The sequence below is a fragment of the Mercenaria mercenaria genome, chromosome 7 (assembly GCF_021730395.1).
Source record: "Mercenaria mercenaria strain notata chromosome 7, MADL_Memer_1, whole genome shotgun sequence".
Classification (NCBI taxonomy): Eukaryota; Metazoa; Mollusca; class Bivalvia; order Venerida; family Veneridae; genus Mercenaria; species Mercenaria mercenaria.
In genome coordinates, this window is record NC_069367.1 from 9,314,977 (window position 1) to 9,427,628 (window position 112,652).

General features: G+C 35.6%; 4 protein-coding genes and 1 pseudogene across 5 annotated transcripts; 1 reads left to right on the forward strand and 4 right to left on the reverse strand.

The window, feature by feature from the left end:
• The first annotated feature begins 460 nt into the window (after window positions 1-460).
• LOC123555031 (monocarboxylate transporter 13-like) lies at window positions 461-21,857 on the forward strand. Of its 2 annotated transcripts, XM_045345554.2 has the most exons (7): window positions 461-642; window positions 6,738-7,054; window positions 11,517-11,660; window positions 12,841-12,987; window positions 13,661-14,827; window positions 17,312-17,449; window positions 21,570-21,857. In XM_045345554.2, the coding sequence occupies exons 2-7, from the start codon at window positions 6,817-6,819 to the stop codon at window positions 21,701-21,703; spliced, it is 1,968 nt and encodes a 655-aa protein (XP_045201489.2). In that variant the 5' UTR covers window positions 461-642; window positions 6,738-6,816; the 3' UTR covers window positions 21,704-21,857. The 2 variants fall into 2 exon arrangements, with proteins under 2 accessions (XP_045201489.2, XP_045201491.2); XM_045345556.2 differs by lacking the exon at window positions 461-642 and having other exon boundaries at window positions 6,912-7,067.
• A 12,662-nt stretch (window positions 21,858-34,519) lies between these two features.
• On the reverse strand, window positions 34,520-46,349 carry LOC123555033 (monocarboxylate transporter 13-like). Its single transcript, XM_053547516.1, has 6 exons — window positions 46,290-46,349; window positions 42,271-42,414; window positions 40,880-41,026; window positions 39,469-40,632; window positions 36,319-36,456; window positions 34,520-34,808 (listed from the first exon to the last, which is right to left on the reverse strand). The coding sequence occupies exons 2-6, from the start codon at window positions 42,296-42,298 to the stop codon at window positions 34,675-34,677; spliced, it is 1,611 nt and encodes a 536-aa protein (XP_053403491.1). The 5' UTR covers window positions 42,299-42,414; window positions 46,290-46,349; the 3' UTR covers window positions 34,520-34,674.
• An 8,268-nt stretch (window positions 46,350-54,617) lies between these two features.
• Window positions 54,618-69,962, reverse strand: LOC123555034 (glutathione reductase, mitochondrial-like). The gene is made up of 11 exons (XM_045345560.2): window positions 69,716-69,962; window positions 69,423-69,538; window positions 68,363-68,432; window positions 67,800-67,932; window positions 66,201-66,255; window positions 64,718-64,904; window positions 63,833-63,970; window positions 62,469-62,580; window positions 58,510-58,641; window positions 57,473-57,606; window positions 54,618-56,109 (listed from the first exon to the last, which is right to left on the reverse strand). The coding sequence occupies exons 1-11, from the start codon at window positions 69,875-69,877 to the stop codon at window positions 55,960-55,962; spliced, it is 1,389 nt and encodes a 462-aa protein (XP_045201495.2). The 5' UTR covers window positions 69,878-69,962; the 3' UTR covers window positions 54,618-55,959.
• Window positions 69,963-79,682: 9,720 nt separating this feature from the next.
• LOC123534613 (uncharacterized) lies at window positions 79,683-84,896 on the reverse strand. Its single transcript, XM_053548951.1, has 3 exons — window positions 84,528-84,896; window positions 82,516-82,784; window positions 79,683-80,526 (listed from the first exon to the last, which is right to left on the reverse strand). Exons 1-3 carry the CDS (start codon window positions 84,894-84,896, stop codon window positions 80,067-80,069), a joined length of 1,098 nt encoding a protein of 365 aa, XP_053404926.1. The 3' UTR covers window positions 79,683-80,066.
• Window positions 84,897-88,629: 3,733 nt separating this feature from the next.
• LOC123555036 (eukaryotic initiation factor 4A-II-like) lies at window positions 88,630-111,546 on the reverse strand (annotated as a pseudogene).
• Window positions 111,547-112,652: the final 1,106 nt, after the last annotated feature.

The following is a 112,652-nucleotide window of genomic DNA, read 5'->3' on the forward strand; positions in this document are numbered from 1 at the left end:
TATTTCATTTAAACGAAATCATTTCGTTTAAACGAAATAACTATTTCGTTTAAACGAAATAACTATTTCGTTTAAACGAAATCATTTCGTTTAAACGAAATAAAAAAAAGTCTCACATTACCTAATTGGAAAAAAGTGTGTAACATGTCACTTTAGGGGCACCGTATTTAATGAATGTATTTCACATCCGCTTTATCTGAAATATTATACGATTTCACCGATGGGTCATCTTTAAGTGGGTATTTGAAAATAAAATTTAACTTTTAGCAGTCCTATCTTTTGAATGATGCAGTAATTGAGGGTAAGTCAATGACACCTGCATGACCTCTCCCGCAATCATGCCAAGGACAAAGAGACAAGTATTATCGATAAATTCTCTTGTAATAATACTGGCATTTACACAGATTATTTTGAGATTGATGCAGTGTAACGAAAATTGGATATTGATATTTGTTTAACTTAACGTGTTATATTGTTATATTATCGAATTGCACCTGTGTTTCATATAGTAGGATTTCGTTGTATACTGGCCTAGTTAAGAGATTTTCATAATAGAAATCAGCTGTTTTTCGTCATGAACAGCTGATTAAAATAGAACGCGTGTTATATTACGACGTGCTGTGTGGAAAATAGGTGGACATTGTAAGTTAATATTCTTTTTATTTATTTCTGTGTTGCCGATTTAAAATTAATGAACCAACAAAATCATAAATGTTGAAGAAGCGGTGTGCCTGGAAAATTAAGTAAAAGAGCCTCAAATTTTCACGATGAGAGCGAGTTATATGGAACGCCTGAACTGTCTGATGTATTCAACTGTAGCATACAGCATTAACTTGCTTAAAGCTGTGTTTTCTTGTTAGTTTGCTGTACTATCTTGTCTACTGACCATATAATCTTGTCAAACAGACATGCCATTATGTTTACATACAGTATTAACTTGTTTAAAGCTGTGTTATTTTGTCTGTTTGCTACACTGTCTTGTCTAGATGTGATTTTTTTTTTCATTTGCTATACTGTCTTATCCCACTGACCATATTATCTTGTCAAACAGACATACCATTATGTTTACATACAGTATTAACTTGTTTAAAGCTGCCACAGTGTTATTTTGTCTTTTTGCTATACCGTCTTGCCTATTGACCATAATATCTAGTTAAACGGACGTGTCATTATGTTAATGTACAGTACTAACTTGTTTAAAGCTGTGTTATTTTGTCTGTTTGCTATACTGTCTTGTCTACTGATCATATTATCTTGTCAAACAGACATGCCATTATGTTTACATACAGTTAACGTGTTAAAAGATGTGGGTTTCTTGTCTGTTTGCTTTACTGTCTTGTCTAATGACCATATTATCTTGTCAAAAGGACATGTCATTACGTTTACGTAAGTGTTAACTTATTTAAAGCTGTGTTATTTTGTTTGTTTGCTATTCTGTCTTGTCTACCGACTACATTATTTTGTCAATTTGACGTACCATTATGTTAACATACATCATTATCTTGTTCGATGCCATATTAACTTGTTCAACGCAATGTTGTTGTTAACACCGTGTGCTGACGTCATCAGTCCGTCTCTTTGGGGGGTAGTAGGGATAGGTGTGAAATGGGCTCCATTTCGCGAAATGGACTTTTCGCCTATGAAATGGGCTTTTATTTTCTTAATTGTGAGTTTAATTGCAATGTTATCTGTATTTTCGTTAACAGATATGAAAGATAAGAGTAATACTAAATGTTGGTCACTTTTGATAATATATTTATCTGACTTATAACCAAAGTATTGCAATTTATTCAGACCGCGTCCTTCGCAAAGGAGATTTTCATGGCAGACTTCTACGAAATGGACATTTATTTACTGAATTGTGAGCTTAATTTCAATGATATCGGTATTTTCTTTACAAATGTCCATTTCGTAGGACGCGGTCTTAATGCAGTGTAGCATTTCGGTTATGAGTTAGATAAATATATACTTAAAATGACCGACATGTAGGTTTATCTCTTATTAAATGTATCTATTTAAGAAAAATATTTTTGAAATTAATGCCGCAATTTCAAAAAAGTCCATTTCGTAGAAGTTCTTGCAAGAAAATGTCCATTTCGTAGGATGCGGTCTTAATAAATCGTAAGATTTCCGTAATAAATTGGATAAATATATCATTGAAAATGACCAGCATGTAGGTTTAACTTATATCTTTCATATTTATTTAAGAAAATACAGATTTCATTTAAATTAAAGCCGTAATTTAAATAGTAAAAGTCCATTTCGTAGAAGAAAAGTCCATTTCGGGAAATGGAGTCCATTTCGCACTCTGTCGAGACGGACTGATGACGTCACCACATTACAAATCTGCATCATACCGTACTGTGTCAACAACGACAACATTGCGTTGAACAAGTTGATATGGTATCAAACAAGTTAATGCTGTATGTTAACATAATGGTACGTCAAATTGACAAGATCATATGGTCAGTAGACACGACAGAATAGCAAACGGACAAAGTAACACAGCTTTTTAAAACAAGTTAACACATATGTAAACATAATGGCATGTCCTTTTGACGAGATAATATAGTCAGTGGACAAGAAAGTATAGCAAACGGACAAAAAAACACAGCTTTAAACATTTAAACAAGTTAATACTGTAAGTTAACATTATGGCATGTCCGTTTGAAAAGATAATATGGTCAGTAGACAAGACAGTATAGCAAACAAACAAAATAACAAAACTTTAAACAAGTTAATATTGTACATTGTATGTAAGCATAATGACATGTCCGTTTTACAAGATACTATTGTCAGTTGGCAAGACAGTATAGCAAATAGACATAATAACACAGCTTTAAACAAGTTAATACTGTATGTAAACATAATGGCATGTCAGTTTGGCAAGATAATATGGTCAGTAGACAAGACAGTACAGCAAACGTACAAAAACACAGCTTTAAACAAGTTAATTCTGTATGTTAACATAATAAAACTACAGTTGATCACATCAGACAGTCCAGGCGTTCCATAATATTATATAAAACAGCCATGCATTTGATGGAAAGTTACCTTTAGTCAATTCACTTAATTATACATTTTATGGAAACTTTTTGGAGCATTAGTTCTAATAATTATTTCTTTTAACATCGTGCTGAAATGTTTTACATCATACAGGTTTTGACTCGCTCCCAGATAACGCCACAGTAAATTAGGCTTACCCATTTAGCTTATCAGGATGACTTATTTCATGATCTGATATTTTAAAATTGTCATCGTTCTAACGTGTGATGGGACATCGACGGTCAAAAGTTATCACGCTGTCCCAAAACGTCCTATTATTTGGACCAATGCCACAGGTACGATAAATTCATAACAAAAACCAGTGCAATTAATAATTTTGAAGGCACGTTACAAAATAAAGTTAAATATAGGATTTCCCTATTTTGTGATATTACTAAGTTATAATTTCACTAAAATATGAAAATTCCGTGGGGTAAAAATGGATTTTATTTGGAGGCATAATGAACGACAAGCAGTATTCTCTTTATATTCCAACTTTGCAGAAAAGTCAGTAGATTCTGTGGTTTGGTTTTCGACCAATATCTAGAGAACACGGTCGACTGTCAGAGGTCAGTAGGTCAAATTGGCTTATGATATATGGCCAGAGAACGTTTGGACATATGCCCATCAAACTTTATAGCATGATTTGCTGTGGTCGAGAGATAATCCCCATTTGTTTGTAGGGACATCAGGTCAAATGTCAAGGTCACGGCATTCTAGGGAATGATATTTTGTACACCCAATAACCTTCGAGAGACTTCGCCTCCGGCATCATGTGGTTAACAAATAACTATTGTTTATTATTTTTGTTAATAACATCTATGTATAGGTTACTGTCCTGTCTGTAGAAAAATTAAAATTCGTGGTCCTAGGCACAAGCGTTCTTTATCTTTATCATCCGGAAACCGTTTAACTGTTCAGGGTCACAGTGACCTTGACCTTTGGCTTCCTGACCTCAAAATCAATAGGGTTCATTTGTTGGTCATGACCAATCTCTCTGTCAACTTTCATGATTCTATACCCAATCGTTCTTGAGTTATCATCCGGAAACTGTTTAACTGTTCTGGGTCACTGTGACCTTGACCTTTGACCTACTGGCCTCAGAATCAATAAGGGTCATCTGCTGATTACGATCAACTTCCCTATCAACTCTTATGACCCTATGCACAAGCGTTCTCAGGTTATTGTCTGGAAACGGTTTAACTGTTCCGGGTCACTGTGACCTTGACCTTTGACCTGCTGACCTCAAAATCAATAGGGTTCATCTGCTGGTCATGATTACCTTCCCTTTCAAATTTCATGATCCTAGCTTAGAGCGTTTTTGAGTTATCACCCGGAAACCTTTTAACTGGTCCGGGTCATTTGACCTTGACCTGTGACCTACTAATCTCAACATCAATAGAGGTCATTTGCTGGTCATGACCAACTTTTCTATGAACTTTCATGATCCTAGGTCCAAGCGTTCTTGAGTTATCATACGGGAAGCGTTTAACTGTTCTGGGTCACTGTAGAGTAGACCTTGACCTTTGATCTACTGATCTCAAAATCAATAGGGGTCATCTGCTGGTCATGATCAATCTCCCTATCAACTTTCATGATCCTAGGCCCAAGTGTTTTTGAGTTATCATCCGGAAACGGATTGGTCTACATACAGACCGACCGACATCTGCAAAACAATATACCCCTACTTCTTCGAAAGGGTGTGGGGGCATAATAAAATGTGTTCCATACATACTTTTTGTCTGTATGTGTCGCGTTTAACCTTTTAAGTGCACGTTGATTATAGACTAGAGTAATGTGACTAATTTTACGTTTACGGTAAACATGTTTACAAAAGATTAGATTGTAAAGGAGATAGATGAAAAAGACAAAACTTAAAATTTAAACGACTTACATTTATTATTTGCATAAACTTTATAATCATGTATTGGGTTTCTGCCCCTCAAATCTGACTTAACTGTAGATATTTACTTTAAGTGTAGATAATCCTCATTATAACAATCCTGCTGTTAACTTTACTAAGCATACAAATTAATTGCATATGTTAAGCTGCATTCATGAGGCCTAAAAATATTTTTTGTTTCCGGTATCATACTAAAACAAATTAGGGTAAGTAGGTGGGATATTTTTTCTGGAGTTTTTTTTTTATTAAGTGAGACTTTTCGGAAATTATTTTTATGTCAGATATGAGTACAAATAAGGGGGTTGTGCCTTTAGAGTATCAGTAAATTGATTTCTAACACCACTGACCATGTTTGAAGTTTTGCAACTTTTTGTTGAAAAAAGTATTCTCCAAGGCCATAAAAACATTTAGGGTCGGGCCAAAATTTTTTTACGCCCAATGAAATGTCATACAATAGCAGCTGTGTATTAAAAACTTCCAGGTTTTTATTGGCAGCACACATTAATACTGCATCTACATATTAATATTTATTAAGTATATGTGCTATTTTCAAACCTTGTATAATGCAAAGTATGTTAATGTCAAATAATCGTCTTAAATTTTGTTTATATGAACTATATACAATTATTGTATCACATTTATCTTTATGTGTATTATGTGCATTTAATTAACAGGTTTTATCAAGTATGAAATATAGGCTTAAAAAGATACAATAAATACTTGCCTTATGCAGTGAAAAAGCAACAGTGCATTTGGTTTTTCATTTACGAGATGTATGAGACGTATGTAAGGACAAAAAGACGTTTCACTACAATTAATTTTAATTAAAAAGAAACTGCTGATAAAAGTGTAAGTATACCCATAGTATGGCCATTGGTAACCTGTTAAAGACGCGTCATATATAATTGTATTCTTTTGTATTTCCATGATGGTAATTATACATGATTTGCATAGAAAATATGAGATATATAAGTAGTTAGTTTCAAATTGACATTGGGCCAAAACAATGTGTTTAAAGCCCTGCTCCGCGGCTATTCAAATTGTTTTGTGTGCATGCAACCCATAATTACAATAGGTAACAGTTAACGGCCACGTGCCACACTTTGGCACGTAAAACCACAGGTATTTCATATAGAATTTTATATAAAATAGACTCTATTTTGACAGGTGTCACTGTTCATAGTCAGGATTTTCATGCTTTTTCAGTGACAATTCAAGGTTAAAAGGTAGGACGGGAGCAGGGCTTTAATTAATGTAGCAATATGTACAGATATCAATGTATATAGTTAAATTTCAATTACATTTAATTTCTGTAGTAAAAGATAGTTATTCATCTATATTCTTAAAACCATGCTGAAAAGAGATTGACTGAATAAGTTTGCAGACGAATTTTAGAGAACACATTTATTCAGGAAGGATTGTCCAATTGAAAACTTGAAGTATAGCTGTATATTACCTTTATTATAAGAATGATTTTCATGAAGTTTTTGTGGGTCAAAAAAGGAGGTCACTTGGTCGTGGTGGGTCTTTAAAAAGAACCCACATAATTTCAATTTTAGGACATAACGTTTGAACCTTGTGAAACAGGTCGCACTTTGTAAAAGTTTGTTTGGATAGCCTATATACATGATTAATCATAACAGCTACTTACCTAATGTGCAACGTACTTTAGTCACTCCGGTATAGGAGAAATTCCGCACGGCTTTTAAATGACTAACTGGAAGATTCTAGAATATTTATTATAGATTTTTTGTGTTTTATTTCTTTTTTTCTGTTCTTTTTTTTCCAGGAACGTTATATTGTAATAGTCTCTACTGAGGGTAAAGTTACGGAACTAACGGATCGTGTATTCACAGTATATATTAAACATGGCAATTGACAAAACAGTGGAAGTATCACTAAGCCATGTTGATGCGGAACTTGGGGACGGGTCTGTGACTGGTGGCAACACTGACGATCACCGTAGACCAGTGTCTCCTACACCACTTGGAGACAAAGCAGAGGCAGAGACACCAGATGTCCAGGAAACCGCCAAGAAAGATCCAGAAAGCAATAAAAATGAAGGTTTACCGATAGATCGAGGTTGGGCGTGGGTGGTGCTCGCTGGTAGGTGGCATAGGTTGGTTGCTTTTTGTCTATTTACTTACAGCAGGCGTGTAAATTGGTGTAGAAGTAAAACGAACCTGAGAGGGAAGTCTGTGTTATGTTTGTTTTATGTTTGTTTGTTCTTAAAATCGCGTGAAGACTTACCAAAAGCCCTGAAACTGAAAAGAACTTTTTTTCCACTCTCATATAAGCTTAAACTGCCCAAGGAATATCTATAATAATATTTAACAGTATCGGGATTATTGAAAATCGTGTGTTTGTTGTTTATTCTTTTGCTCCGGTTTACAGACAGGGCCATGCCAATTATTGAAAACAAGAAATGTCTTTAAAAAGACAAACGGCGTAGAGGTAATAATGTTTGGCGCATGAAAAAATCAGAATTAAAGAGGATGTAGAGACAGAAAATATTTGGATATGCGTACACGAACACATTATTCATTTGCAAATATTTCAACCAAGAGCAAATTTAAATGATCAAGACGACAAGAGGTATCCTTTCAGTGATAGAAGGTCAACATGATCTGACGTCCTGGGCTGATTCTGAAATAATTTCGTGTTGGGTCAGAATCCCATATAAGTAACCCACTAGCACAATTTGTCGACCAGCGAACAATTAGTTGGAATGGAAAAACAGTTGACATGAAAATAAAACCCTAGCTTTTAAATCACTAGTAGTGACCCCCATAACTCTAATTACTTGATTAAGTTCTCAGTTAAAAAAAAAAAAAAAACACATAAAGCAAAAAATCAAACATTTGCAGATTGGGATACGTTCAATAAATGCTGAAATCTTTTTTATTTGGGTAAAGTAATAGGTAAATACTTACATAATATATTATGGAATAGTGATTTTTAAATTTAATTTGCACATTGCTGTTGTTTGCATAGGCATTATTTTCATGTAATTAAAAACATTTCAGCAGTCCTACTGGCATCCATTGGTATTATTATTGTTTTTGTCTGCACTTGCCAGAGCGAGGCTCGTGGGGAAGGACCCCTAGTGTCAAATTATGTAGAGAATAACTCAGTTTCGTGAAATAATAACAAAGAATTGTTAAATTTTCTGCTTTATTTTCACGAAGAACATGAATTTGCCGTGTGTGCGAAACCGCGTACAGTCCGATACCGGGTGCACTGACTCTACAGTTACAACCAGCCACAACTCATTCATCCATAAGCGAGGTACGCAACGGGGGAAGAAGTTTACTTTCGATTTCTCTAGCGGTGATAAATTACTAAAAGCTTTAAATTAGAATATATCATTTTAGTTTAGGGTAACAAAACTACTAAATATGTTCCATTTAATATGTGCCTTCTGATAATCAATGTCATTTAAGACTTAATAAATGGTTTATCTTCTCAGCGCGCACCTGTTCTGTGTCCAGATTACTACTGAATCTAGGTCAAAATCCATGTTATTCAGCTAACGCCGAAAAATGTTTAGCTCCTGTTTACAGACAGGGACATGTCGATTTATTGAGAAACCAGTATAGGGAGTACGGAAATATTGTATCCCTCTTGGAAGGATGTGTTTACCCATTTGAAGTAGTTTATAATGAAAATAAGTTCATAGATCAAGGTTATCATTACTGAACATATATAAATAATATATATTTAAGGTACCTATCTGTCTTTAATTTATTAACCTTTACTCTGTTAAATTTCTAAAATGAACTGCTCTGTCATTCAATTTGGACATTACCATTTATTAATCAAAGGGGTATTCACTGATAATTTTCTGACTGAATTTCAGACAGTGCAGCACTGGTCGCAAAGGCAGAATCTCGTGCCGCCAGCAGGCTAAAGGTTAAACAATTAAAGAGAAACCAGTGCCACTATTTATACTACGGACAGGATAAAATTTGGTTCCCCCCAACGGCCGATAACAAATTATATCTAATGTGCATTAACATTGGTAATATCACCGGAATTAGCAAATTAAATCGGCGATAAAATTAATTGATTGATTAATATATATATAAAAGACACAAGTTATGTGTATTGTACTATGAATAGATATTAATTAACTTCAATGAGGTCATTGAAAATTATAGTTAGTGTTTCATCTTTCTCCAAGGTTTAATATGCTTTCTATGCAAGGACCAACTTTAAAAAGAGGGTCAGACCAAATTAAAAAATGTGACTGACAAAATGTTTAGCTCACCTGAGCACGAAGTGCTCAAGGTGAGCTATTGTGATAGGTCATTGTCCGGCGTCCGTCATTGTCCGTCGTGCGTCTTCCGTCAGTCAACATTTGCATTAACACTCTAGAGGCCACAGTTGTGACCTGATCTTTATGAAATTTGGTCAGAATGTGTGTCTGGATGATCTCTAGAAAAAATTTGAAACTGGGTCATGTAGGGTCAAAAACTAGCTCAGTAGGCCAGATCAAAGGAAACACTCTAGAGTCCACAGTTTAAGTTTTAAACTCATAAGAATTGGTCAGAATGTTTGTAATTGGTCAGAATGTTTGTCTTGATGCTCTACGTCAAGTTTGAATCTGGGTCATGTGGAATCAAAACAAAGGTCACCCGACGGAATCAAATGAAAAGCTTGTTAACACTCTAGATACCACATTTATAACCCTATCGTCATGAAACTTGGTCAGAATGTTAATCTTGATGATATTTAGGCAAACTTTGAAACTTGATCATGTGGTGTCAAAAACTAGGTCACTAGACAAGATAAAAGGAAAATCTTGTTAACACTCTAGAGGCCCAATTTAAGACACTATCTTCATGCAGCTTGGTCAGAATGTTAATCTTGGTGATTCCTAACTGGATCATGTCGGGCCAAAAACTAGATCACCCGCTTAAATCAAAGTAAAAGCTTGTCAACAATCTAGAGGCCACATTTATGACTCTATCGTCTGGAAACTTGGTCAGAATGTTTATCTTGATGACTCCTAGGACATATTTGAAACTGGGTCATGTTGCTAGGTCGCCTTCTCAAGTCAAAGGAAAAGATTGTTAACACTGTAGAGGCCACATGTTTTACCCTATCTTCATGAATCTTGGTCAGAACGTATTTCTTGATAATTTCTATGCCATATTTGGATCGGGGTCACGTGGGGTCAAACACTAGGTCACTCGCTCAAATCAAAGGAAAAGTTTATGACCTATCTTCATGAAACTTGGTCAGAATGTTTATCTTGATGATTCCTTGGCCAAGTTTGAAACTGGGTCATTGGGGATAAAACACTAGGTCACCTGCTCAAATCAAAGCAAAAGCTTGTTAACACTGTAGAGGTCATATTTCTGACATTGTCTTCATTGAACTTGGTTAGAATGTTTAGCTTAATGATCCCGTGTTTGAATCTTGATGATGTGGATTTAAGAACTAGGTCACCCACTCAAATTGAAGCAACGCTTGTTAACATTCTAGAGGCCACATTTATGACAGTTAGTCAGAGGGTTTATCTTGATGGTGCATAGGTCAAGTTCGAATCTGAATCATGTTGGGTCAGAAACTAGGTCACGTACTCAAATCACATGAAAAGCTTGTTATCACTCTAGAGGCCACATCACATACGGTCCTATCTTCATGTCACTTAGTCAGAATGTTTATCTTGATGATCTCTCTGCCATATTTTTAGCTTGGTCATGTGGGGCCAAAACCTAGGTCAACCGGTCAAATCAAAGGAAAATCCTGTTAGCGTTTTAGAGGTTGTAGGCCCAATTACTCGTGTGAGCGATCTAGGGTCTTCATGACCCTCTTGTTCAACTTACGATATTCTTCAAGACAAATATTGTATGAGGGTAATGCGTGGCTATGCATTTCCAACGTTTTTATTATTCTATTCACATCAAGAGTAGTACATACGAAAACTATTTTGTTAAATGTTTGACGTCTTGGGTGTGAAATAAAGCAAGCTACATATGTTCCAATATGTCTTACTCATTGAATACAATTGATAAAATGCTTGGCAAAGCTTCGCATTTTCAGCTCGCCTGAACTTTTTTCAGCGTGAGCTAATAATATAGGTGGATGGTCCGATGTCCGTCGTCCATTGTCCACCGTCCGTCGTCCTGCCAGAGCTTAACGTAGAAATTTATACCATTAAAGTACTTCTTCTAATTCACCGTTTGATGGCTCCTCATCAAACTTGGTCTGTAACATCATAATAAAGTCTTATGTCAGATTTGTTAAAATATGTGCACTTAGACCATTTAAGGGGCAACTAGAGTTAAAATAGAAATACCTTTAAAGGATTTCTTCTGATGGTTGTACCTTTTTGGTGCGTGACAGCAAAATAAAGATTTTTGTTTAAATAAATTTTGTTTTAATGAACAGTTTAAAGGATTTTCGCCAAACCTAGTTAGAAGCAAGGTGAGATGGTTAAGGTTTTCTTCAGATGAGCGACTTAGGCCCATCTGGGCCTCTTGTATTATTTTATTAAAATCGTTCAATAAAGTTAGTATGAAAACACTATGTATGTGCTATTTCTGTTCCTTATTCACAGGAGCTACTTTTTATCTCATCTTATTTGGCGGAATAAAGAAGAACTATGGAATCTTCTTCGTAGCCATCCAGGATAGGTTTGGATCCACAGCCTCTCTGACATCTTTTCTGACTACCATGCAAAACCTTCTCATGAGTTTCGCGTGTAAGTATTTTTACTTTTCATTGGAGTCAATAAGTATTAGCCTCTGTTTTGTCTAAACAGCTGATCGCATGTATTGATATGCTGGCGTTTGACTTAGGCCCGATAGGGGTAGCCAGATTCGGGGCCATATAACCAAATTTTACTTTACAGTTGTGAATCTTATGAAAGTTTTATACACATCATTTATTAAAGTTTCGAGATATTTTCTATAGGCCTACATATGTTCGAGAAGAATGACAACTCTTGTCTAAGTAGGTATTTGTTAGATACTATCTGTTAGTTTACATTCCACGTATTGTCACTAATAAACGCTTTTATTTGTTTTCACAACAATGACTAATATGATATGTTTGACTGTGTATTATTTACATTTTGTTACACGCCATCATTTGTTCTTGTCAGCTACTTTAGAAATGATTTTTCGAAGTTAATGCTAAATGAACGATACAATATGGCTGGCAGATCTACGAATTTTGCAGTGGTCAATTATTAACTGACTACGAAACCAGGGAATTCTATAACGGTTATTCGGTTTAAGAATATGCTTCTGTGATGTAGTGAAAATAGTTCCAAATAAAATAGATCCAGATTTTCTCATCTTTTGCGCATTTACGTGTAGATCGGATGCCAAGAAGGTATTATTCCACCCGTGGAGTGTACTTTACATGAAATAAGATACCTTAAATGCTTATATTCTCATGTGTTCGAATTGTTTATTGAAAGCGAAAGTATACTATCTGCGGACGTGGCATTTCGCGACATACTTTTCAACAACCCTTTTGGATTTCTTGAAGCTAATGTATGGATGTCTTGTGGAAAATACACCTATGACTGGGCGAAAATTTAGAAACTTTATCAAACTATATCTAAGTGACTGAATTTTACATGAAACAATTTCTTGTATCGGTATATAACCATAATACAGTCGCTCGTATAGGATTCCGATTGCGAGAATAAATAAGCCTTATATAGAGTCTAAAACAGACGAACAGCAGTCCGTTAAATATGTGTAAAGTCAACAGGGGCTTATGGCTGAACAGTGCGATTGTAAAGCTGAAAGGGGTGCTACAAGTGAAAGGGGCGGTATAGGTGAAAGGGGCGGTACAGGTTCTATATGACAGACATGACACCTTTTCAAACACGTATATGTATAATATATCTGTGTTGTTTTTTTTTTCAGCCTTAGTCAACATGACTGTAGGAATGCAGTTCATGTCAAACCGGATGTCCATTATGCTAGGAGCTATGATTCTCACAATATCTCACATCATATCAGCAAACGCCACAGATATAAGCATGTTGTTTGTGTCAATAGGATTTATAGAAGGTAAATTCATTTGTTTCCTTAATAAGTTAAATTTGTGCTGATAAAATATTTTTATACGCCCGTCTCTGAAAGAGCGGGGCTTATTAATATGTGAGCACCCGTGGCGGCGGCGGCGGCGGGGCTGGCGGCGTCCAAAGCATGTCCGCTTTCTAAGTCCAACAGTTTTCATCCGATCTTCACCAAAGTTGCTGACAATGTTTGTAGGCATAATATCTCGATCAAGTTTGATAACCAGCCAAATCGTCTCAGGTACTCTTGGATTATGGCTCTTGAATTACTATAAAATTTGCGAATTTAGCCTTGTCCGCCCTCAAAATAAGTCTTACAGTTTTTATCCGATCGTCATCAAACTTGCTGACAATGTTTTTGGCATAATATGTCCAAGTACGATAACCACACAAATTGCCCCAGATACCCTTGGATTATGCCACTTGAATTAGGCCAAGTTCGATGACGGGGGTATTTTGTGACAGTCTGGCACTCTTGTTTCTATTGATTAGAACCTGTCGGAACTTCCAGGAAGAGTTTTGTGGGGTCAAATCATACGATTTATTCATTATGAGAGGTGTTTCAAATTTATAAAAGGTTGGACTCACTTTTAACTTTGTTTCACCTTGTATTAACGTTTTTATAGAGTAATCGAAATTGTCATATTTTTCTTCGTTTTTTACAGGGATTGGAACAGCCTTAGTTCACCCACCAGTCACAGCCACAATTGGAGAATATTTCCACAAAAGACGTGGACTGGCTAACGGTTTAGCATTTAGTGGAGCTAGTTTTGGAAGTTTGATATTTGCTCCGATCTTTTCAGCTTTGTTTGACGACTACGGTTATTCTGGAACTTTTATGATAGTAGCCGGTATGACATTTAACATGCTTGTGACTGGTGCTCTACTAAGGCCGATTAAGTCGTTTGAAAGACACAAATCGGCAGTCAATCAAAAAGATAAAAACACAAAGCATATCAATGAAGTTGGTAATACCAAAGAGTTTGTGGAACTTCTTCCAGTGAAAGATAATGCGTACATAATAGGCAGTTCAAACAGTGTTGAAAATGGAGTACAGTCTGAAAGGAATAAAACAGACATGATTCTGACGCAGTTGGTGTTAAAGAAGGAAAATGGACACCTAGGTGGTGTTCTGCCAAACAAATCAATATTGCAACTGCGGACAGGGGACGCTTCGTCAAAAATAAAAATTGTTCGTAGTGATTCTTATCAACAACATTCGGATACGAACACAATGTCAGGCTCGCCGTTGTTACCTCGAAGTAGAGCTTGGTCTCTTGGTAACAGACAAGGAACAAAAACTGCTTCGCAAAATTCACACACGGGGTTATCACCCCTGAATAATATTGTTGAGTCGTTGTCGCGGTCGCGAGTGGCGCTGTACTCCAGTGCCGATGGTGTCTGTGGATCTGTTATTGACATTCAGGAAATGCCATTGGAACGGTCTGAAGAAAACAAAAATAAAGACACGAAAACATCATTCCTCGGTAAACTCAAGGCTTCATTTGACGTAAATCTGTTCAAAAGTCTTCTGTTTCCGGTGTTTTTACTTATGGCGGCCATGCTGGCGCCAGCATCTTATCTACTTCCGCTGTTTTTGGCGCCATTATCAAAAGATATTGGTCTTAGTGCAGAACAAACTGGATTACTGATGGCAATTATAGGTGGTGTAGGAATGTCCTCTAGAATCTTGTGTGCTTTGTTTGCTGACAGAAAAATTGTGAAATTGACTACACTGTTGGCCGTGGTATCAACACTTGCTGGAGTAACTGTGCACTGCGCAAGAATTTTCAAAACATTCCCTTCTTTAGTTTTTATGGCTGTATTATTAGGTAAGAAAACACTTCTCAAAAGCCTTTGTTTTGAAAAATAAATCGAAATAAAAGTGTACAACTTAGAGATCTAAATTGATTTTATCTTGACCGTCCATGTGTCCGTGTGTCACACAAGTTTGGCAGAACTACCCCGCTGAAACAACTGATGGGATTTCCCGAACTTTCTAGGGAAGCTGAATACTATGATTGTTTTTGCATATCTTTATCATTTTGGGGGGTTGAAATAAAGTTATTGTCATTCAAAAGTTCATGTTTGTTAATTTGTTTTAAGATAAATATTCGTTTCTTTTCAAGGTCAGTTAATCGCACCATTAAATCGGTGGGTGGCGGTAGGGAGGGGGTGGTCGTTGGGGGTGGGGGGTGTGATATAGCTTAATCATTGAATCGTTGAACCAACTGTAGCTAAATCATATCTAAAATAAGTGAGTTGTGAATCAAATAATTAGTATAGGTATAAGAATACTAAAACAAGAAACTATAAGATGAAGGAAACAAGTAATTAGGTATAATGATCTAGTATAAACGCTTTAAACTAAATTTTTCAGAGTTCAGTTGTAGGAGTTAAGTTAGGTGATTTTTCCCCCAGAAAATGTGTTCCATTGTCAAATCTCTCCTTTTCTGGCGACACGTTGCTTGTATTGGTTACACGAATGTCACATCTGTATCCCATTTAAAGTAATTAATTGTATGTTTTTGTTATCCAGGGGAATTTACACAATTTGTAATTAAACATTGTGCATGTGACTAGATAAACGTCCTGGGCCGAAACATTGTTGCATAGAATATAATGAATTAGTTAAACAACTGTTTTCAACTACTGAATGTCATTTTAGATGAGGAAATAGTTTTGTGGTATTTCTATCCCACAAACAACCATAATAGATATACTTAAATATTTTGCATCATTAAAGGGAAGTAATAGAATAACAAAATATTGAAATTACTATTGGTTAACCATTTCTAGATAAAAATAAATGTGAAACAAATGATCAATATAAATACATAAGAAAGCAGTGTTATCAATAAGATGACGAAAACTTTTTTAACTAGGTTTTAAAAATGGTTATTAGTTTGGGGAATATATTTGGGCATGCGGGCAGGCGGCATCTGACTTGTTTCGTTTCCACTATACAACTTGAGATAAGGGTGACCAGTTGTAATGAATGTTGTATACAGGTAGCTTGTTAGTTACCAAGTTTGGGATTGCATATTTGACCACTTGGATCTAGGCTATGGACACCATTTCTAACAATGCATTGCATATTTGACCTCCAGGATCAAGGCCAAGTACACCATTTTTTTTAACAAACGAAAAAGAGAAAGAAAACGGTTTATGCTCAATAACTTAGAGCACAGAATGACATATGGCAATAAATCTTAGAATGTAGCTAATTTTCATTGTGAAGGAGCTTTAGATTACGTATGGGATCACTGCGGTCAAGGTCAACATTGCTAAAAGTCAGTTAGGAGTGGCATATTACAATGAAACTTATTGTGTAGGACTCTGCAGACAGGTAGAAAACGTTAAGATTACATATGTGGTAACTCGGGTCAATGTCAAGGACACCATTACTTTAACTAGAAAATCCAGCCTCAGTATGTCCCAAAAATCATGATTGAATGCAGTAGAACTTGACACATTTTAAACAGAACATTATAACGTGATGCAAAGTTTGAAATTGTCCACGTTTATTATGGTATGAGTAATCTGTTATAATCCTCTATTAATTTTCTAATATGAGGTCAGTTCTGGATTATGTTTCAAGGTCATTTTGACAGCATACTTAATACCTTAGTATATAAGTCTCATTTGAGAGACTATCATGCGCAATTTTATGTTGCTAAGTTATGTTTGCATGTAACGTCTCATACAATTTTGATCATTACCTTTTCCAACTGGAAAAAACAACAACAACAAAGCAAAAACAACCTCGTATTACAAAATGTCCGTGTAATATGGTATGATATATGGTATTATATTGCATAAAATTTCACTTCATTCTTGTTTACATAAAGAGGTATGGGGTTACACGTGCTTTTATTACAAGCAATATATAGTTACTTACTGTTTTAGTTACTTTCGGACAAAATAATTAATTGTGTAAAAAGATATGCATTTTGCTAGACGATCCCTATTCAATAAAATTCAGGTAAATTCCGGTATACAATGTAAAGATTTATGAACTCTGTATATGGAACGTCTGGTAAAATACAGAACAGGATTTTGGTCAGTTCATATTTACATTTCTATTTGTAAAATTCAAGCTATATTTGTACAGAATATAGATGTTTTTGTACTTTTAAGACTGGAACGGTCTGTTATTTAAATAATGTTACTCAGTACGATAGTGGTTCTTTTCTGAATAATGCAAGGTAAATCATGTTGATTTCCCTAATCGGCAGACTCTCTTAATTAAACGTCAAAAACAAACTATACATGTAGGTATATGGTAAAATGTTTTCCTTTTATACTATTTCCAGGATTATGTTGTGAAATCTACCAATCGATGTATCCCGTGATTCTCGTGGAGTACCTGACGTTACCCAAACTGAAGAGCTGTATCGGGTTTACGCTACTGTGTCACGGTCTAGCCATTGCAATTACGTTTCCTGTTGTGGGTAATAATTCATCCATTCATATTTTTTACGGAGAAACCCGAAATCGCATACGAAGAATATGTAATTATACGAAATGTTTGAGTGTCATTACGAGTCCGCTACCTTAACTTAATTTTCGAGTATTATGTTTCCTTGCTTAAGCATAATACATTTGAAATGAACTAGAATCTCGCGAAAATTTATGGAAAGATTACCTTTAGATTCTATAATATTTGTTTACTAGTAAAATGTATGTCTCTTTAAACATTTGTAGTCCCTCTTTTCATATCTAACTCGTTCATTCATGATGTTATATTATCATTTTAGTTACTATTTTGTGACTAAAGATTGTTATGCTCCCCGAAGGGCGAGCATATAGTTGCCGCTTTGTCCGTCCTTCTGTCCGTTCATCCGTCCGTCCGTCCGTCACACTTTTGTCCGGAGTATAACTTGAAAAGTCTTAAAGGCATTTGATTGAAACTTCACATAATCATAGAGGCAACCGAGGCAAAGTCCAGTGTCAGAAAATCATAATCTCCCTTTATCATAAGCTTTTCCGGAGCATAACTTAAAAAGTATCAATAGCATTGCATTTAAGCTTCTCAAAATTATAGAGACCATGTATTGACGGGAAGTGCATTGGCAAAGAACCACTATTCTACTTTACCTATTTTTTTTAATTATCTCCCTTTATCGTACAAAATAAGGCTTGTCCGAAGCATTACTTGAAAAGTTTTAATTGCATTTTATTGAAACTTCACAAAATGATAGAGGCCACTGACAGGAAGTGCAGTGTCAAAGAACCATGACTATACTTTACCTAGTTTTGTTTTATTATCTCCTTTATTATACAAAATAAGGCTTGTACGGAGTATTACTTGAAAAGTATAATGGCATTTCATTGAAACTTTACAAAATGATAGAGACAAAAATTACTCTTAATGATATGCCCCTTACTTTAGTTATCCCCATTTATTCAATTTTCTTCTTTTTATTATCTCCATTTTTTTGGTATCTTAACTATTATTCCCCATATTGGGACAAGCACATGCATCGGGGAGCATCATTCGGTTTTACCGATTCCTTGTTTCTTTCGTCTGTTTAAATATACTCTCACTGGTTTGGCCTTGATGCATTTTTGTGTATTTAATTACAGACAGGCAAATTAAGAAAATTAATCGTAAAATCTAGTTAAAAGATACTGAGTATCTTAATTTGATATTTATCAACACATTTTTATACTAATAACTCAAAAATTATATATCTTTTAAATGCAAAAAACGATACTAAATGTTCTTCGCCCTCTTTAATGTCTTTTTTTTTCCAATACGCCCTTTTGGGAAAATGGGACGTATAATGTGATGACGCGTGCGTCCGTCTGTACGTCCGTCTGTCCGAGCAAACGTGAGAACATTTGTTGGGTACTGAGGGCAATAGGTAACGGTAAATTCTGTTCATTCCGTACTGCTTATTGGGTACTTTCTGTCGCTTGTTGGGTACTTATTAACAAAAGAAGTACCCAAAAAGGTCCGTTTTAAGAACATCCGTCCGTCTGTCATAATTCGTGTTCGGAGCATAACTTTATAGCTATTTATGATATTGACTTTAAACTTGGCGTATAGGTAGATGGTGATAAGACGATGTACAGAGCGCTTAAACCGGCTCTGAAGGTCAAAGGTCAAGGTCACACATTGAGCAAAAAGGTCAAAACTGTCCATCAAATTTTGTGTTCGGTGCTTCACTAAATAACCATGCAAGATATTGACTTCAAACTGACATGTAGGTAGGTGGCGATAAGATGATGCGCAGAGCACATAAAACAGGTCTGTAGGTCAAAGTCACAAATTGAACTCAAAGGTCAAATCTGTCGTTCATATTTCGTGTCTGAAGCATCACTTATTAACCATTCAAGATTTCAGACTTGCCTAGTAGGTATGTGGCGATAAGAGGATGTGCTGAGAACATGAACCGGGTCTGTACGTGTAAGGTCAAGGTCACAAATTGAGCTCAAAACAATAGGGGTAAGATAGCCTCAGGGGGAAGGATGCTGTAGTGGCTGCTCGTTTCCTTATCTCCTGATTTGTGCATTCTACTTCTTTGACCACCACCATCCACAACATCAGCCAATGATGTATACTGATCATTCTTCCCATTCATGAGTTCTCAGACACTGCAAGTTTCTTGGAATGTCATTCTTATCTACACTTATAAAATATATTCACTATTTTCTACGCATTCTGTTATTGTTATTCTGTTTATTGTTTTGCATTCGTTTCATTCTCTTCTTGCCCATTTAGTTGTGTATAATTCATATGACAATTCTTTGACAACATATTATTTTCTTCCTTTCTTTTTTGTTTTTCTTTTTTTTCTCTCTCTCTCTAATTTTTTTTCTCTGCTAAGGTCTTATCACAAAGTGTAATAGTCTTGTATTGTTCACAATTTAATATATGGTGTGTTTTTATGTTTTTATTTAGTCTATTTCTGTTATTACTATTTCGTGGAGACATAAAAACAATATATTAAGTGTAATCACTTTTCTCACATAAGTGTTTTTAGGCTTTTGGTGCGCGGATTACATATAACATATTCCTTAACCACTTACATAATTTTATCTTCTGCCTGGATTTAAAACAGTTTTCATTGTACTTCATATTGTTTGTGCCACTAGGGATGAATTTGTTCATAATGCATTATTTAAATATATTGTTTTTCACTTCACTATGTTAATACTTAGGATGTTTTTTTACATTATTATGTTTGAGGACCATATGTTAGACTGGCTATATCCAAGAATGTTATCTTCTTTAAATAAAGTTATTATCATTATTATTAAAAGTCAAATCTGTCCGTCATATTTAGTGTCCGGAGCATAACTTATTCATTATTACGGTTATTGACTTCAGACTTGGAATGTAGGTAGGTGGCAATGAGACAATGTGCAAAATGCATGAACCAAGGTGGTAGGTCAAAGGTCAAGGTCACAGCAAGGCAAAATCTGCCCATCATATTTCGAGTTTAGAGCATAATTTAAAAAAATGTTATTGACTTGAATATAGGCAGATGATGGTGAGACGATGTGTGCAGACTGCAACAATCTACATTAAAACATAACATCCCCAATCATTAAACTCCTCGATGTCACCCGCCCCACCACCCCCCATTATTTAGTTTCTTGCTCTTTAGTATACAGTCATCCTGTCACCACCACCGAATACATACACCCTGCCTCCCCACTCACATCTCTCAACATTTTTTTCTTATTTCTGCTTTTTCTTTAAATTTTCCTTCCGTCTTCTGATCAATCTGACTAAAGTACATCTCCTGTTACGCTACGCTTAGGATCTGAAGACGAGCTATTGATAGCCTCGTTCTGACGACCCTTCCGCTAGCCAATCAAAGGCTTACTTACAACATTTTGCAAGCTGAAAAAAGCTATATTTAGCCTTGGTGTTTGATAATAACAATTCTTATGTCGTAAAATGTCAGATAGCCGGTTAAGTCAGTCGGTAGGGCACTTGCTTAGTAAGCGAGGGGTCCTGGGTTCGAGCCCTGAACTGACTGCACATTTTTCTTACTCTTTGACATTCGAGCAAGTCGTCTGATTGATTCAAATAAAAATAGATTTGCGAAAATAAAAAAAGCAATATTGGAAATCCAAAATATACAGAAGACGAATGTGAATGGGTCATCCTCAGATCTTCGTTTAGGAGATCAAGAACTTTAGTCAGATTGGTTTTCCGATATAACCCTTTGGGCGTATATTGTCCCGATTGACGGAGCTCTTGTTGTTTTGGCTCTAGGCCATCGTTTCCGCACTTGCACAGAATAAGTATATAAAATTAGGTATGTACGAGGTCCTGCAAAGTTCAGATCGACGAGGTGGTGGTGTTTCTCTATACACATATTTCCTTTTTTATTCATACACATAACTGCGTGTTATAAATTTTGCAGAATATTCGGACAATTTTTTTTTTGGACAAATTCATTTTAAAAACTGCAAAAAAAAATTCATTTTAAAACTGCAAAGGGCCCTTCCACGTGGCCAGTGATGAGCAGTTAATGACCCACTTACCAGAAATAAACTTGAAGGAACTAAATTTTGTGTTATATAATTCAAAATGTATTTTATATCTTGCAGGTGCATTAAGAGATTCAACCGGAAATTACTACGCCTCTTATCACTTTTTGGGAACCATGTCGTTTGTTGGAGCTCTCTTGGCATTGTCTTTGCCACATGTTCATAAACGACAGCAAATGGAAGTTGAAGTGTAACGATTTTGTGTTCTGCTAGGAGAAATTCTTAAGACAATTCTGTGTATAGACAACTGGAAACGGGAGTGAAAATTTGATGAATTTATGAATCTATTGTAAATATATATGTTCATGACAGATTTTACTTTGCTATGTTTATTACATATTTTGTGAGGGACGCTTTTTTTCATTCTTTGCCGTAATAAATTAACCTTTAGCCTGCTGGCGGCAAATAATTCTGCCTTCGGTTTGCAACCAGTGCATGTCTGTGCAGGCTAATCATGGTCTGCACAGTTCGCTTCTCAGACCGTGAATGTTCAGTGAACACCCTTCGAATAACAAATGGTACTGCCCAAATTAAAAGATGGTCCATTTTAGAAATTTAGCAGGTTAAAAGTTAATGACTCTGTTATTATCTTACACGCCGGCAGCCTATTTTTGTGCCACTTTTTTTATATCAATAAGCGTAGAAAACTGTTTGCTGTTTGCGTAAATACACCAACTCATTTTTAACAAGGTTCGAGGTTCTAAAACAACTACAAAAACGAGAAAAAAAACGAAATCAAACAGCCACCAGTAATTAGAAAGGGATGTGTCGTCTGGCGGGCGTACGGGCAGCGTAAAACTTTAGTTTGGGTTGAGATATTGGAATGAAACATGGCCTATAGGTAGTTTGTAGTAAGACCAAAGTCAGGATTGCATTTGGTTATAGTGGAATCAAGGTCAAGGCCACTATTTCCAAAAAAAAAAAGAGTTTCTGCCCTTTTACTTCAGTTTTCCTTTACCGCTTATTAACAAGCTCAGTCAAATGTCTCCCCGTATATTCATTCAAAGCTGTTATATTTCATTCTTTTGACATCGTTCAGCGAGACATGCATGCTGTGTTAAGGGTACTGTTTAGCTTTTGGCTTGAACATCTAGGCTTTGATGATTTCAATACTCCCGCTTTCATAGTTTTAGGTGTAGGATATCAGACGAAAACGATCCAATATGTAAAATACTGGAATGTCGGACCGTCCAGTGTTTTACATATTGGATCGTTTGAGGCTTACATTGTTTTTATGACATAACCAATACAGAAGTACGTATTAACCACTGACGTAAAATATTCATATTGTTATGTTGTTGGTTTTACAGTTACACCGACGTAATTGAGATCGTATTGCAACTTTTTCAGCTTTTGACAGTGGATGAAGACCCCTGATGCCCCTCCGGGCTACTGTAGAAAGAACTTTTACAGCGGTTTTTGCAAGTGTAAATGATTGCTTTCGATAGTCAGTCTTTGAAAAATGTTTTGATAAATTAAGTATTTAATTCATAATGTCATACATTTGATATTACAATTCATTTCAATTAATATATATGCTAAGACGTATTTTGTAAGAGAACCTGTTATACCAGTTCAAGTTTTCTGGATTTTTTTCTGAATTATTAGCTATACCATAACCTTTTATAAGAGGCGTGAATCCAAAGTTACGTTTAAGCAAGGTAGCTGGGTAACATCGTTTTGATTTGGTAAACATTTGTATAACATATTTCACAGTCCCTCAAGTAATAACAAAGTCATGCTCCGGATAAGGAATATTTCTTTTTCAACCTATGGAATAACGTTAGGATATTTGACAATTGGACCATGCATGTAGAAATTTCGAGTCCGGATACAAAATACTTGTACTAGTATATAGCCCTCTGTAACAGATTTCTAGCCGAATATCGGTCCAAGGATTAGAAGTTACAGCCCAGAGAAGGATTTGCGGCCGGACGGAAAGATGAACGGAACCAAGCAACTGATAACGGAGCCGACCAGAATTACCCAACACGACATTAATGAACCATATATAAGTATCTGTAAACGTGCATACTGAATGCATGTGTAAATATAGCTGTACACAAATAAAAGACGAAATAATTGCAAAAACACAGGTACTAGTAGGTTAAACATATACAAAACATACATAAGAAAGGACACATCTGAGGAAGCTGGAGCTGTCACTGGAGTGTTTAATGACTCCATTGTGGATAAAACTATTGGACATGAGCTGTGTCAAAAGTATTCAGTAATGACAAAGACAGAAAAGTGTATCAAAAACATTTAGTTTAAACATATTTATTCCAAGTAATACATGTACAAGTTAAATACATACATCATAGTTTGAACAAGGTTAGTAAGAAAGGATAAGAATGAAAGACTCCTGGTCTTATAGAATTCTTCTCCTTTGCGGAAAAAAATAATTTGTGCAAATACTTAGCTCTTATAGTTGTACCGGGATAATGAATGTAGTCTTAAAACAATTAATTGAAAATACTTGTAAAGAAAAGTGTGATTAAAACTTTACAATTTATGTGATTTGACAGTAAAACAAGACTAGAAAAAAGGAGAGAAAGAAGGACTAAGAAAATGTCTCGGTGAAGCTGTCTAATAAAACTAATGGAATTTCTTGCTATCGGATATGTAGGTTAGTACATGTGAAAACGTGGCAGTGTTTTCCTGATCAGAAAGGTTAGGGTTACCAAATAAAATCGTGTTCAAGTCAATGTCGATTCCCTGAAGACTATTCAGTAGATCGTTACGACAGGCAGAAAGAAGTGGACACTCAAAGAAGTAGTGAAAATTAGATTCGAGACTTCCACATCGGCATAATTGTGCATAAGAAATGTTTTTAAAGAAGAGGTGATAAGTAAGTGAACTTGATTTATTGCTAAGTCTTGAGCGGAGCACTTGGAGTTTCCTGTCGCCAAAGTAATGATATGACGTGTGTATTTCTTTATTATCCCCCGACGAAAGTCGGAGGGATATAGTTTTGGCGTTGTCCTTCCGTCCGTCCGTCCGTCCTTCCGTCCGTCCGTCTTTCCGTCCGTCCGTCCGTCCTTCCGTCTTTCCGTCCGTCCGTCCGGAGCCATATCTAGGAAATGGTTGGGAATATTTATTTAAAACTTCATATACATGTTCACCACAATGAGTTCTTGCGGCCCGTCAAGTATCAGTCAGATTGCCCTAGTAACACCAGAGTTATGGCCCTTAGAAGTTTCTAGTGTTAACTATATAGGGTACTATAAATATGGCAATTTCTGCATCATAACTTTTGATATATTTGACCTAGAACTATGAAACTTAAACAGAATTTAGATCACCATAATGTGGTTGTGTACACACAATTTCATTTGCATTTATTTGTAAATTAAGAGTTATTGCCCTTTAATTGTATAAAAAATCCACATATTTGTACATAACAAACTTACCATTTTGTAGAATTTCATTAAATTTCTTTCATTCTTTTCCATGAACATTTATTGTAAACATGTGAAGTTGTGTACCCACACCTGGTCACCCCCTTACCTTGATCACACACCTCCCCCCCTATCCCCCGACACCACCCCCCCCCACCCTCCCCAAAAAAAATTATTCCTTATTTTAGATTTTTTTCAAACAAACTTCATATACATGTTCACCACTATGAGGTTATGGGGCCCATCAAGTTTCAGACAGATTGCCCAAGTAACACCAGAGTTATGGCCCTTAGAAGTTTCTAGTGTTAACTATATAGGGTACTATAGATCTATAGATATGCCAATTTCTGCATCATAACTTTTGATATATTTGACCTAGAACTATGAAACTTTAACAGAATTTAGAGCACTATAATGTGGTTGTGCACAGACAGTTTTGTACGGATTTCTTTTTGTAACTTCAGAGTTATTGCCCTTTAATTGTCTAAAAATCCACATATTTGTACATAACAAACTTACCATTTGGCAGAATTTCATTAAATTTCTTTCATTCTTTTCTGTGAACATTTATTATAAACATGTGAAGTTGCGCACCCTCACCTGGTCACCCACTTGCATTGGTCACACCCCCTCCCCCTCCCAACCCCCTCCCAAAAAAATTTTTTTTTTCATTTCTTATTTTAGATTTTTTTCAAACCTTCCAAGTTGTACCACTCCCCCACCTCACTTCTCCACCCAGTCATGCCCACCACTGATCAAGCATTCCCCCCCCCCCCCCCCACTCCAACTTCACCCTTTTACCTTTTTTTTTCATTTTTAATTTTCAATCAATATTTATAATCAGCATGTGAAATTTTGTTTCCTCTCCCGTTCCCCTGCAACCCCACCCCCTAAAAAAATAAATATATACATATATCTATATATAGATAGATATATATATATTTCCATTCCTTTTTTTTTTTTTTTTTAAATGTTCAAACCTTCAACATGTTAAGTTGTGACTGCACAAACCTTTGCCCTCAGCCATGTTCAAGATATCTTACCTGTGTTCTCTTAAGGACATCTGATCTTTTAAGTTCAATGTACAAGTAAACAGCAACACCTGGTGCCAAACCACTCAAAGACAATATTTTCATTCCAGTTAAACTTCAAGCTCACATTTCAATTAACTGCATTTAATTTTAAAAGCTAAGCTTATTACAGTAAGCATATCCCATTCAAAATAAATTCTTTAGTCAGGATCAAAGTATCATACATTTATTATGTACTCTTTAATTAAACATTTGTTTTCTGTTAAATTGATTTTGACTAATGAAATTATTTGCTTCTTATTAACATCCTTAACTTTTTGCCGGATATATCTTTTTGCCATTCCTCACCACAAACCCTTTCGGCGGGGGATACCAATTCATCGAATTTGCTTGTTTTTATTTAGGTTGTTTTTAAACGATGATAACGTTTTGGAGTTGCGTATTGCAGGTGTCAGTAGGTTCCACTCTCGAACAGCGGTGGGTAGAAAGGAATTTTAATATAAAGTTGTTCTAGCAGGAGCGATATGAATATCTTCAGAATTTCTTAAACTGTAACGTGAATTACCTTGCTCAGGGTCAAGAGAAGATAGATAAGCTGGTGCAAGATTAGACTTCATTTAAAGAACATAATTAGCCTTTGTTTGTATCGTCAGTCTGAGAGGGTTTTCTAAGCTACTTCGCGATATAAATGTTCCAAGAAAACAAGTCTGGTAGTACCGGAGGCGATGCGTGCACATTCATTTTATATTTTGCCTATTTGATCAAATTCGTACTTTGTACAATTACTCCATACGACGTTAGCGTATTCAAGGATAGGTCTTATAAAGGAGGTATATATTGTTTCAAGAGATCTACGGTCCAAAGAAAATTTTAGTCTGCGCATGATATTAACCCTCTTCAATGCTTTTTCTATAATGAAACCGATATGAGACTGCCAACAGCAGTCCTTTGACAGGAAGATGCCAAGATGTTTATGTTGGAGTACCTCAGGTATATACTGATTGAACATTTGGAGGTGAGGGTGAGGTTGACAGTTGTTTTTTTCTTGAGACTAGCAGAGATTCGGATTTGGAGGGATTGAAAGTCACTAGCCACTTTTCAGCCCATGAAGAAATTGTTTGAATGCCAGACTGTAGATGATCTGCCGCTTTGTAGGGCTGCTCAACAATTACATAGAGACTTGTGTCGTCCGCAAACAGATTAATACAAGATCTGATTTCTTCGACGATGTCATTTATAAAGACAAGAAAGAGTGCGGGGCCAAGGATTGATACATGAGGAACACCAGCCCATAGGAGAGCCCATGAAGATTTAGCTCCTAGAAGAACAACATGTTGGCGTCTGTTTGAAAGCTAATTTTGAAACCAGTTGAAAAGAGATTCGGTTATTCCAGAGTATTTAAGTTTAGATAGACCTTTGTGTCAGACTTTGTCAAATGCCTTGCTGATTTCGATTTATTTAGTGTGGGGATAGAGTTGTTGGTTGTATTAGAGATGAAAGATTTAAGCGTTACCCACCAATCTTTGGAGGGAAGAGAGCCGTTTTTAAGTTTGTCAAAAAGTTTTAAGAAATATTCAGATTTGGCTGTACGGATTTACATAACTTATTTCGGAGTTCCCTAAATTGTTGCCAGTGATTTGGAGAGTTTGTTCTTTTTGCTTTTCTGTAAGCCCGTTTTCGTCGTCGTATATATTTCCTTATTTCGTTGCTCAACTAAGGGACATCCGACTTTTTTTATTTGGAAAATTATATTTGGCAAATATTTCGATTTGAGTGGTTACATTTTTGCATATATTTATATCATTGTCAATACAGCAATTCCAATTAATATTGTGTATATTTCTTCGCACGCTGTCATAGTCTCTTCGTTCGTATTCCCATACTAATCTGTGAAAGCATTTTTGCTTCTTTTTTTTTTTTTTTTTTTTTTTTTTTTATTTTATTTATTTCAGAAGGCCGAAAATAGGGATGCGATAACGTTGATCTTGTTCAAGAAAGTGTTCTCCAACGCCAGAAAGAAGACCGTTATTTCTGTTTGATACAAAGACAAGATCTATTAGGAATGCAGAATATTCTGTAATGTGAGTGGGCTCATCAATTAATTATTCGAGATTGAACTGTTGTCATGTAGAGGTTATTTTCCGTTGTGAATGGGCAAAGTGCATTAAAGTTTAGATCACCAGTTTTTATATCAGAAATGTTTGAGTCGATAGCTAGGCCAATGGAGTCCTCTAAAAGATTGTTGTATATAGCGTCTGAGCTGGGAGGTCGATAAAAAAACTCCAAAAAGAATATGTCTGTTATTATTGGATATAATTATTTCAACCCATATGCATTCAAGGCGATTCATTTCAAGGTCAGGCCTAAGCCTATTATAACGCCTCCGTCAGAGTCTTCAATACGATCTTTACGTTCAAGCTTGTGAAATGAGGGCAGCATTATGCTTTCGGATGCAAGTCATTCAACCAGGTTTCAGAGAAGGCCAATATATCGAAATCAGACAGTTCGGCACAGAGAATATCAAGTTTGTTTTGTATACTCTGAACATTAAGATGAATAAAAGAAAGATGTTTTGATATAGAATTTACGTGTGATTAGGTATTGCTGAGAGCTGAGTCTGACGAAGTGGTAGACGCTGGTCCTGGATTCTTATGAATATCCCCAGCAGAAAATAAAAGAAACCTAGCCATGCTAAAAAGGTTACCACACAAAACGAATATAGAAGGCGCTTGGTGAATAATGTGTTTGTATGGACTTTGTACGAGTTCAACACAACAGTTTTACCAGGGTGACTGATACTATTATACATGCTAGCACATAGTAATATAGAATTATACAGGGATACTGTAGCTGTATGACCACAGTAAATACTCACAAGTATGAACAATTGTGTGAAAACAGGTAGGAACCCATAATATACGTATGTGTTGATGAGGGCTATTTTTATTGACTTTTTCTTAATCATGTGATAGTGTGAGTCGATAGGAGGAATTTCAAAAATGCCGTCATAGGTATGTTGATGACATCAGGAACACTTTTATGACCAGAGGACCCGAACGAGAGATAATCCATAAAAATATTTGGGACATAATATGTAGTTCTTATGAGACTAACAAGAAGGTAAACGATATGGGAATAGAGGACATAAAATGTATAACTTACGAGACTAAGAAAAAGTAGTAAGAAGGAGAGAATCATACTGTTTCGACAAACAGAAACAAAACATGGAAAGATCAGAGAGTGACGCGCTATACTACATTTGGTAACATTAGAAAATAGTATGTCAGTATAGTTTAAAAAGCCTTGTTTATCTTACGAAAGAAATTAATATTTAGTCAAAAAGCATTGGATATGATTAGAGATTGGTAAAACACATTACCCGGTACAGTTGTACTAGTCATAAACTCCCAAGTCGGCTATATAACTAAAAGATTAACTACGTTACTATTGTTAATTGAAAACAAACCAACCATAATAATTCGGTAGTGTTTGTGTTTCGTTGAACTACCTTTTTACAGTATTTCAGTCACAAAAATAATAGTAATCATTGGATAATTGCAACCTCATATATAGTCCATTTTTCTTGTGTCCATTTCCGAATTTATCCGTACTTAGCTTATGCTTTCGTGACATTCATACACTTTTTTAAATGGTCATATAAACGCCTGCAAGTTGTAGTTTTGTTACGAGTATAGCATTAACAATAAGATTTATATACCGGTATGTTCAGATTTAATGTTTATTTGAGTTACCTTCAAAGAAATGGTTAAACATATAGGTGGGTTTTCTATAGAATATCATGCAAATTTCTAACTACACCATTCAAAATGATCAATGTTTAATAATTTGAACGATTTCTCTAGGTCCTCCTAAACAATTTTATCCACACAAGTTGTTGTTATACCCTAAATTTCCCGTGGAAAACCTTGGCCGATACCCGTATTGAAAGAAAATCATGCTTTAAAGTGGAAAATATCAAACATATTTTACAGTACTCCAGTTGGGACTACTTTAATATATTTCCCCTTAGGATGCCTCAGACACTGTCACCCATTGTGATAATAACTTCAAAAATAATAGTTTCGAGTATACAAATCAAATTCATATTAGGCCTAAAGCAAGTTTCCTTAGTTTCTATCTTCCACCTCGCTGTGCACCGTGTATTAACAAAAACGAAAATATTTTCAATTAGATTGGTTTGGACTTACCCGCTTTCCAGTAGCTGTATCCGACAACATAGTGAAAGGTTCTGTTCTGTAAGTCTTCTTGCACTAAATTTGAAGAATTTCGGGCATATTCATGTACAGCCAAGTAATAAAAACTGTCACTGAACTAATATTATCCGTATCATTAATGAAAAAACAAAACACTTTACCCTTGCCATGATTTAAAATAAATCCAAAATTTGTTTCCGAAATGTCACAAAATTTCTTTCCTCGCTCAACCACTCGTGAGTATACTACTCGATGAAATAGAACTGCTTATTCCGTACATGAGTAAACACAACTAATAGCAACACGAGAATCCCGGGTTAACGAAAGTCATGGAAAGTCCAATAATAGACATTTACGGATTAAGTCTACGTGGACTGTGGACACCTAAGGCGATAGATTTTTCAAGGGGACCGTCTCAACATAGCTTAATTATATTATGCGCGATATGAAAAAGTGTTTATAACGGTAATAGGGTTTGAGTTATTATATCATCACTATGCGGTAGGTGATATAAATTTGGAGGTGCCTGTTTTTAGCTCGACTTTTCGAAGAAAAAGTAGAGCTATTGCACTCTCTCCGGCGTCGGCGTCGGCGTCGGTGTCTCCGTTGGGTTAAAATTTTTGATAAAGTGAAATATCTGTTACTGTCAAAGCTATTGACTTGAAACTTAAAATACTTATTTACTATCAAAGTCTACACAAGGAAGAACAATCCCCGTAACTCTGATTGAATTTTTACAGAATTATGCCCCTTTTTAATTTAGCATTTTTAGGTTATAGTTTTTGATAAAGTCAAATATCTCTGTTACTATCAAAGCTATTGACTTGAAACTTATAATATTTATTTACTATCGAAGTCTACACCAGGAGAAATAATCCCCATAACTCTGATTGAATTTTGATAGAATTATGCCCCTTTTAACTTAGAATTTTTGATTAAAGTTTGTGATAAAGTCAAATATCTCTGTTACTATCAAAGCTATTGACTTTAAACTTAAAATAGTTATTTACTATCGAAGTCTACATAAGGAAAATCAATCCCCATAACTCTGATTTGGCAAGAAATTATAACTCTATGTGGTCACACCTTTGAATTATCTCCCTTTTGACACTTCTTGACCGGATGATAAACTAAATAAGTATTGAAGATACCAAGTCGTAACTTTATACAATGTTAGACCTCATTGAAAGGAAGTGCAGTGACAAGGAACCATAACTGTAGTTGGTCCCATTTTTAATAATCTCCATTTTTAAACCTTCTTTGGGGCATAACTCGAATACTATGCAAGATAGATTTCATACTTTACAAACTGATAGAAGTCAGTGAGAAGGAGTGTAGGGACAAGGAATCATAATCTAGGTCGTCCCATTTTTTAATTATCTACCTTTTTTGAAAACTTTATACTTACTCTAGATGCCACATTTTCTTTATGAAATTTAATCCAAAGACGGAACATTTCTCTTTTATAATGTATAAAAAATTAAAATACAGTTATCTGGGATATAAAAGTCAGTCGATAGGTCATATCATAGAAATACCTTTTCAACAGTCTGAAGGCCTAGTTTCTACGTACATGTCTGTGCATCCCTTGTGTGTAGAAGAAAACATAACGGATTGAGTGTATAAACTGAAAACTGTCAACAAGAAATGAATTTCATTTAAATCATTTTTATGCCATAATACAGTATAAATCGGAAGATTTTTTATTTTGGTTATTTTCCTATCTTCGGTTCATTTATCTAGTAAAAAAGCTGTCCATCTCTTCGTCCATCTACTACTGACAAATTAAAACAATAAAGTTATACGAATACAAAGTCTTTAACGCGGATAATACAGAAATAACAAGTGCTCCGCCAAGCGGGGCAATATACGCCCGAAGGATTATATCAGGGGATGGGAGTAAAATTTAAAGAACTTTACTGTTGAAGCCCAAACGAAAAGGACAACAAAGGGAAGAAATTCCCCGAAAAGCTCTAAGTCCACTAAAATCATTACCAGGTACAGATATGTCAAAATACACCTTAACTTTGCAGGTACCATCCATGTTGTACCACAGAAAAGTGGTATCGGTTTTTTCCCTACGGCCAATAATAAAAATGTTACAAAATAACCTATTTATAGTAACATAAAAGGGAAGTAATTCAATAAAAAAATATTGTAAGTGAACAAAAAATGGGTATGCCAAATAAAACCAAGAGCACCGCAATGCAAAGCAACATAAACACAAAACAAAGTCATGTGACCATTGACCCCTAAGTGTGACCTTGATATCGAAGCGAGCCATGCGCTCTGCACGTCGCCTCAATGTGGTGAACATTTGTGCCAAGTTTCTTTAAAATCCTTCAAGCAGTTCAACAGTTACACATCGCACTCGAAACAAAGTTATATGACTTTTGACCCCTTAATATGACCTTGACCTTGTATCTAGCCTTCTAAAACATGCGCTCTGCACGTCGACTCGATGTGGTGGACATTTGTGCAATGTTTCTTTAAAATCCCTCATACAGATCAAGAGTTACAGAGCGGACACGAAACAAATTCATATGACCTTGACCCCTAAGTGTGACCTTGACCTTAAAGCAAACCACCTGATACAGGCACTCTGCACGTCCTCTTGATGTGGATAACATTTGTTTCAAGTTTGTTTAAAATCCTTCAAGGAGCGGAGTCGACACGAAATTGTTAACGGACAGACGGACAGACAGACAAACAGACAGACAGACAGACAGACAGACAGCCAGATGAACACCTGTGGTATCCCAAAATACGTCCCTTCGGGCGTATAATAACAACAAAGGAATGGAGACGCAAGATATTACGTTTTCTACAGTTTTCACAATGTTTTACCTGCTGACCTACATTTTGATCCCAACTGACCCAGTTTAGATTTTTTCATGTTGGACGACGACGACGATGGAATACGGATACATTACGATCAGACTAGCACATCTTTTCAACTTTGTCGCAGATCTACGCGCAACTTATAATATTGAAGAACATTTCAGGAAAGTGTTATGACGCTAGATCAAATACTTCTTGCGATATGTATAACAAAACATTTCTCTGGCGAACAGACGGACGGACAGACAAATCCAAATATTATCCTGTGCAGTGACATATTAAGCCAGACCTTACCATCATTATAGAAATGTTTTCCTACCAAACACAAATTAAAATTATCATGTTGAGACGGTCCCCGTAAAAAATCGATCGTCCTAGGTGTTCACAGTCCACGTAGACTTAATCCGTAAATGTCTAGTACGAAGGCGAGAAACACAACAAAAGCGCAAATCGTGCATTATGAAAAAAACGTGCGTAAAATGGTCATGAGGAACTACAGTTCGATTACTAGGTCATACGTGTTTACACGTTTTCAAACCAAATTTTCTCTACTTGCAAAATGACCTTTCTACTTTTTGATTATGTTTTGTTTTAGCTTGAGCTCACGTTTTTCTTATACAAGACAAATTAAAATATGGAACCCTGAAGTAAGGTTACAAAACGCAATCTTTAATGTTTACAAACATGATGTTTACGTAAACGAACTGTACAAAGTATTTCATAATAATACAGCAACTGTTGTTAAATGCGGTAAAGTAAATAAAACCAAATTAATTTATGAATATTTTACGTCAATGGTTTATACGTACTTCTGTATTGGTTATGTCATAAAAACAATGTATTAAATATATAAGCCTCAAACGATCCAATATGTAAAATACTGGAGCGCTTCGGACAGTCCAGTATTTTTGGATCGTTTTCGTCATATATCCTATACCTAAAACTATGAAAGCGAGCGAATTGAAATCATCAAAGCCTAGATGTTCAAGCCGAAAAAGCTAAACAGTACCCATAACACAGCAAACGATCTCAAAAGAATGAAATATAACAGCTCTGATTGAATATACGGGGAGATATTTGACTGAGCTTGTTAATGAGTTGTAGTGGAAAACTGAAGTAATATGGCGGAGACTGTTACTTTTCTAGTTTTGGAAATAGTGACCTTGACCTTGATTCCACTGAAATCAGATGCAATCCCAACTTTGGTCTTACTACAAACTTCCTGTTTTAGAACCTCGAAACTTGTTAAAAATAAGTTGGTGTATTGACGCAAACAGCACGTTATAAACAGTTTTCTACGCTTACTGATATAAAGAAGTGGCACAAAAATAAGCTGCCGGCGTGTAAGATAATAACAGAGTCATTAATTATTAACCTGCTAAATTTCTAAAATGGATTGGTCCATCATTCAATTTGGACAGTACCATTTCTTGTTCAAAGGGGTATTCATTGAAACATTTCTCATTTGTCACTAGCAGGCTAAATGTTAATTTATTATGACCAAGAATGAAAACAAAGCGTCCCTCACAAAATATTTAATAAACATAGCAAAGTAAAATTTGTCATGAACTTATATATTTACAACAGATTCATAAATTCATCAAATTTTCACTCCCGTTTCCAGTTGTCTATATACAGAATTGTCTTAACAATTTCTCTTAATAGAACACAAAAATCGTTACACTTCAACTTCCGTATGCTGTCGTTTATGAACATGTGGCAAAGACAATGCCAAGAGAGCCCCAACAAACGACATGGTTCCCAAAAAGTGATAAGAGGCGTAGTAATTTCCGGTTGAATCTCTTAATGCACCTGCAAGATACAAAATAATACATTTTGAATTATATAACACAAAATTTAGTTCCTTCACAAATTTATTTCATGGTAAGCTGCTCACCATTGGCCACGTGGAAGGGCCCCTGGCAGTTATAAAATGAATTTGTCCAAAAACAAATTATCCGGAATCTCTGCAAAATGTATAGCACAAATATGCACTGCTTGCGTGTTAAAGATCCCCAAAGTAACAAATTAAAGTATGTGAGGATAAAGTTACTTTTGAGGCCAAAACAATTAACGTTACTGTTATGTGTATAAAAAGAAAGAAAATGTGTATAAAGAACTATTACCACCTTGTCAAAAAATGGTGGAGGTGTGAGTGGGAAGGCAGGGTGTGTGTGTTTGCGGTGGTGGTGACAGGATGACAGTATTCTAAAGGGAAAGAAACTTAACGATTTTCTGGGGGATCAGGGGGTTTAATGGGCTGGGGTGTAATATAGATTGTTGCAGTATGCACATCATCTCATCAACACCTGTCTATATTCCAAGTTTGAAGTCAATACCTTTAATATCTTTAAGTTATGCGTTGAACATGATATAAATATGAGATGGACAGATCTGACTTTACTGTTACCCTGACCTTTGACCTACCACCTTGGTTCATGCGCTCTGCACATCGTCGCAGCACCACCTACCTACACCCCATGTCTGAAGTCAATACTTTGACTGGTTAATAAGTTATGCTCCAGACACTAAATATGACGGACACACTTGACCTTTGAACTCAGTTTGTGACCTTGACCTTAAACCTACAGACCCGGTTCATGTTCTCTGCACATCGTCTCATCACTACCTACATACATGCCAAGTTTGAAGAAGGCAAAATTGACAAAAAAAGAATTATTAATACACAAACTATGACGGACGGAACTGACATTTGGGCTCAATTTGTGACCTTGACCTTTGACCTACAGACTCAGTTTATGTTCTTTGCACATTATCTCATCGCTACCTACCTACATGCCAAGTTCAAAGTCAATATCTTGCATGGTTATTTAGTTTAAATATATTTATTATAATCTATACCTATATAAATTCTGTTGTAAATATGATCAGGCAGGAAAAAAGTCCGTATTGTACCTTTTGTATTTTATGTTACCGGACTATTTTCATTTGATATGCATGACCCAACAGCACACAAAAACTTCACTCTTTCTATTTTAACATCGACAAACAATACAATGAAGATCTCGTCTGATAAAAAAGTTGGAGGTATATAATAATCGTGTGATCAGATCTGGCAAAATCCACTCGAGCCGAATACAACATCCCAGATCGAGCTACTATTATAATAACCCTATTGTTCTTTGGATGACTGAGAGTGATTTTACATATATGAAACGTGCTGCATATAACACATATTAAACTTAAGGTAGCAGACTCGTAATTACACTCGAAATTTTCGTGCAATTACATATTCTTCGTATGCGATTTCGGCTTTCTCCGTAATATATATGAATGAATGAATGAATGAATGAATTATTACCAACAACAGGAAACGTAGCCGCAACGGCTAGTCCGTGACACAGTAGCGTAAATCCAATACAGCTCTTCAATTTTGGTAACGTCAGGTACTCCACGAGAATAACGGGGTACATCGATTGGTAGATCTCACAACATAATCCTGAAAAAAGTATAAAGGAAAACATTTTACTATATACCTATATGTATAGTTTGATTTTAGTTTATACATAATTTATTTTAGGTCGATTGTGAAGGAAGTTCTGTAACTTATATTAATCACTCTCGACACCTCATTTCTGATGGAATCCATCGCCACGAGGGTATGAGAGAAGAGGCCAGTTTCCCTTTTAATGCTGAGCGCCAAGCAAGGGAGCTACTGGTACCATTTTTCACGTCTTTGGTATGACGCGGCCGGGGATCGAACCCACGACCTCCCGCACTTAAAGCGGATGCTCTACCACTAGGCTATCGAGTTTGATTTTGACGTTTAAGAGTTCGATTAATATACTCGTCTGTCGATTAGGGAAATCAGCATGATTTACCTTGCCTTATTAATGAAAGAACCACTATCGTACTGAGTAACATTACCTTAGTAACAGTCCCTTCCAGTCTTAAAAGTACAAAAACATCGCTGACCTTGAAACCGAACTATTATATTCTGTACAAGAATATACTAATAAACTTGGATAATGTGGCAGTTGACCTGAATACAATCGACACTGTTTATTGTCCAATACAGGTAAATCCAATAATTGCTTTGCAATAGATCTATGACGGATTATCATTGAACACCCCTGGACTGATTGGACTCAACTGCCACATTATCAAAGTTTATTAGTAGCTTGAATTTTACAAATAAATATGAACTGACCGAAATCCTGTTCTGGTATTTTACCAGACGTCCTATATACAGAGTTCATAATTTTTTACACTGTAGTTGAATAGGGGTCGTCTAGTAAAATGTATATCTTTTTACACAACTAATTATTTTGTCCGAAAGTAACTTAAACAGTAAGAAGTAACTAGATCTTGTTTTAATAAAAGCTCGTGTAACCCCATACCTCTTCATTTAAACAGAAAGGATTGATATGCAATATCATACTATATCACAAGTGCATTTTGTGATATAAGTTTTTTTTCCTTTCAAAATAGCAAGTTTATTTATTTATTTGGGTTTTACGGCGCATCAACACAGTATAGGTTATATGGCGCCAAACAGGACTACAGATTTTGGTTTCACATCTCATTTACATCGAAATAAAAACATGAGGTATGGAATCAAAATTTGCATACCTGCTGGAATCACAGAGTTACAGCAAAACCAAGTGTTAAGACCCTATTTGTCGCCTCTTACGATCATGCAAGGGTAAGGCAGTGGTTCCAATTCTTTTCATACACAGATCGTCCCAGGGTAATGAGACTATTGACAAAAACTGTATAAGAAACTGTTGATAAAGGATTATATTAGATTACTCATAAAACAAGAAACATAGAAAATTTTACAAACACCAGTTTTTTCAAGCTTTGTATCACGCCATCGTGTTCTGTTTAAAAAGTGTCAAGTTCTGTTATAAATATTTCGCTTCATCTAAACACCGTTTTTAGAGGAACAATGGAACATACTGAGGCCGAGTTTTCTAGTTTTAAGTAATGGTGACATTGACCTTGACCCTAGTGACCCCACATGCAATCTCAAACGTCGTCTACCTACCTACAGAGTCCTACACAATAGGATATGTTTCATTGTAATATGCCCCTCCTAACCAGAGTAATCAAGAGGAAACCGTTTTTCTATTTTTAGCAGTGGTGACCTTGACCGTAGTGACCCAAATCTAAGGCTCATTCGCAATGAAAGCTAGCAACATGCTAAGATTTATTGCCATATGTCATTCTCGACTTAAGTTATTGAGCAGAAACCGTGTTTTTTCTCTGTTAGTGTACTTGGCCACGATCCTGGTGGTCAAATATGCAATGCATTTTTAGTAATGGTGACCTTGATCTTGACCCAAGTGGTCCAATATGCAATCCCAAACTGGGTCACTAGCAAGCTACCTGTATACAACATTCATTACAACTGGTCGCCCCTAGCTCAAGTTGTTTAGTGGAAACAAGTCAGATGCCGCCGGCCTTAAAGACATTCGCCAAACTGATAACCATTTTTTAAAACCTAGTTAAAAAAGCTTCCTTCATCTTATTGATTTATTGTTTTCTAATATTTATACTGACCATTTATTTCACAACTTACTTATCTAGAAATGGTTAACCAATAGTAATTTCAATATTTTGTAATTATATTACTTCCCTTTGATGACGCAAAATATTGAAATATGTTTGTGGGATAGAAAGACATCAAAACTACTCATCTGAAATGACATTCAGTAGTTGAAAACCGTTGTTGAACTAATTCATTATATTCTCTGCAACAACGTTTCGGCCCAGGGCGTTTATCAAGTCACATGCACAATGTTTAATTACAAATTGTGTAAATTCCTCTGGATAACAAATACATATAATTAATTACTTTAAATGGGATACAGATGTGGCATTCGTGTAACCAATACAAGCAACGTCTCGCCAGGAAAGGGGAGATTTGCCAAAAGAACAAATTTTCTGAAAAAAAAATCACCTTACTTAACTCCAAGAACTGAACTTTGAAAAATTTAATAAAGTCTTTATACTAGATTACATATACTTAATCATTACTCGTTTCCTTCATCTTATAGTTTCTTGTTTTAGTATTCTTATACCTATACTAATAATTTTATTCACAATTCACTTATTTTAGATATGACTTAGCTAAAGCTGAAGTTATATCATCCCCCTTTAATGGCGCGATTAACTCACTAACCTTGAAAAGAAAGGAATATTAATCTTAAGACAGATTAACAAACACGAACTTTTGAATAACAATGAAATTTACCTCAAGCCCCCAAAAAATGCTAACGATATGCAAAACCATCATAGTACTCAGCATCCCTAGAAAGTTTGGGAAATCCCAAAAGTTATTTCAGCAGGGTAGTTCTGACAAACTTTTGTGACAGACGGACAGACTGACAGACTGACGGACAAGATAAAATCAGTATAGATCTCCCCCCGCATACAGACACATAATTTGTACAGTTTCCTTTCAATGTTTTTTCAAAACAAAGGCTTTTGTGAAGTGTTTTCTTACCTAATAATACAGCCATAACAACCAAAGAAGGGAAAGTTTTGAAAATTCTGGCGCAATGCGCTGTTACTCCAGCAAGTGTTGATACCACAGCCAATAGTGTAGTCAATTTCACGAATTTTCTGTCAGCAAATAAAGCACACAAGATTCTAGAGGACATTCCTACACCACCTATAATTGCCATTAGTAATCCAGTTTGTTCTGCACTAAGACCAAGATCTTTCGATAATGGCGCTAAAAACAGCGGAAGTAGACCAGATGTTGGCGCCAACATGGCCGCCATGAGTAAAAACACCGGAAATAGAACACTTTTGAACAGATTTACGTCAAATGAAGCCTTGAGTTTACTGAGAAATGATGTTTTCGTGTCTTTATTTTTGTTTCCTTCAGACCGTTCCAATGGAATTTCCTGAATGTCAATAACAGATCCACAGACACCATCGGCACTGGAGTACAGCGCCACTCGCGACCGCGACAACGACTCAACAAGACTATTCAGCGGGGACAACCCCTTGTGTGAGTTTTGCGAAGCAGTTCTTGTTCCTTGTCTGTTACCAAGAGACCAAGCTCTACTTCGCGGTAACAACGGCGAGCCTGACATTGTGTTCGTATCCGAACGTTGTTGATATGAATCGCTACGAACAATTTTTATTTTTGACGAGGCGTCGCCTGTCCTTAGCTGCAATATTGCTTTGTTTGGCAGAACACCTAGGTGTCCGTTTTCCTTCTCTAACACCAACTGCGTCAGAATCATATCTGTTTTATTCCTTTCAGATTGCACTCCATTTTCAACACTGTTTGAACTGCCTATAACGTACGTATTATCTTTCACTGAAAGAAGTTCCTCCAACTCTTTGGTATTACCAACTTCATTGATATGTTTTGTGTTTTTATCTTTTTGATTTACTGCCGATTTCTGTCTTTCAAACGACTTAATCGGTCTTAATAGAGCACCAGTCACAAGAATGTTAAATGTCATACCGGCTACTATCATAAAAGTTCCAGAATAACCGTAGTCATCAAACAAAGCAGAAAAGATTGGAGCAAATATCAGACCTCCAAAACTAGCTCCACTAAAAGCTAAACCGTTAGCCAGTCCACGTCTTTTGTGGAAATATTCTCCAATTGTGGCTGTGACTGGTGGGTGAACTAAGGCTGTTCCAATACCTGTAAAGAAAACGAAGAAAAACATGACATTTTCGATTACTCTATAAAAACGTACTTACAAGGTGGAACAAAACCAGCTAAACACGAGTCCAAGCTTTATATAAATTTGAAACACCTCTTATAATGAATAAATCGTATGATTTGACCAAAACAAATCTTCTTGGAAGTTCTGACAGGTTCTAATCAATAGAGAGAAAAAATTTATCACCATAAATTTAGAATTTGTTAAGGAAACAAATGAATTTACCTTCTAAAAATCCTATTGACGCAAACAACATGCTTATATCTGTGGCGTTTGCTGATATAATGTGAGATATTGTGAGAATAATAGCTCCTAGCATTATGGACATCCGGTTTGACATGAACTGCATTCCAACAGTCATGTTGACCAAGGCTGAAAAACACAGATACATTATTCATATATATATTTGAAAATGTGTCATATCTGTCCGATAGAACCTATACAGCCCCATTCAGCTTTGCACCATACGCCCCTGTTGACTGAAGACATCTTTAATGGACTGCTATTCGTTTGTTTTAGACTCTGTAAGGCTTATATATACTTGCAGTCGGAATCCCATACGAGCGACACCGCACGAAAACTTTTAGTATGGTTATATACCAATAGAAGAAATCGCTCTCTGTTTCATATTAAATTCAGTCATTTCAGGTACATTTTGATAGTTTCTAAATTTTCACCCGGTCATAGACCTTTTTCCACAAGACATCCATACATTAGCTTCAAGAAAACCAAAAGGGTTCGCGAAATGCCACGTCCGCAGATAGAATACTTTCGCATTCAACAAACAATTCGAGCACATGAGAATATTAGCATGAAATGTGTCTTATTTCATGTAAAGTACACTCCAAGGGTGAAATAATATCTTCTTGGCATCCGATCTACGCGCAGATGCGCTAAAGATAGAAAAATTTGGATCTATTTTATTAGGGACTATTTTCAATACATCACAGAAGCATATCCTTTAACCGAATAACCGTTATAGAATTTTAGGGGGAGAATAGTGCAAGATATAGGAGACAGCTTTCTTGTTTTTAGCATATCAGGTTTAAAGCACCCATACATGGGACTCATATCCCAGTGTTAGTACAATTTAGACGGAGGAGCGGAGGACTGAACTAACAATCCCTGGTTTTGTAATCAGTTAACAATTGACCACTGCAAAATTCATAGATATGCCGGTCATATTGTATCGTTCATTTCCAATTAATTTCGAAAAAAAAATCATTTCTAAAGTAGCTGACAAAAACAAATGATGGCGTGTAACAAAATGTAAATAATACAAACATATCATATTTGTCACTGTTGTGAAAACAAATTAAAGCGTTTATTAGTGACAATGCGTGGAATGTTTACTAACAGATAGTACCTAACAAATACCTACTTAGACAAGAGATGTCATTCTTTGCAAACACATGTATAGAAAACTTTAAGAAATGATGTGAACGAAATTTTCATAAGATTCACAACTGTAAAATAAAATTTGGTTATATGGCTCCGAATCTGGCTACCCCTATCGGGCCTCAGTCAAACGCCAGCATGTCAATACATGCGATCTTCTATTTAGACGAAACAGAGGCTATTACTAATTGACTCCAAAGAAAAGTAAAAATACTTACATGCGAAACTCATAAGAAGGTTTTGCATGGTAGTCAAGAAAGATGTCAGAGAGGCCGTGGATCCAAACCTATCCTGGATGGCCACGAAAAAGATTCCATAGTTCTTCCTTATTCCGCCAAATAAGATGAGATAAAAAGCAGCTCCTGTGAATAAGAAACAGAAATAGCACATACATAGTGTTTTTCATACTAAGTTTATTGAACGATATTAATAAAATAATACAAGAGGCAGAAATGGGCCTAAGTCGCTCATCTGAAGAAAACCTTAACCATCTCACTTTGCTTCTAAGTAGGTTTGGCGAAAATCCTTTAAGCTGTTCATTAAAACAAAATTTATTTTTAAAAAAATATATATTTTAACTCTAGTGGCCCCTTAAAAGGCCCAAGTGTCCCCATTTTAACAAATTTGACATAAGACCTTATTATGATGTTACAGATTAAGTTTGATGAAGACCCATCAAGCGGTTAATTAGAAGAAGTACTTTATTTATGGTATTTCTATTTTAAGCTCTAGCAGGACGACGGACGATGGACGATCGGACCATCCACCTATACTATTAGCTCACCCTGTATAAAGTTCAGGTGGGCTAAAAATGTGAAGCTCTGTCAAGCATTTTATCAATTTTATTCAACGAGTAAGACACAAGCTGATACTGGTAGCTTTCTTGGTTGAAACATGTGTAGCTCAACCTCAACCTCAATGGTAGTACTTGGCAACATCCCAATGTGGACATCTACGCCAAGGGTGACTTTACAGCTAGCTTTATTTCACTCTTAAGAAGTCAAACATTTGACAAATCAGTTTTCGTATACTACTCTTCATGTAAAATAGAAGAAACTTTGTCATTATATCTATTCTACTAAACAAGAGATCACAGAGTGATCTTGGCGCCCACCAATGTGCCATTTTTGAGAGTTCCAAATTTCAAGACTTATTGACTAGCTCAAGGTCAAATTTCATTTCCGTACACAATACTGTGCATGTGGTCCAAATGCGAAAGCTGTAGCTTGAGAAATGTGAAAGTAGGTCACTAGATCAATTTCAAGGACAAAGTTCTTTGTACAAAAAACTATGCATGTGCATCAAGTTTGAAGGCTGTAGTTTGAGAAATTTGAAAGTAGGTCACTAGGTCAATCTTAAGGTCAAAGTTTATTTCGGTACACAAAACTATGCAAGTGGTCCAAATTTGAAGGCTGTAGCTTGAGAAATGTGAAAGTAGGTCACTAGGTCAAAATCAAGGTCAAATTACACTTCAGAACATAAATCTATGCATGTGGTCCAAATTTAAAGCCTGTACCTTCAAAAAAATGTGAAAGTAGGTCACTAGGTCAATGTCAAGGTCAAAGTTTGTTTCGGTACACAATCCTATGCATGTGGTCTAAATTTAAAGCCTGTAGCTACAGAAATGTGAAAGTAGGTCACTAGGTCAATCTTAAGGTCAAAGTTCATTTCGGTACACAAAACTATGCAAGTGGCACTAGGTCAATGTCAAGGTCAAAGTTTGTTTCGGTACACAATCCTATGCATGTGGTCTAAATTTGAAGGCTGTGGCTCGAGAAATGTGAAAGTAGGTCACTAGGTCAAAATCAAGGTCAAATTTTATTTCGGAACACAGAACTATGCATGTGGTCCAAATTTGAAGCCTGTACCTTCAAAAATGTGGAAGTAGGTCACTAGGTCAATGTCAAGGTCAAAGTTTGTTTCGGTACACAATCCTATGCATGTGGTCTAAATTTGAAGCCTGTCGCTACAGAAATTTGAAAGTAGGTCACTAGGTCAATGTAAAGGTCAAAGTTTGTTCCGGTACACAAAACTATGCATGTGGTACAAATTTGAAGGCTGTAGCTTGAGAAATGTGAAAGTAGGTCACTAGGTCAATATCAAGGTCAAATTTCATTTCGGAACACGAAACTATGCATGTGGTCCAAATTTGAAGCCTGTACCTTCAAAAATGTGAAAGTAGGTCACTAGGTCAATGTCAAGGTCAAAGTTTTTTTACAGTGCACAAAACTATGCATGTGGTCCAAATTTGAAGGCTGTAGCTACAGAAATGTGAAAGTAGGTCACTAGGTCAAAATCAAGGTCAACTCATGTCAAGGTTCATCTTGCCAATCAAAACCATACATTTGGTCTAAATTTGAATGTTGTAGGTTATTGACAAGAAGATTTTAAAAGCTTTTCCCTATATAAGTCTATATGAACCATGTGATCCCCAAGGCGGGGCCATATTTGACCCTAGGGGGATAATTTGAACAAACTTGGTAGAGAACCACTACATGATGTTACATTACAAATGCCAAAGCCCTGGGCTTTGTGGTTTGGACAAGAAGATTTTCAACGTGTTTCCCTATATAAGTCTATGTAAACCATGTGACCCCGGGGCGGGGCCATATTTGACCCTAGGGGGATAATTTGAACAATTTTAATAGAAGACCACTAGATGATGTCACCTACAAAATATCAAAGCCCTAGGCCCTATGGTTTTAAACAAGAGGTTTTTCAAAGTTTTTCCCTATATAAGTCTATATAAACCATGTGACCCCCGGGGCGGGGCCATATTAGACCCCAGGGAAATAATTTGAATCATCTTGGTAGAGGACCACTAGATGATGCTTCATACCAAATAACGAAGCCCTAGGCTCTGTGGTTTTGGACAAGAAGATTTTTAAAGTTTTTCCCTATATAAATCTATGTAAATTATAGAAATAAACAAAGGGCCATAACTCAATGAAAAATTGTTGAACCAGTCTGATTTTCAGGGGGACACAACCAGGGTACCAATACATCATCCTGACAAAGTTTGGTCAAAATCTCCCTGGTAGTTTCTGAGGAGATGCGATAACGAGAAATTGTTGACGGACGGAAGGACGACGGACCACGGACGCAAAGTGATTTGAATAGCCCACCGTCTGATGATGGTGGGCTAAAAAACGAAACGTTGGAAATGCATAGCCACGGATTGCCCTCGTACAATATTTCTTTTGAAGAACATCATATGTTGAAAAATCTTGTTATTCACATTTTCGGTTTGAACTGTCCTATTTATAAATTTTAGTCCTTACAGAGAATTGCGGGAAGACGAAACACTAATTACAATTTTTCAATGGCCTCATTCAGTATTTATTCATAGTACAATACACATTACTTGTGTCCTTTATATATATATATGTTAATCAATCAATTAATTTTATCGCCGATTTAATTGGCTAATTCCGGTGATATTGAATATGTTAATGCGCATAAATGAAATGTAATTTGATATCGGGGAGATGGGGAAACTAAATTTATCCTGTATGTAGTATAAGTAGTGTTTCTCTTTAATTGTTTAATGAATTAAAGGCAGACATGTACATTCAAAATTTATTATTCATATAATTATGTACAGTTATTATAACCTTGATCTATGAAGTTATTAAACAACTTCGAAAGAGTAAACACGTCCCTTCAAGAGGGATACAATATTTCAGTAACCTCTGGATTTCTCAATAAATCGACATGTCCCTGTCTGTAAACAGGAGCAAAACATTTTTTCTCAATAAATTGGCATGGCCCTGTCTGTAAACCGGAGCAAACGTATAAACAACAAACACACTAATTTCAGTAATCCCGATACTGTTAAATATATGGTTATTCCTTGGGCAGTTTAAGATTATACGAGGGTGGAAAAAAAGTTTTTAGTTTCAGGGCTGTTGGCCAGTCTTCACGCGATTTTTAACCCTCATCGTGCTGGACACGACTGATTCTGCCTTTGCAACCAGTGTATGCACATCTGTGCAGTCTGATCAAGACCTGCACTGTTCGCCATTCAGTCGGAATATTTTTGGTAATCACCCCTTTTAATAGTAAATGATACTGTCCAAATTAAAATATGGAATAGTTCATTTTAGAAATTTAGCAGGGTAAGGGTTAAAACAAACTTCCATAAAACAGACTTCCCTCTCAGGGTTGTATTACTTCAGCTATTTTATACGACTGCTATAAGTTAATAGACAAAAAGCAACCAACCTATGCCACCTACCAGCGAGCACCACCCACGCCCAACCTCGATCTATCGGTAAACCTTCATTTTTATTGCTTTCTGGATCTTTCTTGGCGGCTTCCTGGTCATCTGGTGGTTCTGTCTCTGCTTTGTCTCCGAGTACTGTAGGAGACACTGGTCTACGGTGATCGTCAGTGTTGCCACCAGTCACGGATCCGCCCCCAAGTTCGGCATCAACGTGGCTTAGTGATACTTCCATTGTTTTGTCAATTGCCATGTTACTGTGAATACACGATCCTTTAGTTCTGTAACTTTACTTTCAGTATACACTATTACAATATTATGTTCCTGGAAAAAAAAGAAAAAAAAACTAAAATAAATATTCCAGAATCCTCCAGTTAGCCATTTAAAAGCCGCGCGGAATTTCTTCTATACCGGAGTGACTACAGTACGCTGCACATTAGGCTAGTAGCTGTAATGATAAATCATGTATGCCAAAAACATAAATATAGGCTATCCAAACAAACTTTTACAAATTTCACAAAGTTCAAACGTTATGTCCTAAAACTTAAATTATGTGGTTTCCTTTTAAAGACCCGCTCCAGTCCTACCTTTTAACCTTAAATTGTCACTGAAAAAGCATACCTGACTATGAACAGTGACGCCTGTCAAAATACAGAGTATTATTTATATAAAATACTTTATAAAATACCTGTGGGTTTGCGTGCTTAAGTGTGGCGCGTGGCCGTTAACTGTTACCTATTGTAAGCATGGGTTGCATACACACAATAGAATAGAAAAAGAGCAGGGATTTAATGACCCACCACGACCTAGTGACCTACTTTTTTCACCCACAAAATCTTCATGAAAATCATTCTTATAATAAGGTAATATACAGTTTAGGCCCTTTGAATAAATGTGTTCTCACAACTACATCTGCAAACTTATTCAGTCAATCTCTTTTCAGCATAGTTTTAAGAACATAGATAGATAACCATCTTCCACTGCAGAAACAAAATGTGATTGAAATTCAACTAAATACACTAATTTCTGTATATATTGCTACATTAATTCAATAAAATGATTTAACACACTGTCTTAACCTAATATATTATGTCAATGTCAGTTTGAAACTAAATTCTTGTATATCTCATATTTTTCATGCAAATCATGTATAATTACCATCATGGAAAAACAAAAGAATACAGTTATTTTGTGGCGCCTCTTTAATTCAATAAAATGTTAAGACATTAAACACATTGTCTTGGCCTAATATATGTGAATGTCAGTTTGAAACTAAATACTTGTATATCTCATATTTTTTCATGCAAATCATGTATAATTACCATCATGGAAATACAAAAGAATACAGTTATTCTGTGGCGCGTCTTTAATTCAATAAAATGTTAAGACATTAAACACATTGTCTTGGCCTAATATATGTCAATGTCAGTTTGAAACTAAATACTTGTATATCTCCTATTTTTCGTGCAAATCATGTATAATTACCATCATGGAAATACAAAAGAATACAGTTATTCTGTGGCGCGTCTTAAACAGGTTACCAATGACCATACTATGGGTATACTTACACTTTTATCAGCAGTTTTCTTTTTAATTAAAATTAATTGCAGTGAAACGTCTTTTTGTCCTTACTTATGTCGCGTACATCTCGTAAATGCAAAAGAAAAATGCATTGTTGCTTTTTCACTGCATGAGGCAATTATTTACTGTATCTTTTCAAGTCCATATTTCATACTTAATTTATATATTAACTAAAGGTATATAATACACGTAAACACAAATATCATATTTGAAAACTGTGAACAATATTAAGTGTATATAGTTCATGTAATCAAAACTGAACACGTATATATAATTTGCATTATAAGGTTTGAAATAGCACATATACTTAATGCATGTACAGCTCAATGCAGTGATAATGTGCGCTGGAAGTTTTTAATGCATGGCATTTCTTTACATATACACTTAATTTGTATGCTAAGTAAAGTTAACAACATTTTATGAGCATTATCCACACTTAAAGTAAATATCTACAGTTAGGTCAGATTTGAGGTGCAGAAACCCAATACACGATTCATCAAGTTTATGCAAATAATAAATGTAAGTCGTTTAAATGTTAAGTTTTGTCTTTTTCATCTCTCTCCTTTACAATCTTATCTTTTGTAAACATGTTTACTTTAAACATAAAATTAGTGTCCCATTACTCTAGTTTATAATTAACATGCACTTAAAAGGTTAAACGCGACACCTAACCTACGTATGTATGGAAAACACTTTATTATGACCCCCCCCCCCCCTCCTCCTCCACCACCACCTTCCCCTTCGAAGGAGGGGTATATTGTTTTGCAGATGTCGGACGGTCGGACGGTCGGTATGTAGACCAATCCGTTTCCGGACGATAACTCAAGAACGCTTGGCCATAGGAACATGAAAGTTGATAGAGAGGTTGGTCATGACTAGCAGATGACCCCTATTGATTTTGAGATCAGTATATCAAAGGTCAAGGTCACAGTGACCCGGAAAAGTTAAACGGTTTCCAAATGATAACTCAAGATCGCTTCAGCCTAGGATCATGGAAGTTGATTGGGAGGTATATCACGACCAGCAGATGACCCCTATTGATTTTTATGTCAGTAGGTCAAAGGTCAAGGTCATAGTGAAACCGTTTCCGGACAATAACTTGAGTACGCTTGGGCCTAGGACCACGAAATTTATTTTTTTTCCATTCTGTCACTGAAATTGATGGTTACCTACACATAGATGTTATTAACACAATAATGATAAACAAAGAGTTGTTTGTTAACCACTTGTTGCCGGAGGCGAAGTCTCTCGAAGGTTATTTCATTCCCTAGAATGCCGTGCCCATGACATTTGACCTGATGTCCCTACAAATAAATGGGGATTATCTACCGACCACAGATAATCATCCTATAAAGTTTGATGTCCAAACGTTCTCTAGCCATTTATCATAAGCTATTTTGACCTACTGACCACCGGGACTGACCTATGAAAGCCGACCGTGTCCTCTAGATATTGACGCAGAATCTATTAACGTTTCTTCAAAGTTGGGAGTATAAAGATAATATTGTTTGCCTCCAAATAAAATCCTTTTTTTTTCAAAGGAATTTTCAGCCTATTTAGTGAAATTATAACTTAATAATACCACAAAATAGGGAATCCAATATTTTAACTTGATTTTGTAATGTGCCAACTGCACTGTTTTTGTTATGAATTTATCATACCTGTTACGTTAGTCCAAATAATAGGACGTTTTCGCTGTCCTGTCACACTTTAGAGGGATGACATCAGTAACTATATTTAAATAACAGATCATGAAATAAGGCATCCCGATAAGCCAAATGAGTAGGGCAACTGTGGCGTTATCTGGGAGCGGGTCAAAAAGTGTATGATGTAATACTTTTCAGCATTTCAGCATGGTATTAAAAGAAATATTAGAACCAACACTCCAAAAAGTTTCCATGAAATGTATATAATTGAGTGAATTGTCTAAAGGTAACTTTCCATCTAATGCATGGCTGTTAAATATAATTATACACATGTAACTCGCTTTCATCATCAACATATGCGGCTTTTTTATGCAATTTTCCAGGTACACAACTTCTTTTACTTTTATGATTTGTTGGTTTATTAACTTTAAATCGGCAACACAGTAATAAATAAAAAGAATATTAACTTACAATGTCCGTTCTGCCTACTTTCCACACAATAGGTATTAGCATAACAGTATTATTAACACGCGTTCTATTTTTATCAGCTGTTTACGACGAAAAACAGCTGATTTCTGTTACGAAAATCTCTTAACTAGGCCAGTACACAAGGAAATCCTATTATATGAAATACAGGTGTAATTCGATAATATTTCAATATATAATACGTCAAGTTAAACAAATATGAACGTTTTGAAAATCCAATTTTCGTTACACTGCATCAATCTCAAAAAAATCTGTGTAAATGCCAGTATTACAAGAGAATTTATCGATAATACTCGTTTCTTTGTCCTTGGCAGGATTGCGCGAGAGGTCAGGTGTTATTGACTTACCCTCAGTCATTGCATCATTCAAAAGATAGGAACCGCTAAAAGTTAAATTTTATTTTCAATTACCCACTTTAAGATGACCTATCGGTGACATCGTATATCTCAGATAAAGTGGATGTGAAATACAGGAGTTCATTAAATAGTGATGTGAAATACATTCATTAAATGGTATAAGGTGGCAGGGGAGTGCAGATTTGCGAATTCCACATTGACGTGTGGGTACCAGTGTTGAAATATCCATAGAAATCTCGTTTTTGCTTATTTTTCTTTGAAACTACTATGGACCATTGCAGATACTATAGACTACATAAAGACGACTCTCCGGTCCTATGCACCTGTCGCTTTCCATGCCAGATGTAGTGAAAACTGGCCAAATCACCCAAATTTTATAGACCAAAATTAGCCTAACCGGGCCTCACGTTGAACTCTGCCATTCATCCATTTTGTATTTTTAAATCCAATTTCGTAGCATATATGTATAGTGCGAACATAGATGCATACCCAGGTGGTGTGGAATGTGTCTCCCAACCACCACTTTATTTCCCTAATTTTCACTTGAAAAAAAGTGGATGGATGACAGCCGAGCGTCTGGCCGACGTTTTGTTCTGATGTTTATGTTTTAGCCTCAACCGGAAATACGGAGCTAGGAATTTTAAAACACCCGCCATGTAGAATCATTAACCGTTCCTCATTCCCCAGATATATTAAAGAATTAATAATGATAAATAACCAGTAAGATAGATATGCCTTTATATCTACCCTGTCCTGTTTATACAGAAAATCGACCGGGGCCAAACTACGAAACCGCTCCCCTGCCACCTAAACGCGCATTATTGTAATAGTCGAGTTATTAATCTGTACTGTATACGATTTATTTTGTAGCAGAACGCCTACGGTATATTCAAAGCGTGGTGATCCTAACTTAATGTTTCAGGTCTGGTGGTAGGGACGGAACTGGGGGAGTGAACAATTTTAATTCGCCATAATGAGCTTTTTAGAAATCTTACAGCTATTTAAAAACCTAGATTAATAAATACGCCTTGTTTGTTCCGAGTTTAATGCCGTTTTTCAGCAGTATTTCAGTTATGTAACGGCAATCAATTAACCTAACAGTGTTCCTGGATTCTGTATACCAGTACAAACCTGTTCTTCGTAAGTAACTGCATGCCAACTTCGCCACAAGAATCAGAGGTGGAGGACGAATGATTTCATATCAAATAGCCACGGAGAAATGTACACGCTTTTATCATTAATATGGTGCAGTGTTAGTTTAAATAACAGGACGTTTCGGGACAGCGTGATAACTTTTGACTGTCGCTGTCCCGTCACGTAGAGGGATGTCAACTATAAAATATCAGTTAATAAAATAAATCATCCCGATATGCAAAATGAGTAAGGCTAGTTAATCAATATGTCACTGCAAGCTGACTGAAAACAAAGGAATACAAAAGTCTTTTTTTCCCCAGATAAATCTTCAACAGCTGTCTGTGTTATCAAAGGGCGTTAACCCCAGGGCCTGCTCTGCTTCTTAATTTAAAGTCAATACACCTCATTCCTGATGGAATCCATCACCACGAGAGTATATACGAGAGAAGAGGCTGCAGTTTCTCTCTTAATGCTGAGCGCCAAGTAAGGGAGCTACTGGTACCATTTTTCACGTCTTTGGTATGATGCGGCCGGAGACCGAACCCACGACCACCCGCACTCGGAGCGGACGCTCTACCACTAGGCTATCGAGGCGGTTAAGAAAAATCCCTGATGTTCAAGTTATGATTGCTGCCTTCTGTAAAACTCTTCGTTTCTCATCTACAGTATGCCTGTATTCCAAGTCTGAATAGTTCTAAAGGTATGCTCCGGAGAAAGCGCTAGAAAAATGAAAAGGTTGGATAACTCAAGTATTTCCGCAGAGTTACGTTATTGCACACTGCACTGCTCCTCGTCACCATATACCTATATTCCAAGTCGGAAGTCAATCCCTTGTGTTATTTTTAAGTTTTGCTCCAGACATAGAAAGCGGGGACGGACGGACAGATGCCTGGGAGGTGAGATTACTATATGCCGCGCTTCCTAGCGGGGGTGGGGAAGACAGCATAAAAACGCATGGGGTGGGGGGGGGGGGGGCTAGGCTACAATTTCTGAAGGAATCGACTGATTTCTATGCTCAATATTTTAGCATTTTAGGAAGAATAGATCAGAATGTTTCACTTTAAGAAACCGCATGAAAATATGTGTTTTAAGTGTTTGGTTACACATTCCAAAAATCGAGGTTTTGGGGAAAAATTTAGCATTATTATAAGTTAGCATTTCATTCAGCAATGTCAGGTTGTTGTATCTGATATCTCACGTAACACTTATAAATAAATATTTTCAATGTTACTTTGTATTAACCTTTAGCCTGCTAAATTTCTAAAATGGACTGCTCCATCATTAAATTTGGGCAATACCATTAATTTTTCGAAGGGATGTTTACTGAACATTTACTGAATGAACAGCGAACAGTGCAGACCATGGTCAGCATGCATGGACGTGCAGGCTGTTCTTGGTCTGCACTGATCACTTGCCGTTAGCAAGCTAAAGGTTTTACTTTTAACAAACATCAAAATGCAACCAGTTATAATTACCTTTAGTTAGTACAGAAAAAAACAAGCAAGTGCAAATAAAATAACAGGAACAATGCAGAATAAAACCGGTACAGTAGATAACAACTTGGCATATCAATCCTGTTTCACTATGTTCTGATTAAAGTAATATTTGTATCAACTGACCTCAGTCAGGTAAATAAGGATTGCAAGGATTGTTCGTATTGACAAATACATTCCACAGTTACCTAGTAACTAGCGTAACATATCAGTTACACTTCAGGACATGATGACCTGCAATAATTGAGTACATGGCATGTCAAATCTATCTCTAGATAGCTGACATTTTGGTTCTTTACACTGTCATGTACATGGCGAAATAAGGATTTCAAACTGTCATGTACAACACACACATAGGGACGAGATATAGGCGATCATAGAAAACTAGCCAAAATACAACAAGTATTTGCAAAAGATTTTAATAAAGAATAATAAAGATGTATAACTAATAGAAATAAAGCTATAAACTTTATTCAACATTTAACTCTTTTTAAATAGGAAAAATAATTATGTATTGCTAATGGGGTAAACAACAGAAGCTGGTTCACCTGCTAAATACTATATTGTAATGAACTTGTCCATCTTTCAATTTGGACAGTACCATTCACTGTTGGTGCTTACCAAAAAGATACTAACTAAATGGCAAACAGTGCAGATCTTGATCAGACTGCATGGATGTGCAGGCTGATCATGATCTGCACTGGTCGCAAATGCAGAATCAGTCGTGTCCAGCATGATAACGGATAAAAGCAAAGTTATGATAAGCCCCTCTCAAAAGACATTGTAACATAAAAGATAGCCAATACATAAAATTACAAAATAATATCAAGATCATAAATTGTGGCAGCACTTGTAAGCCTTGACCAGAGAGACTGTTATTTTATTTTTTCTGTATTATTTTCCAAGTCAGTGTCTGCAGCCCCATCCCAATATAAACAGCTAACAACTGACTGCAGTTTTGTTGTGAAAATGTAGTACTTTCCTAACTTACGTTATCAATACACCTGATACCAAAGTAACAAATATTTTATCAAAGTCACCAGTTTTCTAGGATATATAGCTACCCAACACTTCTTTGTTTGCATATACCCCGGCAGCAGATAAACGCTTAACAGCCCCATAATCTTTAAAGTTTAATACTAACCCTTACCCTGCTATAATGAACTTGTCATCTTTCAATTTGGACAGTACCATTAACTGTTATAAGTGGTGCTTACCAAAAAAGATACTGACTGAACAGCAAAAAGTGCAGATCTTGATCAGACTGCACGGATGTGCAGGCTGATCACGAACTACACTGGTCACGAAGGCAGATTCAGTCCTGTCCAGCAGGATAAGGGTTAAGATGGGCAACAGAAAATGAGCCGCACCATGAGAAAACCAACATAGTGCATTTGTGACCAGCATGGATCCAGACCAGCCTGCCCATCCACACGGTCTGGTCAGGATCCATGCTGTTTGCTTACGGTTTCTCTAATTGCAATAGGCTTTGAAAGCGAACAGCATGGATCCTGATGCTGGTCGCAAATGCACTATGTTGGTTTTCTCATGGTGCGGCTCATTAATGTATGTGAGTCAGCTGTTCTATACTAAACTAAAATAAATATTAAAAAAATCTTGGAATAACAAATGCAACAAGGTTCTAAATGACTATTTTGTTCTGTTCTTTTTCTTCTGTTTACATACGGTAATGCATATAGATATATGTAAATAGAGGTAGATTCTAAACAGAAAACACATGAAACATATGTAAATTGTAAGCAATATACCTACTTTAACACTTCAACATAATACATACACACAAAATATCTTGAATATTAAGCTAATAATTGTGTAGAATTGAAACTAAGCACGCAATAACAGCACATAGCAACATAAATATTTTGATTACTGTAAATAAACACCTCAAGCTGTCTAATGCTGAAGCAAGATATTGCAAATTCATATCAAATGCCGAATTTGACTACAACCAGACTGGAATATATTTATTTTTACAGAGATCATGGAAGAGTATATTTTAAATTATTTTGAAATGCTAATAAATTCAATGGTAAACATAAATAAGAATATGTTTTCTTTAATCTTGTAAACTCATACACATTACCAAAGCTGCCATCGTAAAATATATATCGGCCATTCCATGAGAAAACCTGTATTAATGACATTAAAATATTTATTGCACAATAAATAGTTTAAAATATTTGGAAAATTGATGTTTTTCTTACGGTCATGCACAAACTAGAAACTAGTATATTGTACTTCAGTTATCAAATTCTATCACATTTTTCAAATAAATATTATTAGTGTTGTCATGGCAACAAAATTCTAAAGCACCCATGCACCATGAGAATATGTAAGTGTATAGAGAAAAGACCTGTGATGTAACAAAAATACACGGTTAAACTATTTCTCAGAAAAATCATTTCAAACTGTTTTTAAACATTCAAATGCTTGATGTTTAGTCAGTGATACACATACTTTGTTACACAAATGATGTGAAACATACACACCATGCACGACAAAGTCATACTGCTTTCAAGATGTTGTTAACCTCACGTTTCTAAATGCCTTTGGTGATTTATTTATAGCTTTGTAAGTGTTGTGATAGTGCAGTGTGTGTGATAGTGAAGATAATTTCTTCAAAATTAATTTTCACACTTGAAGGTTGAAGAACGTTTTTCATGAATATTTTGTTATCTCAATTTTGATTTTTGTCCCTAATACAGGTTTTATCATGGAACAGCCCAATTATTATCACAAGAACTCAAAAACAAAGTTGAAAAAAAAATACATATAGCACAATAGGGAAGACTGTCTATTTATACCAATCATTTTGAAACTAAAAATAAATCGGGTTTTACTCTTCCTTTTTTTCAAGTATATATGTATTGCTTTTTATTAATAGCACTTTTACTGCTTATCCAACTGAGACATTTAATGATAGAGATGTTGCTATGGCAACCAGAGAGTGGATATGGTGTTTCTAAAATTATCTCATAGTAACAAGTTCTTCGCTAGATGTTGGATGGATTGCCACCGTTTCGTCAAACTGTGCTTTTGTTGCTCCCATTTTGATAGCGACAGAAAATCCTTGTAACATTTCATCACAGCCTTGCCCCAACATGTGTAGCCCAATCACCTGAAAAATATCAAATGAGCCGCGCCATGAGAAAACCAACATAGTGGTTTTGCGATCAGCATGGATCCAGACCAGCCTGCGCATCCGCGCAGTCTTGTCAGGATCCATGCTGTTCGCTTTCAAAGCCTAATGCAATTAGAGAAACCATTAGCGAACAACATGGATCCAGACCAGACTGCGTGGATGCACAGGCTGGTCTGGATCCATGCTGGTCGCAGAGCCACTTTGTTGGTTTTCTCATGGCGTGTTTCAAATAAGTTCTAATAATTTCTAAACCACATATAAATCATCCTTAAACTTTATTCTAATGAAGACTATAAGGATCTTATATGAGTGTCTGTGTAAGACAGGGTTTTCCCAAAACTCTAGGGACAGCATGAAATGGAAAACCATTGGCGCTAGCAGGGATTTTTGTCCACGCTGTTCTGATGGTTGACAAATCATCTGCCTTACATAGGCAGTCTTGTTAGATCATTTTTCTTGCCTTCTGTTAAAATTATGGCAAAATTGTCCATGATACTGTAACTTAAAATTTGCTAATACACAAAAACATCATAACATGATGTCAAATCATGATGTCAGTATGTGCAAGGACAAAAAAACGTGGTCTTCTACGATATCCCTGCCTTTTCCCATAGGTATGCAAGAAAAACTGAGCCGCACCATGAGAAAACAAACATAGTGCGTTTGCGACCAGCATGGATCCAGATCAGCCTGCGCAACCATGCAGTCTGGTCAGGATCCATGCTGTTCTCTTTCAAAGCCTATTACAATTAGAGAAACCGTTAGCAAACAGCATAGATCCTGACCAGACTGCGCGGATGCACAGGCTGGTTTGGATCCATGCTGGTTGCATACGCATTATGTTGGTTTTCTCATGGCTCAGCCTAACTGTTCCAAACATCTACTTATGTTAGAAATCTTGCAGGAGTATGTACACTCTTACTTGATATGATCAATGTCTGATGTTTTTTTTGTTTTTTGTTTTTTTGGCGGGGCGGGGGGGGAGGGTTTGCAAGATTCAATCATTTTGGAGAATATCTGAAACATGTCCAAAGTCAATACTGTAGGTAGAGCATCAGAAAACATGTAAGAAAGATGAATTAAACCAAGACAAGCACATATTGTACAGACGTAACACATGGTGAAGATATATTAAACAGAGACATGTAAAATCTTGAGTTTTAGTTGCAAATGGAAGTAGCAGTAATTAAACAACCCAGCTATTCTTACAATGTCGACAGTAGCATATGCATCACAACAACAAAGACAGTATAACTGTTTGTTTTATGTCACAGTCAAACAAAAACAACATTTAATTTATTTGATATTATTCGACATATTTAACGAAAACTATCTAAACCTTTTCTTCTGGTTTCAGACACACTAACTTCATGCTGCATCTGACTTTGTTTTCTGTCATAGCATAGTACATAGGCACAAAAGTTGATCCATAAATCTTTATCTTGTCAGCTCCATACTTCTTTTCTGCCTCCTCTATAACATACAGTAATTACAGGTTATTAGCACTGTTAACATATACAGTTATTATAAGTTATTAGCTTTGTTTATGAACAGTAATTATAGGTTATTTGTCTGTAGGTTTTGTTTGTTTTGGGTTTAATGCCATTTTTCAACAGTGTTTCAGTTATGTAACGGCGGGCAGTTAACCTAACCACTGTTCCTGGATTCTGTACCAGTACAAACCTGTTATCCGCAAGTAATGGCCAACTTCCCCACATGAATCAGAGGTGGAGGAAGAATTATTTCAGACATGTTTTTTATCAAATACTGCCTGCCCGGGGATCAAACTCACGACCCGCGATCCATAGATCTGCGCGCTCCTCACTGAGCTAAGCAGACAGGCTTGTTTATAAGTTTTGACCATATTTATAGGATATACATTACCAGATTATCAAGATTACTTTCTTTGCTTAAAGTAATTAAACTTTTGTTTATAATAATTACAGCTTATTAGCTTTGTTAATTTGTAGTAATAATAGGTTATTAGCTTTGTTTAAATAAAAACTTGCACTATCAAGTGGCAATGATTGTCAATAGTAAAGTAAAAACTTGTCATGATAGCTGGCAATAACTGTCAATTGTTTAAGTTGAAACTTGCCATGTTGAGAGTGATTGCCCATTTGCCATGCTAGTTGGCAATGATTGTCAATTGTTAAGTCAAAACTTGCCATGACAGTTGACAAATGTTGCCGGTTGTTAAATAAAAACTGGCCATGATAGTTAGCAATGATTGTCTCTTGTAACAGAACTTGCAATGCCAGTTGCCAATAATTGTCAATAGTAAGATCAAAACTTGCTGCTAACAATGCTATGATAGCTTCCTGTAACTGTTTGTTTTAAAGTCTTTTGCTGTAATTGTAACATACAAGATTTTACCTTGTGTTAATCCGACAGTTCCTATAGGTGGATGAGAGAACACAACTGTAGGTATATTATCATAGTCTAGTTTCCAGTCTGATTTGTTATCAAACAGACGGTGTGCTAGTTTTCGACCTGCTGCTATGGCAACTGAAATAAAATGTAACATTTCATTATTTAGATGTAGATAAATAATATAATTAAGAAACAAATGGAATGTCCTACGAAATGAAACTTGGTATACATTAAATAAATAAAGGGGGGGGGGGGGGGTCCCAGTTAGGTGTCTGCGCAAAATGTTTTTTGATTTTATTTATATTTTTTGGTAATATACCTACATGTATTAAGTTTCATTAACAAGTGTTACTGTTATCAGTTTTGACTTACTTTTATAGATATTCACATTTAAAGTGGGTGGGGTAATCTGACATGTGACCGGCCAGGAACACAATTTCTGTTATTTTTAAAAAAATGGTTCAAAGTTTTTACCTGAAACTTTCATGATAAAATAATTAAGCAATGGACATTCACACAACATGTTGCATTTTAAATTGTACTGAATACTTTTTTCATCACAGAGCCACAAAGTGGTCTAATCAAATTTACTGATTTTCAATGGACGAACTTTACCAAAAAGCTAAAACATTTTTCATTAGTTGAGATATAAAGGTGTTATTTTCAGCAGATATTGTAAACTAAATAAACATAAAAATGACAGTATATCAGTACATTCTGATTAATATTGGAAGAGTGGTACACTCTCAAAGTGGGTAAAAGTGGGTGGGGTAAATAAATATTCGAAGCAACACTACAAAAATTGTGCATTGTTACGAAATGGCCTCAGATTGTCTATTACTATCTTAATTGTGCCCCCCATGAGTGGTGGGGGCATATAGGTTTGCTCTTGTCCGTGCGTCCATGCGTCCGTCCGTGTGTCCATCCGAAGTTCGTGACGCACCTAGCTCAAAAAGTATTTGATATAAATTGATGAAACCTTGCAAGAGTCTTTATCATGATATGAACTTGCGCACCTTCTATTTTTCGTCTGGGTCCGCGCCCTATTTCTAGAGTTATGGCCCCTGAAATAGTCAAAAATGCACATTTTCACCTTGTGACACGCCTAGCTCAAAAAGTATTTGATATAAATTGACGAGTGTTTATCATAATATGAACTTGCGCACCTACTATTTTTGATCTGGGTCTGCCCCTTTTTCCAGAGTTATGGCCCCTGAAATAGTAAAAAAATGCACATTTTTACCTAATTATGTGCCTTACTCAGAAGTATTCTCGGTGCCCTACTCAGAAGTATTTAAATGTAAATTCATGAAACCTTGCTTGAGTCTTTATCGTAATGTGACCTTTGCACACATGGCATCCTTCTTGAGAATTTTAGCATTCGTTACAGAGTTATGGCCCTTGAAATAGCCAAAATAGTGGATTTTTTTTGTGATGCTCATAGCTCAAAAAGTATATGGTATAGAATAATGAATCCTTTTAATATTTTTTGAGGCTATACCCCATTAAGACTGCAGACATTTGAATTATTTCCCCTTATTTGTGACAAATGTTCCAGTCGGGGGGGGGGGGGGGGGGGGGGGGGGGGCACACCCTCTGTCCTACAGACACATTCTAGTTTTATTAAATACAGATTTGGTTGATAAATTTTAACAAATTTTTTTTCTGTTTAATAAGACTTTATACATGTGTGCCATGGAAAAATCAATGCAGAAAATTTAATGTTAATTTAAACAATAGCTTTCCTCAAAATAAACTGCCTCAGGAAAAACCTTTTGTTAAATACTTTGAGCTTCCAGGGTTAATTTGGTTTGTCTACATGTCATGTTCAAGGTCCATGCTTTTTCCATGACACACATGTATAAAGTGGGATTTTTTTTGTTAAAATTTATCAATCAATGCTGTATTTAATAAAATTAAGATAGTAATAGACAATCTGAGTCCATTTTTAACAACTGCACAATTGTGTAGTGTTGGTGACCCTCTGAACAGTATTTCAGACATGGGTGGGCACCTCGGTAGAGCAACCAACCTTAAGCAAACCAGTTGGATGACTTACTCACATGGAAGATTTCTACACCATAAGCAAGGTTTCAAACCCACAGTGGTCAGGGTGAGTTGGGTTTTACGGCAAATCGACAAAAAATGGTCATATATCGCCGAGGCCACAGTGGTGAGGGGTAAGTAATTCAAACCTTTGACCTACGGACCTGGGTCTTGCGCGCGACACGTCGTCTTACTGTGCCACACATTCATGTGTAGTTATTTTAAAATCCATGCATGAATGACAAAGATATGGACCGGACATGCCCATCATTGCACTATCATGAAATATGACCTTTAACGTCTAAGTGTGACCTTGACTTTTGAGCTACGGACCTGGGTCTTGCGCGCGACACGTCGTCTTACTGTGGTACACATTCATGCCCAATAATTTTAAAATCCATGCATGAATGACAAAGACATGAACCGGACACGCCCATCAATGCACTATCATGAAATATGACCTTTAACGTCTAAGTGTGACCTTGACCTTTGAGCTACTGACCTGGGTCTTGCGCGCGACACGTCGTCTTACTGTGGTACAAATTCATGCCCAATAATTTTAAAATCCATGCATGAATGACAAAGATATGGACCGGACAAGCCCATCAATGCACTATCATGAAATATGACCTTTAACGTCTAAGTGTGACCTTGACCTTTGAGCTACAGACCTGGGTCTTGCGCGCGACACGTCGTCTTACTGTGCCACACATTTATGCGTAGTTACTTGAAAATCCATCCATGGATGACAAAGATATGGACTGGACACGCCCATCAGTGCACTATCATGAAAAATGACCTTTAACGTCTAAGTGTGACCTTGACCTTTGAGCTACGGACCTGGGTCTTGCGCGCGACACTTCGTCTTACTGTGGTACACATTCATGCCAAGTTATTTGTAAATCCATCCATGGATGACAAAGATATGGACCGGAAATGAAAATTGCGGACAGACCGACAGACGGTTCAAAAACTATATGCCTCCCTTTGGGGGCATAAAAATTTAAAACCTATGCAAACTGACAAACTATGTGCATCATAAGTGACAGGAACATGAGACTAGTCTACTTTTGAAAAAGAACTGCTTTATCTAACCTTTACGCTGCTAAATTTCTATAATGGACTGGTCCATCATTCAGTTTGGGCAGTACCATTTATTATTTGAAGGGGTGTTCACTGAAAATTTACTGACTGAATAGCGAACAGTGCAGACCATGATCAGACTGCACAGACCTGCAGGCTGATCTTGGTCTGCACTGGTCGCAAAGGCAGAATCACTTGCCACCAGCAGGCTAAAGGTTAATGGAAGTGGTAACTGATATGTAATATCTGGACAGATGTTTGGTAAAATCCATTCATCAATAACAAAAGTTACAGACCAGAGATAAAATTGGCAAGGACATTCCATAAAGGGAGATAATTCAGAAAGTAGGATGGGTAGATTGTGGTCAATGTACATTGCACTTCCTCTAAATGCCCACTATCATAGCGTGAAATTTGAATACCCTAGAGAGGTTCGTGAGTTATGCCCTGAACATGACCATTGAATAAAAGGGAGATAACTCAAAATAGAAGAAGGGTAGAGTTATGATTCTTGCATATAAGAACCTACATGCTGATCATTGGTCCCAAGTGTCCCAACGACAAACTTACAGACTGGAAAGGAAATCCGGATGGAAATTCAATAAAGGGAGATAAATCAAAATGATGGGTAGGTAGATTTATGGTTCATTGTCATGTTGTGCCAAATCTTTTTGAAATCCATCTATGAATGACTGGACATGAAATTGGGATGAACAAACGGACAGACACTTCAATTACTATATGCCACCCCAAATTGGGGGTGCACAAAAGAATATTTTTCCAGTATTTAACAGATGGGTAAGTGATATAATTAACACAAATGAAGCACTTACCAGGTGTCAGTAAAGCCCTGCCACATACATCTCCTAATGCATAATGGTTTGCCACTGATGTATTTTGAAATTTATCCACAACAATATTTCCCTTGGAGTCAGTTTCAATACCCTAAATAGATATATAGCATGTGAAAGTACAGTAGAACTCCGATTGCTGGAACATCGATGGCTCGAGCCCCATGGCTGACTTAAGCCTTTTACAATATAATTATTGTCTATGTTCGTAATATTGCTCGATTCACTGGATAATTTGTGCATTATGATCATCCACTTGCGACTTTGGGCAATCAGTGCTTAAACTGTTGCCGACTTACAGGAATTGTTACTTGACATAACATGCAGTTATTGAGTAACACTATAATACTATGTACTTTACACATACCATAAGGACACCTAAATAGCCTAGTGGTAGAGTGTCCGCTTTAAGTGCGGGAGGTCTGGGGTTCGATCCCTGGCCGGGTCATACCAAAGATGGTACTGGTATCTCCCTTGCTTGGTACTCAGCATTGAAAGGGTTGTACCAGGAGGTAAAATAAGCACAGGTAAGTATCTGTTACTGTACACCTAATAAGTTTGTCACACAAGAGCTTTGCAACTTGTGTTGTTTGTTGGATTATATGCAACATTTAATAAAGCTTACCTTTACCTTTGTTACACTGTGAAATCAATTCCTTTTCTGGGCATAAAATTTGGTAATTTTGATCTAGTATCTATTTTATGGGAATTTTAATTCCTTGATTTAAAAGGTAAAATAAACAAGACTTATTTTATAGGTTTGTTGGGATTAAATTGTTTCATGGACTGGTATAACCAAGAAATCCTCAAATAAGTAACTCCCCAGAAATATGAATGATGTCTAGTGATTTGAGGGGATTTTCCCAAACAACCTATGGTTTTCTGTAAGGGAAAATATAGCATTATGAAGTTCAACGCCAAAAAGAGGAAAATCCAATATATAAACTGAAGGCTTTTATAAACAAATTCACTGTGCATATTATACAATGTTTACTTTGAAATCCCAGGGGAAAATATGACCTTCTTTAGGGAAAATTACAATAATTTTAGGGGAAAATACAGTTACTTTTTCACTAGGGGAAACAGCCTTTATTCGGCTATAAAAATAGGGGAAAAAAGTCATTGATGACATGTACAGTATCTGAACCAGTTTTTTTTTTCAGTCAAACCGCACGATTAGATCTGACAAAAATTTATTCCTGTTGCTGAAGGCAAAATTACAAATGATGTAATATGGACTAAATGTGTCTGATTTTCTTCTGAAGGACTTGTACCTAATCCATATAAGTGGCACATTATCACTTATATAAGTTTGATTCTGAAACATTTAAACTTTAGACTCTTACCACTTTTTCCAGACCTATGGTGTTTGAATTTGGAACTCTTCCAATTGCCCATAACAAACAATCAACACCTTTTATCTGATCTCCTGTGTTAAGGTCAAGGGTCAAAGTTCCGTCTGCTTCCTTTGTTGCCTTGGTAACCTGTTGATATTCAAAATTGCACAGGGAAATATTCAGTACAGATATACCAATGTTTCACATGTCAAATTTAATATCTTTTAACTTTAGCCTGCTGGTGGCAAGTGATTTTGCCTTTGCGATAAGTGCAGATCAAGATCAGTCTGCACATCCGTTTTCAGGGAACACCTCTTTGAATAATAAATGGTACTGCCCCAAACTGAATGATGGACCAGTCCATTTTAGAAATTTAGAAGGGTAAAGGTTAACCATACATGAGTAAATGCTAACAACATGGTTTCTGTAATGTTCATAGAAGACTTTTGTTTGACAGCCATTTTTCAAATGTAACTCATATAAGTTATAGTGGTCAATAACCTAACTAGCATTATTAGATTCTGTTTTTACACTCATTTGTTCTCTGCAAGTAACTGGTAACTTCCTCCCATAAATCAGGGACATGCCAGTTAGAAGCACGAACTGATTTCTTTCCCCATGAATAAAGGAAATGCCAAGTTCTAAAAAGGTCCATAGCTCAAGAATAAATTAACAGACATGAAAATCCTGTGACTTGCTTATATCAACTTCATGCTGATGATGTATATCAAGAATCATTTCAACTGGATGGAAACTGTAGGAGTCTTGTCCACAATGTTCTGCAATTATTTTTATTCCTTAATACCAAAATATTGTCTACTTTAGGGCATTTCCAAACAAACAAAAAATGACTGAGACAAAATTTAGGCATGATAAAATATATAAACTGCTTACCTGTGTTCTACGACAGACTTTCATTCCAGATCTTTCCAATTCTGCAGTCAATTTTTCACTAATCATACTGTCAAATGTACGTAGTACATGATCATAACGTATACATATAGATGTATCCGACCCTAGAGCATTGAAAATACCTGCTAATTCTACAGCAATGTAACCAGCTCCAACAACAACAACTTTCCTGAAATAAAACATTATCAAACATTTCAAAACTAGAGCTGCTTTTGAGAAAAGTGCATGTCTCCCACAACTGCAATACCTAATCAGACTTTCAGTGCTTTGATTATCAAAAACTGTTTCAAGGGCCATAATTCCGAAGTGCCTGGGCCGATATGGCTAGTTATCGAACTTGGCTGAGGACTTATGGTCAAACACATTTTGTTCAAGTTTGGTGAAGATCGGATGAGAACTGTTCGACTGCGCGGACAAGATTTGTGACAGACAGACAGACAGGAGTAAATCAATATGTCTCCCACACCACTGTATGGTGGGAGACATAAATATAAATTGCGCGGACAAGATTTGTGACAGACGGACAGACACACAGACAGGAGTAAATCAATATGTCTCCCACACCACTGTATGGTGGGAGACATAAATATAAATATTTATTAAATAAGTAGCCAAATACTTCTACTTTTATTATATGATATATTAATTATTATAATTGTATTATGTTTTGTAAAATAGTGATATTAAATATGATTGAATTAAAAAAAATATGTGCACTGAATATCTCCGTATGTATTCCTCAACCTTTAGCCTGCTGTCAGACAACAATTGATTCTGCTTTTGCAACGAGTGCAGACCAAGATCAGCTCCGTGCAGGCTGATAATGGTCTGCAACTGTTCGCTATTCAGTCAGTTAATTTTCCTTTGAACGATAAATGGTACTGTCCAAATTGAACGATGGACCAGTCCATTTTAGAAATTTAGCAGGGTAAAAGTTAAGGTAGTAGACCCTTAATGACAATCAGCAATTTCCATGCAATTACCGGAACTAGCTTGTCGTCTGCTAATAGCAACCTCCTCTGCATCGGACATAGGTTGAAAACATATTACCTTGGACCTAAAGTCTTCAGTCAAATTGTTACAGAAAACTTGATTATACAGTGCCTAGGATTGATTTGGCAGATCGCAAGAGAAATGAAACAATGGCTCGAGTCAAACAGGCAGCCAATGTAGAATTCAAACCTTATCCAGGCTCAAAATGGTAGCTGACCAAAAAATGACAATAAACTCATGCGTAGACAAGCTGGCACCTGACTTTGCCAGGGGTAAAACTGGCAGTTGACGTAGACCTTACATTTCATCTAGGCTCAAACTAACGGCCTCTAGCCTAGTAGTCTTGTGCTCTCCATATTAAGCTAAACATGTCACAACTTATTTCTTGCCTACCTTAAAGTCTAATAAATCTGCAGAAATTTAAAATTTTAATTTTCAAGTAAACAGAAGATACAATATTTTTTATGCTTACTTAGGTAGGTCTTTAAGATCAAAGAAACCATCACTTGTTATGGCATGTTCTCCACCTGAAAAACACAATATCAATTACCTTAATAAAATGTCCACCTGCCTGACGCAGCCAATCAGCAAACTTAATTAATTCTCCCAGACTTTTTTTATCTAATTTAAACCTGTCTTAACAGCCACCTGCCTCAAGCAGTAGACTGTGTCACTCTCTTGGTTGGTTGCTTAACACAGGTTACACTGTACTTATTTAACCTAACCCGCCCCGCTGACCTCAGTAGGGAGAGCGCAGATCTACAGACCGCGAGGTCGCGAGTTCGATCCCCGGGCAAGGTGTATGTTTTCCGTGACAATTTAAAACCGTAACAGACATTGTGTCTGAAATCATTCGTTCTCCACCTCAGAATCATGTGGGGAAGTTGACTGTTTGTTCAAGGTGGCAGAGGATCCTACATGCTCCTCAGAACATTATCTCAGGTACGTGTTGGCAACTGAGAAGAACCAAGCAAGCTAACCAGATGGCTTCTTCACACATTAACCCGGGCAGAGCTGAAACCCACAGAAGTAAGATGCAAGTGATTCAAAGTTAGTGACCTGAACCTTTCACTGTGGACAACTGAAGATATTTACCTTAATCCCTGTATGTTATTTGTTAACTTATACTAATTTATTTTAGTTTGATTATAATGACACTCTCATGTTCGCTTCCTAGAAAATAGTACTGGTGACAGTGACACCCTGAGGTGTGATCATGATCCAAGTAGGGTTCAACACCGCCCCCCGCCCATAAAGTTGTGCAGCCAACACATAAACCACTAGACCCCGCCCCTTGTATGTTGTTGAGTTCCAATTAACTCCCTACCATGCACAGAAGGAAGAACAGGTCTCTAGACCAATGCTCACCCCCGCCCCCCCTCCCCCCACCCCCTTGTATGTTGTCAAGTTGTAATAAACACCCTACCAGGTACTAAAGGAAGAACTGGGGCCCGTATTCATAAAGAATCTTAGAATCACATCTAAGATATTTCTTATCTTAATTTTTTAGACTTAGTTAAGAGATATTCTTAAGTTCTTGTTCATAAAACGACTCATTCTTGCATACCTAGAAAAATCTTTAATAATTTTTTCTTAGTTTCATTTCTATGTCTATATTTAATAAGAAATTAGGAAAGCCTGTCACATGTTAAATTAAGCTTAATATTATAATAAGTCTATACAGTAAATATGCAATTCATGAAAAACTGTTAACTGCGGTCATTGGCGTCCATTCTATTTTTACTTTTCTAAGATAATTCTTAAAAGTTAAGATAAATGGCCACCTGTCTTAAATTTTAAGAGAAAAATCACCTACTTAAGATAATTTCTAAGCCAAATTTTGTTCTTAGTACAATTCTTAGGCAAAAGTGTTTCTAAGACACATTTTAAGCCAAAAATGAGAAAAACTTAGAAAATGTTAACTTCTAAGATATATTTCTATCTAAGATTCTTTATGAATACGGGCCCAGGTCTCCCTCCTGTAGCTATGAGGATATGATGACCACTGCCCCCACCCCCACTCCCCACCCCCTATCCCTTGAATGTTGTTGAGTTGTAATATACACCCTACCAGGTATAGAAGGAAGAACAGGTCTCCCTCCTGTAGCTATGAGGATATGTTTGGCTGACAGTTTTTCTCCATTCACTTCCACGCATCCATCTTCAGTAAATGTTGCATGCCCAATTATCTTCTCAACCTTTGACTGAAAGAAATAATGGTCTCAGATTTAACTACCCTGCAAATTAACAGATAATATATTTTAATATAGTTCTTCAGACATTTTGTCCGTACTCAGCAGTAATTTTCATGATAGTACGTAATTTACGTTATTGGCTATCTTAACATGACACAATTTGTTTTCCTATTATAAACAAAGATTGCTCAAAGTGGGAAGTTATTATGCCATAAAATCCCTTTCATTCAGATGTGCATTCAGATGCTCTTGTGATATAACTCCTTTGAACTCCAAACAATGACTTTATTCAGTGACAAAATCTATTTTTTAATTGGCAACAATAAATCTCAGTTGTCTAATGTTCCCTTATTTGCATACAATCACAAAACATTTTGGAATATATGATATAATTGTAACATTGTTCAAGAACAAGGATGATAATATTGAACTTTTATACCTTTTCTAGATTGCTTTCATAGATTCCATTCAGTCTTTTTATATAAGCATCTCTGGCATCTTTTACTTTCCTTTTAATTAAAAAAAATTACAGTAATTAGTAACCAGTTTGGTATTCTCCGTGAGCAATGAGTATGACATAAAATGTTCTACCATGCAACAATGGAAAGAATCTGTCTGCTTAGCCCTTTTCATGCTGGACCCGACTGATTCTGCCTTTGCGACCAGTGTAGATCATGACCTGCACTGTTCCCTATTCAGTCGGTATCGTTTTGGTAAGCACCCCTTTTAACAGTTAATGGTACTGTCCAAATTGAAAGATGGACTAGTTCATTATAAAAATTTAGCAGGATAAGGGTTAGAAACATGTACAGTTGAAACTCAATATCTCAAACTTGCTTACTTCAAAATTTCAGCTATCTCGAAGACATTTTCAAGTCCTGTCCCAGAAAACATGTGCACAAAATATAAATTTAAGTCAAAATCTCGAAGTAAAGCACTCTATTCCTTGGAATGTGAGATATGCCAAGTTTCAACAGTATATAAATTTAGTTATTGCATATACTTTCCTGCACTCTTTTACAGCAAATCTTATTAATAACTTCATTAGGAGTTCAATGAATGGTGTATAACCTATATGTACGCTAAAATACTGAATATCTTGAATTAATAATTTCAAGTGCAGGCTGTCTTGGTAAAGCAGGGCTTACTAGAAACTAGTTTATGAAATCACAGTCATACAAATTCATCTGAAGCTAGTCCATCAGTGAAGTACAAGTATTATGCTAGGAAAAAGCATAAAAATGCAAAATTTTCTTGGCAATGCAGATTCTATTTCAAAATCCTTACCCTTATCACGCTGGACACGACTGATTCTGCCTTTGATACTGTTGTACATAGATCATGATCAATCTGCACAATGTCATTCAAGCAGTCTGAATATGATCTGCACTGTTCACCATTCATTCTGTATCTTTTAGGCGAGCACCCCTTTTAACAGTTAATGGTTCTGTCCAAATTGAAAAATGGACAAGTTCATTATAGAAATTAAGCATCCTTACCCCCAGCTGAATCCTTTCAAATCAACATCAAACCCATATTCCTTGTGATTATGTATAAATTCTGCATGCATTGCTGTGTTAAACATTATCTTCTTTGGAACACATCCCACATTCACCTGAAGCAAATGAACATTAATTTTTCAGGATAGTACATTAATTAATTCTATCTCTATAAGACAACATAAGAATACATTACCATGTTCTTAGTACAGGCAATTTCAGTCAAAGAGTTGTATAAATGATTAAAATAGTTTGAAAAGTCATCAAATTTATGTTACAATGTTATAACTTACACATGTTCCTCCCCATCGTGCCTCCTCAATGACAGCAGCGTTCACACCAAACTCTGCGGCCCTCCTGGCACTAGCTAGGCCCCCGGAGCCTCCACCAATCACTAAATAATCGAAAGTTTTCACAATGGGCGCCATGGCTCGTAATAATTGTGAAATACGCATAGGTGACTTGCTAAAATTGATTTTAATCCGGTTTGTAAATTGTTTACAATTTCTGTTCTACTTTCTGACCTTTGACCGCACAGATAGAATTCGGATAAGTTTCAGAAGCCTGATTAAGTTACAATTATAGTTCCGTCAAAAAGTGTTTTAGGTCTGTATTAGGGATAATGTTGAAAAAAGTAGGACCTCATTATAACTCAAGCACTTTCTTTGAAACTGGCATGTACATGACGAGTATTGTGTTTGATAACTCGGTCCCTGCACGAGTCTGGGAAAAGCCCTAACTGCTACTAATGTTTGCACGTGTGCTTCATACTAGCTAATTTAATGTTCAACATGGGCTAAAAAACACTAAAATAAAACATGTTTTTGAATCCAGTTTTCTATATGGTCGCATAAATTGTAATAAAACTAGTGAAAAAAAGTAAATTGATAAAAATAAGCTGGAAAATTGTATTAAAAAGTCAGGAAACAGGAGATGAAATGACAATAGATGATAGAAACCGCATAAATTTTCGATAATATGTAAACAGTTCAATCTGGAACTCAAAATTGTAACATTATTTAGAACATCATTAGACTGTTATATCTTTTTAGTCATACGTACGCCTAGAATTGCACAAGCTGTTTATTGAAAACCGTGAACCCTTTCCTGACCTAATTATCTCCGGATACGCGGGAAACAACCCTATGTAACATATTTACGTTAAAATTGACTTGTTCAAGCAATATTGACAGACTTCCGACGCCTAGTCAACTATTCACAAAACAGCGTCAGTTTTATAGGTGAGCCTTGATAATGAAACTGTGTATGTCATTTATATCTAAAATGCGTGTTAGAAAATAAATGTTACTATTTTCAATAGACTATTTAGTATTGATGGTCAGTCTCAAATGGAATTTAACCTAGTAAAACTTGCTATCAAAATGTTTTGTGAACATGACGCCTGAGATCGTTTTACGGTGGCCTTCATGACATTGTTACACTTGGATGTTTCATTATGACCAGAAGGCATTGACCTCCAAGTATTACATTACGCTTACAAGTACTCTACCCGACTAGCTCTTTGCAGGCTACAAGTATACAAGTATACGACTGTTAAACTGTCGAAACACATTGTATCTTATCATTTCATTCTCGTATAAAACAAGGGATGCCTAATGGCAGCGCGCTCGACTATTTACATTTGTACTAGTTTGAAACCTATTTGAGTTTGCCCTCATGACACTTTGGTGAAGTTTGACAGTTATTTAGTCTTTGAGAACCTGTTCATATATAAAACTTTTGTGATGCAGGCGAGAATGCGGACGAAAATTTGACAACAAAAGTGCTACTATTTGAAAAAAAAGTCATAGTCGAGCTAAAATTGAAAGGTATCGAGACAAGCATAATGTACCGTTTGCTGCGACTTGGACCCAAATCTTGCTCTGGCACAGCCAGCAACGCTTATATATATTGTGGTAAGTCACTATGACTATGATAAAGACCAACTTATTCCACTTAGTTGCAAGTTGCAGGGCCATCGCCGGGCTTCGAAAAAGTGGTCCGGCCATGGGACCACGAGTGCCTAAGACACTTTCATAATATTGTTCAAGGATAACTATCCAACATTTGCCCAGTTTTAGCAGATTGCTATAAATATTGATGTATTTCAGTTTCTGAGTGTCAGCCAAGACATAGAAAACAACTATTTCTGTGAGTCTCATCACGCGATAGCATCTAATTTAATGCAACTGTTAAGCCCCGCTATGTTTTTTTTTTTTTTTTCATTTCTAAATAATCAGAAGGAAACAGCTGTAATGAAAACAATGACAACCAGTGCCGAGCCTGAATATTGTTTAGTTTGACCTGTAATGACAATGAGCAATCTCCGTAGACGCTTTCGGCATTCTCCGGTTTTATGAAGAAAAAAACTTGTCTGTTTTGGCCGAGGGATGCCGAAATCGCATACTGTGGATGCGTACGTAATTGCCGATTGTCATTACGAGTCCATCACCTTAAAACGCATCTAGGACGCCTCAGTAGCCTAATGGTAGAGCGCCCGCTTATAGAGTGCGGGAGGACGTGGGGAGATACCAAAGACTTAGATAATGGTACTGGTAGCTTCCTCGCTTGGCGCCCAGCATTAAGAGGATAGGACTGGTGTCAGTATAATGTGACTGGATAGGGTATCATGTCACATGTCTACGGACTGATATTCCAGTGAGGCAGCACTATAAAGTTGGGCATTGTGCTGACTGCTAACAGTAGACACCGTCGTTTATATGACTGAAAAAATGTTGAAAAAGACGTTAAACCCGAACACACACGCTCACACAGATTAGATACAAAGCCAACTCTCCGGCCAGCTTCACAGACGGCGGAAGGGCGAATCCATGTGCCTCTCCGTTGGTAGATTTAGTCATTTCGCATGGACGATCACACACAGCTGTAAGGGACAAGTGTTTTTAAAGCTAGTTTTCTCCAGATATTGGTCCCCCGACTCTGTTCTTTCTTTACATAATATTGCTATATTATGTAAAGGAAGAACAGAGTCGGGGGTAGTTGGGCAGCCCTTTAAATCCGGCGACCATATATTGTCGATAACCTAAAACTCAATCATTCGTTTTGCTCGGAAAATTTTGCATCGGTAGTAATTATAATTGCTGAAGTGGGGATACGGAGCACAGTGAAATGAAAAAGCTGTCAACTTTATCAGATTGCCTTTTCGTAAATTTACAAGTTTAAAAAGTAGATTGTGTCAAATATTCATCCTCGAACTATGTCAAATATACGTCAGATTGCACCATTTGATGTGTACTTTATATAGTGTTTGCGCCCTGGACCTCCTAGAAACTCCACCTCACCTCAGCTAAGATCCCAGATTCGCCCCGGATAAGTAGATCATTTTTGTTGGCAAATATGGGGGTACTATAATGGTTATCAACAGATTTACTTTGTAAACCATAAACAGATTATATAGAGGATATTTGTTTGTTTCGGTGTAAGATCGAAAATTTATTTCATCGAGTGAACATCACATGAATATTTTCACGAGTGGCGAAGCCACGAGTGAAAATATTAACATGTGATGTTCACGAGATGAAATAAATTTCGATCTTTCACCGAAACAAACAAATTTTCTGTTTATTTCATGCTTATTCAGTGGTTTCTTTTATAAAATCGTTTTACTTTTTAAAAATTCCCCCGCAGGGAGCCCATGTTTACGACTGTCAGCGCTGTGTTATGCGTCCCAAATAGTTCTACAAATTTGGTCCAGGTTGTGTTTTGTCTAAAGAAGAAAGGAGATTAATTATTTTGTAAGGGATATAAATAATATATTTGGTACTTAAAAAATTTTATTCATGTAACTTCAGATATATTTAAACAAAACAATGTGTGAAATTCATACGCGCAGATACGCGCACTTGCGCTTGTCAAAATTCGAGTCCGCCATTTTGTTTTACTTCAGTCAATCGGTAAACAGTTGAGAACAAATAACTGGAGAAACAATACGAACAGTGTAACAGTGGGATTTTAAATGGACTTATATGTAAACTCTCGTGTCGTGAGTGTTACAGTTAGTCACTGTCACTTTCTGGAATCATTCTTATTCGTTTGAATGGTCTGGCAGTGGCAACTGGCGAATCGAGCATGTTGGAAACGGACTCTTCAGCAGTTGCATTACTTCGGCCTACGTTAACTGTGGACATTTGTGACAGTGTTTCCGATACAGATGTACTGTGGAAATTGAAAGTCACAGGTCCGTGGAAAGTGCTGCTTGCAAAAAGACTGCGAGAGCGATTGGATCCGAAAGGCCCATCGCTTTGTATCAACTTATACGGAAGATAACAGTATCAACTTGTAAGGTAACACGTCATGTGGTACATTTAAGCTCCGCCTTATAGTGTATGAGGACGGAGGTATATTTCGGCCCATCATGTCATTCTGCGGTACATTGTTAAAAAAATTGTAAACATATTTTTCTTTATGATTTGATAAAGGATCTGATAATGAAAACAAAACATTTGCAACTGTATTAGATTAAAATATTTATTTTTTTGTTAAATACATTTGTCTTACAATTTAAAACATCAAATATCAATTTTTCCTTCAAATTCACTCCACAGCCTTGAAGACCTCAAATGATTTGAAAGGTAAGGCAAAATTTATGTGTGATACAAGTAGACCAAACGTTTAAAACATACGAGACAGACCTGCCTTAGAGGGGTGATAACGAATAGAAAGGGTGTTGTGTGTGTGTGCGTGCGTGTGTGTGTATGTATGTATGTGCACCTAATACTTTTTGTTTCCACACAAGCGATTATGTACTGTTTCAGATATGTTCCAGATGGCTTTATTTCAACTGGAAATCGACATTTTTAGTGAGCTTTTATTCTTTTTAAAGACTTACGTTGTAAGCGTTGTGTAGCGCATCTGTTTTAAAAGTTGATGCGCCATAAATGTCTAATTAATAACTAAAAGTAACTATTTTGACAAACTCAAATATTGGACAGTCTTGTAGTGTATCTGTCTGAAAGGCTGGTATGTATAATGCATTCATATTACCGGCTAAAATGGTAAACTTGACAATTAATTTCTTCAATTCCTCTCTTAAATGTGGATTTTAACAGAACTTTGGACGTGTAATTAATTTTTAAAACTATCACACCATATGTTATCAAATCTTTGTAGCAAATTTGCCTTAAAGGTTGATACTTCATAATGCATCAGTACAATAGCTTTAATAGTAAAAATTATCACGATCTTCATGTTCGCTCAACAGCCTTGATTTAAACATCAAATCTGAACTACTTGGATGAGGAGATGACTTCAATATCAAATGCAAGCGTTGTACAGTCAGTTCAGCTTATCTGCCTTAAAGGTTGATACGTCACTATGCATCCATTCTATGTTTAAAGTAGGGGAAATGTCTGTTCTACTCAACAATCTGAATTTTTACAGCATAATGTCTAATTAATTTCGAAAATTATCAAATCTTCTGAAATCTTTATAACAAATCTGACTTGAAGGTTGATACGCAAAAATGCATATATATTACGGTTTAATGGTAAAGTTCTGCTCAACAACCTTCATTTAAATAGCAGAAAGGGTAATTTTAAATTTCAAAAATGATTTCAAACATGTTTTACACTTACCGTATAAAAATGTTTGTCGCAAATCTCCCTTAAAGGTTCATACGCCATTTTGCATTAAAACTACGGTTTTCAAGGCAGAATGTGTCATGTTCTTCTTCATTTTTTAACGAACAATCTTGATTTGCACAGTAAAACGCTCCAACCGTAGCAGAAAAAGCATTAGCATATCAAGTGCCAACGTTAAAGTCTGTTTAGCATATTTACCGTATAGGTTGATACTTACCGTATAGGTTGATACGCCATAAAACATCAAGATGAAGACATTTTCTTTAGGCAAATCTGCGCTGTTTGTCTTAATTTAAACAAAAATATCATAATTTATGCAGACAAACGTTTTAAACATTTCAGAAAAAAATCACTAGTATAGACTGTGTGGCATATCTACCGTACAGGTTGATATCTACCGTATAGGTTGATACGTCATAAAACGTTCAGATGAAGACTGTATTAGCAAAATTTCCGCTCTTTGATTTCAGTTTAACTTCAATATATAATTTTATGTACCAAAACGTTGTGAACATGAGAAAAATATCTAGTACAGGCATATCTACCGCATAGGTTGATATCTGCCTTATAGGTTGATACGCCATAATACGTCAAGATGAAGACTACAGTAGCCAAACTTCCGCTGTTTACCTTTCGTTTAACTGAAATATCTTAATTTATGTAGCAAAACATTTCGTACATAGCAGAAAAATAAAAAAGTATAGCCTTTACAGCATATCTACCGTATAGGTTGATACCTACCGTATAAGTTGATATCTTCCGTATAGGTTGATACGCGATTATACGTCTAGAGGATGCCTTTTATAGTCAAATTTGAGCTGTTTGACTTAAGTATAACTTAATATCTTAACTTATGCAGAGAAACAATTAAAACATTGCAGAAAAAATATATTTCAGTCATTATTGCCTATCTACCGTACAGGTTGATAGCTACCGTATAGGTTGATACGCCATAAAACGTTCAGATGAAGACTTTATTAGCAAAATTTACGCTCTTTGATTTCAGTTTAACTTAAATATATAATTTTATGTACCAAAACGTTGTGAACATGAGAAAAAATATCTAGTACAGGCATATCTACCGTATAGGTTGATACTGCCTTATAGGTGATACGCCATAAAACGTCAAGATGAAGACTACAGTAGCCAAACCTTCGCTGTTTGCCTTTCGTTTAACTGAAATATCTTAATTTATGTAGCAAAACATTTCGTACATAGCAGAAAAATAAATAGTATAGCATTTACAGCATATCTACCGTATAGGTTGATACCTACCGTATAAGTTGATATCTTCCGTATAGGTTGATATGCGATTATGCGTCTAGAGGATGCATTTTATGGTCAAATTTGCGCTGTTTGTCTTAAGAATAACTTTATTTCTTAACTTATGCAGGAAATCATTGCAGAAAAATAACTAGTGTGGTCTTTATGGCATATCTACCGTATAGGTTGATGTCTACCGTATAGGTTGATAAGCCATAACACGTCTAGATGAAGATTTTTGTGGAAAAATTTGCGCTGTTTGTCTTCAGTTTAACTGAACTATCTTAATTCATGTAGAAAAACGTTTTAAACATAGCAGAAAAATAACTAGTACAGTATTTATAGCATATCTACCGTATAGGTTGATATCTTCCGTATAGGTTGATATGCGATTATGCGTCTAGAGGATGCATTTTATGGTCAAATTTGCGCTGTTTGTCTTAAGAATTACTTAATTTCTGAACTTATGAAGCAAAACATAGAAGAAAAATAATGAGTGTGGTCTTTATGGCATATCTACCGTATAGGTTGATGCCTACCGTAAAGGTTGACGCTACCGTATAGGTTGATAAGCCATAACACGTTCAGATGAAGACTTTAGTGGAAAAAATTGCGCTGTTTGTCTTCAGTTAAATTGAACTATCTTAATTCATGTAGAAAAACGTTTCAAACATAGCAGAAAAATAACTAGTACAGTATTTATAGCACATCTACCGTATAGGTTGATATCTTCCCCATAGGTTGATACGCGATTAAACGTCTAGAGGATGCATTTTGTGGTCAAATTCGCATTGTTTGTCTTAAGAATTACTTAATTTCGTAACTTGTACAAAACATAGCAGAAAAATAACTAGTGTGGTCTTTATGGCATATCTACCGTATAGGTTGATGTCTACCGTATAGGTTGATAAGCCATAACACGTCTAGATGAAGATTTTTGTGGAAAAATTTGCGCTGTTTGTCTTCAGTTTAACTGAACTATCTTAATTCATGTAGAAAAACGTTTTAAACATAGCAGAAAAATAACTAGTACAGTATTTATAGCATATCTACCGTATAGGTTGATATCTTCCGTATAGGTTGATATGCGATTTATGCGTCTAGAGGATGCATTTTATGGTCAAATTTGCGCTGTTTGTCTAAGAATTACTTATATTTCTGAACTTATGAAGCAAAACATAGAAGAAAATAAGAGGTGTGGTCTTTATGGCATATCTACCGTATAGGTTGATGCCTACCGTAAAGGTTGACGCTACCGTATAGGTTGATAAGCCATAACACGTTCAGATGAAGACTTTAGTGGAAAAAATTGCGCTGTTTGTCTTCAGTTAAATTGAACTATCTTAATTCATGTAGAAAAACGTTTCAAACATAGCAGAAAAATAACTAGTACAGTATTTATAGCACATCTACCGTATAGGTTGATATCTTCCCCATAGGTTGATACGCGATTAAACGTCTAGAGGATGCATTTTGTGGTCAAATTCGCATTGTTTGTCTTAAGAATTACTTAATTTCGTAACTTGTACAAAACATAGCAGAAAAATAACTAGTGCGGTCTTTATGGCATATCTACCGTAAAGGTTGATGCCTACCGTAAAGGTTGATGTCTACCGTATAGGCTGATAAGCCATAAAACGTCCAGATGAAGACTTAAGTGAAAAAAATTGCGCCGTTTGTCTTCAGTTTAACTGAACTATCTTAATTCATGTAGGAAAACGTTTTAAACATAGCAGAAAAATAACTAGTACAGTATTTATAGCAACTCTACCGTATAGGTTGATATCTTCCGTATAGGTTGATACGCGATTAAACGTCTAAAGGATGCATTTTGTGGTCAAATTCGCGTTGTTTGTCTTAAGAATTACTTAATTTCGTAACTTATGAAGCAAAACATAGCAGAAAAATAACTAGTGCGGTCTTTATGGCATATCTACCGTATAGGTTGATGCCTACCGTAAAGGTTGATGTCTACCGTATAGGTTGATAAGCCATAACACGTCCAGATGAAGACTTTAGTGGAAAAAATTGCGCTGTTTGTCTTCAGTTTAACTGAACTATCTTAATTCATGTAGAAAAACGTTTCAAACATAGCAGAAAAATAACTAGTACAGTATTTATAGCGAAACTACCGTATAGGTTGATATCTTCCGTATAGGTTGATACGCGATTAAACGTCTAGAGGATGCTTTTTGTGGTCAAATTCGCGCTGTTTGTCTTAAGAATTACTTAATTTCGTAACTTATGCAGCAAAATTTAGCAGAAAAATAACTAGTGTGGTCTTTATGACATATCTACCGTATAGGTTGATGCTTACCGTATAGGTTGATGTCTACCGTATAGGTTGATAAGCCATAACACGTCCAGATGAAGACTTTAGTGGAAAAATTTGCGCTGTTTGTCTTCAGGTAAACTGAACTATCTTAATTCATGTAGGAAAACGTTTTAAACATAGCAGAAAAATAACTAGTACTGTATTTGTAGCACATCTACCGTATAGGTTGATATCTTCCGTATAGGTTGATATGCGATTATGCGTCTAGAGGATGCATTTTATGGTCAAATTCGCGCTGTTTGTCTTAAGAATAACTTAATTTCTTAACTTATGCAGCAAAACATAGCAGAAAAATAACTAGTGTGGTCTTTATGGCATATCTACCGTATAGGTTGATGCCTACCGTATAGGTTGATGTCTACCGTATAGGTTGATAAGCCGTAACACGTCCAGATGAAGACTTTAGTGGAAAAATTTGCGCTGTTTGTCTTCAGTTTAACTGAACTATCTTAATTCATGTAGGAAAACGTTTTAAACATAGCAGAAAAATAACTAGTACAGTATGTATAGCACATCTACCGTATAGGTTGATATCTTCCGTATAGGTTGATATGCGATTATGCGTCTAGAGGATGCATTTTATGGTCTAATTTGCTCTGTTTGTCTTAAGAATAACTTAATTTCTTAACTTATGCAGCAAAACATAGCAGAAAAATAACTAGTGTGTTTTTTATGGCATATCTACCGTATAGGTTGATGCCTACCGTAAAGGTTGAAGTCTACCGTATAGGTTGATAAGCCATAACACGTCCAGATGAAGACTTTAGTGGAAAAATTTGCGCTGTTTGTCTTCAGGTAAACTGAACTATCTAAATTCATGTAGAAAAACGCTTTAAACATTGCATAGAGGATATTTGTTTGTTTCGGTGTAAGATCGAAAATTTATTTCATCGAGTGAACATCACATGAATATTTTCACGAGTGGCGAAGCCACGAGTGAAAATATTAACATGTGATGTTCACGAGATGAAATAAATTTCGATCTTTCACCGAAACAAACAAATTTTCTGTTTATTTCATGCTTATTCAGTGGTTTCTTTTATAAAATCGTTTTACTTTTTAAAAAATTCCCCGCAGGGAGCCCCACTGTTTACGACTGTCAGCGCTGTGTTATGCGTCCCAAATAGTTCTACAAATTTGGTCCAGGTTGTGTTTTGTCTAACAGAAGAAAGGAGATTAATTTATTTGTAAGGGATATAAATAATATATTTGGTACTTCAAAAATTTTATTCATGTAACTTCAGATATATTTAAACAAACAATGTGTGAAATTCATACGCGCAGATACGCGCACTTGCGCTTGTCAAAATTCGAGTCCGCCATTTTGTTTTACTTCAGTCAATCGGTAAACAGTTAGAACAAATAACTGGAGAAACAATACGAACAGTGTAACAGTGGGATTTTAAATGGACTTATATGTAAACTCTCGTGTCGTGAGTGTTACAGTTAGTCACTGTCACTTTCTGGAATCATTCTTATTCGTTTGAATGGTCTGGCAGTGGCAACTGGCGAATCGAGCATGTTGGAAACGGACTCTTCAGCAGTTGCATTACTTCGGCCTACGTTAACTGTGGACATTTGTGACAGTGTTTCCGATACAGATGTACTGTGGAAATTGAAAGTCACAGGTCCGTGGAAAGTGCTGCTTGCAAAAAGACTGCGAGAGCGATTGGATCCGAAAGGCCCAGTCCATGGCTCCGGAGCACTGGCAGCACCACTTCCTTGAGTTTGAAGGTTGGTTTCATTTCTCTGATTCGACAGTATTTTAGAAATATTTCTCGACTGGTCGTTGTTGATTTTACTGTAGTTGTTTATAGAATTCACATTCTTGTGACCAGAAATTTGCATGATTTGGTTGGCAGGGACCCCAGCATCGTTTAGAGTTTGAACCAGATGTTTTCTGGAGCTGAAAAAAAAAATGAATGGAATTTTCATATCATTGACCTATGAAATTATTTGAAGGCATAAATTATTTTGTACAAGTGCATTTTCTTTAGAATAAGTATGCAGGCATAAGTTCGTTTTTCTAAGTTGGCTGACATGGGAGGGCTCTCGGGTTATTCTCATTCTGCATTCTAACACGATCCGATTCATTTTACTATTAAACAAAGAAGGCTGGAATCAGTGAATTATCAAACAACAATTCACTGTTCTGACGTCACAATTATTGCGTCAAACGGCGTAGCAGCGCGCTAGAAAGAAACCGATTGAAAACGGGCAAATAATTAATGAATGCCGGCAAAGATGTACTTTAAAGTCCTTGGGGCTAGAATGCGCTTTACTGGTACGCACTTTTTGCTAGGATTGTAAAAGGTAGGATGTGCTCGTTACAATCATTTAAATAAATTGTAACAATAATCTATTCATTAAAGAAAACAGAAAAACGGGGGTGTGGGGGCAGTAGCCCCCATAAGAATAAATGGGGAGTGTTTATTTAATGTGCGTACTGGTAAAGTGCAGGTGTCCCGTCCTTGGTAACGTGTTAGAATCAAATAATACATCTCATTTAGTGATTTGCTCTTGAATAAATCAGTGTTTGTCGTTCAGCTGCGTAGTATTATACAACTCGGGCTCCGCCCTCGTGATATAATTCCTTCGCATCTGAACTCCAAACAGTGATTTATTCAGCGACAAATCACCGATGAGATATATTATTTCTTAAATAAACCACTCGCGTGCAGTGACGTTACCGATCCAGGTGCATAGCACGGTTGTAAAAAGTAGTTTTTTTCTTACACTGTTGATACTAGTATGTAGTGTTAGAATCGAAATAACAAGTTCCCAAGTGTGATTTATCGTAGAATAACACGAGTTTTTCGTTCTTATGCGAAACAGTATTTAAAATAATACGGCCTTCTTGATACATTCTTACATGTACGCATAAGAACACAGAAAACACGGGTTATTCTACGATAAACCATGTTTGGGAACTTATTACTAAAATTTTCTTAATTTCACGGCTAATTCAAGTCAGCGATAAAATCTTAATCGTGCCATTTATTAGCTTGCTAGAATGATATCACCTTCTAAGAAATTGCGAATATGACGTCGGCAGTAAGAAAGCGAGGATGAGCAAAGCATCAAACTGACAGTGCATGTCCTTCTATGGTTAATTTTATGACAAGAACGGAAAAAATCTTAATGAAGAAATCGCAGGTGGAATTGTACCGGACATCATAACAAATGTCATTGATTCTGGTTGGAAATAGCCCATGATGAATAGCGAAATACTAAAACGTAACAGAAAAATTACTAAAGTCATTGAAAACGGACAAAAAATGATAGATGCACTCCCTCCAGCAAAAAAAAAAAAAAAAAAACTAACTAAGAAAGATTAAATGTTTGCGATGCAAAACTAATACTGATTGAATTTGGTTGTGAAAAAACAAAGAATTGAAACACTAATTGCATGAAAAATTATCTGGAGGCCTGGGCTTACAGTCTGATAAGTACTTGAAGATTCTTGTTATCAAACTACTTTAAATATACTGAATTTATGCAGGTATGACTTTGGTAAGGGTATTTCAAAAGTAGATATTTTACAGTTTTAGGGTGTTTCTTTTTTTCAGAAATGAATTTGAAAAGGAAAGAAAAGATCAATAGATGTCAGATTTGAATTTTTTTGATTGTCGGAAAAAGTTTTAGTATCCATATGACGGCTTATAATTTACGTACTTGACATTCCAGTAAAACTGTCGTTTTAAAGCTCTGAATTGAAAATGTTTGCAGAAAAATGGGGGGAAAAATTTTCAGTTTGGAACAGAACAATATCGGCTATAAAATCAGGCTTATAAAAACGTTGCTATATCAGGATTATTTTCAGCTGTTCATTTATTATATCTAGATAAACCATGGAAAAGCATAAAATAAGAATATAGATGTATAATATGCACACCTGTAAGGCGTTATTCTGGGATTTTCAATTCCTGCTTCAGCCTTCATGTCTCTCATAATGTTGTAAAGTTTATTTATTCCAAGTGGGGTTTTTTTGAACCAGCATCTCTGTGGTTTATCATTTGGTGTAAGGAAGAATGGGCTGTCAGGTTTGCACATTTCGTCCGGTCGTTTCTGGCTGTACAGCTTGTACAGATGTACAGGATCTCTCTGGGCGTCAGCAGTGGCATAGGCTTTGGGTTTTGTACCTCTGAAGTAATGAAATTTACACTGTTATACATCATTAAAACATTTATCTTTATTACAGTCTCTAACCTTTTGACAGACATTTTACAGAAAAAATGCAAGTCTAAAACTCTAAATCGTAATGGTGATTGTAGCAACATACAACAGTTGTGCATCCAAATAGTCTAGCGAAGGACGGCTGTTACTAAGTAGCAGTAGGCCTGGGTTCGAATCCCAGTTTGGATAGCTGTTTTGTTGTTTATCGTTATCATTACAAATAATCTACCATTATATTTCAGTAAACGCGTGGACGTTGTTATAGTATAGGAGACGTTAGTCAAATTGACTTATTCATATAATCTAGTAAAAGAAAGTAGAATTTTTGATGTTTCGCCAGGGAAGGTTATCATGTGGGGAAAAAAGAATATGACATTTGTGACTTTCCACATTGAGTTTATTAAAGGGGACTGGCCTCCAGATCATTCTACTAGTCTACTAAAAGATTTTTTAGATATCTGGAAATAAATGCTATATTTCTTAAGAAGGGTTAAAACTTAATTACTGACAAACTATATCATGTTACGGAAACACATTAGAATTTGCTGTTTTTTCTACTTTTTACGATGAAAATCGAAATGCGTTTGTAACGCATTACTCCAGGTAAACTGTCTCAATTATAAAAATCTGTATTTTGAAATCATAACTCACTAATTCCTCAATAGCTTTATTGGTTACGAAGACGGGAAAATGTCTTTATTGCCGTGGTTGTCCGGGGTTCGATTGCCGAGACGGTCATCTTTTTTTCTTGAATAGGATTTTTAAATTATTTTAGAAACAAAAACTCATATTCTAATGTTCGTAATATGACCAAAGTTCAATTTGAAAGAAAAAATATTATTTATCCAAATCTGGAGGTCAGTGCCTTTAAACTCGATGAGTAAAATTGATAAAATGCTCTGCAGAGCCTCGCATTTTATTATTTTATTCAACTTGTTTAATAAATTCAATATGAAAAGACACTCCTGTAATATCAGATTTCACATATATTTTTTTTTTTATTTCACAGATTTCACATTTTCACAAGGAAAGCTTGTGCAATTTTAAAGATATTTTAAGATGGTATCAAAAATACAAAATATTTAAAGCATTTTGTGCATGAAATAAACCGAAAAGAAATATCAGTGGAAGAATGAGATATTTCAATTTGTGACACAAATTTTGAAATTACTAATTTTAGTGCTCATTCAGTGACACTGAAAAAAAACAACACAAAAATTATGGTAGATCTACTGTATATGAATTAAATTACTTTATCACATGTTCGACTTTGCGGGAGTGTAATAAAGCCATTAAATAAAAATGATAATACACTAGTGTAATAACGCTTTGACGTCGACGTCGTTTACAGTATAGGAGACGCTGGACAAATTGACTTATTTGTATAGTAAAAGAAAGTTGAATTTTTGATGTTTCGACATGAATAGCTAACATGTGATGAAAAGAATATTACATTTGTGTCTTTCGACATTTAATTTATTAAACTCGTTGAATAAAATTGATAAAATGCTCGGCAGAGCCTCGCATTTTATCATTTTATTCAACGAGTTTAATAAATTCAATATGAAAAGACACTCATGTAATATCCGCTATTTATCACATGTTCGACGTTGCGGGAGTGTAATAAAGCCATTAAATAAAAATGCAATTGAAACGTACCTAATGTCCGAGGATTTGAACCAGATCTGGTTTTGGTTTGTCTCTCTTGGTCATATATAAGATACTCCTCACCAGAAGTTTCGTCCATTCTAAGATGAATATCTCCCAGCAGAGATCACGGCATTCTTTGCCTGTCCGCATTCCAAAATGGTTTGTGCATACAAACCACATGGAGTGTAACAAAGACCTTGGAGTGTAGTCACCTAGTGTCCTGGCTTCATGCATCTGGTCAATGATAGACTCTGTCATGGTTTCTGCAGCTCTCGGCTTATTGCCAAGTCCCTGGCCTTTCAGCTGTTGCTGTTTTCTTGAAAGGACAGCTCGTGTTTTGGAAAATTCTCTGTCCTTGAATATGGCAACATTGCTGTCACTTGCTTTTAGATATCTGTCAACAGAGCTTATTAAAGCCCCGCAAAGTTGTAGGCTCATATTCCCTGCCATCTTTCTTGGTAACACCCAAGATAAATTCACACAGTAATGAATTAAGCTGATATGGGGGAATGTATTCTGGTTTTCTCATTTCATTTTTTGACATCAGAAAAGAGAAGAATAACTTCATGTCACTCTCTGTCTTCTTTTGGGTATTTTTATTTTCATTTTCTTTAAGAAACTGGTCAGCATCTACTTGTCTAAAGTTCCTGTCTGCAACCTGAAAGTCTCCATATTCCTCCTGGTCAAAGAAATTTGTGAAAATGTCATTCAAGACCTCTGGATCCAGTTCTTCTACAGACATCTTGATTGTATACTAAAGCAGACGTCAGATTTGACAGGTGTTGTTGTTGTTGTTACAAACATGTAAACAAAGGAAGCTACTACAACCAACCTGTCACCTCATGTATATACATGTACATAGAGAGGTGTCCAATCGGGGGAAGAAAGTAGTCCGGCACAGTGAAAATTATATTTTGAAAAATTTCACTGTGGGTTTACCAGGATATAATCTACCATTATTTTCGTAAACCATGAAACATGAAAAAAGATAATTTTAAACCAAAACCCTGTTTTCCACACTTCATTAGGTCAAAAAATGTCTGTAAAAACTAATTTTGGGCCCCAAAAATTTTTGGTCTTGGCGACTTTTTACCTCTTGTGGAGTTGAAGCCCCGAGGTGCCTTTCCCCAGGCATTTTTTCAGGTATTGGATCCTCTTGGGTAAAACCAGGGGCCCTTTTGATTTAAGTCAGCTTGGGAGATCCCAAAAAGTGAAGACTACTTTCAAACCCACATCTGTAAAGGGGCAAGGGTCTATGTCGCGGTGGGAAAATGGACTGTTATAAAGGGTTTTAAAAATTGTAAAAATCAATATCAAGTACCTTGCCCGAAAAACCATGCAAAAAAGCAGCGTTTTTTTTGGGCCACATTTTTATATTATAAAGTTTGAAGTTTTTGTCCAGGTGTAATCGTTCGCCATTTCTAATCGAAAATGTTCACGGCCAAGCTCACTGACCTAGGCCCCCTGAATCCATTTTCTTTTTGCGGTGTGTACGCTGAGGGGCACGATTTTGTTTTAAATTTTTCCCCAAAAAATTAAAGGTGAGTTTTGTGATCGTCCGTGTCGTCGTCAAAAATTTTGACTGTTAACACTCTAGAGGTCCAATTTTTGGCCCTCATCTTAATGAAACTTGGTCAGAATGTTACCCTCAAAAAAAATCTTGTACGAGTTCGATAATAGGTATCTGGGGTAAAAAACGGGGTTCACCAGGCAAATCAAAAAAAAGGTTGTTAACATCTAGAGGTCAGAATTTGGTCCAATTTTAAATAAAAATTGGGTCAGAATGTTACCTCTAAGATTTGGATTTTTTGATATTGGGTCTCGGGGGTCAAAAACTAGGTCCCCAGGTCAGATCGAGGAAAAGCTTGACACTGAGGTCCCCAAATTTTGGCCCAATTTAATGAAACTTGGTCGAATGTTCCCCTCAATAAAATCTTGGACGAGTTTGATAATGGGTCTTGGGGGGGCAAAAACTAGGTCCCAGGTCAAATCAAAGGAAAAGCTTGTAAAAAACTGTACAGGTCAATTTAGATGTATCTTCATAAAAACTTGGTCAAAATGTTAACTTGTGTCTAGGCCCAGTTTGAATTTGGGTCATGTAGGGTCAAAAAAACTATCAAATCAAAAAGGAAAAAGCTAGTTAACACTCTAGAACCCAAAAATTTATGACCATTTTAAATGAAATTTGGGTCAAAATTTTAATTTTGATGCCCATACGTCAAGTTCAAAATTGGGTCAGGGGGATAAAAAACTGGTCACCAGGTTAAATCAAATTAAAGTTGTTAACCTTTTGAGGTCACAATTTTGGCCCAGTCTTAATGAAACTTGGTCGAATGTTACCCTCAAAAAATCTGGGACGAGTTTGATTTGGTTCATCGGGGGTCAAAAATGGGTCACTGGCCAAATCAAAAAAAAAAGCTTAACATTTTTGTGGCCATATTTATGACCATATCTTAATGAAATTTGGTCAAAAATTTTAAATCTCATGATCTATAGGTCAATTTTAAAACTGGGTCAGGTGGGGGAAAAAAAACTTGGTCTTAAGTCAAATCAAAGGAAAAGTTGTTAACACTCTAAAAAACCACTTATGACTGTATCTTCTTGAAACTTATCAAAATGTTAATCTTGTGATTTTAGGAAAAAGTTTGAATCTGGGTCATGGGGGGGTAAAAATGGTCACGGGTCAGTTAAAAGGGAAAAGCTAGTTAAATTTTTAAAGGAAATTTTAAAAAAGTTCTTAATGAAACTTGTCAGAATTTGATTTTTGGGCCCAATAGGTAGGTGAGCGATACAGGGCCCTCTTGTTTCGGTTAAGGTAGGGATAAACCAAACACTTAACTTCGGGGATATGGAGGAAGTTTGACGAAGACACCACATTTCTTGATGACCAACTTAGCCAAATATCAATGGCATGTTGGATAGTACAATCTCTTTTAGAAATATTTTTAATCTGCAGCTCACATTTAAACAAACAGATGCTAACCTTTAGTAACCGAACGGTCTGCTCGATTAAATTACATACAAAATAGGTAATATGGCAGTTTTCCAGCCTTTAATGGTGAAGGTGTCCCTCCTTGCATAATTTCATTACAGGCGGGCACCTGGGTAGAACCCCCCAACCTCCCAAAAGGCGTGGAGGGTTTTCCCTTTTCAGTGCCCGAGCAAGGCTTAAACCCCATATGATGGGGGCGTTTGAAATCAGCCCCCTTAAACCCCACTTGGATTTGTTTAAATTTTAAGCTTAATTTTCTATAAACTTTTTCTCCCAACTTCAGTCAGCTAAAAAAAGCCACAATTCTTTTTTGGGAAATTTAAGTCACAACAAAAATATGAAATTATAAAATTTTTTTATACCCCTATGGCTTTGAATTTTTTTCTTGTTGATGCGCTCGACATGATTTGTTCACCTGAAACCTCCCCATACACGCTCCAATTAGAGGCACATTTGTGAAATGGTAAAAATTGATGTTCCATTTCGACTCAGAGACAACTAAACACTTGTAACAGAAAACAGTAATAAATTAGGGAGAAGAGAAATATCTAGAGAAAGGAAAGATACTTAGTTGGTTCAAATGACAGCTTAAATATACAGCAGCACTAAAACATGTATGTATTTACAGCAAAATGGGAGGCTAAATCTTGAGGGAACTACTCAGAGCCCTAAAAAAGGGGCCCCAAAGGGGACGTGCCCCGGAAAGGGAAACTCCCCCTCTTTTTCCCAAAAAAAAATGCACAATAATAAATAGCTACTGACAAAAAATATAGATAAAAAAATTTCTAACAATCAATGATGTATTCCCAAAAATATTTATAACATTAAATTGAAAAAATTAAATTTTTCCAAAAAAAAAAGCAAAAAAAATCCCGTGGGGGAGTAAATTTTCAACTGTCTCACATTTAGAAAATCGCTGTATTCAACTGTATCCTCGCAATATATCACCGTAATCAATATATATAATATCGCCTGCAAGCAGACGACGACACCAAAGTTCGCAATAATCCAGAAATTCACCGATACTGAGGGCGTAAATGACAAAATTCAACAATATTCCAGATCTCAGTACCAATGACTATTTTATTATAGTGAAATAAGCGCACGGAAACAACTCGTAGACAGCCAAATTATTGATGAGATCGGAGTTATGGGCATTTCCCAATCTGATGTTTAAATTTTTCAATGTCTTTAGAGTTCCTCGTTCCCGAGGATAAAGTTTATTGCAACTCCTTTTCTACCAAATCGTCCTCCTCGGCCAATCCTGAAAGTAGAAAAGATCTTTTATCAGTACACCAATTTAATATTTTATATTTGGATACCACCTGTTATCCTTTAGCCTGGTGGCGGCATAAGATGTATCAGTCCATTTTAGAAATTTAGCAGGGTAAGGGTTAATCCCTTTTCAGTTTACACTGTCCAATAAAAGATGACTCATCGAAATAAAGAAACACTACATTACAGATTGATACACGTTTGTATTAGGACTGAGCTTGGCCGGAAACTTAAGATTTCTATCAATTCATTTGCCCTATAAACAATAATAACTTTACATAGTCTATTATATTCAACACCAACAGATCATCATTTCTAATGGCATTGTGTTACTCTTTAAAGTTTTTGTACAACAATTTATGCGTCCCTCTTTATTGGCTAGCAGAACTTTAAAAAAAACTTTTTAAAATTTAAAATTGACACATACATTTCCTTTCTTGTTAACTAGTTCAAATTTTAACACTAATGTTTTATACAGCTGAAACATGCACATCAAATTTGAACACCCCGGGAAAAAAAAATGAGCCGCACCATGAGAAAAACCAACAAGCGTTTGGCCCCAGCTGGTCCGAACAGTTGGTATCCACAGAGCCTGGTCAGGATCCATGCTACTCGCTTTTAAAGCCTATTGCAATTAGAGAAACCGTTAGCGAACAGCATGGATCCTGAACAGACTGCGCCGATGCGCAGACTGATCTGGATTCATGCTGGTCGCAAATGCAGTACTGGTTTTCTCATGCCGCAGCTCAAATACCAATATTCTACCCCCACAAGGCCTTTAAAAAATTTTCTATAAAAACAGTGTACGGGAGTATGCTTTTTAAAATCTAGCTCGACGCCCAACATTATGTTACTGAATGCTGTTTTATAATTGAAGGATTACTCTAGCATCTGAATGAGACATAACAGCTTTCATACACTGTCATGACACTTTAAAATGCATTCCTGTTACACCTTGGACTTGTTACACAGAAACTTTCATGGGCATTAAAAATTTTTTAAGACCCCTTTGAAATGCATCATTGTTACATGGACAAGTTAACACAACGGTTTTCACAGTGTAAAGGGTATGCGTTTCAATCAGCTTAAGAAAAAATTTATGTAATTGTATGTGTATTATAACTGAAGGGTTATTATGCTTTGAATGGACCAACAGCTTTCATACACTGTCATGACACTTTAAAATGCATTCCTGTTACACCTTGGACTTGTTACACAGAAGCTTTTTTAATGGGTGTTATGACACTTCGAAATGCATCACTGTTACACTGTGGACATGTTGCACACAACAGCTTTTGAATACTGTCACGACACTATGAAATTGGATCTTGAATGAAAAGAGGGTCATGATGCCCCTGAATCGCTCCCGAGTAATAAGAGCCACTGTTTAAAATGTTTAAAAAATGATGCTAAAAATTAGAAAGTAGGTCATTAGGTCACTTTCATGGTCACTGAAAGTAAATTTTAAGCAGTGTGCAAACCTGACATGTCACCCAAAAATTTCAAGGTGTATCTCAAAAAAAGAAAGTAGGCAGTAGGTCAAGGTCAAGTTAAGTGCCCCCTAATCATTGGGGTCATCATTGTAGGTAATTAATTAAAGCAGTCCAGGAAATATGATTGATAATTTTTGAGTTTTTATTCTATATAACTCAAAAAACAAGTGCCCCCCCAGGGTGGGCCTTTTTACCCGGGGCATAATTTGAACATTTTGGTAGAGGACCACAAGGCAATGCAATATCCAAAAATATGAAAACCCTAGGCCTTTGAGTTTCGAAAGAAGATTTTTAAATTTTTTTTTATTTATAAATTTGTAAAACTTGAGACCCCCCTGGAACCCCTGGGAAAAATTTTTTTTCCCCAGTGAAAATCAACTTTATCTTCTCTTGTTTTTCAAGTTTGAAAATATTGATGCACTCTTAAAACTTTTACTTTTTTTTAACAGTTAGTCCGCCTTTTTAGGAAATACCCCAAAATTTAAATCACACTTTTATTTTTTGAAATAATCAAATATCGGGACAGCTTAAAAAGTTAATAATTCATGAATTATCAGACCTCAGAAAATCAAAGTTGGTTGTTACAGGTACATCTGTCTTGGTACAAATCATGAAATGCATCATTTTAAACATCAGAACATTTCAATTCCTCAATAACAGAGTCAGACTGATATCATATACATATATATATCTTACCTGTGAATGTAGTTTTCTCTGTTAGCTGGCAGATCGTAATTGATGACCAGAGACACCTGCTGCACGTCAATGCCACGTGCAAGCAAGTCGGTGGTGATAAGCACACGGCTGGAACCGGTACGGAACTCCCGCATAATAACATCACGTTCCTTCTGGTCCATGTCTCCGTGCTTTAATGAACAAGTCATATATTATATTGCGATATATAACACTTATATTTTACATTAACAGAAAGGTAACGAATGTTATTTCCTTAAATCTGTATTTTTTCGACTTCTAAAAGGTCATTCAGAATTCACCTCGGGTATCTAAGTACATTGAAAGTCAAAATTTCTACTTTGGTAGTTTTCTAAAAACTTTATGTCAGTGTAACTGACTTTCTTTTTATTTTTTGGGAAATATTAAATGAACAACAAACTGTATGTTCATGTAGGGACAATTATATGTTATATTGGTTCAAAGTAAAAATATTTCACCCAAGTCGAAGAAGCATTCCCTTATAGTATGAACCAATCTAAATATGGTCCATACAAAGAAGTAGAAACTAGTTTCAAACAGCAACAACAAGACAATGACTCAAGCTTACCATGGCAGATACAGTGAAATCTCGAGACAACATTTTCTCTGTGAGCCAGTCTACCTTCCTGCGGGTATTACAGAAGATCACAGCTTGGGTAATTGTCAAAGTCTCGTACAAATCACACAGAGTATCCAATTTCCACTCCTGGTAAACACAGAAATATTATAAATAAGCCATACATATATCTTTTATGGATTTCAGAGAGAAACTACACAGCTATTTATTTATTTATTTTGTTATGTTTAATGTCGCACGACACAATTTAGGTCATATGGGGCTTACCAGCTCGATGGTAGAGGAAGACCCTGGTGCCCCCCCGTGTTTTTTTATACGAGCGGGGCACTGGGAAAAACCCTGCCCTTCCCAAAAGCCAACTGGATGGCTAAAAATTTTTCAGCTGGGGAAAAAGATGCTCACAAATAGACTCTGTCGTTTGTTCTAAAATTCCTGTTGTCAACAATCAAAATGTATTAAACCCCATAATTGTACTGGAAATCTTTAATATTCATGGCGGGAAACGGGATGACGACTAATTTTTCGTGGATTTCATGGTTGATCCAAATTCCATGAAATTAAATCACAACAAGCCAGTAAAAACTCCAATACACTTTAAATTAAGAAGTTGAAATCCACGAATTCATAACACCATGAAATGAGACGCTTTTGCGAAAACCATAAACTTCCGTGCCCATAAAATATTAAATGACGACACAGTAACACTAGCCTGTAAATTTATCAAGATCTAATCATTTTATAACTAGGTATGTATGGTATGTAGGTTGACTTACTGAGATGAAAACAACAGGAAATGTTTCCACTTCACCCAAAAGTCATTTTATTACTATACTTCCTTTTGTGGGGTTTTTTAAAATTAACAGATAAACTCGTGCCAGCCGAAGGCATTTATTTTTGCATGTATTTAGAGCGCATTTTTTTTTAGTTTTTGTTTTGGGAGGGCCCTTTTAAAAAACAATCAGAATTTCCAAAATTATGTATTTCCAAATGCTTTTAGGCACAATCGCAAGAACAAAAAATTATTTTTAATTTTTTAAAAACCCGAATGCCTAAGTCGTTAAGAGAATAGTAAACAAATGGAAGCTGCAGATAGTCAGTTCGGGCCTTTTACTTTAAGTATTGTTGGTTGACTTATTGAGATGAAAACAACAGAAAATGTTTTCCACTCCCCCAAAAGCCCCCACTCTTTATCTATTTCCCTTTTTGACGGCCAGTAAAACCCCATTGTAGTACCGGGTGTTTTTGGGAAGACTCAAATCAAATTATGAACATTGAAACTGATCCCTTTAATTACTTTAGAGATTGTTGGTTGACTTATTGAGATGAAAACAACAGAAAATGTCCCCACCTCACCCAAAAGCCAGTCACTACTTTATCTACTTCCATTTGACGGCCAGTAGAACCATAAAGATACACTGGTGCTTTTGGGAAGACTTAGATCAAACTATAAACATTGAAACTGATCCCTTTATTTACTTTAGAGAATTGTTGGTTGACTTATTGAGATGAAAACAACAGAAAATGTCCCCACCTCACCCAAAAGCCAGTCATACTTTTCTACTTCCATTTGGGGCCCGTTAGACCTTAAAGATACACTGGTGTTTTTTGGGAAGTTAGATAAAAACTTTAAACTTGAAACTGATCCCTTTTTTATTTTAGGAATTGTTGGTTGATTATTGAGATGAAAAAAAAAGAAAATGTCCCCCCCTCCCCCAAAAGCAGTCTTTAAATTCATTATTCCATTACGGCCGTAAAACCTTTAAAAGTTACACTGGTGTTTTGGGAAGACTTAGATAAAAACTATAAAATTGAAAAATGACCCCTTTATTTATTTAGTTTGTTGGTTGACTTTTTGGATGAAAAAAAAAAAATTCCCCCACCTCACCAAAACTAGTCATTAATTATTATTTCCCATTTGAGGGCCCGTAAACCCATTTAAAGTAAACTGGTGCTTTTAGGAAGACCTAAAATGCCCATTTTTTTAAGCAGATGTTGTTTGTTTGTATTTTTTGGGTTTTAACGTCACCCCAAAAATAATTTAAAGGTCTCAGCAATTTCCCCAGTTCTGATGGTAAAAGGAAACCCCGGTGCCCCTCCGGCTTTTTCAAACCCACGAACGGTCCGGGCGTGTTTTTTTTTGCGCCTTTTTGCTCCCAAAATTGGCGTCTTCCAAGTGAAAAAATGGTAAAAATTCCCAAAAAAATGTTTTAAAAAACCCCAAAAAACGAGATGTTTTTTCCCAATTTAAGTTTTGTTTCTTGTAAAAAGTTGAATAAAACGATGCAAAAATCTTAAAATTTCCGCTCTAATTATGGTTTTTCGCAGAATTTTGTTGCCAACTCGAAGGCTTGTTTACTAAAAGGGTCCGGCATGTAAGGCATTTAGTATGACTTTCATCACGGTCGCAAACGCTTTTTAAAAGGTCAAAATGAGCCAAAAAAAAAATGTTGAAACTTCCCAAAATTTTACGAAAATGTGCATAATTCCAAATATTTAAAAAAAAATAAAACTTAAAACGCCATCATACCCCGGACTTTCGAACATTTTTGGTAAAGTTGAAAAATTAAATTCAAATCAAACGTAAAAAAAAAGCAAATGATCTGTCTAAGAAATTTTGGCCCCCACAAAAGCCCCTCAAAAATCAACAGAAGTCATGGTGACCCAAAGCTTTTCTGAGCCATCAGACCCGTGACATCAGAAAAAACCTGCTGTCTGTCTGTTAAACCCTCAGTGCATATTTGTGAAATAATTTACCTTTTAAAATAAAATTCAAAATGATTTCTTTATTAAGGTTTGTTAGTTTTCCCAATTTTAAAGTTTTCGCGCAAAAAACCAAATTAAAAAAGGCATGGGCTTTGCCAAAAAAAGTAAAAAAAATCACTGGGGGCAGAACTCCCAACCCTTTCCCTTTAAAATCAGCTTGATAGTTTGCTTAAAAAAAATTCAATCCTGGTGATGTGGAACCCATCAGTCAATGTCAAATTTTTCCCAAAGCCTGAAACCTTCCCGATCACCACGGGGGGCCCTGTCAGAAGCAAAAGTTTTCACTGTCTTACAAAACAAAACTGATGTGGGTTCAACCCTCATCCGGGGCACTGAATTCATGTGGCCCAAACCATAAAATTAAACAATTTCACAGGGTGCTGTGACTTCAGTTACAAGTTCAATCATTCCTTTTCATTAAGGTTTTGACTGCTGTCCATTTTATTCTTAAGGAACACAATGTAAACTGACTTATTGAGATCAAAACTACAGTGAGTTTTAACCTCACCAAAGCCGTTCTTTTAATTACTTCCCTTTTCGGCCCGTAAATCCAAAAAAAAAATGGTGCTTTGGGAAGACTTTTAAAGTTTTTAAGTTTTTTCAAAAAATACTTCAGATTTGAGATTTTAGGATCTTGGCACCTTTAAATTGTATTTAGTAAAAATTTACCAAAAAGCATTGCTGGATGTCTAGTCCCTCAACTTTAAAAGTCATTAAAACCAATGCAGCAAAAAAAATCCCTTTAAAAACATTCTTGTAAAAAAGCCTTACCTTTTTTCTCTTAATGTAAAAATGCCCAAAACCCCCGAGGGGCAATTCTTCTTTTTTCACTGAATTGAATAGGTTCTTCAAAACCTTTTTTTGGTCACTTTAATATTCATCAGGCATTTTTAGCGACAGGATAAACCTGAAATTACTAGTGAATATGTAAATTTTTCATAGGCATAGACAAGCTGACAAGAGAATAACCTGAAATTTAATAGTAATATGTAATATTTATCGGCTAGTAGCCGAAAGAGAATAACCTGAAATTTTCATAGGAATATGTAATACTTCATCGGATGTAGCGCAAAAAGAATAACCCGAAATATACACAGTGAAAATGTAATTCTTCATCAGGCATAGTAGCCGACAAGAGTATAACCTCTAATATACATAGTGAATATGTAATTCTTCATCAGGCATAGTAGCCGACAAGAGAATAACCTGAAATATACATAGTGAATATGTAATACTTCATCGGATAGTAGCCGACAAGAGAAAACCTGAAATTACTAGTGAATTGTAAAACTTCATAGGCTGTAGCCCCCAAGAGAATAACCCGAAATATACACAGTGAATTGTAATACTTCATCAGGCTAGTAGCCGACAAGAGTTTAACCGAAATTAACAGTGAATTGTAATACTTCTGGGATGTAGCCGACAAGAGAATTTAAACCCGAAATTACACGTGAATATGTAATACTTCACGGCATTGACTGCAGCTGACAAGGGGGAATAACCCGAAATTTAATTGTGAATATGTAATACTTTTCAGGAGTAGCCCACAAGAGAATAACCCCTTAATATAATTTGTGAATATGTAATTCTTCATCAGGGATAGACGCAGCTGAAAAGAGAATAACCGAAAAATTTCATATGAATATGTAATCTTCATCGGCTAGTGCCGACAGAGAATAACCTGAAAATACATAGTGAATAGTAAAAACTTCTCAGATGGGCTGCAGCTGACAAGGAATAACCTGAAAAAAACTAGTGAATATGTAATACTTCATCAGGAAGTAGCGCAAGGAAAAAACCTGAAATATCATAGTGAATATGTAATCTTCTCAGGCATAGTAGCCGACAAGAGAATAACCTGAAATATACATAGTGAATATGTAATACTTCATCAGGCATAGTAGCCGACAAGAGTATAACCCGAAAAATAATAGTGAATATGTAATACTCTCAGGCATAACTAGCAGTGACGAGATAACCTCTAATATACCAGGAATATGTAAACTTATCAGGCATAGTGCCGACAAGGTATAACCCGAAAAATACTATGAATATGTAAAACTTTATCAGGCCCTAGCAGCTGACAAGAGAATAACCTGAAATATACATAGTGAATATGTAATACTTCATCAGGCATAGTAGCCGACAAGAGAATAACCTGAAATATAAAGTGAAAATTTTAAAATTATCAGGCATAGTAGCGCAAGGATTTAAACCCGAAAATATACACAGTGAATTTTAAACTTCACAGGCATAGTAGCCCGACAAGGTATAACCGAAATAAACAGTGAATATTAATACTTCATCAGGCTTGCGGCAAGAGTATAAATGAAATATCTAGTGAATATGTAATACTTCATAGGCTAGTAGCGACAAAAGGTTAACCCGAAATTACATAGTGAAAATGTAATACTTCATAGGCATGTAGCCCACAAGAGAATAACCGGAAAAAAAAAACAGTGAATATGAATACTTTTCGGCATAGTGCCGACAAGAGAATAACCTGAAATATACACAGTGAATATGTAATACTTCATCAGGCATAGTAGCCGACAAGAGAATAACCTGAAATATACACAGTGAATATGTAATACTTATCAGGCTAGTAGCCGACAAGAGAATAACCTGAAATAACACAGTGAAATTAATACTTTTCAGGCTGTAGCCGACAAGAGAATAACCCGAAATATACACAGTGAATATTAATACTTCATCAGGCATGTAGCCCACAAAAGGGAAAAACCTGAAAATATACACAGTGAATATGTAATACTTCATCAGGCATAGTAGCCGACAAGAGAATAACCTGAAATATACACAGTGAATATGTAATACTTCATCAGGCATAGTAGCCGACAAGAGAATAACCTGAAATATACACAGTGAATATGTAATACTTCATCAGGCATAGTAGCCGACAAGAGAATAACCTGAAATATCACAGTGAATATGTAAAATTCATCAGGCTAGTGCCACAAGAAATAACCCGAAAATTTACACAGTGAATAGTAATACTTCATCAGGCTAGTAGGACAAGAGAATAACCTGAATATACACGTGAATTGTAAAACTTATCAGGCAAGTGCCGCAAGAGTATAACCGAAATTAAAACAGTGAATTGTATTCTTCATAGGATAGTAGCCGACAAGAGAAAACCCGAAATACACAGGAATATGTAAACTTCATCAGGCATGTAGCCCACAAGGAATAACCAAATATACACAGTGGGAAAAAAGTAATACTTCTAGGCATAGTAGCGGCAAGAGAAAACCTGAAATATACACAGTGAAAATTTTAATACTTCATAGGATAGTAGCCCAAAAGAGAAAAACCTGAATATACACAGTGATATGTAATATTCACAGGCATAGTAGCCGGCAAGAGAATAACCGAAAAAATTTCACAGTGAAATGTAATACTTTTATCAGGCATAGAGCCGGCAAGAGAAAACTAAATATACCAAATGAAAATGAATACTTCATCAGGATAGTAGCAACAAGAGAATTTCCTTAAAAAACACAGTGAAAATGTAAAACTTATCAGGATGTAGCGGCAAGAGTATAACCCGAAATTTACACAGTGAATATTAATACTTCATCAGGCATAGTAGCCAACAAGAGAATAACCTGAAATATACACAGTGAATATGTAATACTTATATTGTGGAATCATTACATGCAGGTTAAATTTTTTTGTTTTGATTTTGTTTTGTTTTTTTCAATCTGTGAAATCAAATCCAAATGGACATTGGACATCAAAAATTTTCAGCCCCCACCAAACAGCCATTTTGACTGGGCACAACGAAATTTCATGCCAAGAATTAATTTCACAGTTACATCTCGTTAAATGGTTTTTTTTTTTTTCCCTTTTCTTTTAAGTAAATTTTAGAATAGTTACTTTCCATTTAGTTAAGTTTATTTATTTGAAGGGAATTCTACCAAGGGGGAAACTATTGGCTTTCTTCAAACCGGAATGAAATATTCCAACAAACCATGAGTAGGGTAGAACTGTTTCTACAAACCATGAATAGAACATTTCCAACAAACCATGAGACAATGTATATAAAACCCGTATATCTTGAGGCTGTATCTGAACACTCATAAATTGTCCTTTAACCCCCGTGACAAAATTTCATCGCTTCATTAATCAACTCTTTTACTTCTTGGGTTAAAAATACCATAAAATTCATTACTTTAATCATCAATAAAATTTAAAAAACACATATAAGAAAAATTTTTAATTTTTTATATTTTTCAATTTATACTGTAAAAGCACATTTTTTGTGGGTCAAATTTCAAGATTTTAAATTTTGAGTATGTTCATGAGGTTTAATATTTGCGAAATTGTTAAACTGGTACCCTTCTTTATTTTAAATCATACAAATCGTAAATATTTACGGGAGGATTAATTCTCGCGAGATGTATGGCCTCACAAATATAGCAAAAATTAAACCCTCTCAAAATTTCTAAACCCTCACGAAAAGTTCTGCTTTATACAGTACTAAAAGTAACCAACTTAAACCAAAATTAAACCCTCGCAAAAATTTCTAAACCCTCACGAAAATTTCTCCTTTTTACAGTACTAGAAGTAACGATCTTAAACCTTGCCATGAATGATTTTGCTAGTGGAGGAAGACCTACAGGCCCATCCAAACATTCATTGCAAAATCCGGCACAGCTGTAGAACCATCAATCTACTGTAACCACAGCTGGATGATTTCCCAACATGAATAAACTCAAAAGGGGAGTATTGCCACTGTTTCATTATGGAAATTAGTTGAAAATCTTTAAAATTTGGTTTTAAAAAAATAGAATGACATGATTTTTCGATGCGGTTGGACAATGAGAAACAAAAAAAGTTTTTATTAAAGAGCCCCCATGAGAAAACCCAAAAGTGCTTTGAGGCCCATTTTCCGCCAACCTGTCATCCACACCGTTGGTCAGAATCCATCTGTTTGCTAAGCTTTTCTTTGCAATTTACTAATTGCAAAGGCTTTTAAAGCAAAAAAGCATGGATCCCGACTAGCCTGGGGGGGTGGTCTGGATCTATTGGGGCGCAAAAGAACTTGTTGGTTTTCCTGGTGTGGCTCAAAAAATGATGCACAGCAATCACTAAACAACTAAGTAGTTAATTCAGGTGTTACAGACCAACAGAAAGGGAATTAAGCTCTGCTATTCATTACCTAGAGCTCTTCTGTTGATCATATCGTGTACTCTACCGGGAGTGCCCACCCCGACGTGCACGTGTACTCTGCAATTTCTGTACTCATCACGACAGCGTCCCCCAAAAAGGCGTGGACGGGCCCCCCTTAATCTCCCAGAGCTTCATTTTTTTTCTGGATCTGAAATATAAAACATAAACTTCAAGTGTCTTAACAAGTTTAAACCTATCAAAACTAAAACTTTGAACTATCAAAGGGACTAAATATGTTCTTTTTCAGAAAGTGGCCAAGTTTCTCATCTCAAAATAATGCTCTGAAATACTTAAAGCTAAACTGTTTCAGGTGTTAAAATTACTTTTACCCCGAGAGATGTTTTCTAAATATATATAGCAAAATGTTAATTCATGATTGAAAACGGTACAGGAATTATTTTGTTGAAATTTTACTATTTTATTTTAGGTGATTGAGAAAACACGTTCTACAACTTTTATTATCACTCTCAAAACCTCTTTTGAGGAACCATCGCCACAAGGGATGAGAGAAGCGAAGCTAGTTTCCCCTTTTAAATTTGTGTGTCTAGCAAAGGGGGTTAGTTTCCTTTTCCCAAACCCCGGTATGATGAAGGCCAGGGATCAACCAAACCTTCCCCACTCGAATAGACGTCTGCCCTAGGCTATAAAGGTTTTCTCTTTTTTAGGGGTTTTTCGTGCTAACACAATTATAGGTTTTCATATGGTAACTTCCGCTTTTATGGGGAGGAAACCCCCGGTGCCCCCCGTGTATTATTTCATCATGGCAGGCACCCGGGTAGAACCATCGCCCTTTCCCTAAAAGTAGATGGCTTCCCCACATGAAGAAATTTAAGCCCCTAGTGAGGTTGAACCCCAAACAAGGGGGCAAGTGATTTGAAATCAGCGACCCTAACCCCTCGTAATGGAGGCCCCAGGCTATCAAGGTGGTTAAAACTAATTAAAGAATGGTTTAGTTCCAGAGAAAGCAAATACCTGTTGAGCCAGTTCTCTAGTGGGGGCCAGGACAAGAGCCTGACATTCCGGAAAGTCAACTTTGAGTTGTTCTAGGATGGCTATAGAGAAGGTTGCCGTCTTGCCAGTACCAGACTGGGCTTGAGCAATCACATCTCGGCCTGTAATACACAAAATACTTCTCAACCATTTTTAAAATTTAAAAATAATACATAAAATGTTTTCTTTTTAACCGGCAAAGCCCAAATAAATGGGCACTTTTTATATTCCCCGTGTTTTAAAGTTGATTTCAAATCTGACTAAAGTACTTTATCTTTAAAAGAGATCTGAGAACGACCCATTTACATTCGTCTTCTGTATATTTTGGGTTTTATTATTGCTATTTTTTTGTATCCAATCAGAGACTTGTTCGATTTTCAAAGGAAAGAAAAATATGCGGTTATTCCGGACCGAACCCGGGACCCCCCGTTTCAAAGCAAGTGGCCTACCCACTGAGCTAATCGGTATCTGATACATTACGACATAAGAAATTTTAAAATCAAAAGTCAATGTACTGTAGATTTGCAAGTGTTGTAAACTAGGCTCTGAATGGCTAGCGAAAAAGCCCCTCAGAACGAGGAATGAATAGGTCGTTTTCAGATCCCATGCGTGCGTATATGGGGATGTACTTTTTGTCAGATTGATGTTGTTTCTGACAAAATTTAAGGGGAAAACAATTTAAACTTTTCTTTTTTTTAAAAAAATATTTGTTAGAGCTTTTTTGGTGATGTTGGTTTATTTTACTTTTTTTTCCCGTTTTTTCTATTTACAAAGGGGTTGCGAGTCGAAAAAATGGGGCATTTTAATCGTTTTTTGCTGTTGACGAAAAATTCATTTCTTTTTGACCATTTTTAAATTACTAATTTAGTTTGTTAAATTTTTATTTCAAGTTTTCAAACTTCAATTTCTTCAGGTAAAACATTTTTTTACAGATTTTAAATTGGTTCGAAAAAATTCAAGATATTTGTAAAATAACTAAATCATCACTTGTTTGCGTTGATTGTTTTTACCTGCTCTGTTTCTACAAAGGGAAACCAAAGTTTTTTCTTTGATTGGAGTTAATCATTATAAACATGAAAAAGAAACACATTTGCCAGCATCTAAAAGCAAGATATTTATTCGCCTAAATTATTTTTGAAAAAGATAGCGAAATTTGACATTTTTTTTGTAGAGTCCGTTGCCCCATTTTCAACAGGTACGCTTGCACAAAAACAAGAGCAATATAAAAAAAGAACCTTTGATTTTTTTTGGGGGTTTTCCCAATACTAACTCAGAAAAAAACATTTCTTCAGAGAAGAAGCAGAAAAAAATTTTAAAAAAAAATTTTTGTCCCCTAGCCCCGTAGAGTCCGAGCCCCCCTATTCATGCAACTAAAACAGAATTTTTTTATGCAATAAACATATCCCCTTTCTAATATTTTTTCTCATTTATGATATAACAAAAGGCTTTATTTTTCAAACACTAAAATGTTGATAGTAAACGTATAATGGGAAAAAAAATAATTGAAAAAAAGTAATTTTATTTTTGCAATTTCCAACCTTTTCTTAGATCTAAGCATATTGATGTTTGTTTAGTATATAAAGTAGGTTTAAAGGGTCACTGTATCAGACTTTTAATAAAAATTGTATTAAAGTTTTTTATTGATAATAAAACAAGTTAAAATGTTATAAAGGGGCCCCGGACTTACACTTCCCTAACGAGTCCCCTTTCTGTTACAATTTTCCAGTCTTTTCCAGATAATGTAAAAAAAACAAACTATCAACATGGACCCGTAACAGGAACCAAAAAGCTGAAGAAAAACAATTTTTTTTAAAATTTTGTGTACTGTTGCTGAAGCAGGATGAAAAATATTGTGTGGTCCGTTTTGGGCCCATTTAGTCTATATTTTTAAAAAATTTCAAATTCTTTATTTTCATTCAGGAACTTCTTTTCTAGGTTTAAACATGTTTTATTTAAGAAATTTTTATAGCAAAACTGCCCTTTTCACTATTTATACAAGTGGGGGTATACGTCGAACATATTAATTTTTCGAGGGCACAGCCCAAGTGAAATTATTTTGGCGACGTATAATCGCGGAGTGTATAAATAGTGATATTGAAAAGCATGTTTTGTAAAATTATTTCGATTCAATAATTTCTTTACTGTAAAAAAATTTTATCAAAAATAAAATAATGGGAAAAATTTCTTCGTGAAGCATGGCACCAAAAAATAGGTCTTTGTTTATACACGCCCGGACCAGAAATGGATTAGTCTTGCGGGGGAGGTTCCATTCGGTGAAAATTATTGTGAATTATTCAGCAAAGGAAATTTAAATAAGTATGTTTGTAAATTAATCAACACATTTGTGCAATGTGACATTTTGTTTAAAACTATTTTTAAATTTAAATATTTTATGAATTTGAAATGCTATTTTTGATGGGTACCGGCGCTAAAAATCACATTGACGAGAGTCAACAAATATCGTTGGATTTTAAACATGAGCTTTGAAGGATTTAAATTTTTTAAAAAATTTAAAAATTTAATATTTTTTTTTTAAAAAATTTTTAAATTTTTTTTTAAAATTTAAATAAAAAATAAAAAAAAAAAGAAATAAAAAAAAAATTGTTAGTTATAATTTTTAAATGTCTGTTAAAACCCAAAAAAAAATCCTAATTTAAATGATTGAAAAATTTTTCTTTGAGAAATTTTTTCTGTTCTTTTATTTAAATTTAATCCAGGCCGAAATCAATTTTTTAGGTTTTCTTTTCAGAAATGTTTAAAAATTTATTTTTGGGAAAACTTTATTATTTATCATATTTCTTAATAGGTTTAAGGAAGCTTTATACTTTTTTTAGTTTTTTTTCAGAAATGTAATTGGGGGGCAGTCATATTTTCTTTGGGTTTTAAAAGCTTGGATATTTTAAATTTTTTAAAATTAAATTTTTTCCCTAAAGCCCAATATTTTAAAACATTTAATTTTAAATATTTTAACTTATTTCAACCTAGAAATTTTAAATTTTTTCTGTTTTTGGTACGTTTTGCTTTGGCATGTGAGTCCCTGGCCCCAAGGGGTGGGTTCCCTTTGGGATCCGTAATTCTTTTTTTTTTGCATAATTGATGAAAACCCTGATAGATTCTTGTGCGCAAAGGATGTACCTTGAAATCATATGATAAGATATGAAATTTTGATTGAGTTTAAAATTCACCATATGTGCAACATCAGGGGTACCCTTTATCTTGGCTATGCCGACAATCATACTTTATGAGGCATTTCCTTGTGGACTCTATGTGCACTCCTTTTTTTAATATTACTCAAGTATAAAAGTATTTCGTTTTAAATTTTAAAAGAATGTCAAATGAAGGAATCAATACAGAAGTAAATTGTTTCTACTCTAAACACAGAAGCATGCTGATCCTTTAGGGAAGGATAATCATGTAACCCTAGAAATCATCAAATGATATTTTTGCATGTCCAATTATTTTTCAGTAAAACTTAAACAAGGATGGACAAACAACCCCTTTCTGTAAAGACTGGCATGTAGGGTTGCTTGACCCATAAAAATAGGGTAGGAAACCAGTAGGTTGGCCTTTTTAAAAAATTTGACTCTCTTTTTATTTCAAGTAGAAAGTGTAATAAATAATAACATAACTGAGTTTTAACAAATCACTTCACAATTTTTTTAATGAAAAAAAAAAATTGTTGGGATCAGTGCACAATTAACTGATGTCTTGATACACAGAAGTTTTATTTTGTTTGGCCTCATGGCTGTATGATAAGAGTGTACATCTTCAGCTGTTCAAAGTGTCAGATCAGAACCACTGGCTGTATTCAAACAAGGAAGTAGTGATATCAATTTGTCACATTACTGTCTAACTGGTAAATCGCATATTCGTAACAGATATATTAGGTACTTCAAAATTAATACAACCTGTCTAGCCTTATTTACTCACCTTTTATACATGGCAGAATTGCACGTGCTTGAATGGCAGAGGGCTTTTCAAAGCCATAGGCGTATATTCCTCTAAGAAGTTCTTCGCGCAGGCTCATGTCATCGAAGTTGTCGACGACCTGCTCCCAGTTGCTCTGAAAAAATCATTTGTCAAAGTAGGCTGTCAGAATGTCTGCTCGCGGTGGCAACTTGCCGGTATTTCATGAACACTTTTCTTAATTTTCTTCAATAAAAGGTCTTGTCATTGTAGACTTTAATATCAGATACTGTCCAGTGCTATTAAATTGTCTTTGCGTCATCACAATTTGTCAAAGATATTCTTTAAACTGAAGAATTGGGCAATGCTTATGAAAGTATATCAGTATCCGGACATAAAATTTTGGATATCCGGATTTTGACCAGCGGGCGTTTAAGACAGAGGTGTGCAGGGATAAGAATTGAAAAATTAATTTTCTATTGTTAGTTTTGACTGGTGGAAGGAAGATGAGCCTGGCAAATCACACTGTGTTATATGTAGACTGGCAAAATTTGATAATGCATATGCAAGGGGTCATGACACATGAGCCGAACAACAAATCACACTACACATGCCTGTTATAATACTGATGGTGATTTAGTATTATTTATGAATGTGTCAAACTACTGCAAAAATACATGCTCACTGTGTGTGTTTGTATTTTATACTTGGCATTTTGTACTTATAAGTAAAATATGTGTTGTTTTGAAATGTCATTCCTTTGTGTTGTACCATCAAAACTGTAATATACGGTTTAATTAATGACTGTTTTGACCCGCAGCCTCACTTCTCCCTGTTCTGAGAAAACTTCTCCCTACTTTCACTGAAGGGAGAAGTCACTTCTCCCAATCTTTCTGGGCTAGCTTGAACCCTGTAATGCAGTGTTAAGGTGAGAAATGAGCTTACCTCAATGAGGCCATCATGGATCTGCTCCACTTCCTGTTGTTTCTCCTCTTCTTGAGGCCTGGAAAAGGAAAAGATTAAATACCATAATATGAATATTTAAAGTAGGTATTACTATTAGTAACTATTACTATAAATTGTAAACTAAAGTGATTATTTCAATGAAGGTAATCTTCCACATCAACATATTTTTTGACTGGCTGTGGCCATAGCAACCATGTTTTCTTTTCCATAGCAACAAAAATAAGAGAATGTGCATGTTTTTCATTTTGATGTCTATCCATGTATCAAGTTTCATGAAAAATATCTTGTACTTTTAAAATTACTGGACCACTTACTGACTGATGGATAAACCGAATGTTCATTTCAGTAAAATTCCAACAGGGATTAGTGAATATCACAACTTTACATCACTTTTGATTGGTCTTAATGAAAGTGTGATCTCACTGTATATAAAATGGAGGCTAATCATTATTAAAACAATTTACAAAAATCAAATTTGAACTTCGGAAAAAGATCTGAAATGCAAAGTCAGCATATTTAAATAGATATGATGATTGAATTATTTAGGGGTGCAGTTTATTTAACATTCAAACCATGCTGATTAATAAATATTAGTTATTTTTTCCTATTAATATTCCACCAAATAGACCAACCCTCCCCCCCACCTCACACACAAATGTGAATCAACTTGATCTAAAAACTGCTGGACCTATAAAAATCCCGCTGGACTCCAGACATGGTGACACTTCAGTGACCAGCAGAATATTGTAATGGATTCTCAGATTTTGTTCGAGTCCTAGCTTGTGTCAAACATCCTTTAATAGAAAAATCTTAAGGATGTGATTAAAAGAAAACTACAACATAATTTATTTTCAGATTCTAGATGTTTGTACCAATACACTGCCTTAGGCTGTTTGGTTGTTGAAAATTCGAGATATATTTAAAATAGATTCTGGTCATTGTTTGTTTGTTTGTGTTGGGTTTAACGTCGTTTTTTCAACAGTATTTCAGTCTTGTAACGGGGGGCAGTTAACCTAACCAGTGTTCCAGGATTCTGTACCAGTACAAACCTGTTCTCTGCAAGTAACTGCCAACTTCCCCACATGACTTATCAGAGGTGGAGGACTAATGATTGCAGACACAATGTCGTTTATCAAATAGTCACGGAGAACATATGCCCCGTCTGAGGATCAAACTCGCGACCCAACGATCTGTTCATTGAGAAAATACATCAGCATTAATATTACCTGTCTGTAACATTGGCGAGAGGGGTTGGCACTATGCAGTTATAGACATCAACTTCAAGCTCAGCTGTCCTTAGACAGGCCACAGATTTTCGTTTTTACAGACATTCTGTAAATCTATGGACAATCCATAAATTCAAAGATTTTTTGGTCTACAAATTTACTACGTTTTCAGGACAGTGTGATAACTTTCGACTGTCGCTGTCCCGTCACGTCTAAACTTATTCTGCATATCTCTGTAATTTAGTGTTATCGGCAGTCCGCTGTAAATTGAAACCGGTGTTGGGGTAGATACCTCCTTGCACCTGTTCACATCATATTTCCGAACATTTAAGTTTCTCGTTTAAAATCCGGAGTTATATTATATATGAATATTAATGTTTAATTTATTGCAGCAAATAAGACCAGAATCTTGTCTTTTTATATTTTTAAAATCTTAGTTTTCCCCCAGTAAAATGCAGATACTGGCAAGGCTTAGAGGGATCACAACTATAGATATCATATCATAATCCCGATAAGCCAAATGAGTAAGGCTACAAATTTACAGACTGGGAATATGAAATCTGCTAAAATTACAATTTATTTTGTTGTTGATCTTGACGATGACCGACTCCAATGAACACATACTGTTGTCTTCTACTTGGTACTGAATGTCAATCAAAACTGCAGGTTAAAATTAGTATAAAAATAGAATGTTTCTGACACTTATCAGGTCGAAGAGTTCACCTGAATTGAGAGACATTCTCTTGGTCAGGTCAGAGAGATGGCCTGTTTGCACAAGGCTGGTTCATTTGAACCAGACTGGTCCAGTTGACCCATAACAAGACAAGTACACATGGGCCTAATGAACCATATTTGTCATAAATATCAAATTCTGGTGAAAAACTTGTAAAAACATTCGCAATCTTGTTTTGTCATTTACGCTTACTTTTGAGCATCTCTTCGTGCTCAGACAAGCTATATAAGCTGCCTTAACTAGATTTTTGCCGCAGAACGAAGAGAATATGTAACAGATTTAGAACTGTCAGTAAAGCAGGAGTTATTTGCATCGAATTGACTGAAATTTTCAACTTTTATACATTATTTTGCTGCCGTGTTTTATCAGTTCGTTCGCCATTTTCCCAGCTGTATTATGATCATGTGACATAAAGCAGCCATTTGATGCTGGACAAAGCAGGAAGATAACCGAAATAGTATTAAGGGAGATAAGCGTTGCCATATTAGTTACAGATGCAAGAGGATACCAATATGCGGTTGCATCTCAAATCAGCAGAAGTCAGTATGTTTTCTTCCTCCTTTATCTCCCAGATTTTACAAATGGCTGAAACAAAGACTTTCCTACAGACATTATTTTATTTTAAGAATTTTGTAAAATCTATGGTGACCCAAGTGTACAAAATAATGTACCTGTTATCAAAGCGATTCACAGATTGTTGTAAGTGTCAAATTCATTGAAATGTAGTTGCATTGCCTAAGTAAAGATCGGTAAACCATAAAATGTCCATACCATGATGTGAATATCTACACAATGATTGTTAGTCCTATTTTAAAACCAAAAAAAACGTGCTTCTCATGATTTATGGTTCATAAGGCCAATGTATACATGTCTTTTATGGGTCAACTCAACCAGCCTGGTTCAAATTGGCAAACTCTCTGACCTGTTGATCTAAACATTGTCTCTCAATCGGAAGACAAAATGTCTTTAGATCAGAAGCCTCAAATTAGCTTAAGTAATGACAATTAATGAAAAAATAATTAAAACTCTCATTTTAGAATGCGCAAATTCATTTCAAAGAAAGAAAATTATCTTTCTTTTATCAAATTTTCAAAATCCAAACTATTTGGGAATTTCATTAAAGCATTTTAATGCTTAAGGGGACGCGTACTTTGAAATTAGAAAAAAAGTGGGTGGGGTATTATAAAATTTATCTGCAAAAAAGTACACGGTTTTGGTAAATGAAATGAATACTGTTTCAACTGTTATAAGTACACAAAGGATTGCTCACTAAAATAAAAATGAGAAAAACTGAAACAAGAAAGTTATTGTTGAATTACATAAGACTTCTTGTGTACATTCAAAGTCAACAATTAAGACTTTTTGGTGCGAAAATAATAGTGCTTCACTTTGTCGAAACATTTATCAATGTCCTACAGATTCTAATTTAAAGAAAGAATGTGAAATAAGTTCACTGTCTTGCTTTTCATTTGGCATATGTGAGCTAAAACACATTATTTAGTTTGTTTTACAAAGTAGTGCATAAGAAAAGATACGGTGGTCAAGGAATGCCACATTACAAAACTAAAAGAGTATATTCCCCTTAATACATTAAACATTTATCATTACAGAAGTCTAGTGGCTTACAATAAAGGCCTAGAAATGTTGCCATTATTAATTTTTAACTTGGTATTCATGAACTGCAATGCACTTAAATATCAAAACACATTCAACAAACTTTTGAAAATCTACTGTCTTAAAAATCCCTAAAATAAGGTATGAAATTTGGTTGAGAGGTCCAATCAATGTGTATATGTGCAAAAGCAACATTCTAATCTTGTTCACAAAAGTTACTTAATACACAGCAGGAATGTCAATGAATGATCAAAACTGGACGAATATACAGTTATCCTCACTTTAATGTCATTTATAATTTGTCCTTGAATTCTCCACCATACTTTTCATAACTCTGTTTGCCTGAGTTGCACGAGAATGCTGTCATTCACGTAAAAAAATGGGGTCAAAGAAGTTGTAAATGCAATATCGTGTAAACGTAGTTAATGGATTATGCAGTTCAAGATAAACTTTATCTCATAACGTAACGAACATGTATAATGTTGTAACAACAACTTTACCTACACTGATTTAAGTAGCAGTCGGTTTATAAGTGACTTTATTGATTCATTTTGTGTTTTGTTATTGTTGTCAAAAGTATAACGGAAGTGCCTCACAGCTGAAGCGGAAACCAGTTTGATGCACAAAGGAGTCCACTGTAAGTAATATTTTTTGACAAATGTCCACAGAAATTAATAATTTTCTAATATTAAAGACGAATATCTGAATAGGATTCATTATTTGATAAGAAATTATAATCATCGACATGTTTTTTTTAAAAATCGTACACGTGCTGACACCTAAGTTGTCTCCCGTTGTTTATTAGAGTTACCTTTCGTCCGGCACAGTAATACATTTGCAGTGAATCGCCGAGAAGTCGTGGGAAAATTAAAAACCATGTAAACAAACTAAAATTAACCACCTTTTCAAGATGAATTTCAAGTGATCATCATTATGCATTTAACCCGCCTGATCTGTGTAGCATCTTAGATATCTGTTCTAAGGTATTCATTGTGTAGAATGTCATGTTATGTCCTTGCAATGCTAATTCCACTCTGATTTTTTTGTTTACATTTTTTGTCAATGAGAAATATGGCGTCCATCCCGAGATGAACTGACGTGGCGTTAAATTTTTACATGTTTAAGCAAACCTGGTGTGTTAGAAAGAAAATCTCATCCCTTCAACATTATTTGGAACACTGTTATTGTAAAAAACCTGTTTTTTCCTTATACAAAAGCTTAATATTTTGTGTTGAATGTACTTTCACAAACACCTCTGTTTTCCTATTACATTCATAGGGGTGTCAGACGTTTCACCCCCAAGACTTTTCCTCCAAAGACTTTTCACCCCCAATTTGGGAGTGAAAAGTCTGGTGTTTTATAGCATATGAAGACTTTTCACCCCCTATTGGTTTTTATTATTAAATATGATTATAATGTTTTTTTGGTGGGGGAGGGGGTTGTATAGTTATGAATAATTTCATCATATGTATTATAATTAGGTTAATACATTAAAAAAAAAGTCTTGGGGGTGAAACGTCTGGAATTCCATTCATAGTACCACATCCTTATCCACAAAAATACTGAATATTACAGGTGTCCATCAGTATTATATCAGTTTAGGAATATGTTTTTTATTTTCCCACCATCGATTTCTTGAATATGCACCCCTTCCGCATTGCTGTATGAACTGTGAATGTAGCAATATGCGTCCCCTTAAGCCAACTTTTATGAAACAGTGCTTCTTGTAAAGTTTACTTGAAATAACAAGTTGTTTAAAACAATAAATAACGTGACTGTAATGAAATGGTTGCTTTAATAGAGTTCATGTTTTTGCAATATTTACTTTTGGACGAAAGATATTTTGTCTTCGAACGATAGATATTTTGTCTTTCGAATGAGACAGTGTTTAGATCGAGGGAATGTCTCTCATTTTAGCGGGTCTCCAACCTGCTTATAACATGCATAGATAAGAATAAAATGTGAATTTGAGACATCTTGTATCACTCAAAAATTCACATTTTCTGAAAATAACAAATCACCTGATCTGCAAGTTTAAACCTGTGGTTTTGATTAAAATAGTAATTTTAACAGATTTCATATACCCAGTCTGTAAATTTATAGACTGAAAATGTTTGAATTTATGGACTGTCCTTAGACAAAGTCAGAAAACGACGAAATCCTAGACCTCTTAGACAAAGCATAAATATTCATAAACGTCTACAGAAAATATACCTTATCCAAGTTTACTTTTCAAGAAATCCCCAAGTATGAAACCCATTTTTTCTATTCAAAACGAATGTTTCATTCATTTTTCTCTTCCCTCCATATGGTTTCCTTGACGAAAATTCTCACACGTGCTAAAAAAGATGTCCGCCATGACACCGGCTAAAATTGTGTTATTAAATTGTCGAATTACTACAGAGTTCTTCTCTTAAAGTGTATATAATTCTGTGAACGAATTCAACATCGTTTTAGTTTTAATTTCGCAGTTTTTCATTCTAATCTGTTCGCTCGATCATTCATAAAACTTACCGTTCAGATTCACCGTTGTAGTTGGACATGTTCTTGCTAAAAGTAGCGCGAATAAAGGAAAGACTTTCTGACCTAATCACAGAACGGAAATGAAAGAAAAATAATCTTCCTACGGCAGGATTCAGATTATATATACACTGGCCTTTACTTCTTTGTAATTTCTAATTCAGTTCGGTACTTTTATAGTTTAAAACTGTTTAGTGATTGTTAAGGAACATTTATTTTAGCGAACTATTTCTTTAAAACTAGGCGTATTCTTACAACCTGTTTGACATGTGACGTCATTGGCGAAAAAAGTGGGAGTGAACTTTTTGTAACTCTGTCTCCAGCAAGAAACGGAGTAATATCCCCTAATTTCTCTTTTTGGCCAATAACTGTATGCCTAAGTAAATGATACTCATTTATAGTTTACTAAATGAAACTAATTTAAAATTTACGTGAAACACAGAACGAAGTTTGCAGTCAACAATATACCATTTTACTAGTTCTTATAACGACTCAAAGAAGTATCAAATACACAGTATCTACACAGAATTATTTTTTTTAGCTCTTTGATTCTAATTAAAGAAAACAAATGGCCTCATCGCTAGTCCTATAAATAAATGATCGGGGTATTATTCGACATATGAGGTATTTATATCGGACAAAAAAAATAAACATTTTTACTCACTCTTTGTCGTGAGTAGATTCTAAATCAATTATTCACTAATTTCATGTTCCTAACTACAAAAACAACAAACAAAAATATAGGATACAGGTCTTACTTAGTATTTGTCAGCATTCCAATGTACAAAAAAATACGAATATATTTGTCTTGTAAATGTCAGAATGTACGATTAGTTGTGCGATGTGTTCATGATCGACCAGCAGAAGTGGGGTAAATGTGGTTATCTTTATCTTTGTATACCACTCAGCCTGAAAATATACTATCAAAATTTAAGGCAAACATACATGAAAATCTAAACTGTAAAAATGTGCTTTCTATTAGGTCCCGAATGAACCAAATGTTATAACTTGAACTCATCTTATCTAGAATTGTTAAACAACATATAAGATTGCAATTCTGGTCTCTCTCAGCTTAGCTGAATAACCACAAAATAAGAAAAAATATGCAGTGTGTAAAACATAACATTCTTTCAAGGTAAAATAAAAAATAAAATGAAAACTAGCTCAAAGGAGGATAACGGCAGTTTCCATTTGATAACGAAAGAATAGCATTGCATGGGAAAAAAACAGCATAAAATATATTG

Bases quoted from the DNA above. Each gene is read 5' to 3' on its own strand.
- LOC123555031 (XM_045345554.2), top strand. From the start codon at position 6,817: ATGGCAATTGACAAAACAGTGGAAGTATCACTAAGCCATGTTGATGCG. The intron at 12,988-13,660 runs GTAAATTCATTT...CGTTTTTTACAG, and splicing joins GTCAATAGGATTTATAGAAG to GGATTGGAACAGCCTTAGTT. The intron at 17,450-21,569 runs GTAATAATTCAT...TATATCTTGCAG, and splicing joins AATTACGTTTCCTGTTGTGG to GTGCATTAAGAGATTCAACC.
- LOC123555034 (XM_045345560.2), bottom strand. From the start codon at position 69,877: ATGCGTATTTCACAATTATTACGAGCCATGGCGCCCATTGTGAAAACT. The intron at 67,933-68,362 runs GTATAAAAGTTC...TATTTCTTTCAG, and splicing joins ATGAAAGCAATCTAGAAAAG to TCAAAGGTTGAGAAGATAAT. The intron at 62,581-63,832 runs GTAAGAGTCTAA...ATATCTATTTAG, and splicing joins CCATAGGTCTGGAAAAAGTG to GGTATTGAAACTGACTCCAA.
- LOC123534613 (XM_053548951.1), bottom strand. From the start codon at position 84,896: ATGGCAGGGAATATGAGCCTACAACTTTGCGGGGCTTTAATAAGCTCT. The intron at 82,785-84,527 runs GTGAGGAGTATC...GATGTATAACAG, and splicing joins TAGAATGGACGAAACTTCTG to TGTAAATTTCATTACTTCAG. The intron at 80,527-82,515 runs GTGTGCATATTA...TTTTTTTTTCAG, and splicing joins CCCAGAATAACGCCTTACAG to CTCCAGAAAACATCTGGTTC.
- LOC123555033 (XM_053547516.1), bottom strand. From the start codon at position 42,298: ATGCAAAACCTTCTTATGAGTTTCGCAT. The intron at 40,633-40,879 runs GTAAATTCATTT...TTTTCTTTACAG, and splicing joins GTCAATAGGATTTTTAGAAG to GTATTGGAACAGCCTTAGTT. The intron at 36,457-39,468 runs GTAAGAAAACAC...TACTTTTTTCAG, and splicing joins TGTTATGGCTGTATTATTAG to GATTATGTTGTGAGATCTAC.